General features: G+C 38.7%; 3 protein-coding genes across 6 annotated transcripts; 2 read left to right on the top strand and 1 right to left on the bottom strand.

The window, feature by feature from the left end:
• The first annotated feature begins 51,000 nt into the window (after positions 1 to 51,000).
• On the top strand, positions 51,001 to 58,950 carry PRICKLE1 (prickle planar cell polarity protein 1). The gene is made up of 7 exons (XM_062491149.1): positions 51,001 to 51,132; positions 53,386 to 53,499; positions 54,289 to 54,426; positions 54,907 to 55,110; positions 55,623 to 55,809; positions 55,949 to 56,812; positions 58,094 to 58,950. The coding sequence occupies exons 1-7, from the start codon at positions 51,001 to 51,003 to the stop codon at positions 58,948 to 58,950; spliced, it is 2,496 nt and encodes an 831-aa protein (XP_062347133.1).
• A 4,845-nt stretch (positions 58,951 to 63,795) lies between these two features.
• On the bottom strand, positions 63,796 to 123,857 carry PPHLN1 (periphilin 1). Of its 2 annotated transcripts, none has more exons than XM_062491942.1 (10): positions 123,684 to 123,857; positions 121,798 to 121,845; positions 120,613 to 120,704; positions 117,250 to 117,429; positions 116,740 to 116,795; positions 100,149 to 100,399; positions 96,504 to 96,583; positions 93,411 to 93,530; positions 90,739 to 90,879; positions 63,796 to 65,846 (listed from the first exon to the last, which is right to left on the bottom strand). In XM_062491942.1, coding segments are annotated over exons 2-10 (1,131 nt in total). In that variant the 5' UTR covers positions 121,799 to 121,845; positions 123,684 to 123,857; the 3' UTR covers positions 63,796 to 65,636. The 2 variants fall into 2 exon arrangements, with proteins under 2 accessions (XP_062347926.1, XP_062347927.1); XM_062491943.1 differs by having other exon boundaries at positions 117,259 to 117,429.
• A 3,475-nt stretch (positions 123,858 to 127,332) lies between these two features.
• On the top strand, positions 127,333 to 137,970 carry ZCRB1 (zinc finger CCHC-type and RNA binding motif containing 1). Of its 3 annotated transcripts, XM_062491145.1 has the most exons (9): positions 127,357 to 127,460; positions 128,685 to 128,751; positions 132,262 to 132,349; positions 132,512 to 132,540; positions 134,608 to 134,719; positions 134,802 to 134,909; positions 135,705 to 135,814; positions 135,917 to 135,992; positions 137,329 to 137,970. In XM_062491145.1, exons 3-9 carry the CDS (start codon positions 132,266 to 132,268, stop codon positions 137,458 to 137,460), a joined length of 651 nt encoding a protein of 216 aa, XP_062347129.1. In that variant the 5' UTR covers positions 127,357 to 127,460; positions 128,685 to 128,751; positions 132,262 to 132,265; the 3' UTR covers positions 137,461 to 137,970. The 3 variants fall into 3 exon arrangements, with proteins under 3 accessions (XP_062347130.1, XP_062347129.1, XP_062347131.1); XM_062491146.1 differs by lacking the exon at positions 128,685 to 128,751 and having other exon boundaries at positions 127,333 to 127,460; XM_062491147.1 differs by lacking the exon at positions 134,802 to 134,909.
• Positions 137,971 to 144,179: the final 6,209 nt, after the last annotated feature.

Below are 144,179 nucleotides of genomic sequence, written 5' to 3'. Positions count from 1 at the left end.
TCTATAACAGATACAACAAATTTTATTCAAGTTTCCCCCCCCTTTTATCTAAGGACAGATCCCATAGTTTGCAATTACCGTCTTTGTCTTTAGTAAGGATTTTTTTTTAATGTTCCAGTTATACACAGTGTTAGCTTTGTGGAGTGGTTGCATGCAAAGAAAGCATTTTCAAGTGCCATCCAAATACTAAAATATAATTTCTTGCCTTTATTTAAAATAATTTTGTTTCCTGTGATGTTTTTGTAACCACCTTTTTGAGCTTGTTGCCTTGTAATCTTGCATCAAGTAACCCCAGACTTAATATTACCTGATTCCAGAAGTAGGCTTCTCTGTCGGCAGCATGCCAAGTCCTGTCTAATGTGTGTGTTAATGTTGGTGTATGTGAAAACTGAATTCTCTGTGGGTTGGAACACTGATTTGTATAATTGCAACCAGCATGATTAAAAAAATCTGCATGTCAGTGTCATGATGCTTATAATAAAACTTACACATTCTTTTTAAGCAGTGTGGTGTTAATCCCTTAAATTTTCTTTGAGAGTCTTCATTGTTCAAATATCTTTATTTCTGAATGTTTGAGAGTTTAAAAAAGAAAAATGAGAACATGTATGCAGCTACAAATGTGGTAATGTAGGCCTTGGATTGTGCTATATGGTAGGACTGCACCTTCTTGTTCTGTAGGAAAGCTGCATCTTCTCTCATTGACAAAACTGATATAAAAGACTTGTCTCTGAATTTTAAACCAATCTAGACAAATGTTCTTTGCTTTTCCTCAAATCACACATCCTTTCTGCATTCCTGTAATCCCTGCTGGAGCCATGTAACCCACCTCTGACGCAGGGGCTGTAATTGTTCAGCTTTACCTGTTTTGCTGTCCCCTGATCTCGTCCTTAGCCAAGTACTCCTGTGACAGTGGTAGTGCTGGCTCAGCAGGAGGCTCTGCCGAGACACCCAGGCACTCTCGCTCAACCCGTTGAGTGCTTGGACTTGTCGGACACTGCCCTCACCCATGGCCCATTTCAGTAGCAACAAAGACACACAATAACCATGGCACAAATTGAAAGCCAACTTGTGCTTTCAGATGTGGATCAACTTGTCTAACAGCAGTAAAACCTGACTTGTTTTCAAGTATGATAAAAATGAGTTCATGATTAGTGAAGACAGTTTTTAAGGATCTCTTTCAGTAATCAAGTGATAATCACCCAGAAGTTCAGAAGTGTTTATGTAAAGAAATTGCATGTGTTTGTGTGCATACTTGAGGATTAATCCATTTTTACTTTATTTCAGACTCTTTGCAGGAATTGGTATTTTCATATAAAAATAAAAGCTTCACATGCTGAGATGACTATTCAAATTATGAATATTTATATACTTTAAAATGAATTTTATGGAGGCGCTAAAGAAATGTCTGAACCTTGCATATTTGCATCTCTGTATACAAACTGCTAAATAAATTATGCTAGGTCTAGAACCTCACTGGTGAATTGCAGATGTCTTTTGTAAAAGTATACATATGGCTTTCCAAGAGCTTTGAACTGTTTCCTCTTGCTTTGCTCATCAGAAAGATGGTATGGATAACTTCATTGTGAGAGGGCATTTTTTCCAGTCTTGTTTGCAAAGCATAGTGGATCTGTGTGGTAAATATTGAGTTTTCATTCATCCTCGGGCTGAAATGAGCTCATTCTGTGCATATGGAATATGAGAAAAATATATACAAAGGATATGTTTATATTTAATAAAATTAATAGCATAAAGCCTGTGCAAAGAAACTTACGAGCCTAAACAGCTTGGCAGGCCAATAGCCAGTGAATGTCTTAGAGTACTGCCAAACATGTAGAAAGCAGACTGGGCTCTCATCTGTTCTGAGGTACCAAAAAACTTCCAGCCTCATGAGGATGCTCTGTACTCAGGATGAAGCTTTGTTCTGTTCTCTCAGCAGCTCATTGTAGGTTTGGATTTCAGCAGGTATCTGCTAGGGTGTGTGCCACTACTATTCAGGAGAAATGTGACTGTGGTTGTGTTAAAGCAGCTCTCCACAGACAGATCCTAGAGTCTGGGTCCTTGTTACAGGGTGTTGACCTCTCCTTGGGAGACTGCGAAAGGAAGCAGTGTACAAGAGTAAGCCTGGAGAGAATGCCTGCAGGGTAAGAAGGAGGCCTATGTATTGCTGTTGTGCTCACCCAAGACCTGCCAAAAAGCTGTAGAAGCCTTCTCAGCAAAGGATGCTGCAGAGTAGATTACTGAGCTCAATGGTTTCTTTAGTTGTTTGTGAATCCAGTAAATGCCAACCTTTACACCCAACCTTTCATACATCATAATCTATCTGCTTGGACAGTATTTTTTGGGGGGTTTCAGATGTTGTGAAGCTCAAGTTCAGTGGTCCAGGCTAATACCCCATTTTATTATCAATGTATGATTTTCCAGTTATGTGGAACAGTTGATTTCATGCAAGAAATGCTTGCATGTTTTTAGAGTAGCTGTTAATATACTGAAATTGAACAGTGCATATATTTGATTGAACTGAAATGACCACAGTGACAAATAGGCACCTGTTTCATTGCTGCACATTTATTGCTTTTCAGATTTCTTTGCGAAAGGTCCCTCAACACTTAGAACTCTATTGTCTAGTTATCAATCTGCCATGATTTAGGCTGTAATTTTGGAAGATTGGTTTTTTTAATGTCTCCCTGTCTGTCTCGTATTGTGCTGTGGCTGTTCATAAACATTTCTGACATATTAGTGGATGTCTTGTTAGCCTGGAGCTGATGCTGTTAAGAGGTACTGATACTATGATGACAAAGTATATATACCTTCACAAAGGTATACTTAGTGGCTTTATTCTAGGAATTGGGGTGATAGCAAGCCCCTGTTCACTGTTCATTTATGGCTTTTTTTTTTTAACTTTGATGCAGAAGTCAGTGGTCAACATCTAAATCTTAAGCACAAAACAAAGTTGGATATTCAAGGACATATATTTGTTCTTGGGTCTCAAGTACACCTTCAATTATGCAGCATTTTTTTCTGCAGATAGAAGACATCTTCCTTTGTGCAATTCTCTGCATTTACCTGCATCCTGCTTTGTTGTGTACTAAATAAGCTGCTGTCTAATGCAATTTTGAGTAGATAATCTAGACTTGTTTTTAAAAGGAAACTGTCTGTACATTGTCCTGCTGGAGGGTGACTTAAAATCCACTGTGTGAGCTGTGACAGGGGTTGTGCACATATGAGTGAAAGTGGGGAAAAAGCATTTCCAAACACTTACAGTACTATTCTGTCAGTGTTGGACTCTGAATAAATATGAATTACTTCAATCTTGCACTTCTATGCAAGTTCATATGAGTAATGAATTAAGTCTGTATTTCCTCTGTAAAACACTCAAGCTATTTCCCTTGCACTGTCAGATAGTTATGTAGGTGTACCTCAAGATAGTTTGAAAACATTTGGGGGTTTTCTTGCTTTTTTGTTTTAAGTGAGCTTCCCAAATCAGCCCAATCAGTACAGAACACTACAAGGATTATGTTTGTGCACAGTAGGGTGGTAAACGAGGAGCTTCCTAACCACAAGCTGCTACCAAGAAAAAAAGCCTAAAAACCATAAAGCTATAGCTTCTGTTATGTTATACCTCCGAACCATAAAGTGATTTTTGTCACTCATGTCACTTACAGAACTTTGTCTGACTTGAATTCCAGTCTCAAATGTTATTCTTTCTAACCACTGTAATATTAGTTGTCCAGATGATCCTGAAGAGTTTTGGAAGATCATCTGCTTGGGCTTGGGTGTAAATGATCTTTGGGCACTGTTTCTGGCGATGCAAATAGGTCAGATCTCTGCTTTCTAGGAATGGAAAGTCTGTGTCTTCTACAAAAAAATGGTGTGTTCTTCATTTTATAGAATAACTGTAGGAAAATATAAATCAATGAGGTCTGTCTGAAAAAAATGTGACTTATCTCTAAACATTTTTTATTTATTTATTTATTTTTTAGAAACCTGTCTACTGATTGGGTTTCTGACTTAATATCCATACCAAGTCTTTAAAAAAAAACAACCAAAAAAAAAAAAAAAAAAACCCTGGGTAGGCTGCAAGTTCTCTTCTTCCCCACCTCCAGCTAGAGCCTCTTTGCCTGCTTTTACTTGTGTACTCTATCGGTTTCACAGTTCATATACTTGTGGGTTTTTTTTTTAAATCTCCCCCTGCACTCTGGTGGGAAGCATGTCTGCTGTTTCCTTTCAAGCACACAAGGCTTGATTCTCCTCTCACAATGGCATAAATTGTGAAGAACTCCACTTGAAATCAATGGCAGTAAAGACATGTAAAATGGGGTGAGAGAAGAGCCCAGCCTCTGGTTTCTATTTTTAAGTGAGTCTGGTTAACCTAAAATTGTTCAATGTGCCACTGTGACTTTAGTTTGTAGATATCAGTTACTATGCTTTTTACTTTTTGTACATAATGTTTCATTTTCGTATATAATACATCACAGCTAGTACCCCTAATCGGGATGCACATGTCTTTAATTTAATACCTTGGTACTACTACGTCAGTTTTGGTACATAATAAGTAATATGTATGGTAAAGTACTTACTAGACTGAGATCCTGCAAAAATTCTGGGGTATCGCTGTATTCCAGTGCAGGCCCCAAAGGAAAGAAGGTTGGATTGGCTCTATCTCTTCTACTCTTCTACTTTCTTTGTGGTTTTCTCTTGCTTCAGTAGTTCTAATCTGCAAATCTTGTTCCTCGTTATCCAGGTTCAAAATATTAATTCTGTATAAACAGTATTTTCTCAGTTACTGTTGTTTTTTGCTATGCTTGTGAAGTGTTCAGCCCCATTCTTATGTTTTGTACATACTTAAGTGCATATTATAACTTAAAATTTTCTCTGAACAGTGAAGTACTTTGCAAGAAGAAGAAGCCTGGAATATCCACACACAATTTTTTCTGTTGCCCAAGTTTCGGTGGTTGTTCACATTTGTTTATTTTTTGGCAATGGATTATGGTCCTTAATTACCATCAGTAGTCAAATAACTGAATGAGATTATACAGCGGTACTGTAAAAACTGTTCATGGTAGCTGTGATCTGTACGTGTATGGATATCTTTGAGAACAGTCACCTCATTCATGAACCAGTGCAACAGACTCCAACTTTACCTCTATTTAGTTTTTGAAATTAATGCAACCTTCTCTGCCTAACTAAAACATTGCTTTGACTGCCTCTTTCTATAGTTTAAAAAATGCCTGTCAAGTAGTTGGCTCCTGTAATGTATTCAGACTTGGCGTGAATTTATTGGTGTATTTGAATTTTTATTTTCTGCTTGAATAGCAAATAACAGGTGTCCACAAGAGTGTCTCTTTAAATATGGAGTAGACTTAGTATATCCCTTAAATTTTATCTCAAATTTTATTATGATATGGGTAAAAACCCTCTGGTGTTAACCTGTTTAGTTGTTGAGCTTTCCTCTTCCATTTTAGTCCACCAGTCCCCCCCAAAAAGTCAAGAGGTTGCCTAGCTAGTTATGTGGTGGCCTTATGTATCAGGGACAGCAGATGTCACAGAAGTTAGCTATGCTGCACTGGGTTGGAGTGATGCAGGTCTCAACATCAAGTGTGGCTTCCTGGGCACAGAAGCAATGTGGAACTGGATTCTGACCCCCTGACTACAGTTATTAATTCCAGCAGTGAATTATTCCTTGTCCCTTGTAGGTTTTACATGACTTACCACAGGGAAAATGATTTATCATAGTAAGTTAATTGTAGCTTTAACTATGGTTTTTTTGAAGTATAGCTGTCAGGCAGTGAGGTGGCATGGTGGAGACCAAGAAATGGTGTGAACTGCTGCTGTGAACTGCGGTGGTCACGAGTGATACTTGTCTACAGCTGATGTGAGGAGTGGTGAGGGCAGAGAAAGGTGTTTGATAGCAATATGTGTACTTGTCAATTCAATATGCTTTTCCTAGCTGGAAGCTGGCTACTTCTCAGCTTTTTTAGATAAAGCTGTGCTTGTGGGTTAGGGAACTGACAGCCTTCCAAGTGCAGAGATGTGCAAGTGATCTTCTTGGTGGCAGGCTTTACTCATGTTTATTCTTATGGTTTTAAGACTCATTCTGTCGTACCATTTGGGGGGCATTTTTAAGCTCTTCTGAAAGTTACAACTGTGAAGGCTGCAATGCATGTCTGGAACAGAAACTACTTTTGGTAGTATTTTCAAAACGAGGTCTGGTGTGCAAAAGTAATTTTTGGGTACAAGGGAAGCAAAAGGTAATGTGGTTAGAGTATGAGACTGTAGGAAAATTAGTCTTTAATGCAGATTGGTATATACAGCAAGCTTGCAGAAAGACTGAATTTTTATGAAGCACCTTATCAGGTTTATGGATGACGTGACTTCTATTGGAAAAGATACGGGAATAGAAGAGTGTGCTTCTGGCTCTGTCACTAGTTGTAGTGGTCAATAATAAATCAAAGATAATAGTGTCTAACCAAGCTGATGACTAAAGGCTCTGAAGAAACTTAAGATTTTCTGCCTGTTGTGAAATTGGTGATGTAAGACTTGACCTCAGGAAATGGGTCTTGGGGATCTGAAGCTCAAATCTGTTTATAGGTACTTTTGAAGAGTTCACCACAAAATACAGAGCTGATGGTGCAATGCTTCTGCAAGACAGAAATCTGTTCTGGAATCAGCAATAAGCCCAGGGTAAATCTTAGAAATCAGTCCTTCTTGTAAATAATTCCAGAGCCATTTACTTGCAGTCTTGATTTGTATGCAAGTATGCTAAAAGCTGTAACCAATGTATAACTCACTACCTATTCCAGACATCTTAAAAAGCAATCTTTTTTTCACAGAGAAGCTTTCTGACAAGATGCTTGGCAACCATGTGGGTGGTAGAAAGCAAAAATGTATGGGATCAGAAGTCTGAGTAGATTAATCCTTCTATTCAGTTACAGGTCCATGTTGTGGTATACACTATAAGAAAGTGTTTAAAGCTCTTTAAGAATATTTGTGTGTTAAGCACAAAGTGTATGTAGTGGGGAAGTAAAGCAGTATTTTAAATAATGCCAGCAGGCTCTAAGTTTATCTGTGTCCAGTTTAAAGAAAGTAAAACTGACTAAAAATTGGTATGCTGTGGAAGGGTGCATAGAAAATAAATATTTCTTGACATCCTTCCAAGGGTACTATTTAAAGACAGTTCTGTTACATTGGCGCCTTAGCAGCATTCTGGTAGCCTCAGTTTTCTTTCCTGTGGAACAGTTCCAGCTCTCACTTTCAAATTAACCTGTTGTGTGATACCTTATGAAACAAAGTAAATATCAGGTGGACACACTTAAACACTTATGTCTAAATTTGACCCCAGGATGCACACAACTTGGTACAGCTATGAACTTGGTTCTTAAGAAGCAATTTGGAAAACACCTGATCATGTGTGCACATGCTGCACCTGTACCACCACAGATGTACACCAGACACACACACATGCATATATGCATATATATATATATGGAAGCCTGAGATCCACATCTCCAAAGCTGAAATGTTTGTGTAGCAGTTAGGTCAATACTGGAAGGTGCTTTTTCGGCATGGAGGGCAGAGTGTACCTGAGGTGTACATGGTTATCAAGTCAGTGCTGTGACAGCTTTCTGCAGGAAAAATGCTTGAGAAAAGTCACCGTAGAAATGTACAGATGAAGCATGTCCAGAATTAATGTACAGTTCTGGACATTTTCATTTAAATGCTAAAATATGGGGCTTGGGTTCAAACTAGACATCTGGCTCTGCAAAGAAAACCAGACTGGTGTGATAGTGCCTGCCTCACCTCTCTTGCAGCTGGTGACTCCAGGGAAAAGCAGGGTGTTGCAGCTGGGAGGGTAGCAGCCAGGGTTGGTAAGGCAAACACCAAGTACAGATTCAAAGTTGGCAGAAGATGTACTAGTTAACTGGTGGGGTATGGAAGGCTCAGCTGTTGGTTTTAGGGCTGTGGCTGCTATTAATGTCCAGTGTGGGCCTCGCAGTTCTGGTTGAAAAAAGGCCACATGCTGTTATCTCCTTGCCAGGGGGAGGTGCAGTGGAGCTGTGGTCATGGAGTTGGTGTGACTTGTGATGGTGGCATAATGTAGAATTGAACAGAAAGTTGATGAATTGTCATAGAATGGTTTGGGTTGGGAGAGGCCTTAAAAATCATCTAGTTCCAAACCCCTGCCATGGGGCAGGGACATGTCCCACTAGGCCTGGAGCACTTCTGGGGTTGAGCCATCCACAGCTTTTCTGAGCAGCTTGTTTTGGTGTCTCAGTAACTTCACAATAGTGGCTTTCTTCCTAATACTTCATTTAAAGCTACCCTCGTTCATTATAAATCCTATACGCCTTGTCCAATCACTGCATGCCCTTGTAGAAAGTCCCTTCTAGCTTGCACAAGCAAGGCACTGGAAGGCTGCTATAAGGTTTCCCTCAAGGCTTCTCTGTTCCAGGCTGAACAATCCCAGCACTCTCAGCCTGTCTTCATAGAAGAGGTGCTACAGGCATTCCTCTGGACTCTCTCCAAGAAGTCCATGTCTTTCCAATGCTGAGGACCCCAGAGCTGGATGCAGCATTCCAAGTGGGTCTCTGGTACTCTGAGTGGTGTAGAGGGGCAGAATCCTCTCCCTTGCCCTGCTGCCCATGCTGCTTTCATGCAGCCCAGGACACCTTTGGCTTTCTGAGCTGGAAGTGCCCACTGCCAGGTCACGTTAAGCTTCTCAACACGCCCAAGACCTTCTCTTCAGGCTGCTCTCAGTCCATCCTGTGCCCAGCCTGTTCTGTGCTTGGGATTGTCCCCACCCAGGACCTTGCAGTTGGCCTTGTTGAACCTCATGAGGTTTGCACAGACACCCCCCCCTCCCCCCCCCCAAGCCTGTGCAGGTCCCTCTGGGTCTCATCCCTTCCCTCCAGAGTGCTGACCACACCACACAGCCAAACCTGCTGAGGTGCCCCCGATGGCAGTGTCCGTGTCACTGACACAGATGTGGCACAGCGGAGCCCGCTCGGAGCCCGCCAGATGGCGGCCGTGAGCCGGCCCCGTGCGCTGGCGGGGGTGATGGCGAGCAGGCCGGGTGCGAGTCAGGGAGATCGCTCGTGCTTTTCTCCCTGTGCTTGTGGCGCTGGGAGCGCATCTGCCTAGCTGTGCTTTCAAGGCTGAAGATACATCAAGGGCTGGCTCACAGCGACACCAAAAGCAAAGCTTTTTAATTTCTCTCATGTTGCTTTATATGAGTGATGTTTAAATGGTTTTGAAGGACAGAAACCAATCTATCTATGCAGAAAATCCAGAGAATTGGCTGTTTTTTCTGTTCCTCTGCTTGTTTTGTCTCTGTTAATTTGCCAGTGTTCAAAATCATACCAAAACCCAAAGGAGAAAGGAACAAGCCTGAAGGTCCCAGCCCGTATGCTAAAATGTCTTCATAGACTTTAATCTTTTGGTATGACATCTTGCTTCACATTTTCTGTCAGGAGGAGATGGACAAGACTTTCTAGGTAGAGCTGGGGACCAGGGTTGTAGCCCCTCTGGTTACCCCCACTGGCTGGAGGATACGGCAGGAGCCTGTCAGGCTGTGGTGCTCCATGCTTGGAGAGTGAGCTCTTCCTCTCCAGGTTTTCCCTCCCCAGAAGAGCCTCTGGCAGGGTGAGGATGAGTGTTACCTGTTGTTGTGGTGCAGCTCCACAAGCATACAAGTGGTTTGAGTGCTTAGGTGGAGGCAGGAGTCTTCTCACAGCCACTCCACAAACACCAAAGACAACAGAAGAAATCCAAGTGCTTTGATGTGGTTCTCAAGGCCCCTGGTAAGCTGCCCAAACTAGTTTAACCAGGCCCAGAGGCAGAAGAGGTAGGAAGAAATGGGCTCTGCTGAATAGCCAAAGGAGGCTTCCTTATCAGCCTCATTCCTGGGGAGCTTTTTCACTTGTCCCAGAGGTACAGGAGTGAGATAGGCCTGCCTGAGACTGAAGGAGAAATGTGTTTTCTTATAAACTGTGAGGGGGCCATCCAGGGTCAGTAACTGTTGGTTCTCCTCTTAGAGGAGGGATGGGCAGCTGCTAAATTCAAGTCTGCAGAGTAATCCTGCTTGGGATGAAGGCTGTGGCTGCCACCACATCCCACTAATGGACTTAGAAGGTAAAAAGGAACCTCAGGAGGTCACTGAGACTTCAGATGGACTGGGCTTCAAACAACAGTGTCCATATCTTTCTATGGAAGCAGGGTGATCGTGAAATAAGGAAGGGATGTTACTCACCTAGCAAACAAGAAAGGCAGCCTGTGCAGCCTGTAGCCAGATTTGTGGATCAAAGCTGTCAAGCACCCTGAGCTGTGTGTGTGGTGAGCTTCTCCACCTTGATTAAGCTAGTCTAACAGCAGAAGAATGGATGAAATATTCAGTAGTGAGAATATTTTCTGCAGAAAATAAATGGGAAGGAATTGCTGGCACTGCAGAATTTGGGCATCTGGCCAACTTGACCAAAGTATTCTTTAAAAATGAGATGGTGGTTTCTCAAAAGTTTAGGCATATGATTTGAGAGTTTAGCTAAATCTTTGTAAACATTAGCCTGTTAACATTAAGTGTTCATAGCTTTATAGACTTTCTGATGGGACTGTGAGACAGATGTGCTAATAGTAAATCACCTGAATGGCAGGTGTTGAAGCCATTCTCAAATAGACCAGAAGGCATTTTTTTCTTTTCTTCCATTCCCCTCCCCCCCCCCCCCCCCCAGTCTTCTACAAATACTGATTAGTGCTACAACAAACAAGACCTGTCTCCTTTTGTACCCATCTTCCCACAGGAGAAAGAAAACATTCTTTCAGTTGTGGTGGGTTTGTGTTTTTGGTGAATTTTTTTTTTTTTGATTCCTTGATTTCAATCTTGGGAAAGGAAATCCTTGGTGGTAAATAATTGCTTTAGGAACTAGCAGGATCGGCTTAAATGAAAGTGCATTGTTCAGCAATTCATTACTTAATTGTACAATGGACTTTCTCAGCACTGCTTCCTGGTATTCATCCAAGTCCTTCAGCTCTGATACCTGTAAACAATTAGCATTCTCCCACATGGCACACAAATACTTGATCAGTGTTTAACAGGATATTTGTGTGTGGCAGCAGTTTAACCTCCTTCAGGAATCTTCCTGTCCTCTTTCTGCCTTTCTCTTCCATGGTCTTTCCTCACAGTTACTGATGTATTCAATTTATATACAGATTCTAAATACAGCTGTTTATATGCGATGCTGTTGTCTTTTCTGTCCTAAGAGCTGTAACTGCACAAAAAAAAAATCAGATATCTCTAGTAGTCCTCTAATGTTCACACCTGCTTTTCAGTTTGTTATAGGAGTAAGCTGCTGGTAGGAGCATGATATTCCCCTCTCTCACACTGGAAAAAATGAAGTGGTTCCTGGGCCTTCTGTGAGGTTCCTTTTATTACTGTCCTCCTCTTTGGGTTTGAACAGATTACAATGCTAGTTGCCTCTTGACTGGCCAAAAGCACAGTACATGGAAGCAAGAATTACTATGAAATGTGCATTACCCGCTATGTAGTGTGGCCACTGGGTGACATGGAGTTAGACCAGTGGTAGTGAACCTCTTATAAGGTGTTAAAATGGATTGAAAATCAACATATAATGAAACACTCTTAAAAGTACTTTTCTGAATCACAGGACTTGATGATATGGAATACAAACAAATGAGTAAAGCCTGGGAGCTTAGTTCTTAGCCAGTGGTAAAGGGTAAGTAGGTGAAAACAACCTCCAACTGAACAGTAAAAGTGCTTATGTGCTTCTACCAAATGGAAAGTGTCCTAAACAAAAGCTTTCTTTGAGTAAAGCATTGCCCAGCCCTGATGCTAGTTTTATTGTGGATGATAAGACATGAAAATTGCCAGAAAAGTTCTGTGCTGCAGTGCTGCTTTGAAAGAGAACCAAGGCCCACATTTGTGAATGTTGTTGCATTAGCTTCCATTTTTCATCAGATAATGCATGGCCTGAATGGCGTGTTTACAAAGAACTTTTCAAATAAATTTAAGTAATAGAAACAGTGTAGTGGCATCTGAGATGCCAGTCCTTTGAACATCAGATGCAGTTGAAGTACTTCAGGATTTGGTGTGTGATGCTTGTAATTCTCTTGGTCTTTAGGAAACTGTGCAAGAAGCTGACTTCAAGGATCAAAGTTACCCATATTTTACACCAAAAGATTTGAATGAGAACTAGCTAGCAATTTACCCATCAACAAGTATTTATTTGTCAATGAAGACCTTCAGAACAAGGGAGAAATAGAACTAGCTCTTCAACAGCTTTTTTTTTTTTTCTTATAATGACTAAGGCTTTATAATAAGTGTGTTTTGCATTTGAAAGTAGAGATACTTTTATTTGGAACTTGGAATATGTAAGTCTTACTGTAAGTACTACCTCTATATTTTGTCTGACTGACCATTTCTTATTAATTACAAAGCTAGAAGTAGATTGGGTTGATAAGGCATAACCCTGAAGCTGCTTTCTGTACATGATCCTTAGTGTTCTTTAAATTCTTTTCTTATCACATTCTAATCATGTCTGGCATCATGACACATGCCTTCAGGGCATGACAGGCTGTGGTCCTGTGGGATTTTTGTTTAAGCCTTCTACTGTAAATTTTAGGAAGCTTTTATTGACTTGGTAACACTTTCAACTTGTGGCTAGCATGCTGTCTGTACCCTGGCAGGTAAAGACTAGTACAGGAATACAAAACATTGACGTCACAGGCAACAGTCTGAAGTTGATATTCCATAGTTCAATGTTTGTGCTGTAACCAGAGCAAGCTAAGATTTGGCAGGAAGTAAATAAAATTCTCAGTGTTGCTTCAGTCTTAAAAAAATCCTTCTAAAACATAGACAGCTCTTGCCTTTCACTGAAGCCTGAACTAAATACCAAAGAAATTTCTTGAAATAAGACTAAATCCACTGAAAAACAAGTGCTCGGTGTTATTGTTTTTTTCTGGGAGCTCAAGTAAGTTAATTGAAGGGATATTTCACCAGTGGGTACTGCTGGTTGCTGTCTCCACACAGCACCTCTTTGCATCGTAAAACCATTCTAATGAAAACCTGAAGTGTCTCCTATCTCTTACTGTGAAATGTGTAGCTCTGGTGCCACTAGCTGGGTGATGGTTCTTTTTGTTTTGTTTTTGTTTGTTTGTTTTTTGTGTTTTTTTTTTTTGATAGGACTGAAGTCATTTGATGGACCTAGTTTGTAAATTTCTTCTGTAAGGCCACCATGTGGTGCATCAGAGCAGCAGTGAACAAAATGCTTCACAGAAGTATCACTGGGGGAACCTATCTCATAAAGTAAAATGAAGATCTAAAACACTGAAAAAAGACCATCCTCTGTAGCATGTCCAGATCATAGTTTCTTAACTCTTCTAAGCTGATGTTTCATGAAGTCAACTCTTGGGCAAATTCATCCTTTATAAAAATAATCAGTTGACAGTTCTGTACTGCTGCTTCCAGGTCTTTGGAAGCTTCTCCCTTCAGACAAAAACAATGTTTAATCAACAATCTGTACACAAACAAGGCAAAAAAATGTCACTTTAAAAAAACCCATTGTTTTTCCTGAAGTGTTCATACTCAGTTTAGAGTTAAGGCTTAAACTGTATCTGTTCATCTGACTTTTTTTTTTGGCTTGTTCAATAAAATGTTACTGCGCTATTGCTATGGAATACCTTAAATTGTTGGAATAGAGTGACACCTGGCAAATATTGATTACTTTGGCAGATTTACATAAGATCGTTTATTCCATCAAAAGCACTTTTAATCCATACCTTAAATTTTTAAAAAATGAAGTATGTCAAGTTATTTGTTCTTATCAGCAGAGTCTGTCAGGAGGACATTTAGAAAATTAAACTTCTTATATAACAAGTCTCATTTCCATTTAAAGTATTGCATATGTTCTTTCCTGTTACTGGTGAACTTGGTCCATGCGTGGGTCTACTCTTCTCCCACTCAGTGTCTTGAGTCCTTGATGACTAGAATTGTGAATTCAAAATGAAAATGGTACTCATGGGAACACAGGAAGAATGCAAGAGGTAAAGAATCTGGAGAGAAAGAAAAAAGGAAGTAATTACCCTATCTCTTTTTCAAAGAGTTCTTCCTTTTATTTGAGTAGTAAGAAACTTACAGTGACCCACTATAGCTGGTAATGAAATGGCAGTATAGCTCTGACCTGAGTGGAAGTTATTCACTTCAAATAATAACTTAAGTAGGGTGTTGTACACATCAGGAGACAGTTATTATATGAACAGTGCAAGCACATCTCTACCACCTACTAGTATGCTTAGAAAATCAAATACAAGAACATCATGCTCAAAAATGTTAAAAATTCGTTTTGACTGGAGAATGACAATGCTGTAGCGCTTCAAGTATGTTCTCACCAAGCTAAAGTAGCCACCACATTAAGTGGGAGAATTTAATCACAGTTGCAAAACACAAGTTTTCACACCCTTAGACCACTGGAAAACTCAGGATTGGACATTTAGATTTACTTTATCATTCATGCTTGTGTCAGGTCAAATGAATGCAAATCCTGTGAGAGAACTGGTGTAGTTACTGTGTTACCCATGTAGGAGAAGATACAGGTGTACAATTTTCTGAAATCATTCTAGTTGGAAACAACCTCTGAAGGTCAGTTGGCCTAATCTTATTTCAAAGTAAGGTCAGATGAATTCAGACCATGCTGTATCAATGCAGCATTTGGTTTTCTGCAGCATGCGGTGGGTCTCTTAAAAAATAAACCAGTAATTCTGATAATTGTGTCTTCATAAGTCACAATACCTTTAGTAAATCATATGTTCCAACAGGAAGAGTGGGATAATAGAAAAATTCAGGTTTTTCCCTGTGTGAGCAGTTACTCTTTGAAGCTGCAGTACTGCATCGTGACCAGTTGCACAGTATGTTGACCTGTTTTACTGGCTTCCTTCATTCTTGGATGCCAGGTTCCTGAAGTAGCTGGCTTCAGGGTGACTTAATGGCACTTGAGTTACTATATCCTCCAGTGCTGTTAGATGGGATTAAGATTCCAGTAACCACTAAGTTGCTTTTCTTTTAAAAATGCCTTCTAAATTATTAATTTTGAAGCTGTACTCATGAAATATAGGCGTTGTGTTGTTGTTTAGAGATGTGATATAAGCAATAGGTGTTTGGGCTTTGTCATGTTAAAGCATCTTGCTCATTATGTGGGACAGTAGACTACTCATTCATGGCCCATGAATGGTCAGGGATTTGTTCTTGAAATGCTTGCAAGACCTTCAGGGAAATTCTTCAGAATTGCTTCACAAATGCTTGTGAGTGCCAGTCCAGGGTACTTCTGGAGAAATACATAAATAAAAGGCAATAAAGATTTTCATATTTTAAATCTATATGATATCAAATAAGGTTGAGAAACTGGTCATTCTGGATGAGTAGCAATCTTGCTACTGGTCCAAGCTGAACTTGGACCTCTGAGTTTCTGTTTTCATATTCAGTATGTTTGCATCATGCTCCCTTGCAAGTTGCCAAAGTTGTATGGTTTTGTACTCTTTCAGACAAAAATTTTTATGAGTAATTTGGTAGTAAAGGGAAAGTTTGATAAGTCATAGTTATACTTAAAAGAACAACTCTGAATTTTTGGATGCCCAAAGATATGTTTAATGATGTAGTGGAAATTGGATTTGGGTTGGAGATGAATATAGAGGCTGTCATTTGATTCCTGTTGGTTTTCTGGGCATCTGAGGATGTCGAGGGAACTGTTTGAGGTATTTGAGCATTACAAGCCTGTTGCCAGTAGGTGCTGGTGGCACTGATAGGTGAGTTGGCCATTCAGGAAAAGCATGTCCTTCTAAGGAATTCCACTGCTCTGCACTGATGCTCAGATTCACACTCTAAAGGGACCATTGTATTTTGGGGTTTTTTGTGTTAGTGTCTTGCATGTCAGTCTGTTACTGTTCAGTCAGTCTGAAGTGTTCTATGTAACTAAGTAAGCCTTCTTTATTCTTTCTGTGAGCTGGTAATCATTCTGAATTCTGTTTGTATAAAGTATTCAGATACTTCAGCCACAGATATTCATATATTATGCTCTAAACCTCTAGTTGTCTTTGCTAATACAAACAGCTAATTTCTACCCAATGGAAATCTGTCTTGTATTCTTCCTTGCCTACCCCAGTGTGCAAATTCAAGGGAAGAGAAAGTTCAGGGTGACACTGAAATCACTCAGCATGGATACAGCAATAATGGTTTGAGAACAGCAAAGGGAAATGTGGTCACAGAGGGCCTGGTTCCATTGGCTTAGAGCACTATTTGTTTTGTGGTAGGCTGTGAGATGGAATTAATCCCAATTAAAAACAAACAAAAATTTGTATGTAACTAATTGTGTTTGGTTCTTAGCTTGCCATCAATCTTCTGAGTCTTTCTTTAGGTTACTGTAACTTATTTTGGTTTGTGGTTATTTGTTTGGTGTTTTGGTGTGGGATTTTTGGTTTGGTTTGAAGTGCCGGGAAAGTATTTCAAAGCTCGAGTTCGCATTTTTAAAATGAAGGGGTCTGTGTATCACACTTCTGTCATAGTGATCTTCATGCTGATAAGGAGAGCAGTGGTAAGAGAATTAAGAATGCTTTACGGTAATTGTCAACCTCTAAAAATTTCTGGAACTTGCCAGAATGCTTGAATGCTAACTTTACTGTGCAGTGTAATTATGCTGTATGCTTTTGTAAACATCTCCTGATTTTCTGTTCTTAGCTTGATCATTTGGTTTCCATTGCACCCATGAAGGCTATAAGAAAAAAAGTAAACAAACCAAAACAAAAATACCAAACATTTTTTAATGCATTCCTACTGTTCACTTCTCTGCTTTTAATGAGGACTTCAGAGGTCCCACATTTAAGGCCTTGTAGGAGGAGTGCTGTGCCAGTTTGCGTGATGCTTCCTCATTAAGTTTTACATCAGTAAATGGATTTTGGTGTTAGAGATGAGCTCCTTGAGGAAGGGAAATCTTACAGAGTATTAAAGTTAATTGACTGTTATTTAAAAGATGGTGCATTGACCTGAGTGTATATTTTTATAGATATCTGCATAAAATGTTTTCTTGGTAGATCAGCTTTGTGATCTAGGGGTTATCAAAAATAATCATACAGTAAGTTCAACATGTTTTAAAATTGTGATCATAACTACATATTTTAAATATTAGTATATTGTTGCAGAAAGCAAACTTTTGATGGTAGTACATTATTGTGAGTCTCAAAAATTTGTAATAATAAGCTTCACATATTTTTTAACTGAAGAGTGATTATGCTTGATCCATGCAAGTTGTGGCTGTGAAATATTTGCCAAAAATTGTTGGTTCATTATATTCTAGTCCTGGGGAAGGGGGATCCAGGGTGCAGCTGTGTGCTAAGTAGGCCCATCATGCTAAGTAGGCCCCATAGCAAAGAAGCCAAGAATACAGTGTGCAGAAATAAGTTAATTTGAGGTGATAGGTAGATAGGTGATAAACTGATGTTAAAACTCTACATTGACAGCAATCTGTGCTGTTCTTAACTGTGTTTAAGTTTTCCTGTGTATTCTTGTAAATGTAGCTCTTAGAAGAAAGAAAAAGTATCAGATCAATTAATGCAATTTAAAAAAGCACAGAACAGGCCACACATCTTCACACAGCCCATTGAACTGCTACACAATCTCTTCTACTGTTATGCTATGTGCAGAAAGTCTGGATGTTTAAAAACATGAATGGGCAAAAGAGAGCAGGCAAGGAGTGGAAAATAAAGTTGTCAGATCCTCCAGCTGCAGTAAAAACCAAACTCAAATGCTAGTTGCTGAGGTTTCTACAGCACTTGGCTAATAATGCATTATCTTGCTGTATTCTTGACTTTGAGAGGCTATTGTGCTGGAGTGTGTGTCCTGGCTGTCGAAGTCTTTCCCACTTTCTGTGTCCAGGAATGGCTGGAGCTCTGAGAGAACAGATTGTCTGGCTCTTTTTTCTCTTTTTTTTTTTTTTTTTTTAGCCAACCTTGTTTCCAATCTGGTCTGAATGCAACCAGTTATCTGTAGATAGCAAGCAATGACTGGCTATGAATAATGTCTGTGTTACTTAGAAGTGACATCTGTGACTTGCCAGACTGCCTACGTGAAATGCCTCCAATGATCTCGCTGTTGCTCATGCACTCATGTAGGAGGGGACAGCAGCCTTAGTGCAGGACCAGAGTGCTGTGCTTCACTCTGCTGACCTTATGCACTGCTCTAGCCCAAGATCCCAAATCCTAGTATATGTGGTCCACTTTGAAGTAACACCAAGGCTGGAGCGGGACCACATGTGCCCTCTTCTGCTATTGTACAAGTGGTAGTACACAGGAAAACCAGGACTTCAGAAACACTGTCTTCTGACACTTCTTCAGTACATTTCCTTTTCTGAAAGAGCTTATGTATTGAGCTTGACTTAAGAGAATTTTGTGGGGAGCTGAATTTTCACTTCAAGGGTCAAAACACAAATCTTTTGAAAGTGATAATAGGAGCAGTAGATCAACTGGTGATGGCTGAAGAGTATATTTTAAGAGACTTCTGAGCTTCATCTGCCCCTAAGAAGGGTATTTGCTCAACTGTAATTAAAACTAGGATCTAAAAAGCTCTAGTTCCTCTGAGGCGCAGGTGTACTTAGTGCCGTATAAAAGTCTGGTTCAAAGGGCTGCAGTTGTTAGCTGCTTGCACTTACATCCTAGAGAAGGTGCTGATGACAGATTGCTCTTGCTGCTGTGGTAAGTTCTTTATTCCACTACATTTCATGATGCTGTTAGGCTTCAGCCAAGTCATCATGGCATCTTTCCCTGCCTGCCCTGAAGTGTGTGTAGCGTTTGTTCTGTTTATGTTTACTGGTGGGTCAGTGTTTGCAGCAATTCAGAAGATATGGAAATACCCTTTTTAGGAGGGAAGAAAACTAACAAGGACAATTAATTGAGCAAAATCCTCTTTTTTACCAGTAACCTCTCACATCTGTTAGCTGTCCTGAGTGTTGTTTTAACATGGAATCTAGAGATACAATTAAGTGCAGAAGGAGGCTTGTTTGCCATGCTCACATTTTTCTTCTTCATTGGTAGGAAGAGGAAAATGACTCTCACATATAAGCTGTAGCATGTTGTGCAGAGAAGTGGTTTCGGAAAGAGTTCTAATAATGAATTCTGTCTAAGGAGCAATAATTACAGCCTTGAAATCTACTGAAGCAATTGACTGAATGCTGTCTGAGAATGCTGTTATTTTGAGTTGGACTTGATGATTGTTGTGGGTCACTACCAATGCAGGATGTTCTATGATTTTTTTAAAGCAAATCCACATCACAAGATACTTAGAAACTCCATTAGGGTTAAACTCATCAACACCATCTTTTGATCTTTTTATCTCAGTTCCTGTTGTGAGTAATTAAAATACCTTATAGTTTGGGTCATGTTAACTTAATCCTGAACAAGATCTCCAAAACATAACTATTACTTGTTTGTATCAATTGAAGGTGAATAGTTAAGGTAGCTGAGTTTAGTTATGCCTAAGGAAATCAGACAGGGTTGCAGGTTAGGGTGCCTCACAGTTCTGACCAAGTTTGTGTGTGATTTGTCTTCTGGACCCTGGATGCTCTTTGGGACTTTTGTTATGGACAAATGAATAAAGCTTTGCTGCTGTGTCGCTATTTAACAAGCCAGCAGGAGGAATTCTGGGCTTGCTGTTAACTTTATGTCTATACTCTCCAAAAACCTAGTAGCAAACAGGATGGGTTGTTCTCCATCATCTTTGTAGTTATTGGCTGGCTGATTTGAGGAGCTGTGGTATGCAGATATGAAGACTATCCTTTGAAACCAATCCTTGAATAGCACAGGTCTTCTCTTGCAGCAGATGAATAACTTGTTCACACATGTTGTGTGTTTACAGAAGTTCTGTTTCCTGTCTAGCCAGGAGATGGCTCTGTGTAGCCAATCCCAAAGCACATCAAGATTTCTGAAGCTAAAGGTAGTCAGTATACCATGGGAGAAGTGTTTTTTAAGTCGGCATTTTATGCATCTGTTTCATGAGTTGCAGGATAACTGTAGGGGAAAGCTTGAATGGGAAAGAATTCTGAACAGAATTACCGTAAGAAAAATGGATATATACTGACATGCTTGCCTGTAATTGGAGATCTGTTTGTAGAAGGTCAGGATGAAGGCCTTACAATAACCAGAACCTGGCTAAAAAAGCCTGGCAAGCAGTCCCAGCATTGTCTGTCTGCAGCAAACACAATCTTTGGGCTGAAGTATAAGCAGCTGTGAAGATGGTTTTCTTATTTCTTAACAATTGTTGTTACACCTAGTAGCAGCTTCCACTGATATTAAAATAAAGCAATAATGGTGCATGCTGAGTGGCCTCATGCTGTTAAGCCACTGATATTTCAGCCCATGTCAGTCACAGGAAGCAATGGGTGGGTTACTGACACAGTCTTTGGTACTTAGTGGTCTAGTACAAGACTGGGAGACCCAAGAAGTTTGAAGAAACACAGACTATTTTACTAAATTCAAACACCAAGGCAAATACTTGGGAACACCCATCAAGAGCAGTTGTCCTCTGCTGCAAAAAGGGAGGAAAGCACATATTGAGAGTCTTACATGCTGTACTGAGGGAAATATATGGGGGAAGTGTTATGTGTATGTAGATTTTACAGTTAAATTCAGGTAAAAGAGCAGATGCAGTGTGAACACCAGCTGTATTTTTGACCTATTAATGCAAGTGATACTTTTGTATCATCTAAATGTGCACAAGTGAATCCTTGATGATGAGGTCATGTGCAGTAACTACTGAGTATCTTTTCTACTGATGTAACTTCTTAGGTCCAGGACAACAGGAGTGTTTTTCTGGTGGGCAGTAGGTTAACAGTTGCTTTTTTCCTAACGTCAAATTAAAACCGGGTACTTGGGTAGTATAAAGCTCTTTATTGTTCTTGTGGTGTCTTCTGTTGCATTGCAGATGACTTGTTGAAATTAGACACACATTGATAAATCTGTAGAGTATTTGCCAAACGTGGGTCTCTTAAGGTAGATTTTAGTCTAACTGTACTTTCTACTGGCAACAAATGTTGCTGAGACTTTACTCAAGCAAACATTACTGAATAGGAGGAAACTGCAATTTCCATCTAGTAAATATTAGAACCTTTGACATTATTATTGTCCCAACTTCTAGACAGCTGGACTTCTCGGTGAGTTTTCACTATGGTTGGTTTTGTTTCAGCTAGGAGAAATGCAAATATATTTGTTTTTCTTTTTCTCCAGTGGTTTTGTGGAACTGAGTAGTTTTTGGGTGCACAAGGTTGACTTGTTTGGATGTGTTGTTGTATTTAAATATTTATATAACAGCACTCAAAAAATATAGTTATGAAATCTATATGGCCAAATGGTCTTGTATAAATGTTTTACAGTGTGGCAACATATGAAGAGCTAATCAGTAGAGGGAGCTCTGTGGAAGATCAGTGTTTTTTACTTTCGGGGGTCTAAGCTCTGCAGGGCAAGACCAGACTATTTAAAAAGGTTTGGAGAATTGGTTGATTTGATGTAAAATACCACTGGCTGTTCACTTGAGACACTGGTGTAAACTGATATAAATGCATTTCTATACAAATAAGTATAACTGCAATTATCCTTTTTCAGATATTCATGAAGCCAGAGGCTGATCACAGGAAAGTTAATTTTGAGATGCAGATCCCAACTTGGGCTGTACATATTTTGAGCAACAAGTTGCAAAAGAGAATGAAAAGCACTGATTTTTTAAACCCTTGAGTATCTGTGAGGGTCCTCAGTACAGGGAACATCTTTGCCTTAATTTTTAAGGGCTGATTTACAACTGTACAAACACTTACCCACTAAGAAAAGTGATTGTGCTTGGTTTTTTTTTCCCCCACCCTCTTTAATCCTTGTACTTTTGATCACTCTAAAGTAAAACGGCTTGACAGCTGCCTCATGAGCAGCTGAGATATCTTTATTACCACTCATCTCAGAGAAGGGTGGAACAAGGCAGGTGGGGAAGGAATATTAGAGAAGTTATAGAAGTTAGAGAAGGAATAAAGAGAAGTTATTCTGAACTCTAGGCACATATAAGATCAAGAGGATCTAGAAAGCAGACTTGAGCTTTTTGTGATTCTTTGATTTACTTCTTCTGAGTCTTCTAAAGCTGAGAATTAATGTGGGGCTTTTAGTGCAGCACTGTGAAATAGTAGGTTTGCATTAGTAATCTCTTCACTTCTCATGCACAACAGCTGGATGTTGAACATGTATTTTGCAAAAGTTAAAATAAGTGATTTAAGAAATAAGCTTTTGCTTGTAACTTGTGCATGCATGTAATTAGTAGGTTTAAACTTTTCCATCTGCATGATTGTTCTTTTGCATTACATAAGTCTTCAAGAACAGGTTTAATTACATAATTAAGGCTATGGTTATTATTTCCTGTGGAACATTTTAATTACAAATAAAATCTGAGGTGAAGTATCTAATGTTGAAGGAGAAGGTTTGTTCTGAGACTTTACAGCCATTTATGCTGGTGTAACTTAGTAAATGTTTCCATATGAAACCTAGGGAGTGGGAACACTTATTTACATATATCCACCCACAGGAGCAATTCCTGTAAAGGTAGCCTGCAGAAGACATTTTTGAAGGTGCTCTCAAGACACCTTTGCTTTATGCCTCGAAGTAGGAGGCCTAGAAATGGTTGCAGTTAAGTGGTATATATTCTTTAAATAATTGTTTCTTGTACGTGTGTTGGATTCGTTACCTACGTCTTGATGGACTGGTGGTCAGGTTCTCCACAGCACGTATTTTTGAAGGTTTGCAAGGTGCAGGACAACAAATGGATTTTCTTCAAAATTTACATCCCTGAAGTATTAGATGGTATTATTAATTAGTTCTTTAATGACTAAAAAGAAATTCTCCATTTAATACATCGGATTTTTCTTTGTGATGAGAAGACATTAGAGAAAATACCTACTTAGAGAAAATACCTACTTAGACTTTCTTTGAGTCCTGAATTCTCAGAAATATTGATCTTTTGAATTAAATGTTGAAACCTGGAAGCAGATTAGCTGAATTCTTATTTGGTTCTTCAGATTTTATTCTTTTCTAGAAGGCATTTTATGTGAGAAGATACTCTCTTCTCTATCCTTCAACTTCCAAGAAAATGCCAGCCAAAACCTATATTTTTTCCAGCTGTTTTTTTCAACAAAAGCAACAAAAAGCAGATAATGCTACATGTATAGCAATGGCTCAAGAACTAATGCTTGTTCGATTACCTGAGTTTTCTGTTAGCAAAGACCTGAAGCTTCAGTGTGAAAATGATTTGGAAGTAAGAAAAACTTACTTGGAAAAGGACACTATAAAGATCAAGTCCACAGACTGCTTTTGTGGAGGAAGCCACATTCTCCTTTCTACAGGAAAGAAAGTGAAACAGATGGACCAAGTGGTTTGGCAGAAGCAAAAAGTTTTATTGTTGGAAAGGATTAGAGTTTAGGAATTTTGGTTTAGTGGCTTGAACACACCCTTCTGACTAAGTACTTATTAATTTTTTTAATAAGGATGTGGTTTGAGATGCTGAATTTCTTGAGGGGTTTTGTTGAGAGGCAGGGGAGGTAGTCTTTCTTGACAATTTAATTCATATGTGCTTAATGCTGTGCACTGGAAGTGCAGCACAGACAAGGCTCCAACGTTGAGCTCCAGAAATTTCTCTTGCTGGGGAAAAAATAAATATCTGCAATTTGTTTGCTGTAGTGAAATGTGGTCACAGATACGTGCTTGCATTCAGGCTTTCCAGTGACTGGAAGAGTTGTGGTGGGGAAAAAAACCAGATTTTCATGCCACTTCCCAGAACAAATGTGAGCCTCTTTTGGGACTGGCAAGTGAGACAGGTTAACCTGTTTCTCCTCTCTTGGTGAAGCTTTATGAAACGTATGTTCTGTGGATGGTTCTTGTTTCCAATAGATTTCTTTCTCCTTCAGCAGTCCATGTCTGGCTCAGGGCCCTGGAGTGCAGCAAATCAGGTGGATGGGAGAGATGTGTCTCCTGGCTGTTAGGCTAGTGCTTTAGGAAAAGCAGACATGGCTTTACATGAACTATAGCATAGCTATTCAGGCTCTAGCCATAGAATGAAATTAAGGAAAAAATCCCCAGCAATTTCAGGCTTGTTAAGCTTGTTGGGGATTTCAAGTTAACATATTTCAGGGTAAATGCCTCTTGTACCCACACAAATAATTAAGAAAGTTCTGAAGTCAGTCTGCATTAATTATTCTGGAAGCAAATTTTACTGAATACAAAATGAATTATTCCACCATAAGATAGATGGAGGCACTTCTTAGAATAAACTACTTTGCATCTTTTAGCTGTCAGCGTGTTCTTTAAATTGTGCTATTACTTGCTTGTATCAACCTGTCTACTGTTGTGTCCTTAAGTGCTCTGGAATCATCTTGCTTCCTTATAGCCTTGTCTGTGTGTGTATACATACATATGCACACATGTAGTGTGTATCTTGTTTGTAAGTAGAGCTAGAGCCTGTAGCCCAGCCTCTGTTCATTGTAGCTCACAATCTCTGTGCTCTGCTTTCCTGTTCCCTGTCTTGGTTCAAAATCTTTCCCTCCCTGCCCTTCAGAGTCCTGTCCTGAAAATAGCAGCCAAACTGTTGAGAGGGGAGGGAGTGTCTGGATCAGTACTGCAGTGAAGTTGTCAAAACTGAAATGTCCCTGGGGAGAGAAATCCCAAGGCCTGTATTGTATCACTTCAGATCCTAAGACTGATGATGGGGCAGGTCTTCCTTTTTGCCAAGCAGACTACCATGGATATTTTTGCCATCAGAAAATAGTTGAAATCTGAAGCCCCATTAAGATCTTAAGCAGAAAAAAAATCTGATGCAAAATCCAGTCGTAGTGCTGGGCATCCATTGTTTCTGGGCAGAGGAATGAGCAGGAGATGCTGGACTGAGTAGCAGAGTGCATTCTGCACTGAGCACCTTATCCTCTCTATGGCTTTCTGGCTTGCTCTTCTGAAAACTCTGCCTTTTCAGGAAATGTGGCTCTGCACCAGCAGTGCCTTTGCTGCAAGGGCAACCTCTGGAAGTGCATATGCTGTTATTGAGCCTGTTCCTGCTGTCCCTTTCCCCTTCCCTGAGATCTCCTGGCACTGCTGTAGCCTGGTGGACCAAGATCCCGTCTCAAATAGCCTCCAGTGCATAGTCAGTTCTCTCATCCCAGTACTTTTCCCTTCCTATAAGCAGTTTCAGTGATTTATGTGTCTTAATGCAAGTTGTCTTCTGTTACCCTTCTCTTCCCTGCTCTGCACAGCAGTGCCTTGTGTTTTGGCCTAAGGCTATGGGCCTCCCTAAGCAGCTTTCCTCCCAGTTTCTGAGTCCTGCGTTGTCATTGGCCATTTCCCAACACTGCCAGTGCTGACTATGCTGATTATTTATCGTATTGGACACTGTTAAAATAAAACTTCACTGCAATTTTTAGGTTATCTGGTAGATGAGTGCTGTTTGTATCTAAGCTGTCGGTACTTTCACTGATATTCAGAGATCTAATTGAAAGTAACAATCCTTTCTAGGTTCTGTCAATCCTATCTGAAACTTACCCTTAAACAGCTTTGCACTTAGAACATTTTTCTTTGGAATGTTTTTTTCCCTTCATGATCATCTGTTTCCAGATCCAGATTGTTGGTGTTTGCTCTCCTCTTCACCTGAATCACCCGTTCTGTTCGTGGGTATCACAGCTCCTTGTTAGGATGGGGGATGAGGATGGGGAAGGAGATTGGTTGTTAAGCCTCTTCCCATCCTTCAGCTGGCAGGAAGATGGTGATTCATCCTATCAGCTTTCACTTGGAGCATTTCTAGACCCCAGATATGTGTTCTCGGCATTCCCAGATTGGCTCTACTTCCTTGGAAGCAGAAGCTATGGGGGAATGCAAGAGACTTCCAATTATAGCGACACAAGAGCTATGTAAATGCAGCTGTATCATTGCTGGGCCAAGCTGGATATCCAGCTGCACTGCATCATGTTGCTTTATGAGCCTGTGTCTCCACCAGCTCATGAGTCTCTGTTTCTGATCTGTTTCTTGGTGTCGGCACGCACGTCTTCGCAGATGTCTGAGCTCAGGGGTCCAGCCCAAGACAGTTGTAATTCTTTATCTTACCATTTCAAGCACTGGCTCTTGAGCTGTCATTGGCAGGGAGCCCAGCAGCCATATGGCAAAGGACATATTGCCCAGTGCTGAATTCTCTTCACTGACTCCATTTGGAGTCATATCTAAGTTTTGAACCCTCCAAACCTTTTGTATGTTCTTCTGCTTTGAAGCACTCTCACCAGAAACAAATGAGCAACTGTGATCCTTAAACTTGGGTGTAGCCCCAGCCAGGCTCTTGCACTGGCCAGTGTATATCCTTCCAGTAAATACCTGTTTTATTCCTTTTGTTCTGTCTAGTCTGTGTTCCAGGTCAGCCTTTCCAGGCATCACTACGAAGGAGAATTTTAAACTTTTTTTTTTTTAACCAACCCCATGAAATGAACTCTCCAGCAGTACTTTTCTTAGGGAGGTGTGTTTAGAATGTGATAAGCAACATAAGCCAACCCAAAAGGGTGATGAAGGAGTGACTTAAGTCATTAAGGCATTAATGAAGAGATCAGATCTTCTGGATCAGTAGTAACTATTTCAAAAAACCTAGTCCATCAGTTTATGGTAAAACTTTGCATACTGAATTTGCTTTCTTGGGCTCCCAGGGCTGTCCTGGGTTGCTTGTGTGTTACACTATAAAGCTAGGAATGTGTTTTTAATAAATTATTATTCCTGTATCTTTGTTTAATGAAGAGCTGTTTCAGGATAAGCTGAACATTGCAAAACCTTATTTCAGTTTTTATTTTTCCTCAAATCATGTTGCAAAATGACAGGTTGCACAGCAACTAAAGCAGGGTTGTCAAGGGAAGCCATCTAGATATTAACTGATGAAATTTTAACTAAGCTTTTCATGATAGAGCTGTTTTATCAGTCAGGTCCCTGGTTATATATGCATTTGAAGACTGGCATTAAATTAACTGTTCTTTGGAGTTAAAACTTACAAAGGCATTTTAGCCTGCTGTCCCATAGTTTTGTACTATAAAATTTGCAAAAATCAGTGCAGAATGTCATGATCATTGAATCTGCTGTAAATTACTTGTTTTAAATAAATGTGTGCCATCTAGGTAGTAGAAATCCATAGTAGAAATCCAATAGAAATCTCGTTACTAAATTTGAAATCTTAACTCTACCTTTTTTTCATACTGTAAAGCCTATAACTGTTGTTAGATACCTGAGGATCATGGATCATTTTTTGGTAATACTGGCTTCAGATTTCTTCTAAAGGGAGAAATTAATATGCTGCATCTAATTACAAATCAAGCAAAATAGCTGGATGGTCCCTGGAAACCACTGGAGTAATAAAGATCTTCCCTGCACAGGTTTAGAGCATCTTCTGTCGGAGTGCTGTACATGACTTGATGTTGAAATGCTTTCTATTTCAGCATGTGCACCTAAAGCAATGTGTTTACATAGACACAGAGACTTATCTGTACAGATGTTCAAGTCTGAGGTCTGAAGAAAGTGGGCAGCTCCAGGGAAGGGACCACTGGTGTACATGCTTGGCTGTGTAAGCAGACAGGTACACACCTGGAAGACTCGGGCACAACTGCTTGGTTTTAACTTTTGCTAGCATAAATATTTAAAACATCTCCTACTAAATTCCTCCAATTTTGTCCTCTCTGAAAAGCAGGTTTTTGTTGAAAAGATTGCTCCTTCCAGAGAGACAAGTACTAAATGTTTACAGATAAAAGACCACATAAGAGATCAGAGAACTGTGTTTTGCTGTACTTCTGTGATCGATGGAAAGGTAATGCATTAGAAGGGAGGTGGGAGGCAGAGGACAAAAGAAAGGAAGAGAGAGACTGTAGTGTGCAAGTCACAACCACAAGCTGTACTACTTTTCTGCCGTGGGCATGGAAGGAGAGAGCTCATCAATGTACATTAGCTGAGATGGAATAAAGCCGTGAGACAAAACACTTTATAACTTGTGTGTAATCACACCTCAGCCTGTCAGCCATGGAGGTTAGGGTTTTATTTTGCCTTTGTCAGTTTTATGAAAACTAAAACATTGCCCTGCGTTGTGGTTGTGCCCTGCAAGGTGTCATATGTTGGCACAAACTGCTCTTGCAGCTTTGCTGCTGGGACAGGTGGAAAGTATGTGGGTCTCTGCTGGTATAGTGTATCCTAGTGCATGTGATAATATAATAGCTTTTATTTGCATGTGTTCTTTGTACTCATGCTTGCAGAAGCTGATATGGGACATCCAAGTGAAAGGGCTTTTTCCCATTAGAAGGGAAATACAGAAACTGGAAAAAGGATAATTCCTTCAGTGAAGATTGAATCTAACCCTTCTCTGAGTTTAAACTGCTTTTGAGAATTAAAACTTAATTTAGTCAGTGGTTGTTTGTGCTATCAACAGGCATATTTTAGAGATGACCTTGGTTTGCTGTGGGTCACAGTAGGTTTTACTCCTATGTGTAAATTGTGACCTGTTGATCAGACAGGAAGTGTTTTGGGTTGAAAGCTTCCTGTCATGTCCTCATTCATGTGAAAATGAAGCTTCTTGCTGTTACAATCCTTTCTGGCACATCTTTTTACCTGTGTCCCAGGGGTTGCAAGCTAACAGGTTGAAGGAACTGCACTGCAGACGTTTGAAAGAGACTGCAGCATTCTTTGTGAAGGACATTGCTCTATCCAGGCAGATGGTTGACCTGAAAAGACAAGGCTGGGACTCTGGGCTGTTGCTCCAAAGAAAGTGGGGAGAGAGTTAAGTGAAAAGGAATTTTTAAAAGATGAATGAAGTGCATACTTCTTGTGCTCAGGGCAGCAGACCTTTACTTAAAACATATGGTTTACATGGGAGAGAAGGTCACATTGGAGGAAGATTGAATACTGGGAAAGATCTGAAGCAAGTCATCCAAGATCTAGATAAAGGTATGTGCATCCAGTGCTGATGCAAACTGGCAGATGTGGGATGTCCACAAATGCACCCTAACAAGCATGACCTACATCACATGATCCTGTGATAATTAGAGAGTGACCATGTTGACTGTGCCCAGTTTCCTCACTGTACAGCAAGCTAGAAAACAAACCCCATGTCTCTTCAATCATCCAAAGGAGTACCGGCTGTCCTGCCTCTACAGCCTGCTTAAAATGAATCCAGGCTGGTATGTCAGACATCAGCTAATCAACAGATCTGCTCTTGCAAGTGTCCACTCCTCTAGGTCCTCCTCAGTAATACTACTGTCTGCATGTTTACTCCTGTGGGAAGGAGGTTGTGGGATGTTCACAAGTCCTACTGGACCTGCTGCAGCACATTCACTGAAACTTCTCTTGCGGTAGCCCTGTTTCTCTCTTGGCCAGGTATAGGGCTTCTCTGTACCTAGGAAAACAAGGGGACTTACTTTGTGTGTAGGGGCATGTGATGGATTTGCTGCATTTCACATGATTTATTTTATTATCTGTTTTTCATTTGCTTGGTAAGGGCTCTGACCTCTACATGAAAAAGTCTGTTGGATAGTGATGGCATAGAGAACTTGGCAAAATCAAAGCATTTACAACATCTATATCTTTGAAGTGCCTGTTTAATAGTGCCATTGTCATGCCAGTTGGAGGCAACACTTCTCTCTGCAATTGAAAAGCTCAGCAGAGCTAGCTGATAAGCACTGGTGCCCTGCTGGGAAATTGACCCTTTGAACTGGGAAGAATCTCTGCAGATAAGCAAGTAATGGAATTTTTATCAGGTCTTGCTTTTTATTGTAGCTTGTTTAGGGTTGTCAGGCTTTCTATGTAGCAAAAGTGTTTTCTCTCTAGTCTAGTAGGTGAGAGGGTAATGTAATATTCACAAGCTAAAGATGCTGCTTCCAGTTGCTTGGAAGGGATAGCCATGCCATGGTCTCTCAACAGAAAAGAAGCAATCATAGTATCACTTAAATAACAAACATATGTTGATTTAAGAGCCAAACTTGCAGAGCATCCTAACTCCTAAGGGAAAGGAGAGGAGTTTTGAGGATACTGTTAGGATCTTCACAGGCCAGATGTAAAGTTTTTTCACTGTTTCCTTTTTTTAAAGCCAGTAAGTTTATTTAACAAACTTCAGTTTTAATTTTGCAATAGAAATAAAATTAATTTAAATAAATTCCTCTACATTAAACCTCAAAGAAACATTTTTTTCAACAACATAACAATGCTTGAAAGCAAAGCACTGTTAAAGACTGGGCTTTTTCTGTGTGGATGAGAATCTGCTTTCATTTATAACAAGGATTGAGCTTTTCAAGTTTTTTCTTTCTAAGCTATGAAACTGAACCATTAGACTTCTTGTTGCAAATCCCACTAACAGAAAAGCAATGAGAAGGAAACTAAAATTCAGACTTGACCTGGTTTTGAGTCATGTCGTGTCCCTGTCCTGAACTCCTGATATTTCCAGTCTGACCATTCCAGGAAAGCACAGAGTGTGTCTTCTGGAAGGGCTGCTGTCTGTGGGAGTGTTTGAGTCATCTTTGCATGTTCTGAACTGGGACATTGCCTGTTCAGCCCGTGCAATCTGTTTGGCAGTGCAGCCATTTCTGGGAGCCTACACATCCAATACAGATGGTTTGAGTTGTGAAGTTTGAGACAATAACAGAGAAGATATGACTCTATTAAAGAAGTCAATTTGAACAAATCCGTCTCGTGGATGACCTACAGATCAGAAGAAAGCTCTAAGGGAGAATATAGCAAAGAGATGTGGGAAGCTGCTGCTATTGCAGTGGGGGGACGGGATGTGTTGCTCTGAGTACAAATTAATCAAGTTCAGGCTGACATTCCTTCGTGTCAGGTTTCCCCTTTCTTCTCCCTAAGACACTGCTGCAGTGGAAAACCTTTCTCTCCAAGTAGTTTTATACCACTTAATTGCTCTTTAAAATGTGCTTTATTCCTTGCTAATAATGTAGCACTGCTGTGCTATATTAATGAATTTGTAATTTAAAGAAGGGGGGCAGGGGCTGACATATGGCAAATGCATGCTTTAGTTCTGGTAAGCACATGATTTTGAAGATAAACAAAGCTGTTTCCTTATCCTCAGCATGTACTTTTTTTGTTTTGCTGATAATGAGAAAAAAATTAACAGTGTTAAACTTGATTGAAAACAGCAGTATCTTCTGAAATGAATATCTGTGTGAATGGCATTGAAAGTCTCTTTGCTTTTTTTGCATTTACTCTATGGGTCTTTTAAGAGTAATATACATTAAAAAATCATCCATACTCAAGAGTTTCAAATTTCTCTAATTTTGTTTTCAGTCTAGTAACAATGGTCTCTCTGCATTTGCTTCTCAAGTGCATATAACTAAAAGTTATTTTTATTAAAAATTGGATTCTATCAAAAAGTTTCCAAATGATGGAAGAGTTTCTGAAAGTATTTTATAACATAGATGTTTTGCATTGAAGTTTATAACTACTTCCAGCACTCAGGCTGGAGTAAATCATAGTTGCAAAATTTATTTTTATAAGGACGTGTTTAAAAGACATACATGTAGATGCGGCATTTGAGGGACGTGGTTTAGTGGTAGACTTGGCAGAGTTAACTGTTGGACTTGATGATTTTAAAGGTATTTTCCAATCTAAATGGTTCTATTATTCTAAGGAAACTTATGTAAGCCTAAAAACTGCAGGAAGGCAGCAGTTACACTGCTATTCCACATTTTTAACCATGCTTATTAGAGTCAGTGGAAGACTGTTCAAAAGCCAACACTAGTATCTGTCTGGGAAGTGTTTCATTTAACTGGTCCTCTGACCCTGAGATGAAATGCTAGACTGTCCAAATCCACTGCCCTTGCCCATAGTTTCCCTGCACTGTGCACTGCAGCACACACGCACAGCCCTTTTCACAGACATTGTTCTTTAGTGGGTTGTCTTTTTTCACATTAGGCATGTCTGAAATACTCAGCAGGGAGCTGAGTGGGTGTTGCATCTGTTGGGGTACTACATTAAAGCATGGGCTCAAAGACATTTAGAGGTGTCACTGGAGGACTGTGGAGGGAGGATGGAGAAACCCAAGCCCCAACCCTTTCCTGGCCCACATGGTAGGAACAGCCCATGGCCCTTCCTGTATCCCACTCACTGTGCCCAGTAGTCCTAGTTACTCAAAACTACCCCATGAAGCATACCCCCAGTGAAAGGGTGTGAGTGACTGCAGGCTGGGGGTTGCACTTAGGCCCTGTCCCTGTTTAATTTACTAGTGCAAAGATGGTTGGAGTGTCCTTCCCTTTAAAGGAGGGCCAAAGTTCTTGAAGTGCTGGTATTTGGAGTGCTGAGGGTATTTGACACTGTGCAGGCTGCAGCTGCACCAAAGGCTCATGGCTTGTGTCTCACTAGTCCCCCCAGACCATGCTCTGACATGAGTGTTCTCCAGGGCTGAAGGCTTTCAGCACTGTTCTCAGCAGAAGTGCACGGTGTGACCTGCTCACCCAGTCTGCCCCTGGCCCCTACAAAATACAGGTGCAGTTAGTTTATTCTGCATATGCAGTAGATGAGAAGTTAATTTAAGATGTAAAAAGAGGAGCTGGGTGGAAGAAATGCTATGCGATGGGTACCCTTCCTGAGACTGAACTATGACCAGTGGTCTGTCCAGAAAAAGAAGTTTGGCACTGCTGCCTTGCAGTAGTGTTGCAGTGGTAGCATAATCTCTGTTTACTGGAGCATTCTAGCAGTGAGTCTCAATGAGTTTACTGGGAGAGAGGCAGGTGCCATCAAAAATAGGAACTACTTTATAAAGATCTCTGGCATAACTTAAGTCTATTCTCAGTTTATAAAATAACATCCTTTTTAATGTAAAGCCCAGCCTCTGAAGTGCCTTCTCTCTGCCAAATCTGAAGAAGGTCTTTGTGCCCTTGAGTTGTGGGAGGAAAAAAGAAGAGAGCGTACAATTTGGGGTCATCCTGTGATTTTTTTACTCTCCTTTATCTTTTGAAATAGAGAAGTGATCTGTCTCTTCTTAGCTGTTTATATGGACTGAGTTGTAGATGTAAAATGTAACTGCTTGTTTTTTATGCTATTATGTTCTCCTACAAATTGATACAATTTTATTGCGAACAGCACAGTGGATTAGTTTATGTTTCTTCATAATTCTGATTCATAATGTCTGATTTCTTCCAACACCTCACACAAGGGTTGTAGCACTGCTCTTTGAAGCACAAACTCCAGGGACTCACTGAACTTGGTGTGCTCCCCCCAGAGAGTTTCTCCTCAGGGTCCATAAGCAAGAGAGCTCTATGCAGATCAAAATAAGTTATTGAGCTGGAAAAGTGGATTCTGTTGCTGCAAGGGTCTTCTAGAAAAGAGGTGTGCATGATGAAACCTATACTAACCAAAGGGCAAAGTTCCAGTCATTCAGAACAAACCAAGCTAATAGTTGCCAGCATTTCATGGATGCTTCTTTGCAGCTGAGTTGAGGCAGCAGTGTTTTCAACATTCTTGTATTGTTACCCCTTATGGTGAAACATGTTTTCTGGTAACATAATCAGGGTTTGAACAGTGTGACATTAATTCCTCCATTGTTGTGAGAAGTTTTTCTTTGCCTTCATTTAACTGCATCAAAGTAGCAAAATGTTGATAATATAGCAATGCATTATTTTACAGTATTGTGAAAGCAGCACTCAAATAAGTATGAATCGGTGCAAGAAAAGGGTAGTATCAGCCCATCTTTCAGACGAGGAAAGCTGATAAAGAATGCCAGTGATGTAATAGCAGTCACAGGAAGTCAATACTTAACTTGATCTGTACTTGAGGAGTTGGGTTTGAATAGGGCACTCTGTTTTCATAGATGTTATGTCTTTCTTTAAATGTTCTATATGGATCTGATGATACAGAAACTTCATTCTGTCTCATCAATCAGAATTGCAAGGGTAATGAGTATCTTCCTATACTACTATTTGGGTACAGTTGCTGCTTCTTAGGATAACTAAGAAAATGTACAGCTCTGCCTCAGGTAGTCAGCATTGTCCCAGAATGAATGCCCACTGTTCAAGGGATTCAGTCTTTCCCAGGACAACCCATGTGCTTAATTACTGCCTCGGTGTTCAGAGCAGAGACTGGCTTTCTAAACCATGGGGCTTTCTTTGGGTTCTCATTAAATGTTGTATGCTGTAGTGTGACACACAATATGCCCTGCAGTGTGTCATGTGCTGTGATGCTAATCAACATTCAATACCAAAGGAGGAGAGCAGCTGCTCCACAGTCAGCATGTCTGAACACTCCTGCACTCAGCAGGGTATCACTTAATTCGTGCTAATGGATAAAAAAACTGGCCTCATAACACTTGTGTAAATGAGGCTAATGATCAGGGAAAAAATGCAAACTAGCTTTCATTTATTCATAGAGATACGTGTAATTAGAGGTAATAGCTGGATCCAAAAACTTGCTCTCCAGTGTTTATTTGTTGATAATACAAAATGTGAATGACTTGTTCCACAGTTTCTTTCTTGTGAAGTTATTAACTTCACACAGGACTTGAAATATGTATGCTCTTAAATTCTCATTGAGAGAGTTACAAGACTTAATGGGAAAAAGCTACAGGTAATTGCATCTCGTAAATTTACCTCAGTCATTTTCAGTGTGGTAACGGATCTCTATTGTAAATCCACTGCTGGCAGGATTGGCGTATTGCTTCAGGTTTTTGACCTTTTTCCATGAGCTTCACTGTCTTCTGTAGATTAGAGAAATCAAGAGCAGGCAACTTGTCCATTGCAGTGATGGCAGCTGAGTAATAAGGTTGTAATTAGGTACAAAAGTCCTATTTTAGCCTCTAAGCTGTAGAGTACCATCTAGAATGCCCTCTTCCATTGTCTCAGCATTGCTCATTCTCCTCATTCAGGAAGTCTGGTATTCCCCTCACAGGTGTGTTGTCCCAGTGGCACTGCTGATGCCACTTGATCATACATGTATTGAAGGATCAATCAATCGTGTTGTGACATAGTCTAATGGTATCAAGCAGAAGTTGATCTACCTGAAATTTTAATAAGTCATCATCTAGATGGATTTGCTAAGAGGTGCTGAGTGTGTGCTTCTCACCCTACTCTACACGCTGATTTTGACTGCAGATTTCTCCAAGTGTAATCTTACCTGCGTGATGTGCAGGGAAGAAGTAAATCCAGCCTTAATATAATTTACAGGAGGAAGCTGATCAACATTTGAGGCTCTGTGGTCTCAGCACAGAGCCAGTCTGGGTTCACGTGGGCATTCTATTTTCTGTATCCTAATGTTGTGCAAACTAGCTACATACAATTCCACGAGAGTGGGTTTCACTCCTGCTAAGCAGGCCCCTCTCTAGATCTTTGCATGGTAACCAAGTCTTGAAAAATTTTAGGCTTTTTTAACTGACCAGTATACCAAGAATTGATTGAGGAAGGACATTTTTAATCCAACTGTATAATGGCACCATGTTTGTGGTCAGTATTCTCCATTCTTGATTCATCCATTTCTTGATGAAACTGTAGCTAAGTTAACTAGATGCTCTTTTTATCTTTTTTCTTTTATTCTTTTCTTTAATATGCCCATTAGGCACATCTATTAAGTTCCTCTTTCTGTGCATGGAGCTTACTCAGCAGTCTGAAGGTGTGTGGGGGATATCTGCTGATGAAAGCAAATCATCTGAACCAAAAAGTGATTCTTGTCCAAATCCCCACCCTGCCCTTTGTTGGAAAAAGTGGTCCTTGCTTTAAAACTTAATGGGAGGTTCAGAGTACCTTCAAAAGACTCAGGTTCTTGTTATCAGGTGGAAGTGAAGTCCAGGCCAGCTGTCAGTTGCATTTACAAAAACAGTATTATTATCACTGACTCATTAGTTCTGTATATCAGAGGAGCATTATGAAGGAGTACCACTGATGAGAAAGGAGCTGCTGGCTGAGGGAGGAGGGATGTGTGTGTAACGCAAAAATCCAAAGATTACATTAAGTTGGAGAGTCATGTGTATAGGGCCATTGTGAAGCACAGATTCTCATCTTTCTTCTGCTTACTGATTGTCTGAGAGTTGATCTTATCCTAGCAGTCATTTTTGTAGATAAGGAAGCAACTTGGAAAAATATGAAAGTATAAAGGGGCTAAAGTGTTGAAAGCTTAAAATAATACTAAACATACATTAATATTCTGAGGACTTTTAAAATAGACTGTATATGTGAAGAATGCCATTTTTCAGTCCTGTAAAAATGCCATGTCTTGACAAATCACTTGTGATACATATCTGAAGTCCTATCAAGCAGCTCTGATATTTACAGGTTTTACTTAACAAAAACCTGGTTTGTTGAAATTTAGTTCATATTGCTATCTTAAATATATGCTTTCAAAACCTATTTAAAAACCAATAAAATATTATGTAGTGGAAGGATTGGATTCTTTTTTCCTGTCTCCTGCTGAAAGTGGTTGAACTTTTTTCAGAAACCGCCAAATTTCAGAAATTAATCTTGAATTATCTTTGTACAAGTGGCCTGACACTTAAGTAGATTATCTCAGCCTCTGTTATTGGAACTGGTAGCAATGGTAAAATGGTTCACTTTATAGTGGCTGAATATAAATATATTCTAATATTCTGAAAAATGGGGGTGAAAGTTGTCATTTCTAGAAGCATGCATTGCCTATGGCCATAGATTGCATTAGCACTTACTCACTTGCATTGAATTCTGGTACTCTTTCAAAGCCAGGTGTTATTAGTTCAAGGCTGTGCACCCAAAGGAGTTCATCCTCCTGGACAAGCTGCTAAGAAAAACCAGGACGTGCTGGCAAGCCCAGGTGGGTGCAGCTTAAAGCTCGGCGGCTGCTGACTGAGTATCAGGTGTCAGGTATTGTCAAGCAGTTGCTGTTTCAGCAGCTGACAGTACCATGAGGGCTTAAGGATCAGTGGATGTTGCACAAAGGTCACTCATGTCAAGGGTACCAGTTGAGTGTCTTGAAACAATTTCATTTGTAAGTTTGCTTCATACATAAGGACTTTCAGTACCGTAAATAATCACAAATATTTTGGTCCTAAAATATCCTTATATACTCTTAAGAGTTTACAAACATTTCTGTAAACACAGTTAAGGAAATATATATGTGTTGGAGGCCCCAGAATTTTCTATAGTTGTGTCATGTTGATGAGATGAAGCTTGATATTTAGGGGATTTAAACTGATTTTCCCTGTTGTACTTACAATTAATTATCTTGGCAATTGGTGTGGAAAGGATAATGACTGCTAGCTAAGAAACATAATTAACTGGATTTCTATTTGAACATTTGTTTAACTGCGATTTTCAATATTATCCTACAGAATAATACAAACACATACAATACAAATACAAACAGACATAACTTGTATCTTGAACAGACACTGCCTGCTCACTTGGCCTTGAAATTCCAGTGCAGTAGAGATGAAGAGAAGGAAAGGAACACTTTTATATTTCCATCCTCCCAATCCTAAGCATCTAGCTCTGTGGAGAAGGGAATACTATTCCATAGTATCATCACAGAATCATAGAATGCTTTGGGTTGAAAAGATCCTTAAAGATCATCTAGTTCCAAGCCCCCTTCCATGGGCAGGAACACCTTCCACTAGATCATGTTGCTGAAAGCCCCATCCAGCCTGGCCTTGAACACTCTCAGGGATGGGGTATATCAAACCATTAGAGCTGTTTGTGTGCTACTGTCCAGCCAATTCCTTATACTTTCAAATACCTGTGGATGGTGACTCTGCTGGGTCTGAGGTTTTTATTGAACTAGCACTTATAGCCTAATCTTTCTGCTCAGTTTACACCTGAGTATCCATAATCACAAGGGTATTTGGCATGCACCTGGGAAAAATACTCTTGAAACCATCTTCCTGACTGCCTTTTGATGTGGTTTGGATGTGTCAGTGTAGTTATGATAGCTAGCTGCTGACCAGGAGTGGGACCATCCCTCTTGGTGTTCCTCCTGTTGCATTCCTAACACAAATGGGCTCAACTCACCCTGCAATAAACCAGTTCTGGGAGCTAAACCAGCAGAGAAAAACTAATCATGCTTAGAAGAAAAATAAAAAATAAAAAGAAAGAAGCAAAGGAAAGGGAAAAAAATACAAGCCTGTAACCTCCAGATCAGCATTCTTTACTCTGTTAAGCAGAAAGTCTCTTTGGGTTTCCCAGAAAAATGTGCTCAGTTGTCCCATTCTCCCTAACTCCTGAAAAAACACCCAGTAAGCTTCAACCATCAGTGTTTACCCCACATCTTACTTTGTCATACAGAGTTAGATTCATGTTAGTGAGGTGAAGTTTGTACTAAGTGCAAAAGCCCATTAACACTGATTTTTATTTGTGCAGGCATGTAACCGGGGGATGGTTTGTTAGCTGTTTTGGAGAAGTGGGTTGCATTACAGTGCTTCCATTGGGAAACAAGAGATTGGATTTTTTTTTTTTTTTTTTTTACCAAAATGCTGGCATATTTTCACAGTGCATTTAAGAAACACATGGGAATGGAACCTTTGTGGCTCTCATTGAAGGAACTTCAGCTAGGTGGATTACTTTTTCTTATATTCTCTTTTTTCTCTTTCTTCGTTTTTTTTTTTTTTATTTCAGGGTTGGAGAGACTAAGAGGAAGGGGGAGATGCAACTATTAATTTTATTTTAAAGCAGCAATTTTAAGGCAACACATTGCAAAACTGTGTGTCATTTCTGAAGTCAAGATGTCATTTGGATGCTGCCTAGCCCACTCCAAGCCTTCTTAAGTGTGAGGAAAAAGAAACCTCATACAAATCAAACGACAGTAACGGTAATGGCAGGCTGGATGGAAGAGCAACAAACCTCTGGTTAGGTAAAAGCCTACTCAACTTTGTTTTCTGAGTAAGAAGTGAGAGGAGTCACTTCCCAGGCTCACCTGGCTCAGACGATTATTTGGCCATTGATCTTTCTATGCAAAATACTGAAATACTTGCCATATTTTGGTGATGCCTTCTGGTAGAGTTTCATGGTCTTCAGTCTTGGAAGCTCATCAGTCGGGTAGAGTCTCTTGCAGCTGCTGTACTAAGGAAAGCTGATAAAGGTGCAGTGTATCTCGTTATCCACCTGATATTTTTGTATCCTTCTTGCATCACTGTCTGCCTTGAGGTTGACCTGTGACATTAATTTGGTAAAATAAACCAATAGTTTATCTAAGCATTATCCTCTCCCTTGTATTTGTGGTGTGCTGTGCATCTAGCTTGTGGAAAATGGCAGTGTAGAACTGTGCAGGCTATCTATTTCAGTGGCTGCTGCATTTTCCCTTCTGCAGATTTTAAGCAAGAAGAGGTTATCACAAACCTTTGTCTATCTCATCTTCAGCTTTAAATTCAGTTTTGTTTTCTCTGGATATAATGCTTCAAGAGCAGTGGTAATCCTCCATGTCAAACTTTGCCTTCACTTAAAGTCAATCACTTATGTTTTTCCTAAGTTCAGACTATTGAAAAGCATTGCCAGCGACAGGGAAGACTGAGTGTAACTGGAGGATCACTCACACAACAAAACTGCATTCACAAAGGGTTTAAAATTTGTTTTGAAACACTAGTTCAAATATTGGTTTAAATTATTAGATTATAATATTACTGCTGTATTACTTTATTATTATTATTATTATTATTATTATTTCTTTTTACATGGGTGCCAGCTTCTGGGTTAAATGTCTCTTTCTCTGCATGTATGAATGTTGACTACAGTGGAAGAAGATCCACTGAGTTCATACCATTTCCTTTCTTAATCTAAATCAATTTTCAAACCAGTTTAGATAAATTGGAGGAGTTCTTCAGAGGCAAGGCCTGGGAACACAGCTTGACATAGAGAAGATGACATCATTCACCATCAACACAGGCTTTGGCACAATACTTGATTGAAATTCCCTCAATAAGCAAACAGTGCATTAGCACGGGCTCTGCAACACCTTCCCCATTGCATAATGGTGTTTGTGCTGAGGTGTTATTAAAAACCCAGGCAGCGATTCCACCTGTGTCAGCCTCTGCTACTGGCAATGCATTGCAGGCGCACATCATTCCAGTGCTTTTTGCTGTGTGTGCCTTATGCAGCCTGGGAACAGGGCACTGACCATGCAAGGGTGCTGGTGTTGTAGGGGAGCCCCACTCACACCCCACAGCTGGTGGTTGCAGTGGTTCTGTGGGCACCTGGGTGTTTACCTGTGCCCTGTGTGACTGCGGGCTGCACTGAGCCAATTACGATAAAATCAAGATTGCTGTCTTCAGAGGAGCCTGTGGGGTTAAGAGTTTCCAGATGCAGCAACAGACCTGTTGGTTCAGGAGCAAGTCATAGCCCGATCTGACAAGGAAGGGCATTTTAATGAAATTTTAATTCTTTGCTGCTGAAGCAAAGTAGGATCATGGTCTTAGAAGGTGTGTTGGTCTTCACCTCTGAGAGCATTGAGGAAAGGAAATAAAATAAACCTCTCTTAGTCAAGTATTCCCAATACACAGCAGCTTATACCAGCCAGTCCTCAGGCCATTTATAGCTGGTGTAGCTCTCCAAAGCAAGCAGTAGGTACTGTTGCCCACCTTGATGCCTGATTGCTTGATGCCTCAGCAAATCTATGTACCATTGTCAGGTGAAAATAAAAATGAGCTGTTATAATTATTATTATTAGTAGTAGTAGTAGTTTAGTGCTACTTGATTGTCTCCTGATCTGTTACTTGATGTTAGTATTTCCATTGGGTGTATTGACTTGCTGAGGCAGGCAAAGAGAGGGCAGGCTGTTAGGATGACATGGAATGCAGCCAAGAGAAGAGTGGAAGCCAAGTAAGTACCACTTCCTTTTAATCCCTATATCTCTTTACTGCAAATCATCTCTTCTGTTTTACATGTATGTCTCCTACAGAGGTGCTTTTCTATGGATTTTAAATGTTATCTAAAGACTGGCAAAGAGTCAGACTTTGGAGCCTTGAAAAGTCATGAGATGCTGCCTCCACACCCTTTCTCTGCAACCTCAGAAAAGAAAATAAGGAAGACACCAGTCAGTGGCACAGTTAAGAGGCCTCAATACATTGGTAACACCCCTGGTTTGCCTCTGCTCCCAGCAGCACAAGGTGATCCACTGTTGGTGCTAAACTCCCTGATTTGGGGGGGCAGGAGGAAGTGGAATTGAACAGGGACAAGTTTCACCTATGGCTGTAGGCATGGAGTGGCACAGAGAAGCATGGCCTTTGCCTGGTGGCCCATTGGGGTCCTTCAAGGTTCATGCTTTGCTTCAAGGACATGCCACATGTCAGGTGTCTCCTAGTGACTGTAGATAGTGACAAAACTGTGCAAACTGTTCCCATCTGTGAAGGCATACTGCCACGCTCATAACCTGGGAGAGGAAACCTAGGGATGGGTTTGGCAGATGTTTAAGTGTCTAGTGGTGGAGGTCCATGGGGGTTTCTGAATATACCAAGGCAAACGTATTTTAACTAAAGTGCTCTTGGAGGTCAGGCCATTTTTATACACCAGCTAAGCAAATGTGTGTAAACAGACAGTTTTTCCAGAAGAGAGCGGGAGAAAGGCTGGCAATTCCATCTCCATGACAGTCCAGTCTCACAGGAATTAGTCATGGCTTTTCCTTGTGCTAACAGTGGCAGGTCTAGGGAATTAGACCAGTATTCATCAGTGGGTTAGGTTTTCCAGTAGATCATCTCAGATCATGATGAAACTGTTTCCCTTACTCTGGTCTTTTTGTTCCCTGGGGTCATAGACCAGGGCCACTGTGGATGGAAAGGACTTTGGTGATGTAAATATGTCCTGGAGTTCCCTGTGTGTAGCCTTCAGGCACAACCATACATGGTCAAGTTCATCATCCCCAAAATTCCTGAAGGGCATACCTGCCTTCGTCAGACATTGATTTGTGCATAACCACTTCTTGGGGAGCAGTTGTAATTCCTGCTCAAAGGACTCCTCCTGTGCTGTCAGATATATGGAAAACCTTTCCTGCTTTATTTAAAAATACAAAGCCTGGCTTATTTTGGGGAGTTTTTTCACTTATTTCTCTGAAAGAATTACTACTGAAATTTTGTTATTGTTTTTGTTCTAGTTTCCATTTACCTTTCTGCATGCTTTCACTTTTCATAGCTGAATTGTGATGTTTTATTTTAAATAAACATGTGAGATGATAATTAAAATTCTCCAGATGGAGGTGGTGATCATTAAAGGGTGATGATGTAGATGGTGAACTCCTCTGTTTATCCACAGAACTAAATCAGGCTTGAGTGGTGGGTGTTGTGCTACTCTCCTACCTGGAGAAGCTGCCTCTGAAGCACAAGAGGTTAATTGGTTTTTTGCTGCTTGGTCTCTCTTCTGTGACTGCCAACAAAGGTAGCAATTACCAGTGTTATCTCAGGAGATGTTCCCTGATCTGGGTAATTTGGAACTGGGAAATCACACTGACAACTCAGTAAATTTCTTACAAGCCACAGACTTGGTCAGTAGTACAAGAAAGTTGTTACCTCGACTAAATTTGTGCTAATACCTTAGGGCAAAAGGTTCCATATCCATTGCAGGTCCTTGAAGTATTTGGTTGTTTGAAGGATCAGCTCTACCCAGACACAGTCAAGAATGCAGTACATGCTGCAAAGGACGGATGAGTTTGTGCCTTTTTTGCTTTTTTTTTTTAAGGTAACTTCTGTGGCACAGTTTGTGCTTCAAATACCGACTATGTATGCTGTCATATTTGTTGTGTGAAAATAAAGAAGAAATCATAGCAACACATTTGTTCTTATGGAAGCAGCTGAAATCAAAGGAGGTAGTTCAGGAATGACTTTCACAATTTTCAGATGCCTAAGGGGAGTTATGATAGCTGTTTCTTTAGCCTAACATTCAAGGGTACCATAGAATTGAATGCTTGAGCACTGAAACACAGCAATCTGAGATTTAAAAAAAAAAGGAAAATAATGTACTGTAAAGTAATTGACTACCTGAAATAATTTAACAGGGGCTGTAGATGGATTTAACAGAAGTTGTAGAGGGTTTTTCATTGCTGGCACTTTTAAATCAATATAAAATGTTTTGTTTATGCAGACAAGAAATGTAGGAAAATCTTCTGACCACATTAGTTCAGACTAGAAGATCACAATGGTTGGTTTTGGCCTGGTAATATATAAATGCATTGTCCAGAACAATATAGTAGTTTCTGTGCTCAAGTCACAAAAGTCCAGGAAAAAAAATAAGAGCAATGTAGCCAACCATCTGACACTTCAGTGTCAAAGAAAGCATTAAGAAAATGGGGGACAGCTTGATTTTCCAGCAAAGTAAGTGAACATGTCTTCTTTGGCTTCGGTAGACTCCTGATCACGAAACTTTGTAAACTTATCTGCAGTCATTGAGCTGGTTGTGCCGCAGGAGTTCCCAAAGGAAATTCTCATTTTTGCAATTTGCTGTGCAGAGGTGTTGAGCCCGCAGTGTGGGGAGCTGCTGAGAAAATGTCAGGCACTTCTGGAAAAGGAGTAGACAATATATGCAAATTGTTGGTATTTATTCAGTCATGCAGTGGGGAGGAATAAACATTATTCCTGACATTTCCATTTTTGATTAATGATGAATGGAGCTGGCAGATGTTCAGCTGGCCACCAGATGGGGTCTGCTCAGTCCAACAAACAGAATAGGAACAGTCTGGGTCTGGTAAAGCCAGCACTGACAAAAGCTCTGACAAAATCTCTAGTTCATCGAAGTGATACGCCAATTTTGACCTTAAAACGACTAAGCTGAATAAGAATGGAGGTAGTACGACCAGCGGAACTGCTTATGGAAGTGAAATGGGGTGTGGAAAGCTGGGAGCTGGTTAATTTGCCGGAGTTTAGCAGGTTTTTTCCTGCCGCAGGAGGCACGGAGCGCGGCTTTGATTCCCTGTGGCTGGAACCGCGCGGGGCGTTCTGCATTTACCTACGGTGACAGGTGTAATGGTCGTGTCTCTGGGCTCATCTCCTCGGCTGGTGCTGCGGATCGGCCGTGTAGCGTTGTTAGCCCAGGATGGGCCGTTCCTCTCGGGAGCGGATAGCCCACACGAGGCGTTGGTCCTGGTCCCTCGGCCGGCCTGGCTGCCTGCCCCTAGCGACGGGGAATCAGCCCACGGGAGTTGTGGAATCTTCTCCCGGCTGGCCGTGGGACTGGCGTGTGCCCGGCCTGCAGGGAAGGGGCGACAGGGCTGAGGACGGGGACGCCGCTCTCAGCACCTCAGCCCGCGCCTGTACCCGTCGGGGCCGGCTGCCTTCAGCGCACGGCCGGCAAAGCCATTCAAATTTGCACCAGTGAGTTTAAACCCATGCAAATTCGGTTCCTGGGGGAAGCGATAAGTGTCTGAGAAGTGCCCCGTCGCCGTCCCGCCCCACGGCCCGGGCAGATAAGCCGCCCCCGGCTGCGGGAGCTCGGCGGGGAGCTGGGTGGCAGCGGCGGGGCCGAGCGTGCTGCCGCTCTGACCCCGAGATGCAGCGACAATAAATTCCCTTTGATAATGACTTCCCCAGGGAGACAAAGAGCGGGAGGGAAAAGGAAATTTGACCGCGATGTTCACGGTTACATTGGCGGTGCCGGGGATAAGCCGTCCGCCTGCCTTTGAAGCCGAACCACCCGCCTCTCGGGGCTTTTTATGCCTACGGGGGTGGGGGAAGTGGTAAAAGCGGGGACTGGCAGCTTCGTAGAAAATGCCCCGGTGCTACTTCTCTGTGCGTAAGCTGGGGCTCGGACGCCTCTTTTCCCACTTGGAATGTGCTAAGGGAGGCAGTGATGGACGGCTGCTCTCCGAGATCCTCAGTTTCAGATAGGGTTTGTTATTTTTTTTATTATGTTTTTATTATTCATGTACAGAGACCTAGAACAAATGTTTTCCCGTCCTGAACCGAGTCCTTCCCGTCCGGGTGCGCGGGGCGGCGGTGGCCTGGCCGGCTCAGCCCGGGGCGGCCGGAGCGCGTCCAGGGTGGGGTGGGAAATCTATTTTGGACGTAAACACGAACAAAAGCGGTGTCGCCAAACCGTGCGTCCGTCGTGTCCCGAGCGCAGAATTTATTGCTTCTGCAGGCGCTCGGTCCCCTGCGTGGGCAGGCGGCCGCGACGGCGACCTCGGGGGCGGCGGCAGGAGACGCTCCCCCTTCCCACACTCCTTCCCCAGCCTTGGGCAGCACTTTGAACAAAGATCGCTGGTGGGAGCGACTCCTCCCGCCGCCCGACGGAGGACCGGTGAGGGGCGCAGGGCGCTGGGGCTCGCCGAGGGTCCCCGGGCCGGAGGCTGCCGGGACGGGACCAGGCCGGGCCGGGCCGGGCCGAGCGCGGGGAGGAGCGCGGGCAGGCTGCTCCCTCCCCGGCCCGGGACGGGGGGCGGCGCAGGCAGCGCTCCCGCTGCGCTCCCAGCAGGCAGGACGGGGAAAGGAAGCGGTGGTGTCGCCCGGCAGGGACGGGGCTGGAGGAGCCCTCGGCGGGGCCGTGTCTGACGCTGGCCGCTGCCGCGGGCCTGCCGGGACGGGAGGGAGCCGCGGAGAGCTGCTGGCGCCGGCCCGGCTGTGCGGGTCTGCAGCCGGCATCGCCTGTCCTGCGCCGCCTGCCCGGCTCCGCCAGCAGCCCGGCCGCTGTTTCGGTGCCGCACAGAGGTAATTTGCGGTAACTTGTATCCGCTCTCCCTCGCGGCTGCTCCGCCGGAGGGGCAGGGTGGACGGGCGGCTGCCGGTGCCTTTGCGCATCCGGCTGTAGAGCGTGGGGACCCGGGAGACTGGGGGTGCCTCTGGCCCACCTTAACGTCTCTGGAACTTGGTCAGCATGGAAGACCTCCCACCTGTCCTTCAGGGATCTCTTCCTGCTTAGGAAGGTACCGTCTCGGCTCCTCCGAAATGGGGGCGCGGGGCTGTCAGCGTGCACGGGGCTGGGCGCAGAATATTTTTTACTTTCCTATTTTTTTACGATTCCTGTCTTGTGACTTACTGAACACTTTCTTCAACTGTTTTCTCTGGAAACTTGTCTCAAATGAGGGCTGTGAGCCCTAACAAAGAAGGGTGTTGTTCGACAGCCAACAGGTGATGGGGTGAAACCTGAGTATATGTGTACATTGGAGTAAAGTCTGGCTGCTGTTTAAAATAGAATTTTTAAAATCAATGGGAGACTGTAAAGGGCAAGATTTCCTTCTTTCTAAATCTGTACAGCCTCTTAAGGAGAGAGGGGGGGAGCATCCGTGTGAATACCTCTTTCTCGGCTGGAGGTTTGAATCGTGCTTCACTGCAGTGTGTGATTGAGTTTCCATCAGCGACGTGCAGAGCCAAGGATAACACGGCCAAATCAGATGTGTTGGCATGGGGTGATGCTTTGTTACGGGGCTTCCTCCTTTTGCTAAATGCAGGTAACCTGCCTTTGCAGTATGGCTCGTCAAAAGAAAGTACCCTTAGAAAGATCTTCCAGTTGGAAGAGTGATCTTTGCTCTGGGATGCTAGAGGAGGAAAGCAGTTAATTCCGCTGTTGGTCCTTGTATATTGGCTCACAAAAAGGAAAACAGTTCTTCTAGGGTCCATTTAGAGGTTTTTGGAATGAACAAGTGGACTGCCTCTATTCCTTCCTGATTGCTCTGGGTAGTTCATTACTCAAAAGGACCCAGCAGCTGTGGGCTGGTGCTGATGCAGATTCTCCTTATCAGTTCTGGATCCGGATTTCCCACACAGAGAGCTGTAGAGCTCACTGTAGATGTTATTTGTACTGTAGCTAGGGAATGGGACTTCCTCATCATGTGCATAATGCACATTGGAAGTAGGCTTTGAATTATTGATAGCTACTTTATGGTGGTTTATTGCTGTTATATTGCTCCCTTCCTCTTCTAATGTAGTTATCTTGCACCAGAGATTAAATAAGCAGGTGAATGGGCTGACCATGCTAATCTTAGGTCGTTGAGCCTTCGTTGTGAATAGATGCATGTGATATGCATCTTGTATCCCCTATAGCCTTGTTAACAAGCCTTCTAACAAAAAAGTTGTTAAAACAATTTGCCCTGCAGGACAGAGTAAAACAGCAGGGGGTGGGCAAGGAGATGTTTGTCTAACTTTGCTTACAAATCATGACCTCTTCTATCTGGTCAGGGGGAACATAATCAGTGAGTGGGAAATTCTAGCATGGGGATAACCTTCATATGGGCTTCAACAACAGCTTCATTCTAAGTTTGATATCCCAGTATTTTGTGTACCCATAGCTTTGTAATTAGGAGTGTAGTTTGTCTTTGCCTCTAAGGAATTTGTCATATGACTGTTTTAATTCATCAGTACAAAAAACACAGTAATTGCTTTTATTTTCAAATCAAATTTAGCTGTGTAACTCAATTATATTATTCATAGTTGTCAACCTGCCAGTGAAAAACCTCCTTGTAGGCTATAAAGCCTTTTTTGAGGGGCAGTATTTGAACAGAGCTGAAACCTCAAAATGTTCCATGGACTTTTGGAAAGCAAAGCAAAACAATACATCCTTGCTGTGTTTTGTAGGTGTCATGGCAGGAATAGAAAGACCACCTTTCTAGTCATCCCTTGGAAAGCACTTATTTTTTCAGCTGTTGTTTATATTCATTTGAATCCTCCTTAGGATGTAATCATTTTAAACAGATCACTTTGAAGGATGAGTGAGGCTCGGGGGCAGGGAGGAAGAACCCTGTCGTTTTAAAATGCAAACCAAATTACACTTGAACAGGAGAGGAAAAACTCCTAAACAAGCAATTGCTAAAATAGTTCTTTAGATAGCCTGCTGTTAAAATAGGCTGGATTAGAAACCTTGTTCTCAGCAACCCCACAGTATTTGTGATGTGGCTCTATTTATATGTTGTGTATTGTCAATCATTTTATAGCCAGCTTTACATTTGCCCTATGGGAGCATTTTTCTTTTAAAGTGAATGATGTCCTTTGAGCTGTCCTAATCTCAGTTCGTTGAGGTTTGTGAACCTTGCTTTGAACATTTCTAATCACCTCATCTGGGGAGGAGAACCCTGATTGTAAAGTTGCATTTTACATTTGGAGGTAAGATGTATTTTTCTTTTATTCTCTATCAGCCAAACTTTCAAACTGGCCTGTATGACTGGAAAGTGGACCTGTGGGTCTGTGGTTTCCTCTCGTTGGAGCTGGTGTGTGTGCTTTCTGAAATGGATGTGTCCAGGCAGCACCAGCCCTTGCAGAAAAGCAGCTTTGTCTTTCTGTCACCAGTGCCTTATCTTTCTTAGGAGTTAGGCAACACTCCTACATTTATGTACCTTTGCTGTGCTTAAGATCCTGACGTTGCCCAGTGCTGCTTTGTTCATTGTGGGAGTAGGATGTAGTCTTTGTTTTCAAAATACTCAGAAAAGTAGTAAGTAGTCATACATCCAGATTTTGGGTTGTTTTGTTGACTTTCAAGAGGAATTGGGGGAATTAATCTTTTATCTTGTGGAGAGGGGGTTTTAACAATCAATATGAAGCAATTACTCAATTACCTGGTGTGCTTTTAAGCGTTGGGTATTGTGAGAACAAGGCAGGAGTACACTCTGCTCAAGTGCCCAGGCACTGCCAGAGCTGTCTCTTGCCTAAGTTATGTTTCAAATCTGCTTCCTGTGGGATGTGGTTGAGGTCGTGCTGCCTAATGAAATTCTGTCAGAGATGTTTAATCTACTGACTGCTTTTATTCCTGGGATATCGGGCAGGAGTCAGTTCTTGAAAATGGACCATTTGACCAATACAGGTTCTTGCAATGCCCTTAGAATTGGAAATACTAGCTTAGGTGTTGGTGAGTGGCACATTAATTGCAAACCAGGCATCTGCCCCTTTCTAAAAGGATATAGTAAAATACTTCATCTGCTGCTAAGGTCACCTTGGAAGCAATTCAGTTTCTCACTGATATTCCTAGTGACTTTATATTTAAGAATTACTTGGATATAGGTGATGTGTGACACAAGCTGCCAAACTGAGCATCCCTATCCATCAGCAACAGTGAACACTGTTGCCTTTTTTCCCTAGTGTGATTTCCTAACTGCATCACATTATTCCTCTGTCCCTCCTTCTTTGCACCCCAGTTTTATGCAAGCAATAACAAAAATGTGCCTGATGCATGACTTTTCTTCCACCAGTAAGTGGGAAGGGGAAACAATTCTGTATTCCTTATCATTTGTTCCTGAGTTCAACTAATTCAAGGGATACAGTATGTATCAGGAAGCCTGTCTTTCTATTTTACATATATAGGATTGAGCTTTTAGGATTAAGCAAGATTGTAATATCGCTATGTTAAGCTCAGAAGCTGTTGTGCTAACCTTTAGTTGTTCAGCTTGAGTAGGATTTCAGACGTGTGCCTGACAGCTCACCATCTTTCCAGAAATAGCCTGTTCTCAGAGGGGAAGTTGGCAGGTTTCCTTGCCCCATCAAATATTAAATTAATCTTCTATTACAGTGCAGCTGTGAAATGTGTTTGCATCTTAGCAGTGCACCAAAAATAGTGTGTCTGTTTTTGAACCAGAAATTTTTGAAGTGAAGTTAAACAACTTAATTTTTTGGAACACTAGCCCAGTAGAAGAGTTAAATAATCCCGTCTCTTTTTATGGGTTATGGGAACGTATAGATATATTGAAAATAGGGCTAGATAAGACTATACACTGGATATTATAATTTCTCTGAGTTTGTAGCTTTTGGATGCATATGGCCACTTTTTATGGAGCAGGTTTGGGTTTACATGATGAATTATCAGAACTGGGCACTAACTAGTGTCTCATGCTTGAAGGAGAAACTAACTCCTGTTGAGTAACCAGCAGAGTATTTAGGTAAGCAGTCTTAAGTCTTCCACCTGTGTTCTAGGGGGAACTTATTTTCTCTAAAATAGTGGTGATAAGACTGTAAGTGTGACATCTGACACACCAGAAGTTTTTAGATTGCTCTTTTCATTAGACCCAAATTTTCTACAGCTTGGATGTAGCACTGACAAAGCTGGATCTCTGTTTAGATAAACAGGTGAAATAATGTCCTAAAACAGGGAAGGCACAGCTCATGCGTAACATGGTACCACAAAAGCAAGCTTGTCTCTACCCCAAGTGGTCAAGGTATCTGTTGTGTCAGGACAAATCCTCTGTGATTTTGGTTATCTGTATTTCAATGAAATGCCTCGTATGAATTTCCTGAGAACTTCTGCTAGAATTAATACAAGACATATATCTTCTTCAGCTTTTTATGCAGACTGCTATGGATCTTGGTGCGACCCTTCTTTGCCAGTTGTGACTCAAAACAATTTCACTGATACTAAGTTTTGCAGGCTTCATGAATCAACAAAATCATCTCCCTGCAGGGTTTTAAATGGACAGAACAATCATGATGTATTTTACAGAGACTAATCTGGCATAATTGGATTTCAGATATTTAACAGGACCAACGCCCTTCCGCTCCCATACAGCTCAACCAAATTTCTCAGAGGAACCCAGCAGATGCTTGCTCTTTGTGCCTGCCTTGTGAACAACAGGATGCTGCTTGAACAACCCTTTCCCCAATAATTCCTTTAGCTTTTGACAAGTGTTTGTCATGTCTTTTGTTTTACTAGGTTAGTGGTAGTAATGACTTCAGGAAGAGCTTCATTCCTGTTGTTAGTATCTCATCAACGAGTCTTTCCTAGATTTACCTAAATATATATCCTGTGATGTGAAACAACTAGAGCTGTAAATGGTGACAAGTGTTAATACTGTTAATACTGTACTGTTAATACATTGTGGTTGCCAAAAGTGGTAATCCGTGCCTAGGTTTCCAGGGCTTTTTTTTCCTTCAATAATTTCATTTTTATAACTTTTTTGAGCACTTTTGAATTGCTTGTAGGAAGTTGTAATGAAGCTTTACTAGTTTATTGTTCTGGGCAGCACAAGGAATACTAAACTGTTGTAAGATCAGTTACACTGATAATTAGTTGTTCATGTTCAAATCTATTAAAGCTCTATTAATCTTTTTCTCCAGATCACTGCTTGATGAACTGCAGCTGAAATATTTAACACTTCACACTTATGCCATTGGAGATGGAGCCCAAAGCCAATAACCTCATTTATGGGTGTCAGCGGAGCTCAACCTCTGACGATGACTCTGGCTGTGCCTTGGAGGAATATGCCTGGGTCCCCCCAGGCCTCAGACCAGAGCAGGTACCAGTCATCTTTCTGCATTTTAAAAATAAACCTTGTAAGGACTGTCTGAGGGAGTGATGTGCTGCCTCTATAAGACTAATTAAATTCTTATAATGTATAAAACTTTAATTCATGTAGAACTTTTCACTTCTTTTTTGTTTCCTGTCCAATGAGGCTATGTGTAGGGAGCTTAAAGTTCTCAGCCCTGAGGAGCTTTATGTTCCAAAAAAGTTCCTAGTCAAGGTTTTTCAGAAAGTATGTGCTACAGAGGTATGTATTGCCAAGTAAAAGCAGTATAGAAGTTTGCTTTCTTCTTGAAAGAAGTTATTAGGTTAAATTAAAGCTCATGGCATACCTCATGACACTATGCTCCCTGGCCAAGTATTTCATTGCACTTGTATGACTCTTTAAATAATTAGGCATTTGACATTTAGAACATGGATGGTTCGGCAGTGCATATAAATGAAAGTGTTCAGTCATTGTGACAGGTAATAATGTATTTTACGCTTGTTTAAATAGTTGTATGGCTGCCATTTGTTCATGCCAGGATTTCTCTTGTTGGTGTCTGGAGCTGACACTTGTGGGTTGGTTGGACTTTCCTTTCCTTTCTCTTCAGTCCCCTTTTTTTTGTGTAAGATCACACAGCAATGGGGATAAAAGTGAAATTACTGATGACCAAGTTGCTATAGGAATTGCAGAATGAACTGCTTATGGTATTCATTCATGGTATTTATGATATTGCAACTGTGTGAAGCTGTGTACTCAGTAATATTCAGAACTCAAGACTTCAGTGTTAAATGGCCAGGGTGGCTTTGCAACATCTGCTAAAGGAGGCAGAGCAATCCTGGCAATCTTATACAGTCAATAGTTTGAAAAAAGTGCAGATGTCTCTTTTTTGCAATGCAGAGATTTTCTTAATAATGAGTACAGTAACAAGTCAGCAGGAATGGCAAATAACAAGCTATTTTTGGGGCAACTCTTTTTATCACTTACTTAAGCATCTACAAGAATCCTGATGAATCAGACCTTAAGGCAAACGGTGAGCTAACATTCTGCCAGAACAATTAAATGCCCTAAAATATCCTCATAATCCCAGCTAGCCCAAACTCACTAAAGATGGGAGGGTTTTCCCCCAGAAGGATTACTTTTGAGAACAGTGCAGTAAGCTTGAAAAAAAGGGCATAAACTATTTTTAAAACTTTACTTCATGCTGCATGTTATCTTTTTCTGGAGGATCCTGAAATGTAGTCAGTAAGTAGCAAGTGGGCTTACAGTAGACTTCAGTTGTTTAAATTTTGGTTAAATGAAGACCAAGTCATGTTTTGTACAACCTGTCTCACAATTTCGATTGCTTCCTGACTTAAGTGACTGATTGATGCCTTTTTTTCATCTGTCTTGCACAGTAATAAGCTGTTGACCTGAGCATTATTTAAATCTGTATGGCAAGTAATATTTTTGCCAATAGTCAGCTCTTACAGCCCCAGGCCTCGTGACAAGCTGGAAACTGCATAGGAAAAACAATAAATCTGTAGCTGTTCCACAAAAATATTTTTTGCCATTGGGCTTTGTCATAGTGTTCATTACAGCTTTCCTGTCATAATATTCTTCTGAAAAAAAAATAATAAAAAGAGTGAAGACTGATACAAAAACATTCATCCCATGAAACCATGAAAATTTCCTGGCTAATTTGCATCTGATTGAAATGTGGCTGGATCCAGCCTCCTCCCAAGGGAAGGATGTTTCCACCTTCTTACCAAAGCCCACATGGAAGCAATGAAAGCTGATGCTTTGGGTGAACCTGATCAGCAGGAGACTACAAAACAGCTTTTGTCTCAATAATGTGTAAAATGCAGAGAGCAAATTAAATTTGTTTATATAGTGGCTGTTTTCTGGAAAGCTTCATGCCTTGTGTGGTAAATTGCAGAGGGAAACTTAGAATTTCCATGGAGTTGTTGACCAGCCCTGAAGGGGGTGGGAATAATGAGAACGTTAAATGTGCATAATTTATGATACCCCCCTAATTGTGGCTGCAAATTGCATTCCAGAAAAGCAATTCAGCAGCTGGGTGCTAGTTTTATCAGTGAATTCAGGTTTGCTGAGCTGGTTCATCTGGGTCTTGTATTTTCAGCACAAACCCTGTCACAATCTAATGTAGCGTGACCTCTTCTTCCTTCATAAATGAGACCTGAGATAAAACAGTAGCCAAAGAACACTGGCAGTGCTTGGGGCCTGGGTGTCCCTGGGTCTGAACTCTGCATTTCTCCTGGTCAGGTCCAGCTGTATTTTGCCTGCTTGCCAGAGGAGAAGGTCCCTTATGTTAACAGCCCTGGAGAGAAACACCGGATTAAACAACTTCTCTATCAGCTGCCACCCCACGATAACGAGGTAAATACAGAATTTAGGATGCACCATCAGGGCTCGGGTCTCCCTGGTAGCTTTTCTGTGGAGAATTACCTGCCTGTGTGTGTATTACAAGCCTAAACCATGGCCTGCAGTGGCATCTGAGCTATAAAGCCAGCACGGTGTGTACACTGAGTCCATTGTTCAGCTGTGTGCTTGGCTTGTGTGCAGATAAGAGCTGTCTGGAAGGACACTGCCTTTGCTTGTCAGGGAGGCTGGTGTCACTGCAATAAACTTAACACAAGTTAGTTTTATAGTGTTTGCAGCCACCCACCAATTACCAGGAACCTACAAATTCCTGGAATTGCATTGTGGCACACAAAAAGGATGCTTTGTGATAGTAAAAGGCTTGCATCTCAGTTATGCAGTGTAATTTGGAGTAGAAGTGGAAATAACAAACAAGCTCTTTGTAAGGAAAGGGGCGGGGGTGTCAGTACTTAAGGTCTTGTGTATACTGCAACACTTAGTCATGGGCACTTAACCATAAATCTAAAGGACAACGTTATGGCTGGTTTAGGTTCATTCCGTTATTTTAGGTTAGCAGCAGATCATGGGTTAGCTTCTAAAAATCTTTTTCTTGTCTAAACAACTCCTCAGTTTAGGGTGGTGGTTTACCTAAATATTAAGATGGTAGAGAAGGCAAGCAGGAAAAGTTTAATGATGATTGGCAACATGCCTGGTGAGTTCTTTGCATATGTATATGCACTTATTTACTCATCTGTTACATTAAAAGCTCAGTCTCTAATAAAAGTTCTCCCGTGTTTTCACTGGAAGGTGAGATACTGCCAGTCATTAAGTGAAGAGGAAAAGAAGGAGCTGCAGATGTTCAGTTCTCAACGCAAAAAGGAGGCACTGGGACGAGGCACTATTAAACTACTCTCCAGAGCAGTGATGCATGCCATTTGTGAGCAGGTAACATACTGGTGCAGTGAACTAGCTACAGGGCTGAATGATGTGAAACTACAGTATCTCAATATTAAAATTTAAACTTACCTCTATGTCTGAAAACAACAACAAAAGATTATTTTTGAAACTGCAAGGAAGATGAATGAAAGTAATGCTTGCTTAAGCAACATGTAACCTTTGATATTACTGGGGATGAGCAGAGTCTTTGATATATTTCCTACTCAATAAAAAAACCTAATGCTGACTCATCCTAAGGTAATGCCAAATAAAAAGCAGACATACATTTTGAAATGTTAGTTTGTATAAAATAAACTTATATTCACAGAAGGTTCATTGACACGCAGTTCATCTAGACCAAAACTGGTAATATTTTCTCCTCTTGTCAGAATTTTTGAATAAAACCCCATATTAGGTTTGGTGTTTTAACTTAGAATAAGATAGTAGTTTCGGATGGGAAGTGTGTTCACTTTCTGGGTTTGTTCCTAGTGCGGTACAAAAGTAAATGGTGGTGAAGTTGCAGTTTTTGCCTCGAGAGCTGGGCCTGGTGTGTGCTGGCATCCCTCCTGTTTTGTGTGCTTCACATGCAATGAGCTTCTTGTTGACCTTATCTACTTCTACCAAGATGGAAAAATTCACTGTGGCAGGCACCATGCCGAACTTCTCAAACCTCGATGTTCAGCCTGCGATGAGGTAAATAATTAATATTTTACAGCCAAGCTACAGTCCTGTTCTGTTGACAAACTGCATCATTTTAGAAATTCCTAACTCCAGATGTGGTCATTTAGGATGTGGTCACTTAGGAAGTCAGGACTCTGCTGCATAGATGTGTTTGAAAGCTGAAGGACATTTAATTTCTTGTCAATCTGGAAATATTACAAGCAATAAGATGGCATTTAGATAGCAAACACCTGTTTGTGTTTAAAACTGAACATTCTCAGATATTAAAAAATATTATCCTTATAGAAACTTCTTAAATGGTTGAGTTCCTAGGTTCCTTTATTTTTTGGCTTTAAAATATACTGGTTTTCTTTCTTTTTATTTTTGTTGTGGGAGATTGTTGTTTCTATCTTTGTATTCAAAAAGGGAGCAAAATAAAAATAAATTTTGGATGTGAACTGCAGAGTTAGGATTTTTTTATGCTCTAACTCCCAAAGTGAGATTTCTGCCACTTAACTAAAAGTATCCTTTTTATCTCTGAAAAGATAATTTTTGCTGATGAATGTACAGAAGCTGAAGGTCGCCACTGGCACATGAAACACTTCTGTTGCCTCGAGTGTGAAACAATCCTGGGTGGACAGAGGTACATCATGAAGGATGGGCGGCCGTTCTGCTGTAACTGTTTTGAATCTCTCTATGCAGAATACTGTGAGACCTGTGGGGAACACATTGGTAAGTACGTCCTTTTCAAGCATTAAACTTACAAATTACGGGAAAGCCAATTTATGAAATGATCTCACGTTCCAGAAGTATGAATTCTGCACGTCATTTTTTAGAGAGACCCTGAGCATTGCTTTTTCTCTCTTTCCAGGTGTTGACCATGCTCAGATGACCTATGATGGACAGCACTGGCATGCCACAGAAACTTGCTTTTCTTGTGCGCAGTGCAAGACCTCTTTGCTTGGCTGCCCTTTCCTTCCAAAGCAAGGGCAGATTTACTGTTCAAAGACCTGCAGCCTGGGAGAGGATGTTCATGCCTCCGACTCCTCTGATTCTGCATTTCAGTCTGCTCGATCCAGAGATTCCAGGAGGAGTGTCCGCATGGGAAAAAGCAGCCGGTCAGCTGACCAGTGCCGCCAGTCTCTCCTCCTGTCACCAGCCCTCAACTACAAATTTCCTGGCCTTTCAGACAATGCTGATGACACTCTTTCTCGTAAGCTGGATGATTTAAGCCTTTCAAGAGAAGAGGCAGGCTTTGTTAATGAAGACTTCTGGAAAGGAAGAGTAGAGCAAGAAATGCCTGAAGACCCTGAAGAATGGGCTGAACATGAAGACTACATGACTCAACTTCTTCTGAAGTTTGGTGATAAAAGCCTCTTCCAGCAACCCACTGAAGTAGATATTAGATCAAGTGAACACTGGATTTCTGATAGCATGGTCAAGAGCAAGTTGGACTTGAAAAAAAATAATCCAAGCCTAGCAAGTAAGAAGTATCAATCGGACATGTACTGGGCCCAGTCACAAGATGGTTTGGGAGACTCTGCATATGGCAGCCACCCAGGCCCTGCCAGCAGCAGGAAAATCCAGGAGCTAGACCTGGAACATGGGGCCTCAGGATACAAACATGACCAAACACCATGGTATGGAGGTTCACTTGAATGTCTGTCTGACCTGAAACAGCAAGAACAAAGTGTTCGAGACTCAATGGATTCCTTGGCTTTGTCTAACATAACAGGTAATGGGGAAATAAATGAATGGCTTTGATGGAGAGGTCAACAAAAGCATGTGTGTTGGAGTATTTTGAAGAAAAATTTTTCATTTCAGTGATTTCTAAAAAGCTTTAGTATCAAGAGATGCATGTAAAGTAGGCAGCAGCTTTTATCAAGCACATAATCCTTTACAGGATACGTTTCTGCTACTTAAATCCTATTAGATTTTTTTCCTTTTGAATTCTGAACACAAACCACTGCTTTAAGCAAATAACTATTTTTCCATACCTGATGTATGAGAAGTTGCATTATATATTAGGATGATATTAAAGATAATCTACAAAACACTTCAGATAACTTCCTGATTTGCTTGTAAAAAGATGTAGAAAATCTGAAAGGATGGTAAACTTCTTAGCCTTAGGCAATTAAGTTTATGAGGTTATTTTTCCCCTTGACTAAAGGGAAACTGATAATCCGCTTTTGTGAACCTCCTCGTCAAATGTGACTGAAGTTACCCAAAGGGATAAAGTGTGTGCTAGCCTTCCTTTCCTCTTTCTGTACAAAAAGCTCAAACCTGGCAGTTAAGACCCAATTCAAAAGCTCTCCGATCCTCCTTCCCTTGCCTTTCCCTTGCCTTTCGTTTCCTCCTGTTACCCAAATTACTGCAGCTACTTGTCTAGCTGAGGCCTAACCACAGGCTGGCTGCATTTGCCAAGCAGCAATAAAGGAGCTGAGGAGGGGAGCTTGCTTGGTTCAGGGGGCATGGGAGGAGGAAGCACTGGAGGTATTGCACCTGGGACCATCACAGGGCATGTGATGCTGTCATTGTGGGAATGAAGGCAAAGGTGGAGGACAGCAGGCCAACTTCCTTTTGATCATTTTTGAGTAAGGATCCTTCTTTGCAAGGTGGTAAGCTTGGCTTCCCTGTTTCAACAGCTGGAACAAGAATTTGGCAATACTTGAAATGTAAAAGATTTTAGCCTTAAGAATGGCAAGCACAGACTGCAGAATAATTTTAAGTAATCCTTTTTTCTTAAAAGGCATACCTGTATGTATGTTTCAAAATTTTCAACCCATTGAACTTCTGCTCTTGATGTATTCATGACAGCTAATTCATTGGTCATCAGAGCTAATACTTAAATGTTTTAAGTCAAAACAAAGCTTATTCTACTATGAAGGGAGTCTTTTTTTGGTAATAGTTCAAAAAAATACTTGATGACAAGAAATGTTTTATATTTTGTTATAATACTTTTCTCTTTGGTACTCCTCTCATTTTCTTTTTCCTCCTTTCTCCATTCCCACCACAGGGGCTTCAATGGATGGAGAAGGCAAGCCACGGACTACTCTCTACTCTTTGCAAACTTTCCAAGAACTGGAGGTGGAAGACTGTGAGAAGATGAGCAATATGGGAACTCTGAATTCTTCAATGCTCCATCGGAGCACTGAGTCCTTGAAGAGTCTGAGCTCAGAGTTGTGTCAGGAAAAAGTGTTGCCAGAGGAAAAGCCAGTGCATGTGCCTGTACTGAGACGATCTAAATCCCAGTCTAGACCGCAGCAAGTGAAGTTTTCAGATGATGTTATTGATAATGGAAGTTATGAGAATCTTGAAATACGTCAGCCTCCAATGAGTGAAAGGACTCGCAGGCGTGTTTACCATTTTGAAGAGCGTGGAAATCGGCCTTCTCACCATCGCAGAAGAAGTAGGAAGTCTCGTTCAGATAATGCACTTAATCTGGCCACAGAAAGAAGATGCTCTCCAAGAGAGAGATTTCGTTATTACTCCCCTCAGGATCATGAAAAATTTATTCAGAATAGAAGCTCACGCGAGCTTCGGGCCTATATTCAAAATGCAGAGCTGTATGGACAATATGCCCATACCAGGTCTGACTATGCACTGCGGAATCAGGTGGTTGATAAGTTTTTTGGATTGTATGGTGAGGAAGATGACTCCTGGTGTTCAACTTCATCTTCATCATCCGATTCTGAAGAGGAAGGATATTTTCTAGGACAGCCAATTCCACAGCCACGGTCATTGAGATATCCATACTATACAGATGATCTTTCTGGTCCAACTACTGCATTATCTAGTTCTCAGTTTGGACAGAGGACAACCAAATCAAAGAAGAAGAGGGGTCACAAAGGAAAAAATTGCATTATATCTTAATTAGTTGTTAGTATTTCTTAATTGGGAGGACCAGTCAATTCTGTAGCTAAAGTGTGAACCACATCTTTTTATATTAATAATTGTACTTAGGCAAATTGCTCAAGTTCATAATGCTTTGCCACTGTAAATGATAACCATGCCAGAGTTTACATTGTAAAAGTAACATTCAGAAATGTCACCACGCCAAATGATCTGCTCAGATACTGCTAGGTTTACATACTGTGTTTCAGCTGTCAAAATACTGTTACTGCAGTTCTTAAATACAGACTGTTTGTAGACATTTTATTTTATGCTCACTATTCACCTACATTGAATTATCTGAGAGAGAGGATTCTACAAAGATGAATAATGTCAGTCCTGTGCTGCAGCTATAGACACACAGGGTGATCTTTGACTTCTTCCTCTTGCTGTCAAGAAAAAGAAGGCTCTATACTGTGCCCTTTCTTTATTGATAAAGCTCACTCTTCCTCATTCAAGTTTCTAAATAAAAACTGGATTATTTTTATTTGGAAAAATGCTCCTTAAGAAAGCAAAAATCATAAGGTGGAAGCTGAAATGCTTGAAGCCTTGATGTATCCTAAAGCAGCAGTGAATGTTTTGTACATTTAACTTCCATGGTTTTTCCTTTACAATTTTTTTGAGAAAGTGTAAAGCGGTTGGTTTTGGTTTGGGGTTTTTTTTCATGCCTGCTTAAGGGAAGATATTAATTCAGCTTCTGGAATTAGACTTAACCAATGAGTGATGTTTCTTCTGCCATGCCTCCCACCCCTCAGCAGTGAGAGGTACAACTGCTGGAGTCCTTTGCTCAGGCATGTAACCCCATTTAAGTCAATGGCTCTACTTACGTAACAAATATTTCATACGGGCTTAAAGGATTAGGCTCCAGAATTGTGTCTTTTCAGATGCATTATCCAGGTTTTAAAATGTATTAGCTGCAATTCTAAGACAAAAAACCGTTGATATTTATAATGTAGTATTTCATAGGCTTAAATGTATTCATAATTTAACAGTGCAAATACTAATGTACATATTGTACAGTTAAAATTTTAAAATCTGAATATTTTTATATCCCTGAATTTGAAGAAGTTTGTTACAATATCAGATAGATTTGTTAGGGGTTTAACAGCAGTGTTATGGATGAAATATTGCTTGTATTTTAGTCAGGGGGTTTAAGTTGAAAAATGTTCAGTGCAAAACAGCTTAATTTTGTCTACTAGGTATTAAAAGCTCTATATGCATGGTGGGGCTATGTAAATACTCTACGGCCCTCTTAATCTTGCAAGTATTATTTATGGGTCAAGCAAAATGTAAACTATATAAATGTAAAAACCACACAAGCTCGGAATATATCATTACAACCAGTATGCAACTCCTGTGGGTGTGTATTTTTTTATTATTGTTCCCTCTCCTTCCCCAAAAATAATTTCTGAAGCTTGCTTACCTGAAGGAAGAGAGATATTGAATGGTTCTGGAAGGCAAACTAGCTAAAACTATAAAGTAGGAGGTAATCACAGTAGTTGCCTTGAATTAAGATATGGAGCAGGAGCTATTTTAGTTACAATATACTTCCACTGTTTTAAATAAATGGCAGGAATTCCTTAACAGTGATATCCACTAATGAAGATGGCAAATGCTAAATCATTGGCTCTCTGAACACCTGAAGAAAGGAAACTAATGAAATAATAGACGCTTCTTACCTAAAAAGCCTGTCAAATGGAACTAAGCTTGCCTTTCTTGAGGATAGAGAAGTATGGAAACAAAAGCAACTATAGAAGTAAAGGAAGGAATGAACACAAGCACTGGTGTACATCAAAGAAAATTAGGCTATTGCTAAGGGTAATCAGACTAGCAGTTACTTCCTTGCATTTTTCAGGGTAAAATAAGCAGCAGATTCTTTTCTCCCAGAGGTGGTACTCACTCCACAAGTCACTTTCCTAGTTCCCCCAGGTCTTGTGGAGTTGAAAGCTCATCAAAGCCATGCCTGGTCCTCATGGGGTGCTTCCATCTGGCTGCTGTGGGGCTCAGGCATCTTTGCGAGGAGCCGCAGGGCTGGAGATGCTGACTTGTTTGTAACCTTCCCCAGGATGCTCCAACAACGATTAGGAGCTCCCATTCTCACCTGCGTTTCCAAAAATGGAAAACCAGGATCCTCAGAAACAAAATGCTGTGCCAGTGTTGGACCAAGTAACTGTCTCATGGAGAATGTCGCCACAAGTAGTTCTTCTGATGCCACACCATCTCCTGAGATGCAGCAGATGTACTCTCTCAAACTGCAGCACCTTATGGAATATTACAGTTCTCCAAGATTTTTAACTGCCTCTTAATATTTTTTTTTCAAAGTTTAAAGATCACTATACAGCTTTATTTTCTTCATCTTGACATAAACAGTATCTTACTGTTTTTGACAACTTAGGAGAAATATTTCCAATTTCTAATATTTCTCCACCTTGAAGAGAATGGTGGTATGTGACAGTGCCTGTGACCAGCACAAGATTCAGATACAGTCACAAAAGCTCTAAAGTGTGGTTTGTGTTATTGGAAGCAGTACCTGTATTCCTAGTGGAGCATACACACTGGTGGGCATCTAAGCATGACACAGCTGCTTACTCACTACCCCCCAGTGGGATGGGGAGAGAGTTAAAGTAAGAAAAATAGGATAACTCATGGGCTGAGTTAAAGACCATTTAATAGATAAAAATAAACAAGCAAAAAACCCCAAACAGAAAACCCCAAAGTGATGCCAAGCTCAGCACAAGCCAATTAATATCCAGCCTGTCCTTGAACAACAGCAACCCTGGCAAACTCCTTGCCCCCATCCCTAGTTTTACATGCAGAACATGATGCCCTATCACCTGTCAACTGTCCTGGCTATGTTCCCTCCCAACATCCTGTGCACTGCCAACCTCCTCACTGGTGGGGTGGGCTGAGAGGCAGAAAAGGTCTTGACTCGGGGTAAGCTCTGCTCAGCAATAGCTAAAACATTCCAGTGTTATCACCATCTTTCCAGGAAAAACCTGAATCACAAGCACCACTGCACCAGCCACTATGAAGAACATTTAACTCCATCCCAACCACACCCAGGACAACCTTCATGACAGAAAAAAGTACTAAGGCAAATTTTATCCTCATCAAAATTGAAAATCTTGCAGGCAAGATAGTGACAAGGATTTGGTCCTTCTCTGATACCTGGCATTACCTCCTTTCATATCAGTACTGGTTTTGTTGATGATTTTCACCTATACTGCTTACATTGTCACTCAAAACTGCCAACTCATCCAAGTGAGGTTAGAGAAGTAACCACTTCAGTCTTGGCAGACAGCACTGAATTTCCATACTCCTTCAATTTCCACACTTCTTCAATTTCCACCTTCTTTTTAATTTTTAAGGGTATCTGCAACATTAACAAGTGCTAGGAGTAATTTCCGTTTTCAGGAGCTCTGAAGGGGACAAATTAAATTCCTCCATCACAGCACGTTTCCTTTCCCCAATGCTCTTCCAGACGCCCATTGAGGCTGACCACTAGACCAGGGACAATGTTTTTTACATGACATGAAACTAATACATACTTGTAAAGCAAGCAAGACTAAAAGCCATATTTCTTCCTTAAGGGACTGCCATAGTATATTTTACTTACATCAACTGAAGGCATAAATCACAAAAGGTAAAATGCAAACATTCAATACAATGCCAACTATTAGATGGAAAATCAGTTGCTTGTCACTTAGAAATGTGAATGAAAACTTTCACAGAAATAGCACTTACAAAAAACTCAAAAGACGCCTTAGTTCACAAGTAAAGTTTAATCAGTTAAAAAAAAAAAAGTCAGATTAAGCAAATTATTAGGCATAGTGAATGGGATTACAAACTGGCAGCTGGTCACCAGTGGGACTCCACAGAGCTCAGTTTTAGTGCCAGTGCTCTTTAATGGAGAAAGACAAGTCAGATGTACATTGAGTGAGTTTGCAGATGATAATAAATTGAGAGGAGCTGTAGACTCCCTCAACAGTAGGGAAGTCCTGCAGAGATATCTGAACAGACTAAGGAGCTGGGGGGCAGTGACCAGCTGCATTAAGTTTAACAAGGGCAAGTGCCAGATTCTCCACCTGGGACAGGACAGTCCTGATTATCCACAAAACCTGGGAAATGAAGAGTTGGATAGCAGCCCTGCAGAAAGAGATCTGAGGGTCCTGATAATTGGCTGATGGCAAATTATACAGGAATCAGCAGTGCCCTGGCAGCCAGGAGGGCCACTCCTGTCCTGGGGTGCATCAGGCACAGCATCACCAGCCAGGCAAGGGAGGGGATTGTCCTGCTCTGCTCTAGGGAAGCCTCCCCTCCAGTGCTGGGGGCAGTTTTGGGCACCACAATATAAGGATATAAATCTATTTATGTGCCCAGAGTAGGGTGATCAAGGTGGTGAGAGGAGGAGCCTGGATGAGACTGAGGGGTGACTTCACTGCATTCTACAGCTTCCTCAAGGTGGGCAGAAGAGGGGCAGGCCAATGAATTATCTCTGGTGACCAGGATTCAAGGAAATGGAATGAAGCTGCATCAGGGGAAGCTCAGATTGAACATGAGAAGGTGGTTAGTCACTGGAACAGGCTCCCTAGGGAAGTGGTACAGACCCAAGCCTGCCAGAGGAGCATCTGGACAATGCTTCTAGTGGTTCCATATGGAGAAGGGAGCTGGACTCAATCAACACGGCAGGTCCCTTCCAGCTTGAGATATTCTATGATTCTGTGACTGTAAACTTACGTCTTTACAGAAAAACACTTGAAAACTTGGGATACTTTTATAATAGTAAACTTAATCAGGCTTCTAACAAAGGAAACTCCTAACAAACTGTACAGTACAATGGAGATTTTTAATAAAAAGTATGTTACACACAGTTTTATTATTTTTCCATTAGCATTTCTAACCCAAAGTAGAAACTCTAATGTAACATCCTAAAGGCTCTCAGTCCTGTAGGCAAGTAGTGAAATGTTGTAGTTATGCTTCTGCATCTGGGAAGACCTTGACTGATCTCAGTAAACCAGGCTGCTTCCAGAAGAGGCAGGTCACATCTCACTAGTACGTCACAACACCATACCTCTCTTCCCCTCTCTCCCTGCCCAAATTAGCACCCTGTAGGATCCATGAGCTGATTCCCACACACTGTGCAGCCCACACAATCCCAGGTGCTAACAAGGGTAGTTGCAGGTCATCTCCTTGGAGCAATGTGAACTCTTGGAAAACAAGAAAAGCTAACTGCTAAACCTCCCCTTACTGACATGAGAACTAACCAGGCATCTCAGGAATCTGATGCAATACACATTTAATATACCATATTGAGATTTGCATGTGTAAGATGCTGTGATACATACAGTACCTTGTACATGCAAAATCATTGCTACTTCGTTTGTGTTTCTGCACACCATTCTGATGAAATCTGGAAATAGCGAGTTTAGTTATTAGTCCTTTTAAAGAGTTCCTTATGTTCTAAATGCAAATGAATACAAAACAATCATGCTTATACTTACCTCTTTACGATTATGACTCAAATTATCCCTTTCCTAAAATGTTTATATAAAACCATTACTTCAATAAATGTATTCATCAGGATTCCAAGTCCTAAATATTTTTCAGTGGCAACCTCTTGGCTTTCCTTTACCACTGTTCCCAAGTGGTTCTATCTGGTCAAAAGTGGTGCCAGACACTAACCAGAATCACCTAAGTTTGAAATGATAGTGAATTTGAGGACTTAGGGATAAACTCTGTATTACACCTAATCCAAAGCAGCCTGGGTTTACTGGAGAGATGGTCCTGCTCACTTTCCTTGCCCATCCTCAACACCCCAATTCCTGCTCCTTCTTGAAACTGGAAATAAAGATTACACACAGCCTCATTATTGTTAAAACTGATGGATGAAAATGCTTGAGAAGTTGTAAGTGGGAAGAGTGACAGAGTAGGAAAAGCAACATTTCCCTGCTCAGTGGCTTCCTACAGCTGCATTCTATACAGTGTAGTCAAAAACTGAGCAAACAGTAACAAAAAATTGAATCCATCCTACATAATACTGCTTACTAGTAATGAGTCATGATATGGAAACACCAGAAATTTAAAGGCATTTGTAAAACCTGCAATTAGAACAAAAATACAGCACTTATATCAAGTGGTTAATTGCTCTGGCAGTCAGAGACTAGAGATAACCCCTAATGTAATTTTACAGATTCATCTGAATTTTTAAATTAAACCAGAATAAATAATTTAAAACATAATTGTGACCAATTTTGCAAGTTTTCTCTTCCTACAGTATGTATGATAACAAGACATTTGTGCATAACTTGAGGAATGAGAGCAGCTTCATGTAATTTTAATAAAAAATACAGTGTTTCCAGTTACACTTGCAAGCATTAAAAGGTAAGTGTACAGGCATCAGACTGACCATTTTTTCCAAAGTAACTGTGTAAGGATTCAAAAATAGTTCATTGCTTTACAGCATTTTTGAAAAGAACATCCTTTCAAATACATGTCAACAAGAACAGGTAGGTTGAATACAACTGTGGAGAACACAGTGGACAAGGGAACCTGAGCTATTTTACAAAGGAGCCCAAGCCTTGGGTTCAAACCTCGAACAAAAGCTCCTCTTTCCCCGCAAAAAGCAGATTTATGTACTATGCCAGACACAATGCAGAGGATCTATGTCCTTAGTATGAGCCCTCTTTGAAGGGCTCTGATACATCTTGGTTGGCAGCATCATACTGAGCAATGAAATGTTTGAGTTCTTCAATGCATCGCTCACCTATTTCATGCAAATTCTGCCTCAGGGCAAACTGAATGGACTTCTCTAATGATGGATCTTTATCAATTAGCATCTTCACTACCATGCCAAAGGTTTCACAGTCTTGTCTGTAGACCTAGAAACAACACATTTTAGAAAATTACTAAATGCAAAACTATTTACATTAGCACACCAACAGCCCTTATGGAGTTAGATCCAAATGTAACAAAAGATACTGGATTTAACATGAGTTTCAGCTGTAAAACTTACTGGCCGTTTCCTCTCTTTTGACATGTGCTAATAAAAACATAACTAGCTCAGCACTATCTGGATGCCAAAAAAAAAAAAAAAAACTTTTATGGGATGAAATACCATAATAGAGAAATGAAGTTCCTGTTGCAGCAATATTTAATAAGTAACGCTAGTAGCAATATACAAATGCTAAGCCAGATTTTCTTTTCAATATATTTAAAATTAAACTGTGGAATGTCTAGCAGTCTCAATCTTCATACAAAGCACCAATAATTTAGTTTGTCATATTTCCTAATACTTTAAATACAAGTTGTGTTTAAATAATTTAATCAAATTTTGTTTGTTTGTTAGACATCTGTTTCTTGTTGAAGTCCTAGAAAATTATTACTTTAATTAGTTTGGATGCATTGGTGATTAAAGAAGTCCTGGCTTACCAGAACTGAAGTGGTTTACCCAAACCCACCTGACCTTCTCCCATAAAGAATGAGGAGTTTGCAAGTCAGTAATGCACCACATCTGAGGTGAAGTAACTTTGTATGACCATGCTCTTATGCAGTTTCCAAAGCAAGTCAGTGACATTTAATTTTTTTTCCAGATTCCAGCTGAGTTTATTAATCTGAACACCCAGTAAAAAAGGAACTTCTCAACATCTTCCAACTGCCAGATGCAACTCATTTTCAAAGCTCTTAGGCCAATTTCCATTTAGAAAATACGTTAGCTTTTTGACTGAAGATAAGTAAGTTTTCTATCTCCATACATCTTTTTTTTATGAAATAAAGCTAAAATGTTGATATTCTTTCCAAGTATGATTATCTTTTGGTATTACCTGCTTGTCTTAGAACTTGTTTTTCACAGAGATGTGCAACCCTTCACATTTATCTGTACTGTGGACAGAAACTGTACAAATGTATGTAAGCAATTCCCCTTTACTAAAAACGAAAGAAAAACACACCCACCCCTCCCCCAATGAAAACCCACCCTAAGAACCAGTTCAAGGTCAGCTCAAGCATCTTCATGCCAGAAAAAGCAGCAGAAAACCCCAACATTCTGTACAAAACTAAACTACTGTTAGAAACACAATTATTATCATGATACCTTTAATAAAGACCATTGTCAGATGCTTAATAGCATAGTCTAGGAAAACAGTTCATGATCAGACCCACTTTTCAAACACTGGTTGGCAAACAAGAGAACTTTTTGGAAGGAACTAACCTTCAGTGGAGAGTAACAAGTCAGAAAGAAGAGTGTACCCCAAACCAAACTTGAGCTAAACATTTTTAAGTGTGGAAATGCACATGGCTTTTTTTCAGAGGCAGGTTTGTTTCCTGCTTTGTAGCTCTTTGGTAGTAAAATAACAGCAAAAAACCCAGACTCTGAGCTTATGCTCCACAGCAAGTAAAACATGGTAAAAGAACTTCAAACAGAGAAAATCTACGTTGCTTTTTTCTCTATTCCCAAGGAAAAAGCTCAGAAAGAACTGCATAGGGTTACAAGTTGTAACCTCAAGGTTACAACTGAAGGAAATGCTCTAGTTTTCATGGGTCTGCAAACTAATGGCAAACAGTGCTACCTGCTACTTCTCCCACACAACACAAAGAACTAACCCCAGATGAAATTCTCTGACTCTTAGCATATACATACTAGCTTGATCTAAGCACATTTTTCTTCCAAACTTTCACAAAAGACCTGGAGAAGAATCAAGAAAGCCCTTATCATTGCTGAATCTGAAGTCAGAAGTCACTTTGCCTTCACAACAATCTGGAAACTAAACACCTTCCTCCATGAGATGATCATTTTCAATACCTTGTGACAAAGGACTTTAAAAAAAAAATAGAATTTACCTAAATTAGGGGAAGAGGGCAAAGGTGGAGCAGGAAGGCACTTCTAACAACAGAAAACAAAGGAAACAGCTCAGCTCCTCTAACAGTAATTGAGCAATTTTCTCTCAACAAGCTTTCTGGCCCAGCTGCTAATTCTGATCCTCCTGGTACAATCTGCCTCCTTCACAATTGTGCTGATAAATCTATTTGTGTAGCTGCAATGTAAATTGCATCACTGAGGTGCTCCCTTTTAAAATTACTTCCCCCCAATTAATGTGATTCAGTGATACAATTCTAAAACCAGATGCATCAGCACAACTGAAAGAACTGTGAGCTGTGGTCTTAAAGTAAAAACTTCACAAACCAGTTTATATGGCACAACTACAAACTTTCAGAGATATGTTACTATGTTTTACAGAAGAGAATTGAGATTATCAATTACAAGAATATCAATGCAGAATATGCTAATTAATTACATCTTAATGGTAGAATCAACTATTTGAAAAATTCATGAAAGCACTGAAAGCTCTTGAAAATACTCCAACCATGCAAAAAGAGCTCTCTGTTGGAGAAAAATACTGGAAATACTCGTGACCAACACCATATGAAAATAACCCTATCTTTAAAATTCCAGATGATACTGATTTTGATCTCAGACCATGGAAAGCTCATCTGTAAACATCTGGAACTAAAACCTGAAAATGATTCCATGTGTGGAGAAAGAAGAAATAGCATTTTTAAAATGAAAAACAAGAAAGGGAATTATACCAATGACATGATTATTCTGTCTGACATATAAATCACATAATCCTGAAAACAGCCAGAGCCACAGGGTGATCATTTACCAAGGCCCTAGCATACATTCATTCTCTGATCTAAGCTACAGCACCAGCATAATGGAAAGAGTGTGTAAAACTTAAGCAGATGAAGAAGCAGAAACAGCTGTTCTATTTCCAAATACGTAAACATAATTTTATATACACACACTGTAGATAGATAGATAGATAGATAGATAGATGGACTTTTGCTTCTACTATGCACGGCAAGTATTTGAGCTGAACTCAAGTTCTTTGAAGTGTTTTCCAAAATCAGCACATCTGACATCTGTGAGGTCACAGGATCACAAATATGCATACTTCTATATTATTCTCATGGAATTTTAGAATGTTACATGATAAGGGCACAGAGGCTCTGGCTGAGATCAGCCCTTTGCTGCGCCATTCTCCATGTAAGTACTTGATGCAAATATAAAGTTGTGATGCATCTGCAACACGTTAGTGAACACACCTCATTTATTTGAGAAAGCTATACCAAAATTTGCACTTAGAAAGAACTACTTAAATATAGCTAAAAGACATTTACTTCCAGACCTAGTTAGAGATGGAGACGTCAGTCATGCAGGTTGGAGGCAATCAAACCCTAGAACTCCCCAGCAGAATGAAACTTTTGAGAACTCCCTCATCTACATCTATGCCAAGTTTTCACAGTGAACTTCAAAGTGCCATCAACACTGTCTTGAATTACAATGTATGACATTGACATGGAAAAAATTACGGATACAACACTCTCTTCTTCCTGCTCAGCTGTGGAATGTTAACCACTGAACAGGAAGAAAGGGGGGCAGAGGCAAGTACATGGGGACTGCTCAAGTCTTTGATTGCTATAGCCTTCTTTCAATGATCTAAAAGTTGTCTTGGCTTAAACTGAAGAAAAACATATTGAATGGCTTTGCTGCTGGGTGAAATTACACATGGCTAGGGAATACCTTGACAACATGCCTACTACTCACTGATGAAGTCCATGTAATTTTGTGATTAGCACAGCACCATGTTTTTCTTCAGAACTGTTCCAGAACCACACATACGCTTTGTGCAAAAGAGCTGTTAGACAATATAACAGTAATGACAATGCAAACTAGAACTTAGGATGTCCTCCCTTGCAAATAACTGCAGGCTGCAGAAGAATCATAAGAGCAATCTGATCTCAAAATCTTGCATGCCTGGCCAGCTTTATTTCAACAGCAAGAGCGAATACTGATATTCAAATGGGATGAGGACAAGTCTTATTTCAACCCATTCACCAAGTTTCCCCAGCTTAGTCTGTCCAAAGAAAGGTTTATTTAACTTCTCAAGGTGACTCAGAACAGCTAAAACCACAGAATCTATTCTACACAGGCTTCAAGGAAAAGGGAAATGAGAGAAGTCCTTTGATAATTGGAATGGAATCTTGGAATGGAATGAATCTCTGGAAGACTGGTCCCACTAGGATACAAAAGTTAGCCTCTGTATCTCTCGTGTCCACAGCTTGCAGAAAGTAGAACTGAGTAGCAAATGGGAGATGAGAATTTCTCCTGACTCAGAAATTACTCAAATGACTCTCCACTTCTCATTTCTGGGAGAACTGTTCTAATGGATGCGCTTTATTTTATATGCGTGTATTAAAACATTTTCCTCTCCAAGTACGGTTTTGAATGAATATGACATGGTGGCAGGTGTTTTGAATGCTCTTGGTTTCATGCACACATGAAAGCCTCTTCAATAGAATTCATCCAGAGAACGCACATGCCAGGCTTGAGCAGCTATATACATGAGATGGGCAAACTCAGTGCATAAGGGGGTACTTGGGCCCACAAAGACAAGCGGAACCAGCAAACATTATAAAGACCACATCCATTAGGTGGATATGATTATTTAGCAAGTGGAATTTATGCCCATGATTTAATCTGCAATTTCCAGCACCTTGCTCTTTTTCCTCACAACCCTTCCTGAATTTTTTGGAGTATTTTTAGCACTCCATACATTTCAAGATTAATCTAACACTCTCTCGCCTCCACCAGAACTCCTTCAGAGCAACACGACACAAGTCTGGACTCTCTGAGCAGCTCTGCACCACAGTCCACCACCAGTGCCTGTGAGCCATCTTCAGAGATGCCTGTTCTCAGCTCCTCATCCAAAGGCCAAGGACCCCCAAGGCTCAGTTAGCACAGGGGAAGGAGCTGGGGTTGTGCCTCACAAACCACATTAAATAGCCTGCAACCTTTAGATACTAACTCACTTTGAGAAGACCCAACATGCCCAGCAATCACAATCTTGCATCTGTGATTCACTCAAGTCCTCATTTAATATATTATCTTTCAGAAGACAGAAGCTTTTCAGTTACTAAGGGCATATTTCCCACAAGTATCAAATATTCCATGCAAGGAGGAAAGAAGCAACATGCTCACTAGTAGTTGTTTGATTTCTCACTGGAAGGCAGAGCATTAACGTGCAGAGCACAAGGATAGCACCAGTTTGAAAGCCATACTGTGTCCATTCCAGACACTCCATGAGCAAACTGCTGGAAATCTCCCTCACTTCAGTGATGCCCCAGGGCCCCCTTACACTGGACAGAGATAACAGCTTTTGTTCCCTCACCTAAACTATGATAGCTGGTTTCGTATAGCCCTCTGGTGGTATAAACCAGCTTTTTATTTCCCCTCCTCAGCAGACCTAAACTAAGTCGGACAAACCATTCTCCTATTAACCAAGCCATATCTATGCCAGGTTTTCCCAGCATGGGTGAGACAGACTATGAGGTATAATTTTTCTTCTACTCCTAACTAAAAACAATACTGAATTTTCTTGAAATGTAGGCCTAGCTCTAAGCTGATTGAATATGCCGTCAAATATGCATTTTCATTGTGCATGTAAGCTTAAGCAAATTGGGAAACTACTAAACACTGAATTGCCACTATCACAGCTCTTTCTTTGTCGATGACACATTTTAAAAGGAATTATTACCTCTCCCCAAATATCTTCTTTTTAGTTTATTTATATGTTACCTTGGAATTTTTTTCAACCACATAAATTAGATTTCATTAACCTACCCAAAATTTACTCTTCCAAACTACAATAAGTTAATCCTGTACTAGAAGAGTACACAGAAATTTTCATCTATGCAGTAGCAAGATAATTGTACTGTTATGTTTATGAACACAAAATATAAGTTTATAGCTCCATAGTGCAAAGAATGCTCAGAACTGTCATTAAATCACTTGTAGACAATTTTCATGATCAAGACATTTAAAACTGATCTTCAACCAAGACAAACTATTTTTTACAGTTACAAAAAAAACCTAAATTAACATCGAACAAATTCAAAGCTTGGTTACGATAGCATACAGTTTACAACAGCATACAATTTTTAATTATAAAATATCAAGAAGTCTACTCTATTCCTTTCTTAAAAGCACACTAACAATTCTGCCCTGCATCAATGTAATATCTTCTGCACCTGTTAATCAATGTGTTTATAGACCAATTAGATACTCAGTGCTTATAGAGCAATCTAAAAATGAACATACAGCTTTTGTATGACACTGTTGAGGAGACTTAAAGAATATTATAATTAAAAAGCAATAGAAAGTGAAGTCCCTTAGCAAGTGCAGTACTTTGGGTAACAGCTGTGGTTATCTAAGGACACATCTGTAGAGCAGGGCTGTATAATTCAGAACAGTCGTAGCAAAAAGCTGGTACAATTCAAAAAACAGAGTTTTCATTTATAAAAACTTACAAATTCCGAATAGTTACTCATTGCTTTAAAACTACTACACACAAGTTGTCAACAAGAAGCAAGAATTGATTTTAAATATATTGTTAGGAAATCCATGTGTTTACTTAACTATTTTTTAATACTACGGTGGAAGACTTGACACAAACTTTAAACACATGTTTAAATGAACAAGAACTGGTACACAGCAGAAATGTACATGATGATACACTTCTTTTAATGTTACATTTTGGCAAGAACAAGTGTATTACTACTTCTTCAAGAAATGTCTTGCTCAGTCAAGCAGACGTAGCTCCCATGTGGGAGAGCAAGGACTATTATGTTACATGGTTTTACTGGAGATAATTCTTTACTAAACCAATCAGACCACATAATAACAGCATTTTAACACCAACTACAGGCCCTTGGAGACCAGTTTGTGTGTGGCCAAGATTTCATAGGCTTCTTTACAACAGATGTGTTGGATGGGGGTAGAGTTACTTCATTAACTTGTGTGTTTCTTAGGTAAAACAGCAGTATGAGTTTAAATTCTGCCTCCTACATATTCTTCTTTAGAAAGTTTGAGCAAGGAAATGATAAATATGAAATCAAAATACCCATTGCAATCACAATCGATCAGTTTCTAAATCTCACTGGAAGTACTAATGATCTCTTGAGGATGTGATGATGACATCTTTTCAGCTCATGTGTAACAATATGCAGCTGTGTTTAAGAATGCCAAGGTACAAACAACTGTGTAGCCAAGTCCAAAAGTTGTAAAAGGGTATTTGTATATCTAATAATTTCTCTTTGTTCTATAATAGTACGCAAACATAGAAACTGTATTTTTGTAGGAGCATAAATGAAAACAAAATCCTAAAAACTCTCCTCTCCAACAGATGCTAGAAACCTCCCATTGGTCAAAATACACCAGTTCAGGATTAAACAGGAAATAATCAGCTTTATGCCAAAGGAAGGGCCTCACCCTACAACTTTTTATTTATAAAACCCTGAATTGATGGAAAGCCATTTCCTTAAATCTGATCCATGGTAAAGTTATTGCTCCATCCAAAACAGGAAGGGTGAAGTTTGTCTACAAAAGACTCTATGTTAATTGTCTTGTTAAAAATGCTTTAAATAATTTTCAGATACATCCACTGACCATAAAGGAAAGTGATACTCATTTAAGCTTCAGCAGGATGGGCTGTATATTCACAGCAACAATAAAATGACAAACCAATCTTTCTTGTCATAAAACCAGACAAATAACTTTGTGTTAAATGTACAATAGTTCAAAATCCACATAGATTGACTCTTGAAGTCAAGATGAAAAATTATGCATTTGATTCAACCGAAAACTGACTTGTGATGACTTAGTTTTCCCTCAACAAAAGTCATTCCAATTCCATTTCATTTTCAATTCTTTTAATTTGTTCAATTCAAATAGTTTCAACAAATATCTTCAGCTACAACTATTCTCAGATTCAACAACATTCTGCATTAAATGGGCTAATTTTTGTTAATGGTAAGACAGCATTTCATCCTGAGGAGTTGACTGCCTGTATTTTCTCTAAGTGCACAATGAAAATACGCAGTAATAGAAAAAAACAACCAAAAAACAAAACAAACAAAAAACCAAACAAAAAAACCAAACCAAAACAAAAATTTCTTTACAATTAAGAGCAATTTTGAGCAGTTTAGTAGCACAATTAACTGGCAACAGCATTGCTAATACAAATTCAAAGCTGGTGGATCAATGAATTTAAGAACCAATCCTTATAAGAGAAGATTTCCTCCCTACCACTATATAAAGATCAACTTAATTTTTTTTTCTTTAATGGTTAAAAAAATACTAAAGCAAGTTTGAAATTCCATGCCAAAGGATAGATTTTTTTACATCACATATGCAGCATTAAGAAAATACTACATCAAGCAAGTAACCTATTGTATATAATGGACAGCTTTTCGAAAAAGAAAAGCAACAGCTGCAAGAAGAAAATTACTTCGATTACCAACATTTTATGGCATAGTTTATGTTAAACCTTACTGCTTCTGAAGGTTTAGAATTACTTCACACATTATATTAGCCTCACAAATCAGTTTTATTAGTGCCTCAATAATGAATCAATTTTTTTTCAAGTCCAAGTCACTGTCCTGCCTTTACCCTTGAAATAGTCACTGATCATTTACTTTAAGTACTAATTTCAAATTTAAAAGGAAATAAATGAAAAAGTAAACTATTTTGGAAGACTTATCTAATCTTTCCTTAGCTTGTGGATATATATATTTTTCCACATGCAGCTGTGAGGGCTGAAAAGGCTATTCCCCCTTCCCAACTGTCAGCATCCCTATGCCAGAAGCCATCACCCCACTTGTCTGTGTGAGCCAGTAATATAGAAGACTACTCCTAAAATCAAATCTTAAGCAAAACCAGTCTGATTAGGTCACATGCTAGGACACCAGTTAGGGTGTAGGGTGGAATCACCTATCCTGGGTGAGGAAGTGATGAGCAGCTATGGAAGACACCTTAAAGTGGACATTTATCTATAGCTTTAGCTCCAGGTGGACACACTAGTGTAATCTGGAAATATTCACAGAACTTCTACCTAACCCAGACAGACAAAGCACATGGGATCTGTGTTTAAATGTTTGCCTACCTTAGTATGTAACTTCAATCAAATAATATAACAATATTATAATATAATATAATATAATATAATATAAATTTACAAAAGCAGAATGTGAAGCTGGCACAATGGCTGCTGGGGTTGGAGGAGGTCAAAGAACCTGTATGACAAAGCCTCATTTCTTATTTCAAATATGTTCATTCCTTCTGTGTTTTTAGCATTCAACACACAAACTATCTCTCTTTCTAAATCTGTTCCCACAATTCTAGTTATTTCCACATCAATGTGGAAGCAGAAATCTGATCCAAAAATTGGTTAAAACAGAAAGCATGTCTCTCCCTAAAGAGAAAGCCACAAGGAGTAGAGATTGGCTTTTATGGTTAGTGTATCATATGTCTTAGGGTAGCAATTACCAACTGTGGTTCCGAGGAAATGTAGTACGAGTTCTACATTTACTGAGTGGATGTATCACTGACTGTATCCCACAGTACTTGAAATCAATTATTCGATAAGTTTGGCTTACAGTCATAAGTAATACTGAAAAATCACAGTGATTAGCTGGTTCCAAAAAGCTTGGAAATCACTGGTCTTTTTCATTGTGAAAAACAAGTCCATTTTGTACTACAAAACATCTTCTAAGAACACTGGCTTTCTACAGTCTCTTTTCAAGCTTTTCTTAATGAAATAGTTACACAAGGCTGCAGCATTTCAGCACAAGAACTGTTACCTATCAAACTCCTTAAAGGAATGTCTGCCCTACTCAATCCAGTGTCACTGAACACTTTCCAGAAGTAGTCTGATGGGGTGGGTGAATTGACAGAGGACTGACTGGGAGCAAACTTGGCAAGATACGTGACACTCATGACTTTTTGAAGTGTTTGCTTGTCTTCAGATTCTGGCATACACCTAAAAGCTTTGATTCTTTTTAAGTCTGGCTTCAGTCTGTCCTTATAAGAAGAAAGAAGAAACTGGGATCATCAAATACTGTTCTGTGCTGGGGTTTCTTTTTGACAGCTTTTGCTCTGTATCCTTCAGACAGCTTAGAGCAGCTTTCTATGATCCCTGACACATACAAATTTTGATAGCAGCATGATGCAACAAATCCACCAAGTCAAAAAGTAATAAGAGATACTTCCAGTACTCAGGAGATAAAAATCAGAATCACAGAATCATTAAGGTTGACCTGTAAGACCTTTAAGATTAAGTCCAAGTGTAAACATAGCACTGCCAAGTGCACCACTAAACCTTGTTCCTAAGTGCCACATCTACACATCTTTCGAATACCCCCATGGACAGCAATTCCACCACTCTACTGGGCACCCTGTTCCTATGTTTGACAACTGTTTTGGTGAATTTTTCCTAGTATCAAATCCAAACCTCCTCTGGTGCAATTTGGGGCCATTTCCTCTTGTCCTGTCACTTGCTACCTGTGAGAAGACACTGATCCTCACCTGGCTACAGCTTCCTTTCAGGCAGTTGTAGAGAGTGGTAAGGTCCCCCCTGAGCCTCCTTTTTGCCAGACCTCCCTCCGGTTCTCTCAGCTGCTCCTCATAAGAATTGAGTTTCAGCCCCTCCATCAGCTCTGTTGCTCTTCTCCAGACAAGCTCCAGCACCTCAGTGTCCTCCTTGTAGTGAGGGGCCCAGAACTGGACACAGGATTCGCCTCACCAGCGCCCTGTACAGGGGCAATCATTGCCCCTGGTTCTGCCAGACACTCTAATGCTGACACAAGGATACAAGCAGTCTAGCCTCAGTCTTCTTGGATTTACTTCATTAAATACCCTATTTACTCCAACTATAAACAGGGAGGCTGATTATGGTAGCAGTATTTGTTTACTATTAACAACAGTAATGCATCATGTAAATTAACAAGTCAATGAAAAAAAAACAAACTAGCAGCTGTCCTCAAACTGTCAGCTTCCTGCAGGTTACAAATTTGTTGAGTATCACCAGCAGCATTATGAATTATGGTCACTTCAGAGATACAGCAAATTCTGCCTCTGGCCAATACCCGAATGTGTAGAAATTCGCTTTGGTAAATCACACAGACAATTGAAAGTATAGGGGACTTGTTTAACTCAATACTTCATCAAATTTCAAATTACCACCACCATGTTGATCATTTGAAGGGATCCCCAAATAATGAGAAAATCTGGCAAAAATCTGCAAAGATACTTTGCCATTTTAACCTTACCTTTAGACAGACATAGGATGTAGTGTGAATAGTTTAAAATAACTCTTTACAGTGACACCACATGAAGTAATTTCAAGTCAAACAGCTAAAACTGGGGGAAAGAGTAAGATAATAAGGAGGCAATAAAAAAGAAGATCTAATCTAGATAATGAAACTGGAAACCACTGAACTATAAATTAAAATATTTACGGAATAAAATGTACTGTTACAACATTAACTTTTTATGCCTAATCTCTACACAGAGTAATAGCTGCTGCTGATAAAGTCTACTGATGCTGGATTGATACAGTGTGTTTTAGATGAGAACAGCATGGAAAGAGAGCAGCGAAGTCTCTTTTGATAAGCAGAACTAAACAGTTTACTGCCTAAGATAAAGACAAGTTGCTAAAGGTCAAACACTTTAATGCAGCAGCCAAAAGAAACAGTACCATACCATTTACCTTTTAACCTTACTTCATACAAAATTACCACGTTCTCAAAGATACAGAATACACAGGGGTTATTCACATAAACATATCCTGAAAAATAAGGTATTACTTCCTTCACACAGTTACTTCCAGAACTTAAAAAAAACCCAAACAAAACCAAACAAAACCAACAAAAAGCCACAAAAAACACAAACACCCCCCACAATAACACCCAAAAAACCCCAACTAAACACAACCAAAAAACCAAACCAAAACAAACAAAAAACAACAGCTGAACAGCTCATGTCTGGAATCAGAATTAAATTAGGAAAAAAATATTTAATTATTTAGAACACAGAAAGCCAAATTAAATAAAAATAACAATGAAAACAAATGACATTATCTCACTCAAATTACAAAGTCCAGTGGGCTTGTTGTTCCCTCAAATTACATAAAGGTACACAAATAATTGATTTACATACTAAACAAAGAATTATTTATTTTATTTATGCATTTAAGAGTACCATGGACTGTGTAAAATAGTTAACAACAACTGGTCAAGGGAAGAAAAAAAGTTGCCTTCTCTAGGGTAGGTCAACAACTTACACTCTTGATGAAGAAAATACAACTAACACCTTCCATTTGCTGGCTGCAATGGACCTAAACACGATTTTAGAACTATTGCTTAGTTTTACCATAATGAATTTACTCTCATTATATTAATTTAACTTAGTATTAATCTTTTTCACTTGTTTACCTCTTTTCTTTGTTCTCATTAGTTCATCAATGCTCAGCAAACTGCACTGTGGACACAAAGCCAAGTCACTCTTCCTGCTCTAAAGACCCTGCAGTTGTCCAATAAATACCTAACAAAGGAAGCACTACTACCTCTGACTACTTTCACTTATCCCACAGTTTCATCTGAGACCGCCCTGTCCCCTTAGCAAGTATTTACTCAAGCTCTCATATAACCCTAGCACCCTGAAAAATCAAAAAAATCATGGAAAAATATTTTAAGTCAACTGAATTACATGAACATCTTTGTATCACCTCGTGACAGAAAGGCATTTACATTTTCTGCACTTCTACCAAAAAGGAAATACAAGCAAAAGGTATGTTCCATAACTGCATAGAAATATTATCTAAAGAATGGAAACACTGCCCACTGTATATATTATGTACATATGCACACATGTGCTTTCAGAGCTTTAATGTAGTATGTAATACAGCAGCTTTAAGGAATACAGTAAAAAGCTACTTGCTCACTAGTTACACCTACCTGCTGAGTGATACACAGAGAAATCAAATGCAAACCTACCAGTGGAAGTTTCTATCCTTACACCCATAAAACTACCTGACACCAGACACTGAGTATTCATACTCAGATAACATGCTAAATGTCCTTTCCTCTTTTAAAATCTTAGTTGAGCCACAACAGACAAAACCAAGCTCAGCACTTTATCCCCAACAGACCTCTGCATATCTTAATATAACTTCTCAGAAATATGCACATATGTTTTGTTAGGAAAACTTAGAACAACCTTTACAGTAGATGAGACACTCCTCTTGAGGATCACTCCTCTGGCTGCTTACTGTGACATGAGTAACACCTACACACATTAAAAAGAGCCAGCTCAGTATAATGATACATGCTTTTCTGGGTAGCAAAAAAGTCCACCCAGCTTAAAGTAGAAAGGAACACTCCTAAAGTACAGGGGTTTTTAGTAACTTATCTGAGTCATGAGACACCAGATAATTGCTTGCTTATCACTGCATCTGATTTTAGCAAAAACACTGTCAATATCAACATAAGAAAAAGGAAAACTAAACAGTGAGCTCTAGTGATGCCTAAGAATAAATTTGACAAAAACTATGAAAAGCATTAAAAAAATTTGTCAGGGCATTTCTGAGTTATGGCTAGACCTACACATGGGTAAGCAGATGAATAATTTCATTAAAAACTCATTTTTACATTGTTACATTACATTTACATCCTATTTGATGACAAATACAGTAAACTGAACCAAAAAGACAAGAGAACAGCAGTGAATGGCATGTATATAGAATTTTTTAGTAAGCAATTTCAGGTACTTGATACAGGAACGTTGCATTTCCTGCCTTACAATTGTAGCTTCCTGCAGATGCCTCGAGGGCATCCAGAGAGGAAGACACCAAGCTGGAAGCACCTGAATGCTCCCCACTTGTTTCTGGCACCAGAAATAGCAGCGGGTTTTCTTGCATGATGTAGTGTCTCCACCCTCCAGCCAGGGAGAAACTCCACTGCATTTGCCCATGGGCTTTAGAGCTTCTGTGGAATTAATTCCCATCTCCACCCATGTTCCCCATCTCATTCCTTCCCCCACCCTCTTGGCTGCAGTTCCTGATCTTGGCAAAAATCTCTTTTTTTTTTTTTTTTTTTCAGCTAAGTCCAGTCCCACCCTTGTTCACTGCTTCCCACACTCAGTTACTAACCCTACCTCTCCCATCACCATAAATCCTTTCATCTCTTCCAGTTATCCTCCACCCTCCAATTCCAAGGTCACCTAATTCCTCAGCTAGAAATAGTTCCAAGAACTTAGGGGCTAGCTTGTTTCACAATAAATCAAAGTCTGGCTCCAACAGGCCAGGTGAAAGGGGCTGTTGTGAAGGTGTCTAGAAATGCTCTAGTGCTTCCAAGCAAGTTATTGTCAAAAAAGTGTAGAACCACTCCTGTCAATATTTGAAGATGGTTAGATGTCGTAAAGGAAGATTACAGTTCTGGTCATGGCAGCTTTAGAAACTGAACAAAAACTTAAGGTTTTATCTTCCCTGTGGTAAGAATTAAGAGTTACTATGCAAATACCATCAAAAAATACAGCCTTCTACAGATTTCTGCCTGATCTGTGTCAAGAACAGTACTTTCAGGATACTGAATGTTCAGAGACAATAGTGGCTCAACACAAAACACAGGGTGGCTATTCCCTTGTAGCAGCATGCACATTTCAGGAAGCACACTGTGCTTAAGAGACTAGCTAGATAAGTGTCTGCAAATTTTTCTTTCTTTTTCTTGATCTGATTCATGGTCAGGCTCCCCAAAGACTACTGTGTCAACACAGGGAACAGTACAATTCAGGGATGAAATTCCTCAAACTACGGTCGCCACCAAACACTTCATCATGTGCAGCTGAGGTCTGCAGTGCTACAGGTTTTGACTGCAGCACTTGCTTAAGGGGATTTCTTGATGTATAATGAGATGCAATCATAATATAGTCTCCACTGGAACTCATACAGTTTCTCTTACTGCCTATTTTCATAAAGCTTGTAACAACTAATCATCTTGGTTTATGCCTAAATTGAATTTAGTTAAAATCAGACAATAGAGTAGAAAGATACACAGCACAGATACTGAGATTACACAAGATAGTTTCTCCAGGAAGCCAAGTGAAGAAGAAACATAATAAAATGGGCAAATTTCCAGCTGGAGGTGATCACTGAAAAGCTTATGTCAGCATATCCTAATCTATTTATGATTTTGTGTTTAAAAATGCTTATGTGGATATTTTTTTAATTTAGGTAGCATGTGACCAAAAGAGTTATATATTAAATTATTTACTATACTAAGGTGGTGAACTGCTTGTGAGGTGTATAATTATGGTCAAGTAAGCACACACAGTACCCACGCAAGTAGACATTTCATGTTGTAATGAAACCAAGTATTTAAGCTATCTGGAGTATGGAGAAGGGTAAAGATTGCTAACAAACAAATTAAACCTTGGAGAAACAGCATCAAACCCATCTATCATGAGTTATTAGTGTCATTCAGAGCAGAACTTGAAGTTCAATAGTCCAGAAAATTAATATATGAACACTTCTTCTCAAGAAGCCTGAGAAGGTAAAGAACCAGGAACAACCCATGATCCACTCAATTTTGTCAGTATTCACTTTCTGTGTTTTTTTTTCAAGTCAGGCTGACTCTATTAGCCTTTCCAAGTCAAAGTATCAAGGTAAAACAGGCACACCATAAACTCTGTCCTGTGGGGAACCTTGGCCCTTGTTTTTGTGCCATATTTTGTGAAGCATGCAATTGGGATATCCATACAACTGAATATCCAGACAACCACTGAAGACTCAAGTCACCACACCAATGTAAATAAGAGTAAAACAAAACAGGAAAGTGATCTTTTGTGGGTCAGCAACAAATTGTGATGTACATTAGTCATTTATACCCCAAGATAAAAATCCAATATTTTCATAATCTTAACTCAAAGAAAGAGCAAATGCATAAGGAACTTACGCAACTATGGATTTCTTCCCCACATAATTTAGGAATTTAAACTTTAGAAAAGTTCCCAATTCTGATGCCTTTTAGAACTATAATATCACTCTGTATTTTAAAGGTCAGAGAAAATGAACAGGCATAATTTACCCATATTTAAAACATATTGAGTTTAACCTCTTCAATGGAACCACTGTCAAAAGAAAGAAGACAACAGGCTAGGTGAGACACTGAGATACATACAGCACATGAATTTAAGAACCAGGTGACAAAAACTTGTCACCAAAGTGTCTTTGGTCATGGATGATCCTGTATTTATACATGAGTCAGTGCAGTATATAAATCAGATTACAACTGGATTAGAGGATTGAACTACAAGCGCCAGGAAAGCTGTCATCAACAAAACAAGCTTCTGTTGTATAAATAACAGTCTGTAAAACACACACAAAACCCTACAAAACTGTAGATTCACACTTCAGCAGATTTTTCCTACCGAGAGGTTTTGTGTGTGGCACTCTTCTGTTGCTGCCTATTTCAAACTCTTGAGGCCTGAAAGTACTTGTCAGTGCAGGAGAAATGGAAACCAGCTTCCATGCCAAACATCAAGTGCTTCCTGTCACCTACCCTCCTGCCAGTACCTTTCATTTGCCTCTTACATGGGTTTTTACATGTTTGCTCAGTTACCACCATCCCATCATTGCATACAGTTTTATGAAACTTCTCCTCATGACACTGTTCTCTGTTTAGCCTATAAAAGTATATCTTGTTTTAAGTACCACTTGGATTCCTGTATCCTCTCTAAGTCTTTCAGAAGGTCAATACTCAGACTGTATCAGGAATACTGATAGAGCTAATACATTATCAGTGTTTGGGGGGGTAGAGATGCTAAACAGTAGTTCTTTGAGTTTGGGCTATTTCTGGGGAAATTTAAGTTTCTGGATCTAATTACTAGGTACACGGCACTGATCTGTTCTTATTCTGTTGCAATCCAGGAAGCACCAAGTTACCCTAGATAGAATGCCAAAGAGACACTAGGTTGTAAGAATAAAAAAATACTTAAAACTTAAATCCTCAGTGCATGGAGCCTACTAAGAGATAATTTTAATTCTAAAAACAGTTCAAAAAATAAAAACACCACTGGTAACCTAGTTCTTAAATCCACCAATACCCTTATGTTAAAGCAAGAATAAGCTGGAGACCAAACTGGAGAGAAGGATCTATCTTCTGGATTAAATCCAAGTTATTAAAACCAACAACAAAAGCCCACCATAAAAAAAAAATAATCACAAAACAAGAAACAAACCCAAACAAACAAACAAACAAACAAACCCAACCCACAAAAACAATAACTCTCATTTCCAAAGAAACTACTGCCTTTATCAAGGTTCAGACTTCCCTTCTAGTTTTATCCTTCATCATTCCCAGGAGATTTGCCAATGTCAATTCTGCTTATCCTCCCAAGCATCTCAACTTTTGACAGTTTTTTCAGTAGGCAATTTCTCAAAATTAATTCCTAATTATATATCAAAGCCCACACATTTTTAGTGAGTTTCTTCTCTTTCTAACACCTTTTTCGATCCTGTTGACACTCATCATCTCTTGAAACTAATCTTTGTTCTTTCCAACCCACTCACTATTATAGTTTCCAAGCCTTTCATCCTGCTTTTGCTCTTTGGGTTTCTCACAACAGAACCAAAGATTTTAAGTCAACCAATCACTACCAGCTTTTGATTGAAAACATGCTATTTAATGAATGACTCCCCACATTTTCACTTTATCTGACCAAGAAGTCGATCTTGTCTTTCAGATTTGAACAACCTTTTTTCACATTTCTTTTGGTTTCAACTAAGTCCAGCAATTTCAACAAGTACCTAATTAATAGTCCTCTCCCATTTAAGTCTTCCAGAGATCTACTACCAAATTGTAACACCTGTAAACAATGCCCTTTAAGAATGTCTGTAAGCAAACAATCCTCCAAGATCTTGTAGTCTGCAGATCACATAATTAAGTGTCAATACATCAAAAACTCTGCATTTGTCAATGGGTTTAACAGCCAGCATTTGGAAACTTCAAAATACTGTGATCAGCACAGGCCTAAAACTGTTTACATGAAAAAACATAATGCAAACATGATCTTCAGTAAATGGTGGTGAAAGCTAAAGGTGAGTTTCATTTAATTCAAACCTCTCTAAAAATACCCCACTGTTATTGGATAAATGCATAGATTTCTGGTATTAAACTCTCTTGAAAGTATTTCCCTATGAGCACTCATATTAAATAACACTCACTTTTTATCAGCTTTCCAATGAAAAAAGCTGCTGGCAAAAATCTGAAATGTGGTAATATATTTCCCTATTAAACCATACCTTCAGGTAGTGAGTAAAATGAGTTGCACTGCCTTTGCATATGCAGCAGTTTGTAATTATGAACACAGCAGTGCACACCAAATAACCCATTAATGTCCACAGAAAAGGAACAGAATACAGCTGAACAAATAGAATGTGAAGGATTACAACTTCTAAAGCATGGTGGCCCAAACACAAGAAAAGTAGCTAAAGTTTCCATGTCTTTTTACAAGTATACAGCTTTAAATAAATGTATTTACAAGAAGAATAAAAGATATAATGAAGAAACTGACCAAAAGCTTTTACATACTCCATCTTGTAGTTTCACAAACACGAAAACACAAATTTCTAGCAAATAATTCAAATTTGCAAAACTGAAATACCCCAGCACCAAAAAAAAGTATAAAAGAAAAACAAACAAACAAAAAACAAATCCTTATGGCAAGTGTGAAATACAGAGATCAAATAAGCATTACAATGTGACTGATCTGATTTTTGTATTGGTCAAAAGGAAATCTAGAATAAATACTGAAAGAGAGTAGAAAAATTAGCAGCTTAGAATTAATATGAAACAAAAGGTGTCTAAGAATATGTAGAAAGAAATAAACCATTTGACATTTATAGGTAAGGAGAGGGATAATGATACAAGGAAACTAATAAACCACATAGGCAGATGATATAAGTAAGTAAAAGAGTTATCAACCTTTTCTTTCCCCCGAAAAGCTTAAGGCAAAATAGCAAAACCTGATAAATATTTTTCTGATTCGGGAAAAAATAAATTAACACACTTAAATCTAAGTTGCAATTAAGTAAAATAAACATAAGCTCAGAGGAGGCAAAATACATACTACTCTACCAACCAAATCAGACTGACAGTGGTGAGTCCACCATTAAGGCCTTGTCATTGTGTATTAAGTACAGAAGGTTCGAAGGACGACAGCAAAGCTAGGAAGGAGTGAAAATCTACAGCCTCCCCATGTTTTACTCTTATGTGGCCTGCTACTCTTGTCTGGTCAACTCCTGTCAGAAACAAAGCATGTCTGACCTCATCCACAACCAGAAATAATCCTTTAATGTGTTTTTAGCTACTGTTCCAGTTCCTTCAGCTTCTTAACTTAACTCACCCACTTCTTAACTTATATTTTAATTAGGGGATTTTTTCTAACCTAGATAATTTTTGCCTGAAATGAGTAACAGCACAAGCAGACCAACAAGTTAATCTAAGGAAATGGTAACCAGTTTCCCTGGCTCAGATGAAGTGAGCTTTTCAAAAGAAAATGTACATCCAAGGCCAGCTCTGACATCCTCCTTCATTCCTTCCTGATTTCCCATTACTCCAATTTATTAATTTACTTATTTTACTGAAACTGTTAGAACTTAAGACACTTAATCTGTCATCCAAGCCTTACAAAACTTTTCCAATGCATTTACCATGAACTTGTCTCTAGCCAAGATGCAGAAGCTACTTCCTGTTTACATCCTCTTTCACCTTTACATTGTTGAAGAGCTGTAAAATACTTTTGCTTGAAGCAAAACAAAACTAGCAAAAGACAGGAGGGGCTGGGGGCAGGGAGGAAGGCATACAGTAAACTCCCATACGCTACACAAACTGCAGCTAATCTATTATGACAGAAATGCCTGTATCATTTTCTTCACGTTTTGTTGATATTAAAACCAAAATTTTTTTAACGAAGTCCTTTCAATGTGAAGTATCACTTTGTGAGAGGTCAGTCTTCTCTTAGAGCAGCATCTCCAGAGAACAGAGTCCCATTTCTAAGTGTTAAGTATACACAAAGATAATTCAGCTATTGCTATATAGATCTCACCAGAGCAAGTGCTATGACAAACAAGGGGAACAAGAAACAGTTCTTCTCAAACCACACACACACACACACAGAGTAACTGCTAAAACCTGTTTTTCTTACTTAATTGTAGTTTCTAGGTCAGAGATGTCAGTAATTTACCTAAAAAAGGAGTCAGACAGCAGATCTGGAAACAGTTTGGACAGCCTGGACCTAGCCACACCCCACTTTTCCTTCTTTCTATGCACCATAGCTATGAAGTTTCAAACATGAGCTTTAGAATGATCTCTGATTTTCAGCACCTTCCAGAAAGAAGGCTATACCATTAGGGTAACAGTTCATTAATACTATTGAGGACTCTTAGCAAGCATTAATTTAGAATGTCAACTAAAGCAATTGAACTAAATGCTTAAACATTAAAGAACATTGTTCTGCTGAACATTTAAAAACACTGGTGAACTGAAAGCATACAATCAGCCAGGGATTCCATTAAGAATAAAAAAAAGCATTCATGAATGTATTAATTCCTGTACTTAATAAATTCCTTAGATGCCAGAACTGCTTGCTGCTAGCCAAATTGAGACGGAAACTCACAGGTTTGATTTTTTTGCCAGAATCAAGGAGGGTACTTGGTAAAACTGTCATTTGGTAAAAGTTGTCTTCAGAAAAGAATAGATTTTCAGAGGTAATACATGTCACTCCAACTTGAATATGCAACACATAAAAAAAGTGGACACATAATAATGTACTAATTAACACAGTGTTACAGACTTGATGTCTAGACAAGATAAGACATTTCAGGAATCCCTGCCACCCGTGCTCATAAAGGAAGAACAAAGAGATAGCCTTTCATGCAATACTGATGCTGAATAGCTCCAGTTATGAATTTAACACCAGATATATTTGTCATCACTTCTGAAAAAAAACCACACCACACTTCAGCACATTACATGCTAAAAGCATAAGCTGATCCTTAACTACATAAAACCAGGAACTAAACAACTCCAAAATATTACCTTAATGCATAATGCATGCCATTAAATGCAAAGATATTTAAAAAGGTCTATGAAATGGTTAGCAAACTACAGATATTCATTGATCCTGACATGCAGATGCAAAATTCACTACTATACTGTTTTCAAGTAACCAGAGCAATCTTTTAAGCATCTGTTTAATGGGGTTCTACCTCACCATGCTCAGACAAATACTCAGACATTTAACACCTTATTTCAAAACTGCAAAAGCAAAGAGGGAAATGCATGTTCAAAGATCTAAGGAAAAACATAACTTAAAAAAAAAACCAACCAAACAATCAAAAAGCATCCCAACCCAGAAAGCAAATTATCCCATATTCTATTAACAAACAAAACAAAACAAACAAAAAACCCTCTCCAAAGCTTTTTGTTATAGACAGAACATTAAAAAAACACATCATGGGATACATTAAAATATGAGGCACACACTAATGCTGTAGGATTTCCACTCCATGCAGAAGCACAAAGATTGAAAAGACTCTGCACCTAGATTGAAGGGAACAGCTTCCACAGTACCTGCTGTGCAAAAGCACCAGAAAAAAACCTGTTCTTCCAATCATGAAGTGTCAGAGCCAGAGGATTCTAGGAAACCAACCCTTTTCTGAGAGCTGCAGAGCCCACTCCCAGTGGAGCAGGTCCCAAAAGCAGGGGACCACAACAAGGAGCTGGGATTCTGCAGTTCAAGAATGCAGACAGAAAACTGTCAAGAGACGTGAATACAAACTGTGTCCTTGGCTTCTTCCTTGGACAGCAACCGTGCCCGGAGATGCAATGGCAGCTGAGCTCGGGACACTGGAAGAGGCTGCCCAGGGAAACAGCAGAGCCTCCCTCCATTGCCAGTACACAGGGCTCAGTTTGACAGTGCCCTGAATGACCTGATCTAAGGCCCTGTTTCAAGGAGATTGGCCCAGATAAGTCCTGCGCAACCTAGGTGTTTCCACAATAAGGGCACTGTGTCTCTTGTTTCAAAGATGAGACCAAAGATGTCCAGGATCTGCAGACCCAGTTCAGAAATGTTTTCAAGCATCTATGCATCTGCAACCATATCCTTCCTTTCCAGGCAATATTGGCACACTTCAAATTAAATATAGACATCAAAGTTTTTCTAGTTTGGGAGTGACACACATAATTCTTGGCTCTGTTTAAACACTGGGTTTTTCCAAGCCTTTATTCGTGAGCAGAACTTCTAGTTTCCATTCTTTGTGTCAGCTTCAGTTAATATTTCCAAAGCAACTGCAGACTCCTAAAAGATAGCCATTATATAGCAAACAGCAACTAGCCTTTGGTTTGATACGTTTTGCTGTTATCATCAGCACACAAACAACTTAGTTGTTCTTCAAACAACATGATTTTACATGAATGTTCATAGTAAGTCCCCCAGCAAATAAAAAACATACAACTATTTTCTTCATGAGCCAGGGTGATCACTTACAATCACGCTTCATTTAAAATTCTGAAATTGGCAACTGTGTGATTGTAGTGTAGAGAAAAGGCAGAGGCAATTTTACAAAAGAGTGATATGAGCAATGCACAAGATACTGAGATGGACTAATTTAAAACAGAGCACCTGTATGAGTATTTCATTCAATTGCTCAAGGGATGTTTTTGCTTGTCTTTCTTAGGAGAAAAAACAGACTATATCAAGCTGCCACCTCCCTCCTGCCCAGGGCAGCAGACTGCCTGTTTCTCTGCTGCACAGCAGTACATTTACTCGTTGCGACACCGTGCATGATCTGTCAGCACAGTTTTTTGCCTCTGGGTTTTCCTGAAATAGTACCATCCTATCAGTAAAAGTACATATTCAGAAAATTTTCCTCCTTTCCTAGGTTAGAGCTTTGGAGACAAATGGATATGGAGAAGACAAAGCAAAGAAGGCGATATCAGGAGTCTGGAACAGCCAAGAACTACTTGGCAATTAGATTGAGAATAAATATGAACCAAAAAGCAAACATCATTAGATCTGGTGCTCTGAGAGAAAGAAAAGTTTAGGAGACAGAAGTAGAAGTTCAATGGTCAAACCTCACTTCCTCAAACATTAGCTGTGTCCCCACCAACTCTTTAACACACACCCAGTGTCACATGCCCTGTCTGACTTCATTTCTTACTTATTTTAAATACCTTAATAGCTGTCCAGTGCATACTGAAATCAACCTCTTGAAAATAGTGCTTTGCAGGATTACAGCTTCACCATTCTTGCAGCATTCTTTGCAATAAGCATGTTATTTTAGTAATCCTCCCAAAAAATTACATCCCAGAAATACTATATTAAACATTTGATTGAAATTTAACTGGAAAGAAGCCAATAGAAACAAATAATTTCTCTGCTAGTACTTGAGTCTTCAATATCAAATCAATTTAACATCTTCAAATAATCAGAAATAAATTATGAAAAAGCTTTCTTATAAATGTACTAGCTTATAGTTCACTTCACAGATTTAAATGTTAAGCTCAATTTACTTTTAGATGCTGAGAACTCTAAGTAAACAGAATAGTGTACAAAACTCTACAGACTGACTCCATATATAGTAGGAAGACTGACAGTGTTTTATTACAATGACTTATTATGATATTCATGATGATGATGAAAATCATCAGGTCTATCATAACAATTTTTCTAAAATCCAGAAAATTTAATTGCAGATCCAGAAGTTAAATTTAAGTATTTATGTGAAAAATATGCAGGTTATTTTCCAGTCTTAATTTTTAGTGATTAAATACATATATTGTCTAATTCTTAACAAATTCATAGTAGCTGGTTTATAAGAAAATAATAATCCTATTCTGTTCAGTAAAATACTTCTAGCATCACTCTAGAATCTTATTTAAATTCTGCAGAAGCTGACAGCTTCAATATTTAAATCAACAACAGGAGAAACTGGTTGTGCAAAATCCAAATCTAAGTTATTCCTCAGGCTTTTCTGAGCTAAAAATTATCCAAATTTTATAGAACATAATCTAGATTTCCCTAGAATTAAGCGCAAACTCTACCAAACACAGTAGCATTAGATCATATGGAAAACAGTATTTGGATTTTATGAACAAATTTTCATCCATTTTCACTATAACCTTGTCCTTAGGGCCTAGGGAAATTTAACCATAGATTATAGACCAGTATGAGGCTAACTCATCAGAACAGTTATTTTAAAACATCTTCCTAGCTTGTGTACTTTTTTTCAGTTTGTCATTTTCAAAAAGTCCTAAGTTTATGCATTTGGTCCTAGTTCTTTCAAGCTATTTGTGACCCTGTGATCAGACACACAGGGTTAAACCAACTGTATCATGGCTCTCACAGTTACAGCACACTCTGGTAAACTCCATCCCAGCCAGACCCCACACACATGGAAAAAAGCTGCTCCCACCAGGAACATGATTATGCAAAGTCAATATTAACAGAAGAAAAACAAAACCAAAAATAATTTAATAGAAAGCTGGTTTTCAAGTGTCAATAAAAAGGAACAGTGTTGCAGCTCAGGAAATAGCCTCATAAGCAACTGAATAAAGGTCAATAGACTTAAGAGGCAGTCATGGTCCGAGCTTGCAAAACAGCAGCTGTTGCATCTAAGTTGTAGAAAACTACCATTAATTTCCATGCACAGATAAATGCCATGCTTCTTCAGACTTAAACAGCTGAAGATGTTACCACATCATCTTGAAAAATCAAATTACATTCATATTACACTCCAAGGATAAGGAAAAAATAAATCAAGGTAATTTTAGCAGAGCAAACCATTACTGTATTAGTGACAAAATGCCAAGAAGACTCACCTGTTCAATCTCCTTTGTTTTAGCTGCAATTGCTTTTGAACGACTAAGAAGCTGGCTGTCCTCGTATAATTCAGCACTATCTGTTAGATTTGCTTCTGTTTCCTCTGTTTGCTCAATGTACAATGGAGCTGAAGATCCAGCCTTAAAAAAACCCAAACCAATAAATTCAGTTTTCAGAGAAAAATAAAAATCGCAGTGTGCAGGAAAAAACCCCAAAACCCCAAACACAGTCATAAGAGAGATACAACTTTTAGTATCATTGTTGATACTAAAATGAATTGATACATTTAGTATCAATTCTAACAGATACAGAAATACAGATTTTAAACATGTAGACAACATGACACCATAAAACACCCTGTGACACAGCCTTAACTGTGTAAAGGCAATGATGTCAGATAACCTCTACCTGCCCATCTACTGAGAAGAAATTTGTGTATGTGGTATTTATAACACCAGAAAGCAAGAAAAAACCACAATGAAAATCTGATTAGTCTTCTGGGAAAGAGAAAAGTAAGAAAATAAAAATGCTGTGAGGGAGAACTCTTGAAGCACTCAGGGCCACAGGTCTATTATTAGACAAACTGGAATAACTATCATGCAGCAAAAGCAAACATCTGTTTTGAAGATTTCTAGTAACATGAAAAATCAAACTGGCAAACTTCCCTCTAAAACAGAAATTAAGACAGTATTCCTACTCCAAAGAAAGCAGATGCCAACTCCAAGGATTTAATATGGAAAATGGAGTAATTTCGTTTCACAGAATTATTTAAATCTCCTATTATGGAACAATTCATATATATTTTTAAATAGGATTTGAAAATTGAAGATGAAAACTAGTTTCTATTATTCAAAAACAGAGATGAAGAATCTTAAGACTTAACTAACAAGGAAGAGAAAAGCATTAGACAGAAAAAGGAAGCAAAAAAGCTTAAGTGGTCCTGTGAACATATGCTCAAACCTTAGCAGCAACACAAACCATTAAGACTGAATCACAAATCTTGTCATCCCAGTAAAGAACAAAATACCTGAGAGTGAGTGAAGGCTACTAAAAAGCTCAGTGCAACACAAAGCTTAACTATTGAGCACTATGTAAGATAAACAGGAAAAATATGAGAATTCTTGCAATTCATATGTGACAGCCTAAATCAAGGTGAGAAGTCCTTTCTTCTAAGACTCAGAATGAGATGTCTCACCTCCTTCATTAGCATTTGTACAGCACACTTTCTTAGACAATAAATCATATTAGACAGTACCAGAATCAACTACAACTGCTCCACTTTGATTCCATATATTTCATCTTTTTGCCACTGCAATATTCTCTGAGGTATGGAGGACGCTTTGAACAACTCTTCCCTATGTGGCCCACTCTGTTCTTTCCTCCCTTAGATTACCTTTCCCTCATCAAGAACCACAGTGATATTTCTCTGCTGAACCTCTCAGAAATAGCCATGTTTATTCTCCTTCATACGGTATTAATCCTTGGAACAGTTGTTGCTTTTTCTTCACTCTAACACTTCCCTTTATTTCATTTTTAAATTGCTTTTTCGAGTTTACGTATCTAACTCTAACAGTTTTGGTATCTTAACTGTATCTTCCTGACCACTACTGAGGAGCTGCTCATGCATTCACCCATTACATCAAAGGACAGGACCTGAAAGTTCAGGCACATATGGATTCAGTGAGTTATTTCTCTAACCTAGCCCTTACATTCTACAAATGGAGATGTGATGCTTCCCAAGACATTCATTTTCCCTAAAATTATTTACAAACAAATTAAAAAAAAAAATCAAAACCCATTAACTGGAAAGGTTAAAACATGACTTTGTGAAGTAGATACCATTTTGCTTTTTTTAAGAAAGCCTCTAGAGCTGAAACGAAGTGAAAGTTAAAGAGAAAATTATCACAGAATTAAAACAAATTATTTTTAGATTACATAATATGTGGGTTATTTTAAATGACAAATACATTTTCCACTAACATAACAGAACCCAAAGACATCCTATCCAAGAGCAGTATAAGAAATGACTGAGAAGGGCTAGAATTGCACTTCAATATAGCCAGGAGTAGAAGACAAGGAGGGGTGAAAACAAAAGAGAATAAACTGGCAAATAACTAACATTGATTAACAATGAAATAAGGAAAAATAAAAAATATACCCACTTCAATAACAAGGTAAGCTTTATTTTTAATATAATGGAGGACTGCTTTCTGAAAAAGAATACATGACATGGTAGGCTGGCACAGTGTGAAACAGAACTCAACAAACCAGAGTTTCTCTCCTTAAGTCCTATGTTTTACATGTACGCTCATGTTTTGACTCCCAAATTCCCTCCTAATTTTCAGGAGTTCAGTAGGCATACAGACCTACTTCACTACAAGAGCTCCTTGGAGAATGCTTGGTAGAGCTGAAACTTTATTCCATCAGTCATAGCTCAACATTCAAATTCAAATTATACTAACAGACCATACTGTGGCTTTGTGTATTTTTTCAAAATAAACAAATTGCAAGGTTTTAGTCTACCTCTCACTCCCTTTCAACAAATATTTAATAGCATAGAAAAATTCAGGATTAAGTTACAAAATGTGTCTTTATGAAGAGTAGAGTACAGAAAAAGAAGAGCCAGTTCTTATAACACTTTGAAATAAGTGGATTAATAATCCTAACTTACATCATATTCTGTTATTTCAGGTAAATTGCTTTCCTCTGCCTTCTCTGACTTTTCAGCTGCCCACTTGCTTGCAGCTTCTGCGAGTTCCTTTTCTGAAAGTCTGTTGCTCTTCTCCAAGGCCTGTATAAAAACATTATAGTCAAGGTTTAATATGAAATACACTTACACATGGCAAAAATCTTCAAAATTAAAAAAAACAGTTAAAATAGGAAATAAAAATGTTGACATTATTTCATTTGCTGTCCAATTTCTTTAAAAAGAAAAGTGGGGAGGGGAGAGAGGAGATAATAAAGAAACAAGAGAGGAGAAGAAAAGACAAATCAATGAAGGTCAGTGGGCTACTACAGAATCGCTATACTTTCCAAATAAGGTTTATTAAATTCACAGGTCAGTGATAACAGAAAAAGTTTTAAGACCTGTTGGGCACTGAAAGAAGTCGCATACAAGAGCGGAGTGAACAAATAATTCAGTATGATTTTCAGGCATACAAGGTTCCAAAAAATTTTAAATAAACTCTTAAATACAAGGTAGGATATAAAACCTGAGCTAATTAGGGGCAAAAATATTTTATACAAACTTTAAGTGATCACAGCTGGTTCCATTAAAATTCATTATTTTTTTATTTGGGGGAATGCAAATCATTTATAATTGAGTTAGTCATGATTTTATGTTGTTTTAAACATACCTTTTAAAATAGAAATTCTCACATAAATAATGTTTAAAAATGGATTTCTCTCTAAGAACATTATTTGGCTTTTAGTATCAGAGAAGCAAACAGACAATGACAAATATCAGTTTAGGAATAGCTACCTTTATAAATATTGTTACCACTATGCACATATTTAACTTAAATCAACTGTATGTACAGAAGCACCCAAAGAATCTCTAGCATTAATAACTGCAACACTAAGATGGGTATCTAAAAAAGACATACAAAAACACTACTGCCTGAAAAAGGTCGTAACAATTTCTACCCAATGCCTGCTCCATCTTAGCAAACAGGTAGACAAAAAAAAGCAAGCAAACAAAAGCCCAAATGAAAGAAAACAACTCTCCACCACTTACCATTACTTCATTCTAAGTTACATAAATGGCCAGTATCAAAACTCCTTTGTCTTCACATCTTTTGGGCATACCTCAAGCAAAGTATTATCCAAATACCTCTGTACTGTAGTATGACATATACATGCAATTATATATATATTCCAGGATTCTGTGTCATAAAGACACTACCTTTGTCTGAATCCAGAAAAGTGCAACACAATGTTCCAATAGGAATCCCTGTTTTCTAGAACTGTGAATTATAGAATTACAACCAGTAAAGTCAGGAGGTGACAAAGGTCAATATGCAGGGATATGCAGAGGGCTCTTAAAAGAAAAGAGTAATAAAATTCATAGACAATCTCTCATGACCTGCTATATTTCCACAAACCATGAAAGAAATTAACTAACATCTATTGGAATACAGAAAAAAAAATCTGTTTAATCTCACTTAATTCTAGAGGTAGAATATTGATAAATACATATTAAATCCTGAGTTAATTTTATGGAATAAAGGAATAGTATTTGCACAGGTACACTTCAGCTGAAGAGACAGAACAGGAACATTATTTCCCAGGTGAAAATAGCAGCAGCTATTAAAGCTGCAAACTTGCAAGAAACAACCAACCAATAGATCTCATGAAAAAACTAAACTGCTGCCCCCCTCCCCCTCAAAACAGAAGTCTTCTTTCTTTTTTTTTTTTTTAATTTCATCAATAACATAGAAAAGCAAAAGCCTGTCACTCTGCTCAGCAACTGTCCCTGTGTCACACATCTGCCTTTTGCTCTACATTGGATAGAGCCTACAAGGTTTACAGTCCATACAGCTAACAAAGAAAAACACAAAAGATTTCATGCCATAGTCAAACAGGTGGCTAAGATCAGGTAACATCAACATTATTAATTCACATGCATGAATACGCAAAAAATAATTATAGATAAAAATACCTTTTAAGATTTGCAAATAGATACCACAGTGAAAAGAAGTATTGCTATGGAAACATATACCTTTGTAAGAATTTAAAAGCTAAATTATAACTTAGAGCATTGAAAATCATCTCCTTTATAATTTCTCAAGCCTTGATAAATTGTAAGATTCCGGCTCTGGAGATGTTCGTGTTTGGCAAGACTATTTCTGTCACTACTTCTGAGTCAGTGAAGCACTTAGGTACCTTCGCTGCTCAGAGCACTTCCAGCCAAGAGGCTAATTCCAAAAGGTTCCAGGGCAGTTACATTATAAGCATATTTGAGGACTCAAGAGAAATATCAATAAACAGTCATGGAAGTATTTCCATTTCTGCAGCTGATGCAGACCAAATAAATATTTAGGCTGTCTAGGGAAATGACTTCCATCAAACAAAGTTTCATTTTGTGTTGCCTTTATCAAGTGGATAGCCACTGCCAGCAGATACTTGCAAACTGATGGCAAATAAACAATACAGCATAGATCAGACCTGACTGAAGAAGAAAGCAGAACACTTACAGAATACCAGTTCAAGATCACACTACATATTAACACAGGAGCAAGAGATTTTGCAATGCCCCCTTGTTCTCAAAGGTGCATATTAAGTAAGGATTTGATATTAAGCTGCAGTGTGCTAAGTCAATAAACAAAATAAGTGAACTAATTATAAAGTGTATTTTATGGTCCAAATCAGCATAACTTGGCATAAAAGCTTTTACCTTATTTTCCCCTATTTACATCACTGAAAATACACCACTTGCCTCCCCCCTTAAGGAGAATGGCAATCAGCTGGCACAGCAGCTGTAAAAGAGATGTGTAAGAGATAAGTACTTAGAATTGCATAGCACAAAGCCTGGGTTTTTTCCCCATTGAATAACATGGCAGCTGTGTCTGTGTCAAAATACTAACATACTCACAACAACACAATTCTAAGACCAAGTCCGATTCCTATTGTAAAGAATAGGAAGTAATATTGTAAAGAATATGCACTTTAACAGGTGTATGCAGTATCTCCTTCCAACTGAGGAAAAAATCCAACAATGAGCAATCTAAAACCATGGTGTGAAATACTCAAAAAGAAAATTCACCTTTGATGAAGGTACTGCTGTGGACCCTGAAGGCGATGCATCTCTTGATGTTTTCAGTGACTGCACTGCCCTCTCTTTACCTACAATTAAGAAGAAAATTAATGATTAAGAAATTAAAGATATATATTGCAAATGTGCTTAGTCTTAGAAAAATGGCAGTGAAATTTTCTCACATCAGACATGAACGTTATCACCTTCAACAACTACCTGACAGGTTTTAGCAAGATGGGAGTTCTGGAGCTCTTCCAGACAGCTACTGACAAGAGAAAATGGCCTCGAGCTGCGCCAGGGAAGGCTCAGGCTGGACATCGGGAAGAATTTTTTCACTGAAAGAGTGGTTAAGCTTTGGAACAACTGCTCAGGGAGGTGGTGGAGCCACTGTCCCTGAAGGTGTTCAAGAAATGATGAAACATGGCATTTAGTGCCACGGTCTAGTTGACAGGGTGGTGTTTCATCAAAGGTTGGACTTGATCTTGGAGGTCTTCTCCAACCTTAATGATTCTATGATTACATAAAATCTACATACTCCATCATCTGATAAATACTGGTAACGTAACGCTTTTTTCTCTTCCCAAGGAGAGAAAAGATACAGTTGTGTCATTTCACACATTTAAGAAAACCCACTGCCCTTCTTTCCATCATTAACTGAAAGGGTGTATTAGTAGGATTACGCAAGATTATGTGATTTCACTTTTTAATATTCCTGTAATAATATAAACAGTTGAAATATGAGACACCAGTCAATCACTCAAGGTAATCAGGTAGTGTATGAACTAGTTTAGCAGGTCACAGTATGTTGAAAAGACCTGCCATGGGATACAGTCCTGTATTGCATCAGCCACATAGTAGATGCTTCCTGTAAGATCACCATCTTTTTTATAAAAGTTAAAATTGGCAAAATATCAAATCTAATTCACAGCGCTAACCACAATCTGTGAATAGTTTTGCCACAGACCAGTTACAGGCAGCCCACAGCAGCAGAACTGGTTGCAGTATAAACTACTAGTTTTCAAGTTGTGGTCCACAGATTACAACAAAGAGATCTGCAAAAGGTAAGCACAAAAAGCAAACATGTTGTTAGTAGGCCTAAATTAACCAGACTATTCACACTCACTGAGAAACAGGTGACTGTTCACAAGGAGGCCAAGGTAATGCAAACTTACCTTGGCTTCTAATATTTTTTTAATAAATAAAATTAAAGGGATTAATTAAAAAAAATCTATCAGAGAGTTATAAATATTGAGATAGAAAATATTTTTGTAGAACTATAAATTTGATTGTTCATTGTGGCTTTAAATATGGATTTAATTTAGTGAGTCAAAGCACCAAAGCACAGAACATCTCCCTTGTCACCACTATGTAACACAAGTTTTGCTCCTGTGATACCTGCTTTTCAGCCTCATAGACAAGTCACCTCCTTTTAAAGTCATGGACTACTCTAACTCTGCCTCCCACATGCCTCCTTTGTCAGACTGGATGTTTTAAAGATTATCTCAGTTGAACGGATTATGTACTTGCACCTGAACAGATGAAATTAATTGATAAAAATGGTAGAAAATTATTGAAAGTTAAGCAAAGTGAAAAAACACCATTTAATTAGAAGGCATTATTAGGCCATTTTTTTTAGAATGCATGTGGCTATTTTGAGCCCCAAAGCCCTACCTGTAAAATTAAACATGACACTCTCCAAGCAGCAGTATTTGCCTTCATGCATTTTCTCAGCACACCAGACTCCTGACCCCTTACTGCCTTGGCCTGTGAAGGAACACCATCCTGCTTGTCTCTGTGCTCTCCCATCACAGATAAATGACCTTCTATTAGCGCTTTCCCTCCCATTACCAAGCTTCTTCATGTTCCTGAAATTTTCTTTGTTTAAATTCAGTATTTGCCCTAATGTCTGAAGGGCTGTAGAGCATGACATATTCCTTCTTCAGTGGAAGTCATGTGGCCAAACCAATTCAGATAGCCTGATTTTAAACAGCATTATAGTATTTGAGAAAGATGCCAAATTCCACATGAAATAGTATCTATTTTGCATGTTGTAAATCCATTTAAATGTACTGCTGACATATATGAGTTGTCTCACTTGATTCTCCTTTTAAATATGCAATACATGAGCTTACCTAAGGCAAAACACATTCAAAAATTATTCTAAAACTATTAGTTAAACCATTTGTACCTTACAAATAGGTATTTTAATTCAGTCATCTAGAGGGACATTTTAGTAGTCTTCCTTTCCAGGGAAAGGAATAAAGAAATAGCCCAGTGTACAACTCAGCTGGTCTCTTAAAACTTACCTAAAGGTGATTGGGAAAGGTATTTCACCATGCAAACAGGAGAAAATATTAAAAACCATAGACTAAATTTAAGCTTCTCTCTTGACCAGCATCTTTTCTGGTTTGTGAACATATCTGCTTCTACATCGCTACCTCCACTATTGTCTGAGTAAATCTAGCAATACATTATATGTATTAAGTATATGATTAAAGTCAGCTCAAAATTTAAAAAAAACCCTATGAAACATTGCAAAATTTTGAATGGTTTCTCACATTGTTTTCCTGCCCCTGATAATTACAAGCTTCTAGAAAATTAATTGCCTTATCTTTTTTCGTCCTCTCCTACACTTAGAAGAATTTATGTTCACTAAGTATTGCTACAAAATGTTAAAAGCACTGTAATGCCCAAAGAGAAAGACCAGCTCTACTCCACATGGAGTGAAATTATTCCTCAATATTTAAACAATGTTAACTTAACTACAAAGATGTTTTTTGACAAGAAGTACTACATAATGGTTCAGTGTCACACTGGAAACACAATGTGCCTTCTTAGTGAGTAAAAAAAAAAAAATCTAATTCATTTTTTAAAAGCTGCCAAAATGAAGAGTAGGTTTGCATAGTTCACTAGAAAGCACTTGCAGAAAGGGAAATCAGATTGGATTAATTTACATAAACTGTACAGAGTGGCTAAGATTGTAGTATACTAAAAAATTTAATGCCTTTTTTTTTCCACAAAAATCATTTAAATATCAAACCTCAAATATTTTCAAAACAGATGATTCATTAGACTTCTGGGAAACATTAAGAGCCAAGCTTTTAAAAGAATAGACTAAACTGAGATATGCTTCACATTTCTTTGAGGAGAGCAAGATCTGAGAGGTTTTGACATTGAAATATAATGGCTAAAAACCAGTAAGTTCCAAAAGCTTAGTAAAATTTGAAGAAAATGCAACAAGAAGTATGTACTTTCATTTCTCCATTTTTTAAATTCCCTGTTTTATTCTGGTTGCAGGAAGAAATTACTTCACCTGCTGTACATGAAGCAAACTTTCTTGTCAGGGAATCCAGTGAAGCACATGAAGAAATAACAGGAGTTGATGCTAAAAAGAATATAAAACACTAGTTTCAGCTGTGCAGCTGAAACTTCTACAGTCACTCTAGACCCGATACCAAAATAACACCTACCATGTCCCACATGAAATACATAAGGGAGCAGAGAGTGCAATGAAACAACCAGAGCAGACAGCACATAGACAGTACAAAATGTCACCTTTTTTCATTTCAAAAAGAGCACGTAAGGAAAAAAGGCTTATGTAGTGAGTTGCAGTTTCACCTCACTAACCAGTTCACATCATTAATCCAGCATTACCTTGCTGAGAAGAAATATTTCTTTTATGGAAAGATGACATACTTCTGCTATGCTGGTGGAAAGGATAGGCTTTGCTTCTTTCAGGAGAGTAGCTCCTGCTGCTGACACTAGAGCCAGATCTGCTGTGCGGAGAATCCCTTCGGCTCCCTGGCGATTCCCTGAAGAAAGGAGAGTCCCTCTTGTGAGGGGATCGATCTCTCACATAATGAGAAGAATAGAAGCTTTTTCTTCTGAAGCCATCTCTGACATCCCTTGGAAGACAACAGAAAAACACAACTACCTTGGTTATCCTTCCAATGTTTATGGAACAGCAAGTATACAATGGCAACAGTTTGTGCTTGGTAAATACAAAAAGTTAACTGTCATATGCAGAACACATCCAAAATCTTCAGTGTTTTTAGGAGTACTAGGCAAGGAAGGGAAAACCAGTTAAAAAAGTAAAAAGTAAAAAGGTAACTTTTTCAGATTTCTTTGAGGTACTTCACTTCATTGCTAGAAGTTAATACCTTGCTATTTCTTGATAATGCAACTAAAATGTAAGAAAAATACATTGATGAAATGGGAACTCTCCCAATTTTTTCAGATTCAGTACACTTACTCTGGAAATTAAGCCTTATTGCTAAGCTAAACATGCATATGCAAATATTGCTTACACTATGTGGCATTTTTCAGCTATGTTTTTATCTTATTTTCAAGGGACTACAATCCTCACTTGATTTCACACACCTTGCTAGACAAAATATCACTGAAAGATTTCAGCTTATATCCACCAAAGACAAAAAGAAAGCTGCAGAATATCTATTCTCTCACCTAAGAATCTACCCAAGGTCAACTCTTGAATGAAAACATGAAGACCTGTATCTCCTAAATGTTTCTCACAACACACAATATTAATTTTGAACTTCACTGTAAAAAGTCACAAAACCAAATAGTTTAAAACTAATTTAAAAAGCACCAAAACTTTCTACTAAATTTAAATATTGTTTCTCCAGACCACAGCACAAATGCATTGGTTATTTGTAAATCATATTAATGTACATTTAAGCACAAAGTGAAAAAAATCCCTAGTATCATTTTGAACCTGTCCTAAAAAATCTCAGAGCTAAAAGACATACAAGCCAACTGAATCTAGACTTGTCACTTTTGCCTTGGTGAGATGATACAATGGTTAAGAGTAGCAAATAATTCTCAGCTTCTCCATAGAAATCTCCAAGATTTCATGGCATTTCTAAATCAGAATGCATCTTCTCTTCTACTTGGCACCAGAGTCCAGTATTTTAAGGGAATGTTTCACAAAAATCTCATTTAGCATGAGGGTGGTCCCATTTAAAACAATGTAGCTATAGCTAATTTTATGGTGGTGGAGAAGAAGATAAGATGTACAATTCCTACAGCATGGCACAAGCCCTTATTTGTGACAGATAACAAAGGATTTCCATGTGCCAAAGGTGTCTTGGGCTACAGAAGCTTCACAGGTAGCACCACAGAACACAAACCCTGTGACGCTGAGATGTTTTACACAGTGCAGGTTTACTTTTTGCATGGAAAGCACATCTTCATTATATGTATGAACTTTCATGTAGCAAGACATGAAGTGTAAGTCCAGACTTGAAGAAAACTAGATTAACTCAGCATTGAACTACTTTTTCTAGCTTATTTATTTATTTATTAAAGAACATATTGATAAAATATTTATCAGGAATGAGTTAGGCACAGCCTACTTTCTCTTCCATTTCCTTTTAAAACTCTCTCTTTAAATAATGTTATTTATTTCTAAAGCACAAGCTTTCTGGCAGACCAGTACACCACTTTTATGTGTAAAACACACTTTTATGACCATGTTATTAAACCCTCATATACAGAGCAGTTTATTATAATAATGTGTACAGATTCCCAGCTATTGCACATGTATAATAAATGCTCCAATATCTAAGATTTTTTTTTAATATAATTGAAATGCGCTTTTAAACAGGAAAACATTTGAAAGCCACACTCTGCAATAATATTATGCACCCTGAAATAGACTCTCACTTCCAATTTTTGGATTTTTATTTCATCACTCCATGTTAATTCTTAACTGGACCATATCTCAGACAGAACATTCAAGCCATGAACTATATTAAATATGTTTGGGACAGCATAGCAACAGAACTACACTTCTGATGTTTTCCATTAATGTAACACATTGAACAGAACAAAGTAAGTATTGTTTTACAGTTATTTTTTTCCTTAAATACTTAAGCTAACATACACCTGCAATTTGGTAATGAAGGCCCCAATTCAGCAAAGCAGTTAAGCACATGCTTCAGATTCCAACACATATTCAAAAGGTTTATTGAGCAGGGACAATATTTAGTAGAGATGCAAAATAGACTTTAAAATAGAGCTATTGCCCGTAACAACAAATACAGAATTAATCACTTTTATACAGCATTCCTCAAATCTTTGTATTTTGTGTTCATAATTCACACTTAATCCAGAAAGTACACTTTTGTTCTCTCAGCAGAGTTGCAACAGGAAGCAGTATCACTGCTAATCTCAATGAAACTTGGCCGTTTAGTTCTCACTAAAGTTGACAGTCTTGGAGGAGCTTCTGAAATGTTACACAAACAGCCTTACTGTGATATACAATTCACCAAGGGCAGCTGGGGGTAGAGCTCCAGCCTAACAGTTATTTCAGTTCACCATCAGTTCCACTTTCCTGAAGGACAAAACACAACTGCAGAACAGAAGCACAGCAGAAAACTGAGGAAATTCAACTCTGGGGAGATTTTCAGTTGCCTACGGATAAGAAACAACATAGTGGTATAGCTTGAGCTTTGTGAAACAGATTAACACAAACCAGTGGGTCAGGTTCATCTCTTAAGAGTACTTGAAGGTAAAATTAAATCACTTCCTGGATGTCAAATGCCCAGGAATAGAGAGGTACTTGGGTGCATGAAGCACATCACATCCAATAAAGGAAAAAGCTTTACCGTAAGGGGACTCTTAGATCATTCTCACTGAATTTGTGATACTGGGCAACAGCCTACAATACTTCATGCTCACTATCCTCTGGGACTTCTATATCCCATCACATTCAACTTTTCAACTAGAACATTAATCAACATTATGGTCCAGCCATAGTGAACATAACTCTCATTTTTGACACTGAGCTGAAGACTGGTAACAAAACAGCATATTGCTGCAGAACAGAAACAGTAATTCACAGGTGATTGCTGTCTATAACCTAGATAAAATAGTCAGATGTTTTCGTGATCCCTGCCATCTGAGAAAGATTACTGCTATTGCCAAAGGGATTAAATACTCCATTTACAGGCTTGTGCTTAATTACTAACCTTGCCTAGAAATAACTCACACTTTTATAAATAAATTGAATGAGCTATAAATAGCTCCTGCAACACCAGATTTCAGTGCAAAGAAATAAAGCAGTCAAGATCTTAACTGAATCCTTTGCTGAATATACTTTTTCTGTCTCATAACACAGATGCAAGGGGGAGGTGGAGGAAAAGCTAAACTAAAATTCCTTTTGCCTGTCTTTTCAGGACATTGCAAAAGCTACCAATATGAACCAGACGATGTAGAAAATATTTAATAAAATATACTACGCCCCCCAGCCTCTAAAAGAAGAGGCAAGAACACCTACACTTTTAACATCTTCAAAATAAATGTAGGTGGTGCAAGACTCCAGCCACCCCTCTCCCAGAACTCATTCTGTTTCTTTCCAAAGTACAACAAAGTACAACAATACACGGTTGTGCAACAAACCAACAACTTACTCAAAGTCTCCTTTGGAGATTTGCTATAATCTCTTGTTGCTGCCCAAAGATCCTTATGCAGGTTTATCCTAAGCTAAAATAATAATAATAATAATAATAATAATAATAATAATAATAATAATAATAATAACAACAACAACAATATTACAGTGAATTACACCATCATAGATAGAAGAAATCACATCTGGTTCCAATGGCTTTCATTTGAACATTTGAAATGATGACATGATTTCTTACTGACAAATGGTTTTCAACATTTTATGACTAAGCAAGTAACTGGAGCACTTGTGATACCTGCATTTTGCTCTAAATGACATTAACATAATTAGGACCAGCCAGCATAATCTTATTAACAGCTTTTTGTAGGAAAGCAAGAGGAAACAGGCATTATGAAACATTGTTTCAAGCAGAAAAGGATACCCAAAAATACAAAATGTAAAAAAAAAAAGTGAAAATATATTTGTATGTTTCATGACTTTTATGCTGCATGCAGTACTTCTGAAGTTATCATAAGCAAACATCAAATCTCCACAATGATGCCTCACACAGTATGAAAGCTACTCAACTGCTCTCTCCCTGCCACCACCTTGGGATGTCACAACGGGTCAGAGAATAAAAAACAAGACAATCTGAATATTAGAGCAACATTAGAGAGAAATGCTTCTATGACCTTTAATTCAATAGTAAAGCTATGCACTTCAATGGCACTGGAAATCCCACTACACTGCTCTTTCTCCTTAGTACCCTCCTCCTTTTCACCGTCATTGATAATGTACCATTAGACTTCCTGAAAGATAAGATGACATAACAAAAGTACATTTAAACTAAAACTCTCTATTATCTGACAATTATGGTCAGTCACAGATAAGGACAGAGAAACAATGTAAACAAGAGTTACAGAAAAACACAGATTTAAGTACCAAAGAATTAAGAGCAGACAGCTTTTAAAAGCTCTTTGCAGAATAAAGACAAAATACAGTTGTTTAGACAAATTAACATCAAACTAGACAAAATAACTGCATTCAAATACATGTGATCTTGGCTTTTGTTCTTTTTAAAAATAAGGGCTTAGTAAAACCCTCCAATTTCTCTAAAATAGAAAACAATACATAGTTCTTAAGTTCCAGAGGGAGTATTTGCTTAAAATGATGGACCAAATTACAGTTTCTATAAACAGCTACAGCATTTACATCTGCACTCTGAACAGCCTATCACCCCAGAAGAGTAAAGCTGTTCAGACAAATACCTCAGGGAATAAACCTCTCCCATTTTATGACTCTACGAAGTAGCAACTAAATCAATTGCTAAACAGACTTAATTCAAAAGGGAAGCAACTGAAATCTTCTATCTCAATATAAGCTTGAAAATTTGAAAAAAAAAAAAAACCAGGAGATACAATATGGTACTTCACATACTTTTATTTTTTTTTACACATTTTTTTCCCCTAATGCCCTAACAGACCAGAAAACTGGTCACCATTTTAGCTTCTAGACCAAGTTCTCAGGGGCAAAGATTCTTAAGTAGGTGCTTGCACTTTTACTGTTGTCCTGCCTCAAGCAGAGACCAGCACACAGCAAAGAGCTGTAAAACATTTCCTTGAGGTACAAAAGCACATTGGTACCCCTCAAAAGTAAGGGCTTTGAATTTTCATTGTCTTTTACTTCACACTTAGTAGATGCCAAATAATTTAATGTATACAAGCAGTTGTCCTATATACATACTAAGGCCCACAGAGAAATATTTTTGCACTTTATTTAGGGACGCAAGTGAATTTTACATTCATCAAGCTACTACTCTTTCCCCAAAAGCTATCTTTAAAATCCTTCTATAGAAGAACCCAGAAACCATAGAAGTAGCTGCTGGAAGAGCACTTAAGCTTTTCATCAGTGTGCTGCAGAATGCCATTAGTTCATTGACAAAAGAATGCAACAAGTAGTGCTAGGATATGCTGATTTGATCAACTCTTGGGGTTGACTTTCTAACACTATCAATAAAAAGCTGCAAAATGAAAGAGCAAGTTGTGGAACAGGTTTGTTAGCAGTAATACCTTACGTCAGTAATACTGACAGGCAGTACCATCATTATATTTACTTTTTTCTATTTCCAAATCCCTTAATGAGATGTATAAATCAGAAAAACGCTCCATTTTTCTCTACATGAGGAAAATGCTTCACAGAAATCTATGTTTTTATTCTTAAAGTGAGATTTGAAGCAATTAGGTCAAACAGGTTTCACCTGCTTACACACCTTAAAGCATTGTAATAGTCATATGGACTTCTGCACAGCAAACTTCAGTAAAGTCAGCACACTACTACATCTGCTGCTGGATTGCTCAATATAAAGGACATTATACATATATGAAGAAAAAAATCCATTGCACATAATGGAATTTTTCTTTATGCGATTTCATTCCTTTCTTCCTAGTATATGGTTTGTTCAAAATCAGAAAGTTGAGAAACATTTCCTCTTATAAATTATTCAACCATGTAGTTTCATCTTTTTTATTTTCCAGTTTGCTTTTTCCCTTCATTTTCGTTACAATTTATAATCTCTGTAATAAACATTAATTTATTAATGTTAATTAATAAATAACATAATTTAATTAATAATTAACATTGCCTCTTTTTGAAGGCTGTTTCCTATATATTATAAATATTACTTGTTTGAACATATTTAACACATCGGTAAGCTATGCTGCTTGGGTAAACTCCTTATTAAAAATCCTTTTGCAACTCTTGTACGCCTTCAGCTATTTCAATAGTTTAGCAACAGTTAACTTTGGAGCTCCATGACAGCTCAAACTGATTGAAACTGGTGCTGCTGCAACCCTCTGCAAACTCTGCAGCGTTCCTTGGATCCATATTTCCATTCTGTACCTAAGCTTGCATTGATATTTTCTCTCTGACAACAAAACTGGCAGATAAATATTTAATTCATTGTGGTGGGTTAGCACACACAGCCAACTATGTGAAATGTATAAACACCTGAAACAGAACCAGGGAGAGGGGAAGGACTGCAGCGACACCTGCTTAGATAGTTAACTGCTGTGGAAATGCACTTTTACTGTAGAAAAATCAGCCTCTTTACTACAGACATGTTTTTTAATTAATTTAATTAATTTGAATTAATTATGATTAATAAAACAGATTCCTTGACAGAATTCTAGAGCAGTTGAAGTTAAGTAACACTTGTTTTTTCCCCTAAAAATAACAGACATACATATCTAGCAACACTGACTGGCTATAAGTAATAAAGGTAAATTCAAAGATAAATTTTAAAGCAGAATGCTGTTTAATAGACACAGGTTTTAGTAAGTATTAATAAATGAACAGTAGCTGAAAACAGGTTTTAAGAAAGGTAATTCATTGCTTTATACTTTATAGTCTCCTCTGTTAACACCATCTTTCACCTTACTTAGATAATCCTTGTCTTAAATGCTTCAAAATTCCATCTAACAAGATAAAAATTGTAGAACACATACTGAGTCTAGTAACTCCTCAACTCTGAATTAGTTTGCCCATCCACTCTACTTTGATGAGATCCCACCTGGTACACTACACCCAGCTCCAAAGCCCTGGAAAGACATGGATGGACAGTTGGACCAGGTACAAAGGACAGCAACAAAAATTATCAAGTGGGATGGAACACATCTATGAGGAAAGATTGTGAGAGTTGGTGGTGTTCAGCCTAGAGAAGAAAAGGCTCCACAAGAAAATATTTATGATGAGGATGCTGAAACGCTGGAACAGGCTGCCCAGAGAGGTGGTAAATAACTGATCCCTGAAAAAACATTCAGGGTCAGGCTGGATGGGGCTCTGTGCAACCTGATCTAATTCAAGATGCCCCTGCTTACTGCAGGGGGCTGGCTAAGATGACTTTTGAAGGTCCCTTCCAACTCAAACCATTCTATTATTAAGTCAACACATTAGAACATTTTTTCCATTTTACTTCCAAATTTCATAATCATGCTCTCAAGCATAATTTTCAAAAATAATTAGACATACTAGGCTAGATAAGATATGACTTAATTTAACACACGCAAGTGTTAAAAGTCAGACTTCAGACAAGAAAGACATTCCCACAGCTGGCTGACCCAACCCTGTTGTGTGTAATGACATCAATATTCAGTTTCACTTAGACAAAAGCACTTATTATCAGCTCATAAACAAGTTCTACAGAGCTTCATAGCTCTGTAAAAGGAAAGAACCTTTAAGGTTATGCAAATATATATCATGAACAAATGTCAAGACTAACACTGAGAATCATTTGTTACCACACAAAAACAGTATGATCTTTTGAAAATAATACAAATAGCATGAGATCATGGAATTGCTTTTATTGATGAACTTTTCCTAAGATGTAGATCATAACACCCTAAACACAAGATGGAAATAGCACATCAAAAATTTTGTCATTGAAGCAAAATGCTTAACAAAAGGATGACTAAGCTATCAGTAACATTAAACTTTTTCCTTTCCTGTCCTGTATCCTAATACTCCCACCCTCTCTAAATGGAAATTGAATCTAAAATGTTTGGTATATTCAAAATATAACAAACAAGTCCTTGGAACCTAACCTAGATGATGAAGAAGAATTTACCTTCTAAGGAAATTATGTTGAAATTTTCTGCGACAGTACACCTCAACATGAGAAAGCCATGACTACATTTTTCAGTCCAATTCACTGGCTTTTGTCGATGCCATCCTAACAGAGGTTGTCTGGACTCGAAAGGAGACTCCCTTCTCTTTCCCTCTCCCACTGTCTTTCAGTAGCTAGCTGTTTTTCAACAAAGTAGTTAGGAAACTTTTTTGAATAATTAAGTGCTACCCATGGGAGTTTGCCTTGTTATTTCCCAACCCAGCATTAACCTGCTAGTTTGACACCTTCTATAGTGCTAGCTGTAAGACTGGACCAAACAAGTTCACTTTTCAAATGCTTCCTCTAAGAGCCATGTTAATAGATATCTTACAGTATAAAGGTATATAATCTTATCTTTAGGCACATTACCCTATCACAGATTGCAAACAGAGTAGCTCCTTAGAGTTTATTAGCATTATGCAAACAACATTTATTAGAAGGAAATCACAATTTCCCCAAGATGTAACCTAGTTTTAAACAATGAATCAATGTTATTACAAAATTTAACTGTGCTTGCACAGACTACTGAATTTTTCCTTATAGGTACATCATAACATATCAACTACCTGTAGTAAAAAGCTCTCACGCAATTGCCTGTTAAAAAATATGATTACTTCAATTTCATATTACAATTTAAAACCTTACAAAAAGTACAATGGGAAACAATTGTACACACAAAAAGCCACAAAGCCTTAAATATAACATAGCTTTGGATCAAAAGCAAGTCAAATAAACGAGACAGCAGTTGAGAACTGACATGATGAAAACTTCTGGAGGCTCTTGTTTTTACCAGATTTGGTGTGTTTGCTGTAATTTTGTCAAATAAATACTCACAAGCCAATTTACTACCTGGCCATTCCTTATTCAACAACAATTTTTAAGAATATAAAAATGTTCTTTGCAAAGTTTATAAGTAACTGTCTTTATCTTTTCTTAATGCCTCAGAGTCACAGCAGAGAAGCTGTATTTAAATGCAATTGACACATTTAAAGGAGAGAAGTAGAAGAAATACCATACACACAGAATCAGACTGAAATACCTATTATACTTTCCAAAACAAGCTTACCCAATTTTCTCGTAGGGCTTTTAGAGAAGTTAAACCCAAGACTTAGAACTGTTCTACATTTCATGTAACAGGCCAGTTCTATTGTAAGGGGATGTTTATCTACAACCTCAGCAGAAAAAAAAAAAATCAGGTAGCAGGAAGTCCCACCAATTTGACAGTTTAAACTCCTTTCTCTCATCCTGAGATGGAAACTGCATAACCAATTAGAATTTTGCAAGATCCTCTAAAAGCAACAAAACTATGAGTAAGCAATTTCTGAAAGCAAACTTGCTTTTTAGCATCAGATAGATAAATTTTGCAAAGAAAATAAAACAGCCTTCAATAAACATCACAGTCAATTGTTATGCAAAGAAAATTATCTAAAATAATAATCTCTCAGCAACTAAAACTAGCTGCCACTAAAAGAAACATCCACCTTCTAATTTAGCCACACAATTAACTAAAACATGTAAAAAAACATCCCAGATGAAAATGAGAGCAGTTTCTTCCTCCTCCCCCTACTTTTTCATTATAGGATGGGGGCAACAAAAATTCTACAGTTGAAACCCTGTCCACTAATCTCTCCTTTCGCTGCCTTTCTCAAGTGATAAACATTTCAGAAGTGGAACAACAGCAGTCTTGCTCTGAATGGGGTCTCCAGAATAATGCTACATGTATGCACACAGGGTCCATATGTAGCAGAAGCACAGTTTGACATAAAATTCCTAGTAAGAAAACAGGCAGTGTTAAGACAGATAGTCTCTGGGTTCCAAGTTAAACAGAAGAAAGATTAATCACCGCAATAACACCAAACTTGCCCAAACTGAAATTCTTTTTTACTTTCAGTTGACCTGTAACAGTGGACATTTCTGAACCTTTCTAAATTATACTCAGTCTTCAGTACAGGGCATTTTTAAAACGCTATGTGGTATTTGCATGAGGAGATTTGAGTTCCTAAAATCCACTCTAAATAAAAACTTAGAGACCTACAGAGCCCAAAGTGCTCGCATACAATCAGATATATTTAACTTTGACTAAGTAGTGACAGTCAAATTATGGAACATAAATCTCAGCTTGCAAAGAAATTGGCTGTCCCAAGCACAAAAGAGCTACAGCCAGTGGAACAGAAAACAGTTTTTAAAGAAAACATAGCAAATGAATCAGTAAGACTGCTGCATAAAGCATGAGCTGAATATGAAGTAATTAAATATTTAGTGTAAACCAGAATCAACTTAAGTTGCATATTACCTATTATCTTGTTCCAAAAAGGTTCTAATTTCTCCCCTCCACCCTCCAAAATATCATAAGCCAAGATAAATTAATTCAGCCAGCAGCTTAACACAATGGGTTTTCTGAGAAAAGATTTCAACAGACAAGTCATTGCCTGGAGTTGTAGACAAATATAACGAATCTACCACAATGATCAGTTATAAGGAAACTGTAATTTTGTATATGAATAAACAAGCTACTCTACTCAGGCACGTGAATACCTGAGAGGTTCAACGTTCTGGCAGAGATTCTATTTATTTATTAAAAGAAAAAGGCATGTGCCAATCAGTACAATTACAACTCTGCTTATCAATCTCTGTCAAAAGCAAGACCATTTTCTTTGGGTGACTGCCATATTTATTTCCCTCCACACATGTTCTTTAATAAAGAATTAGGTTCTCGTATGGCATCCCTTAAGAGCTGTCAAATATTGCAACAAAACAGAAGACTTATGTACATTTATAGCACCATCTCATAAATCCCTTTGGCTAAGTTTGTATTCTATAAGCAAGACACAGATCAGTTTACATTACAAGAAAGTTTAGATCCAAAGCCTAAAGGCCTCCCACAATATAATACACTGCTTTAAAATATTATACTATTTAAACATGTTCACTATTTCATTAATTAAAGAATACATACAGGGAGGAGGGAAAAAAACCATGAAATAACTGCCCCCTGTAATTCAAAGGTGATTGCATAGTGACAATGTACAGATAATTGCCTTGGCCTATGACACATCTGGACCCTCAATATTAAATGCTGCTTTATTGAGAGAAGAGTCAGTGACCCTTAACTTCCATCTGGAGACTCTCTCATCAAAGTTTTTCAGTTAAAATAACCATTCTCACCAAAGAAGAATCTTCTTCTCAATGTGCCATCTTCAGACCACAACTCTACAACATCCTGTCATCACTTTGTGCACTTACAAGGGGTTAATCACTAAATAGAAGGGTACTTCAAGCAGAGATCAAAAAGCCAAGATTGCTGGGCTTCTATCCCCCATTTTGCAACCAATTTACTCCATGGCCCTCAGTAAACACATTCTTATTGTGAAGCTGCATGCATCTAGAAACATCAAGATATATTTTGCTTTACCAACCTAAAGCGGTAATTGCAAGTTTAATGATCAGAAAACCACATAAATTTTTCAGAGGAAAGACAATAAGCCATTGATTTAAAATACTCCCAAAACAAAACATAGAACTGACTGGTGAATCTCAATTGTTCACAAATCTGTTTACAATTAAGTTTCTATATTTTGCCAGACAGTTTTCTCTCATTTGTAGCACCAAAATTAATTCAATATTTCTAATTATTACAAAGTATTTCCTAAGTACTCCAGGAAATAAGCAGATCTATTTTTGATGGACAAATGCATTAGTATTAAAGACTGGACTACTATGACTACTTCCTAATTTCACTTAGAACATGGAAGAAAAACCCAACACACAATAAACAAAACAACACACATAGTAGCAACAAGTTTCCTTCATTAACAAAGGAAAAATGATTCATATATACAGCTGAAGAGGGGATATTAAAAATGTCCCATGTAAGTTGCTTCTCAGGAGTCTACCTTTTATTTATTCTACAAACATGGCAATCCTTGTTTTACAAAAATCTGGTTCTCAGATAATTCTAAGGATCAAATTTAATGCATGTGTAGCTGGGATTTACAAGTGCGTCATTTTGTAATTTCTCTTTGAAGTTGAGTCTTACCCATCTTAACTTGCCAAGTTTCGTATATTTCACATCTTGTGAACTCAATTTGGTTGGTTAAAAAAAACCCCAAAAAACAATGAAGTAATGTTCTGTGCACTCAAAAGGATTAAAACTTGGCATGACTAAAGTGAACAGCAGCTAACGATCTTCCAAAGCATTTCACACTGAAAAGTTCATCTGACCTTACAAAAAAGGACTTGGATGCAAAACCCATTGCTATGAGGCCCATAGGGAAGTACTGAAAAACTAGAATCCTTCAACACATAGCAGCATAGTTCCCTGCAACTTTTAAAAAAATCTGACCTGCATGAGTGCTTTGCATAAATGAGCCTAATACATTGCTGAAGACAAGCACTAACACAGCTCCAGAAATTATCAACATCAGTACTAGATAAATGTACAAAGTCACATCTTTATTGATCTCTACTCCATTGAATTGCTAAGTCTCAAAATTCTCATAGCATTAACAACCGAAACATTAATGTGTGCAGAAAATTTCCTCCAAATTATGATGTACAATTCTTTACATGTGCCAATCACACTTGAACCAAAAGGCACTTCAAATCAAGCTAAAAACAAAATTCACATCAGTTCCTAGAGTTCAGAATTCCTTAGGTGACAACAGGAGAGAACGAGCTGGGAAGTAATTTTGAAATCTATGCCATGCACATCCTTTGAACTACCTTATTTTTACATATAAAATATGTATCTTCACCATAAAAAAGTCATAGTCAGGATGACAACTGTTCACTACACATAGTATAAAACAGGGCTAACAACTCTCAAAAAGCATGTAGAAGGAATAGTAATGCTCCACTCAATGCTACGCATGATAATGCCTACCATGTAAATGACAGCTGCTTGGAAACTGGAGCATAACCCATTAAGGAGGAAGGCAAGGAAAAAGGACAGTAAGCCAAGTGCTAGAACCTCTGCAATCCTCTTGTGACTCATGGAGAACTACTGCTGGTCATTAGACACATCACAGCCGAAGCCACAGCTCAACAAATAACTAAGTAAGCAAGCATGTCCTATTTTTAAGAAAAACACAAGAAGCTCAAAAAAACTCCAACAAAATACCACCAGAGAAATAATACGAAAAAATACAAAAAATCCCTAACTGCTGGTTTCTTCAACAGCAAATTTGAAGAGAATTACAGAATGATAGAAAGTGAGAGTCTGAAGAGACCTACACGGATCACTGAGTCCAACGCCTGGCCCTGTACAGGGCACCCCAAGAGTCACACCATGGTTCCCAAGAGCATTGTCCAAACACTTTTTGCACTCTGTAAGGCTGGTTCTGTGACCACTCCCCTGGGGAGCCTCTAGCAGTGCCCAAACATCCACTGGGTGAAGAAATCTTTTCCTGATATCCAACTTAAACCTCCCCTGACACAACTTCAGGCCACTCCCTCAGGTCCTGCCACAGCTCACCACAGAGCAGAGATCAGTGTCTGCCCCTCCTCTTCCTCTCATGAGGAAGTTGCAGACTACAATGAGGTCTCCACTTCTCCTGGCTGAACAAACCAAAAGACCTCAACTGCTAAACATAATGCTTCCCCTCAAGGCCCTTTAACATCTTCGTTGCCCTTCTTTGAACACTTTATAATAGATCAATATTTTTTTCATATTATGGTACCCAAAACTGCACACAGGACTCCCTTAAGGCCATTTGATATTGCAGATAAGCCACATTTTACTTCAGGAGAATCTCAAGTTATGTGTTTCAGCACTCCAAATCAAGATAGGGAGAAGAAAAATGCAAAGAGTAACAGATCAGAAAGTACTTTTTGACAGATATGTTTTCAAAAAACAGAACAGGAAAATGTGAATGATGAACACTCAAAAGGAAATGCTAACATCATATTGATAACAACTTCTTACAGCTCATTTTTAGCTGCTAATTGCAATTTCAAAACTAGTCAAGAAAGCCATTATTTCTGTCAATAAACAAGCTATTATTTTTAAGAATTTATAGTCACTGTATTAACTATGAAAACCTATCCACCATACAAGTCTCCTGATTGTCTATCTTCTAATTATCTTTAGCCATGTTCCATGTAGTTTTTTTAAATCATTCTAGTTAAAATAATCTTAAACCTCCTCCTATTTCCTCAACAAAAAAAATTACATGTACTCCAAAGAACTTACCTAAAATAACTTCAAGCATATCTAAAGAGAAGGCATTTTTGCATAAAATATCTTTTTAATATCATGTTTTGTGCAGCAAATGTCTTTGAAATATAAAGTAATTAGCATTTTCACCACGAGACAACATATGCCATGAAATATACTTTGATCTCCTCCTTGAGATCCACTACATTGTTCAGTAGTGGGCAATACACAAAAAACTGTAATTAAGTTTTATTACTTACTACAAATGTTTATCAGTCTGATCACAAGAATTTACCTTCAAGATTATTTACTATATTTCTATAATGAATCAGTAGGATTTCATTCCATTGCAAATATATTTGAACCATGGATCTCTATGAAGTTCTTCCATAGCATTACTGCAGTTGTGTAACAGTTATACAGTCTGAAGTATATTATAAATACTCAGATGGGACTATCATACACTTATAAAGTCTTCAACAAAATGAGCTGACACTTTAACCTTACATTTTGAAAGGAAGAAATCAGGATGCATTTCAGACAATCTTTTTGACCACTGGGTGCCACTCTTGTTCTGTGTACAATAAACTGCCTGACACTAACTGTTTTCTCAGCCTTTGTGGGTTTTTCCTCAGCTTTAAACAACTCTGATTCTTCTAAATTGAGAAGAAAAGTTGGAAAAGCTTTTACACAAGTTTTTATTAATCAATTCTTTTCAAAACCCTTTATTATTGCTTCTAGCCCTGAGAATGCAGTTCTGAAAGAAGTCTATTGCACACAGAACCTTATGATTCATGAAGGATTTCCTTTATGGTGAGGTTCTAGAATAACCCATCCATGTTATGTCTAAATCATCCCATTCAATGGAATAGATATCTCCTGTAACTGTGTGGCCCTGTAGGGACATTGGTACTAACAGATTCATATTGAGTTTGCAACACCACAAGACTAAGGCCTTGAGCAAGCCTATTAGGCTTGCCCAGTCTGTGCTATTTCTGACCTGCTTGCAGTCTTTTTTAACTTGCTGCTAGTTTAACAGCAATTTTTCCTACTGGCCAGGTGTCTATAGCTAACTTGGTTTACTTCTGTTGATCTTTGTATAGTACAACCATAGTTTTAAACACATAGTAGTAAAAAGGAGTTATTCTATGATACTACGACCAACACCACAATGCAGTATCTACAAATACAAGCCTGGTATAACAAGCACCTTGAGAAGTGCAAATGCAGGATGTGGCATATAAAAGCACAGCCATCAGATAACGTTCTTAGATCAGACTGCTAATATTTCACCTATACTAACAATCAATTCTTGTCTAAATATTTAAGGTGACTTTCATCCTTGTCCATAAATTTTCAGTGTAACACTATCCTGCACACTGTATTTGCCAACTCAAATAATCCATATCAAACATCATTGCAGGCAGATCTATACTGCATCCCTATGATTTACTACTAGTCCTTAGATTTCATAAATGGGAACCTGAGGTACAGACTAAGAAGGGTTCATAGAAATTAATATAACACATGATGGAAATATATACTCATCAGTCCAGCTGAGAAAACTGAGAGCTCAGAAGAAGGCTGTGGTGAACTTCATAATCCCATTATCTAGCCCAGGAACCTTTAAAATGGCACAGGCATCATTACATTGTAGCCCCAATGTACTGCAGCTGCAGAATCAAATAACAGACCAAAGAATTCTCTGAAGTCATGTACGAAGTGTGACTGATCAGAGATTTATTCAATTACACTTCCAGGTTACCATCCTAAAGATGTTATTATGCCTCCTATCCTTACTAAACAAATACTAAAATAGAGACTTTCATGTCATATAATTTCTTTAATTTCTATTTCAAACAATACAACTTAACTCCACTTTTCCACTATTGTCTTTTACTTCAACAGATGTCCTTTCCCTGTTATTTCACTGGTCTGCTCTACCAACTGTTTTGCTGACCAAGTATAATGCCCTAAATATTTGCAGCCTATGTACTGCACTACTAGAATCAAAAAATACCTGTATTCAGGTCTTGTAGGATGATCATCCCTTGCCCATCTGTATCCTGATTCATCCTGCAAAACATACATGCAAAACGACTGCATGACATGTATCTATCTCAGCATCAGATGTCAAGCACAGTTAGCTGCCAATGGTACTTAATTACTGCAAAACCAATGTATTTAATGAGCTAAAAAAATAACCTCTGCAGGAAGCATCTTCTCTCTTCCTTTTACTTTATATTTTCTTCTTCCGTCAATATTGAAGAGAGCAACTTTGCAACATCATACAAAACACAAAAACTATGGAAGTTTCCTAAGCATACATACATATATATATATATATATGCTCTGATTAAAGGAAGAATTTCCTCTTTTAAAAATAATTTACCATCAAAGCACTGAAATTACAGATTTTCAAACAGTTGGGTTGCAGGGGGTAACAATAATACCCTTTCCAGTATTTTAGTTACCTAGTATACAAGCCTTAATGGGAAAATAAACATCATAAACATGTGAGAAGAATCACCTTACGTACACCTCGGTGTGGAGGGCCACTTCTTCGGTCATGGGCAAAACTACGACCCTCATCATAGTTCCTGTACTCAGCGTGACCGTAATCGTCATAGCGACTGTAATTCCCGTCCCCAGGTCTCTCAAGCAGCGGTGGCTTCTTGGGCACAATGTTTACTATTCTATGGTAATCACCCTAAGCCACAAAACAAACAAAATCATATTGTTTTTAACGGCTGAGAATCTGTATTAAATAAACAAAAGTAGAAACAAGTTATTTCTAAATGTGGGACTTAAAAGAATTTGCACAGGGAAACAGCAAACATTAAAAATCATACCAATCTGAGAGTGGAATAACTTAGTAAATCTTACTGGACTCTATTCATATTCAATCCTTAGGCATTACAAGTTTAATTATTGAGGAAAAATTTCAAACATAGTTTAATTGTCTTTTGAAAGTTTATAGGCAGTAGCATTAGCTACTTTCTGAGTATCAGTCAGCTACTTGTATTTCTCAGATTTTTACATTATCTTTAGAATGCAACAAAGAAAGTCACACCATGCCTATAAAAAAAGGCCCATTTGAAATTATTAACAATTTTCCTGATGTCCATAATATCCTCCACACTGTGGAGATTGTAGCTAAGCTAGACCTTGCTTCATAATCCAAATAGATAAGCACACACCGAATATAATGCAGTAGGCAATCTGAATATCCAAGTGACAGAATTTTATACTCTTTGTTTTTCTTTCAGTGCAAATTTCAGGCAGCTCTTTGCTAGAACACAAAATTAATTTATTTCCTTCAAATAACATGCCATACACCACTTGTCAACTGAAGAAATTCTTTGTTTATTAAGTACAAATTGCACTGCTGCAAAAGATACAAATTAAATTTTACTAGAACTAAGTTTTATGCAAGTCAACTGTGAATAACAAACAAATGAAAACATGAATGCAAGATTTGGTATTTTACATCTTCTTCCTCTAGCAAAACATTTTTTTCATGGGCCTTAAACAAAAGCTACCAATGCAGAGGAATGTGCAATTTGGTGGAGAGGGAAGACAAGTTATTTTTTTAACAGTAAGTAACAATCTAATTCACTGATAGTTGCATTTACAAATGGCTAAATATTGCCATGCCATAAAAAAAAGTTAGATCTGATTTTAGATACCACCCAACAAACAGACTAGGAGGCAATCTAAAGCCAGCCTACAGCCATACTGGTGCAAAGTGCAGATTACACACACAGTCGCAATTCTTGATCTACTCCTACCTCATCAAACACCCTCCACAAGTAATTATTTTTTATTTTTTACTTTGGTGACTTACAAAGATGTGCTGTGTAGCTTAAATAAAACTGCTCCATGCTTTAACCTCACCCAGAAGACCCCACCACATAACTATGACACAGAAGAACAGTTACATAAAAGCTCGATGGGTATCCCACTTGCCAATTGTGTCAAGTGCTTGCCTATGTTCTTTAAAGAACCTATGTTCTTCAGCAGTATTTGTGTTTCTCCTACAATCCATACTTGATATACAATTAGCACCCACTTTAGATGAGGACACATCTCTTGCTCTCTTCAAAAAAAAGATATTTCGTTCTGTACCATTGGCACATCTCACTTCCAACATACTAGCCTATCAGGAAACACTAAGCATATTAGCAGATTGAACAAATTAATTCCATTTAACTCATCTAATCAAAATTAAGTCAGACTTCTACATGTGGACACAAATACAGTGCCACAGGCTAACAAGGACAGAAAGTACCTTCCAACTACCTTGAATCTGCAGAGCTGTATGAGAAGGAGCTCCATATCCATCTTTCAGTATGTCAGAGAGACACTATAACTTGGTTTGCCCAGCTGCTGGGGGTGTTGTTTTGGTACAGATGGATAATATTAATTGTGATGAGTGTACTCTACTACTCCATTCAACCCCAGTTCCAAACACACATACTATAAAGCTAGCACTGAACTATCTAGTTAATTCTTGCATCAAAATGAGTGCATCACATCTTTTAGACTGCAAATTTTCATAATGCCTGATCACAATTTATTCCCTGGAGACCCTGAAAGACTACAGGAATTTAGAAATGTCAATGATGCAATGGTTAAATTAAACTGGCAATGTTTAGTCAAACGACTGAAAAAAAATCTGTGAAAATACATTCTGCCTTTCCTCTTGTCCTATCTAGATAAGGATTTTGCAGAAGAAGGTAGCTAAACATCCTGTGAATACCAATCTGATTTCAGGTTGCTGAAAATGCAGAAATGTTACTGTTGCCTGTAACGAGATATTAATATGTGACAAAGAAGCCAAACACTAATAAACCACTCAACAGAGAAGACTATGTAACTAGTTACTACTCTTGGTAAGCTTCCAAAGAGACAAGCTGAAAATGTAACAGAGAGAACCCAAATCAGCAACGTCCTTATTTCAACACTTCAGATATGTAAAAGGGAAGTCAGATAAGAGGGACTGGTACCTCAAATTTTATTTTGTCGAAAGCATGATTATACAGGATGTAAACAGAAATATGAAAAAAATGTTTTCTTAAAATTCTATTTAAAGTGAAATACCTCCAAAGACAAAGTTACAATCTGTTTTATTTCTTTGTTAGAGACTTCAGACAAGGGAGAAAAAAATTACCCAACTCTGTGGAACAGAGAATTCCTAAAAGCATACTGAAGTTATTCTATAGCACAGCAAGCACAGATTCTGCACTTGCTTGTACAAGAATAACATACATACATATATACATAACACATCACAGAAGGCTCTGTGTCTACAAAGTAGATTTCTGTTGGCACTCTTCTTGTAAAGTGCTTCCTTTACAGCACTCCAAAGCACAACTTCAGCAAAGATGTACTTTCAACAGTTATTAAAAACATCATCTCCTATACTTTAATCATCATTAAAAAACTCTGTTGGCGACATGGTGACAAGAACAATAATGAAAAAAGTTCCTTAACCACCTCAAGTTACTTAAAAGAAATATTAACATCAAAAGACTATGGAAAAATGTAACATAGTATGGCCTTTTGTTCCCCAGAAGTCATTAAAAATCCTGTGTTTAATTACACCCAAAAGATCAGTTTACCAAAATAAAATGTTCTAAAACACTTCCAACAGATTTGAAAATTGAAAAAGAAGAAACCAAGACTTAATTCTGTAGGCAGCCTATTATAACTGTGTAGATGCATGTGCTAGATTGCTGACTTCAAAGAACAGGGGAAAAAAAGGGACTTGGTATAGGTCTACCAGGAACTTACACAAGTACATAAATCCAACCCCTATGGTACAGGTCATTGTATAAAGGCATAGTATAATGTGATAATGCTACAGATACAATGCTTACTATAAACTTACATCACCATGAATCCTTGGAGGGAGACGTTCTCTGGGAACTCTTCCATAGTCATATCGCCCTTCAGACCACATTTCATCTCTTCGATATGCCACTGAAGACAGCAAAAACACAACTAGTGAAAAGCAGACTCATTATGAATAGAAAAAAAGGACAGTGAGCAGAAAAATAAAGGTTCTGGGATTTCTCCCAATATAATGCATTATGTGCAAGCCCCATACATACAGGTTTTTTTATTAGCCCTTTAAAATAGGTCTTTCTACTGCCAGAAAGTATATAATGTACTTGAAGCAAAAACAACTCACAATATGGGCAAGAACATAGAACTGGAAATTAGTTCAGTAAAATTACAGGACTTAGAGATACTAATAACAGCTCAGTTGAAATACACACATATGGCAAGTACTAGATGTACATACAAATACATACACAAATACCTTACAGTAGTTTTAATACTGTTCTGCTAAAAATACTGAAACTTTAAAAAAAGTATTTCAACATCTATTAATTAGATTAAATAATCTGTACTTTCCAACAAAATATAAATAACTTTGAAATAACTTCATCAACTCAACCATCTGGAAAGAGATCAAAATGCAGCACATAATATCTTTGTACAAAGTCCCACATTTTGATTATATGGATACAGTACATTCTTCCCATGCAGATACTTCCTGTTTTAAACTGGGAGCCAGCAGAACAAAAAAAAACCCACCTCTTTCCAGAGAAAAGTGACTTCTAAAGCAGTTAATCATTAAAGACAGGTGGAAATAAACCATCACCCTAAGAGATTCTAGTCATGCTGTGCTAGACAACACAGACTTGAGGAGTTCAAACCTTTCTCTTGATTATAAAGGTGACAATTATCTGCTATATAGCATTGAAAGTAGGTATGCAACTGCTAGAATTATATTTTTCAAACCTTCCCTTCACAATAGTAGCTCTAGCTGTTAAAAGCAGTCAATGCAGAAAAGTAATAGCAGGTCATATTCAGAAGGAGGAATATGTAACTTTACCTACTTGCACAAAGTAAAAATACTTGACTGGAAATAGACTTGGGAGGCTATATATAAAATTATTGATTAATACAGATGTTAAGAATCAACATAACAAAAGGGTTTATTAACTGTAAACAGAGGTAGCACTAATTCTGATACACAGTTTTGCAAAATATAACACATACATACTTTTCTGTCAATTTTGGCAAATCTGCTTCCGAAGATACATTCACTTACCTACAAAAAAAGAAACCGAGGTTAGCAAAAAATACAAATATATTCACCATAAGTACATTTTTTCCTGCTAAGCAAACCAGACAGGTACAATCAAAATGTTTTAACCACCTGTATCCTGTGATGTGTCTTTGTAAAGAAAAAAAAGATTCAGTTGCATGTGATGAGATGTTAATGAAAAGCTTGATTTAACAAAGGCTTTTCTTTTGGCAAAAGAGAGTGAAACCTGATAAAGAAGCTCTTTCTTCGACTACAAGATACATCTATGTTCAGAGATTTTGACCCTAGCATTGGTTCAGATGAACCAGATTATCATCTTATAATACAGTCTCATTTTATAACAGACTTGACCTTAAGTTTGTTCTACAACCAAGACACAGAATTAGTCTGATTAGTAGCTACAGGTTATAAATCAAGAGCTGACTAAACCAACCAGCTGATCCTAGTTTTGTTAAGGACAAAAGCAAAGAGGATCCACTTATCGTGTTTTAGCTTCTTTTTCTGCCAGAGTCAGGATTAAAATCTTGAGATGGTATTTCTTGTTCAGACTCAGATGTTTATTAATTCTTATCTATATTACTTTCTCACAAACAGTGAGTTCTACAGCACTCAAAGCTAACAAGCTAAAAATGGAGATGTATCTCTCTCTCTCTCTCTCTCTCTACAAGGCCTTTTAAGGCCAAACTGTCCAATTATGGACAGACACCTAAATTATTATTACTTTTAACCCAATAACCAACCACCCATGGCCCGCAATGCGGATTTTTCTATCCAATTAAACAAGATCACCCAGACCCAGGAAGAAGTAGGTGAAAAACAGGGACAAAACCTCCACCCTAAAACTTCCATCTTGCTTTCTATATACTGCTATATTCTAGAACCTTAAATTCTAAATTTTCCACCACGTGACATTACACACTCCTATTCAAACTACACACCCATAATCCTAGTTTCATCATTCAATTTTGGAAGCCTTCTCCACAGCCTCAGGTCAAAAGCAGTCTTTTCTTGGGGGTCAGTGCCTTTCACCACAGAAAGTCTAAAATTCTCAGTTTCCAGGGTTTCAACACCACTGGCCCTGCCCTTTCCAGTAAGAGTTACTGATTCTGAAACCACTGCTCATATTGCTGCACTGGATGGTGAGATGCATCATCAGAAGCACCTTCCTGGCACTTTCACAGTAACTGCCTCAATTTCACTTTAATTTGTACTTCACTGACTTTTTCTAGAGCCTTAAAAATGCACACCAGGGCAATATGTGCATGAAGAGCTCTTAGGCCAACCCCATGCCCCCCTTCCCACAGTACCAGCAGGATGCTCTATCTGCGCTTATGCTGTCCCCACCATCCTCTTTTCTTTGTGCCCAGAACAGTGAACATTTCTGTGTTTTTATGTACCAGCAGGGACAGAATTAGCTACAACAAGACAACATCATTATGCTGAAAAGGCATCACATGCTCTGCCTTAAAACACTTCTCTGTGGTTGCCCAGCCCTTGCCCCAGGGTGGACCATTCCTCCTGTCTATACTTGCCCACAGCTGGGAAGCACCTGAACTGCCCACAGCACCCACTACCTCCCCTGCTCATCCACAGCCCACCCACCTCTCACACAAACGGAGATTTAGGTACTTGAAGGCAACCCTCAGTTTTTTAGACACATAGCAAAATACCAGAAGCTGAATTCAGATGAGGTTTTCAAATGGACTGCATTTTTTTTTCTATTTTGACAGTAGTGACCCTTACCTTTTGCCTGCAGAAGTTACTGAAACTGTTAACTGAACAAAATGTTCAAAAAGCAATATATCTCAGGTAAGTGCTACTGAAGCTGAGTGCAAACTTACACCTCATGCTGCTTTGCAATTCAAACCATCTCCAACGTCCCAACGCACATCACTGGCAGAAGGCACCAACACTCACATACACATCCCATTATGCTATCAGGCAGCAAGGCTGATAAAAACACTCCCGTTTAAATCACTGTTGGACCTCACTGAAATGAGCAAGAATTAGAACCAGTATTTTGACAAAAACAAAAGCTAGAAAAGGGTAGGGATGCGTTATCACAAAAGTCAACAGACTGATAAAAAAATATACGCTAGACAACAAGCAACTATGCATGCGGAAGAAAAATCTCATTTGCATTTAGAGGAATTAAATGAAGAAAGTCAATCAGGCAGGATCAACCATCAAGTACATTGGTTAAAATGCTGGTAACGTAAACAAGTAGAAGAGCAATTTTACACAGAAGACAAACAGAAAAATTGTAGCTGAGACCAGTGAGACAAAATAAGGATGTACTTCAAAAAAGCAAAAGCAAAAAAAAGGTTGAAGGGAAGAAAATGCAATTCCCAGCATCTTGAGCACCCTTTATCTGTTACTACAGAAAAAGAAAACAATCAATTTCTTAAGTGATGTGACCTAACACAGCTTTAATAACAACCATGGTCAGTCTAAACTCTTAGGATCAATATAAGAACATTAACAAAGACTTGAGAACTCCAATCTCAAATTTGTTATGCTGTATTGAGATTCATCTGTTCTCTCAGTAGGTACAAAGTTGTTGTAAAAACAAAGAATGAGAAAAATCTGGTTTTGTTTCATACCTAATATTACAACTCATCCTGATTAACTATTTTCTCTCAGCATATACAACAAAAATAGTTAATATTTAATATTATTATATATAATCACTTGCTATATTAATTTAAACAATCTCTTCCTATTTTTGACCAGAGGTGACTATTTTACCTAAAGCAAAGTCTTCTCTCAAACACATTCTGTAAGTGTAGAAGTCATTCTATTAACAAGCTACTCTACTGTAGCCTGAAACGAATGGCTTTACTCCAATTAGTACTATGTTGTGCTGTATGCTAATATGGGCTTTTTCATCAGGCATACTACACAGGCCTCTTAAGATTTTCTGCACCACTGGGCTTTCTTTATCTAACAATCAATCGTTAATTTTTTTATTCTTTTATGCTTTCTAAATAATATGTGTTAAAAATTCCTGATGCATTTGCAAAAGCACTCCTGTACTTTGATACATTTTGTGCACAATTCTTGTATGCTTACACCTACTTGAGACATCAAGATTAATTGAGGCTACAAGTATCTACTTCTCCAGGCTTTGTAATTTTCTAGCATGTGCCATCATCCTTCTGCAGAAGTTACATTTTTGTTTTCAACACATACAGCTTCCTAATCGAAATAGCTACATCTTGCCATATGTGAACAAAGCATAAGAAATGCTGTGTTGCAAATGCAGAGACAGGCAGCTGAAGTGTCTCCCATGCCACTGGGATTTACCTGGTTTTACAGTATTACTTTGATAAACAGCAGAGACTGACAAATATGAGCCAATTCTTTCTCTCCTCTACTTTGGAAAGCTCTCAAAAAAATCTCAAATGCTTTAGCACAAAATGTAGGAGATGTAACTTCTTAGCAATATCACTACAAAACTTGCAATGATTCCTGCTGTGTGGACATAAAGACAGACAGAAAACACTGTTTTGTCTTCCAACAATTAGACTCTGTATTTGATAATCTTCAATGATATCCCAGACAGAAGACACTGATTACCTAGACAGAAGGCAAGGCAGATAAAAGTGGATTTAGGGGAGAAAGTAACTATCTCATCTTCCCCTGATACTAGAGACAGGTACAACACACTGAATAGACACAGTCCTACTGGTAAAATGAAAAAGCAGAAGAGCAGAGGGGGAAATCCAACACATCAGGAAGCAAAATAACATGAGAGAAGCACAAAGAAAAAACAGATATTTAAAGACAATCTGTGTCTGCCTAATAGGAAATATTAGGCTGTAAGAGTTTCAAAAGCAATTATAAATATGACTGCAACAAGTTTAGGGATATTCACCTGCATACCAAGAGGCTTTCTTCCAATCTTTCTCAACCCATTCACAATAATTTTGACTTAAAATAGCATGTGTAAACTGAATATAATCAGTAACAGCAGCAGCATTCCAATGACAATTTACAATCCCACTAGTTCTACTTCCTTACTACATCATTCTAATATGCCACTGGGACAAGAGAAAGGGAAGCAATTATTGGGGGTTATATTAATAGAATTACTAACATATCAGCACTTATCTTTGCCTGACCATCTGTCCATCAGCGCTGCCAGTGCCATGAAAAGCATATTCTACCAGGCTCTAATGTAGCTGCTCTGTCGGCAATGTCACTGCAAATAACTGCATGGATCACCAATGCTCCCCAGGCTTTCCATACTGATGACATAACCAATCAAAACCACAATGCTCTCAAAAATTACTACTGAAAGTCCTAACCAACCCATAGCACTTCACCCAGGGCAAATCACTGGATCAAGCTGTCCCCACTGGTTGTGTGGCTTTCCACATCTTTTTGTTTATTTCTGACTATATTTGTTCCCTTGAAGTCACAGATACCCCAGATAAAGAATTTATAGACTATCCTTGAAAATTCTAATGGATGGGAAAAAGCCTACTTCAGGAGTATGAGTGAGAATAAAGAACCATGAAGAGTAGACTCGAGATGCTTAAATACTAGTAAGGACTTAAAATATTACTGCATACCCTATCGTTAAACTAATCACACAGATTTGTTCTGAAAGATGTATTCTAGTACTTATTAGGAAATCAGCTGAATGACACACTCAGGTCTTATTTATCCCTCTAAAAGCAATAAGGATACTGATCCTGCACCAACGTACCACACACACCAATGAAAGTGCTTACTTACAACGGGATTTATACAGGCCCCAAACATTCAGTACGAATCAGTGTTTTAAATTACTCTCAGATGTATGTACAAAGAGGGTGATCCTTCCCTTCAAAACAAATGCACAAATTAAACTGAGAACCAAAGTCTTCTCTCCCATAGGGGTTTCAAAGAGGATTAAATGATAAGGCTTACAAGCCACCTCGGGTGCTAACCCAGCAGCCGCCTGCCCAGAGGAGGCCGTCCTTCCCACCGCTCCTGTCCCGCCACAAAATTCACCCCAACCCGCGGGCAGTCCGGCTGCACAGGGCCCGAGGGTGCCGCTTCGCAGGACGGACGCTCCGCGACCCCCGAGCACGTGCTAGCAGAGGGGGCAGGAAGGCGGCCCCGGGGCGCCCCAGCAAGGAGCCGAGCGCGCCCCGCCGCCCGCAGCCGCGGGTCGGAGGATCGGGATCGGCTTCGGCTCCGGCCCCGCTGGTTCCGCGGAGGAAGGCGACCAGCCCCGGCTCGGCTCGGTCCCGGTCCCGGGCTCGGGCTCGGGCTCGGGCTCGGTCCCGCCGCTCACAGCTGCCCGCCGCCTCTCACTCCCCCGGCACGGCAGCCGCGCACCGCCCCGCACTCCGCCCAACACTTCCGGCGCGCTCGGGCCGTCGGCGGAAACTCCCGCCCTCCGTGGCGGAGCCGCCGCCCATTGGCCGCAGCCGCGCGAGGAGCTGGGCGTCGGCGGAAGCGCGACGGGCCGGGGCGGCGGCGAGAGGGGCGGGGGCCGTGTGGGAGCCGTGTGGGAGCCGTGTGGGAGTCGTGTGTGCCGGGCCGTGCCGGGCCGTGCCCGGCTGCGTCTCTCCGGGCCGCGTCGCACGATGGGCTCCCGCGCGGGCTGAGCCCCGCCGTGACGGGTACGCCGGGGCGGGGACACCGCGCGTGTCGCGGGCGCTCGGTCGCAGCTCGCTCGCTTCGGGCCTTTGCGGAATAGGAGGGGACGAAATAAGCGGCTAGTCGGGGCTACGTTGTGGTAAAGGAACCGCAGGGTGATGTTATGGCCAAAAGCGTTGATGCCGCCTGTGGAAGTTCCTGAGAACTCTGTGGTTGTGTTGTTTTAATGTCGCTTTGCTCGCCCTGAGCTCGTGATTTAAGGAGGAAGGGCCGTCAAGAAGTGAGCTACCTAGACCTGCCCCTGCTGGGTGAGACCTGATGCGATTGAACCAAGCAGCTCTTGTCCCATCTTGGCTTTGCTGAGAATCCCTTTAAAAAGACACTGTTGAAAAAACTTTTATGGGTTTTCCCTTTGGAGCGTGCGGGGGTAGCATAGAAATGATGAACTTCTGAGGATCCTGAGTCTCTCCAAGTGGAGGTGAAAGAAGGTAGCCCAGGCCCTGGCCTTCAGAGCACTAGTTACTGACGGTGGGCAAAAGAGTTGAAGGTGGTGGCAAGCATCAGCAGTTTATTATTCCACAGTACTACTTTTTATATTTTTTCTCTATGTCATACATGCAACACACGCTTCTTTTTGCGTTATAATTGCCTAACAAACTATGGGCACGTGCCTTCTACCTTTCTGTAATAGGTCATAAATCTCTTTCTTCTTGTAAATGTCAACACACATCTGCATTCCAAGCTGCTTCTCCCTCAAAGTTGTTTATTTGTCTTGTTCAAGGACACAGCTGTAACTCTTCAAGGCCGGGACTGCCTGCAGCCCCATCCTTATTCTCATACACCTTACTTCTGTAGGTATTGTACATTTTTTGTCAAGTAAAGCACTTACTGCTGTATCGTCTTCGTTCACAATAAGGTCTCAGTGAATGCTGAGTAGTGCTGGGAATGAAAATGGAATAATATCATTATATCTGCCTGGGACAAAATTCTACTGATTTTGGCCAAGGTTGATGGGAATGCCTATATGTAATCTGGAAAAGGAACATATATGAATTATATGTGTTTGATAAATAGTTCTGGCTGATGGTCTGGCTGCCCAGTCTTACTGTCCCTAAGCTTTTGTAGTTAGATCAATACACAAAAGTGGTTTGATTCAAACCACAGATCCTTTTTATATTTGATCCTGTTTAATATTTGCTTGGTACTGTTTAGGTTACTATGAGATAAAACAGATTGTTCTCTTACAGCTTGTTCCATGCCCTTTGTGCAGGGCAGAATTGTAGTGACTGGTTGATACCCTTGTCAGAAACCAAGGTGAGCATGAGTTTGGTTCCATCCTTTACCACAGACTCTTGACTGTAAGATTGAGCTAAACTCCTGCCACAGCTAATGGTGTGTTGATATGGGTCTAAATGCTGTTGTCACTATTAAATCAGGATCAAGATTGTGTTTTAAGGATCAAGATAGAAAAACTCAAATTAATTGTCCTCAATGGGAGTGTCTTGAGAAACTTGCTCACAAATCATTTGTATATACTCCAGTTTATTGAATCATATATCTGACCTTGCTGCACTGCACTTAAAAACAAACATGCAAGTTTGTGCTTTTAAGTTGAAATACCAAAGTTAAGTCATGAAAGTATCAGTAAATTTAGCCTCCACTTGATGATTCAGAGGCATCTGAACTGTTTTGGTGGTGTCCTCATGCGTTCTGGGATAGAGTAGAAAAACCAATTACTGAAATTAATCATTGTCTTTTTGTGATATCCCCAGTGCTAATGACAGAGGTTGCATTAAGCATATTGGATTGAAGCAAAACATATTCATATACCTGATCTATTTTTCAGGAGACTTAGTCATTGCTGACAGCTGGCTCTTGTAAAAAAATGGCTTCTTTTAGTTCAAGTTGTTAGAAAAGACAAAAAAGCTTGAATTCAGGAAGTCATTTTAATGAGACATAACTCTATTGTCAAATTTAATATGTAAAAGTGATAAATGAAGAAGGCATTACTATTACAGAGAGACCACTACATTAACAGGAATTGTGTTCAGTTCTGTGGAGGTATTGTAAAGGCTTTTAGCCAATGCTTTAAAGTTAAGTAATGAAAGTAATACCTTGAAGATGAAGAAAGCCCCAGAAAAGGATCCAGGATAAAATAGAAATGTTTTGATTTGTTGAAAAACTCCAGCAGGATATGGCCTTGAAGCCAGGCTGTACCTGATTTTGAGGTAAGTCTCCTGCAGCAAGAAGAAAGCTTAGATGTGTCTTTTGGTTCATTTGGAGATTTTTGTGAGGGAAAGGGGTAATTTTTTTTCTTGTCAGCTGAGCGGAGAGACTGGTAATCTTGGAGAAAGAATATTATGAAAATGTTGAACTTATCTTGGACAGTTCTATGAAGTTAGAAAATTCCCAAAGTGGCAGGACTCTGAATCTTGCAATAATGAGCCTTCAGATGACATATCTTGTCTGGAGAGTTAGCTTTAAGCTGGATCTGGCATTTTTTACTCCTCCCACTAAAAAATATCGTTATAGTATATGGTGATAACCATACAGTTGCTGTACTCCCTCTTGTATTAAAGGTGTGTCTTTTTAGTGAGTCAGACATTAAAAAGAAATACTTGCACAACAGTCCTAAACAGTACAAATGGCTGTCAATATTTGGGCAGTTGGAGCAGCAAAACTGTTAAGCTTAAATTTATCCAGGGGTGAAGGAACAACGTTCAACCTCAGCTGTCTGGCAGCCAGTGCTCTCAGGGTGCAACTCTTTCACGTTCTTCTGGAAAAAGCAGTGTGCAGCTGAAAATGGTGATTCTGTGTAGGCTGCTTTCATTAATAATTTCCTAACAATTGACCTGTTAGGCCAGTAGTAGTCTCTGCTTGATGTCTCACCTTCTCTGTGGAAGTTTGCAGGGTGACTGCTCTCTGGTCATACTCTGTTCTCCCCAGTGCCTGCCCATTGGAATGGGGGCTGCTGTTAAAAGGTGCTCCAGCTTCTCTTACCTTTTAGGCAGATGTTCACCTCCAGTGTCCACTCTCCCATCCACTGCTGCAATATATTAACTCTGGCAATATAACATAGTACAATGTTGAGATTGATCTTCCTGAATCCTATCTGCTGTTCGTCTGAATAACTGCACTTCAGGCCATCTATTCACAAGGCATGTTTCCAAGTCAGTCTGGTTAGGCTTGTCAAGCCTGATGCCAAGCAGAAAGGAATTTGGGGTAATGAACCTAGTCTGCCTAACACCAGATGCAATGTGTGGCCTTTATTGCAAATTTATTCTGTTTTCATTTGCTTAACCTTTGTGTTGCCATTTTTGCTTATGCCAGAAAACAGTCTCTGAACATGGAAAACCTCAAAATTCAATCACTTGGAAACTTCCACTCAAATGAATTGTGTTACAGTGAGGAAAGAGAAGCAAAGGACTTGCATAGTCAATGTCTACTGGGACTATCAGGCCTTTGGATAACTGAATCAGGCAATGCCAGAAAGTATCAACCAGATTAGAGTGTGATATTAGTTACTTTGTTGGCACTTGGCCAAGCAATCTGTTCCGACTTCACAAGAGTCCCCTAAGAAACTGTAACATGGCAGATGCCCATTTTAATACTTCAGGGTTTTTATCCCTTCATCTGCTTTTGTTTGCATTTTTAAAATGAGTTGGTCATGCTGAAGAAGTGGCTTGATCCTCAGTTGGGAATTGGCTGGAGGTGCCAGGGAGCAGTAATAAGGCTGTAGGAAAATGGACAAGGAGGTAGAAATTGGACTGTAGGGAATGGGTTTGCTGTACTGTTTGGTGTGGCCTTTCATAAGGGGTATGTTTTGGTCTTAAATTTTACTCACATAGCTCTTGGTCTGAGCCATGGCTACAGAATGGATCAAAGAGTGTGTTTTGCACAGCGTTTACACTGCTAAAACTTTTGGGAAATGTCCAAATGTGAAGAAGGACATTGGCTCATTCATTCTCAAGTTAGTTCAGTTACTCTTCACCTAGTATTAGATTATGTGTATGTGGTTATAACAGTATTTTTAATTGATTGTTTCCAGACACACTCAGTTTCAAGAGCGTAGAAAAGATTGGAGATTAAAATGGAAAGAGTGGATGTTTTCCTGCTTCCCACCAGAAGAAATCTGCTTAATCAGAAGGAGGGAGTGCTTCTATAGAGATGCTGCTTTATGGTCAGCTCTGGACACGTGCAGTTCTAGAGGAGTGCAGAAACTTGAGCAGTAGTTAAGAGAGGAAATGAAAGCATGCTGCTTTAGCATCGTACTACATTGACTTTAAAACATATTTCTCTCTTTCCCCACAAAAATTAAGATTGTGCTTTAGGGAAGCTTTTTTTTTTCCCCTTAACTAATTGTATTTTATTATATCTTGAATGCAGCAGAACTGATACTTGTATAAAGAATCAGATCATTCTGGTACTGGTACAAAGGTCAGAAATGTGACACATTTGCCATAATGTTTAATAAATGGACATTGATTGTCCACCCAACCTTTCTAATTGTACAGATCAGCAGAGGATTATTGTAAGTACACTAAACTGTCAGTTTTTTTCTTGACTACAAACCAACTCACATAGAACCGAAATATATTTGGATTTGGGACAGGAGGAAGGAATGGATGCCTTCTGTAGTCCATGAAGGCAAACACTAATTTTCATGTAAAATGATGAAAGGGAAATAAAAGCTATGTTCTCCTGCTACTTTATAATGGCTCACTGGGCTAGGCTTGAAATAAAATTGAAAGTTTTGAAACTGTTTTTTCAATTGATTTCTTTGTTCAATACGGTTTAACTCTTCTCTCTTTTTCCTTTCATCAGAAAAATGAGTGGTGGGTTGGCACCAAGCAAAAGCACAGTGTATGTGTCCAATTTACCCTTTGCTTTGACCAACAATGATCTATACAGGGTAAGTTCTAAGAGATGCATGGTTTAGATTGAACTTGTTGACAATAATTTTGACTGTAAAATCAAAATATAATAAACTGATATATGTTTGTCATGATAAATTCATTATTAGTGAAATGCAATTGTGTGTTGTTAAATCTTTTTGTTTTGTTTTATATTTCAGATATTTTCAAAGTATGGGAAAGTTGTCAAGTAAGTGACCTGATGTGGCCTTCTATTTTTGTACCTCTCATTTTAAATATTTTATGTCTTTCCTTCACTTGAAAGTCTTGAGCTTTTTGTAATTAAAGTATGATGTGGAACTATATTGAAGTTCTGTTCATTTTTAATAAAGTATAAATTTAATATAACAACTGGAAGTTCTTGCAGTTACATACATAATACAAGAATATTTCTGTTGGGGACAGGTTTTGCTAGCCATTTCTTAAGAGCAAGTAGAATGTTGTTAGATACCATCAGTCCTTTCTCTGATATAGTTGAAACAGTGTTCTTCTTTCTTTGAAGCAGTGTTCTGCTTTCCTTGAACACTGTGGGGCACAGCTGGGAAAGTGTGGAAGTGGGAGCTTCTTAGGTGAACTAGATGTCACAGTTCCCACAACTGCAGTGTACAGTTCTCTGTGATTTTAGAGAGGCTTGTTATTGTGACTACCTAGTATTTTACTTAAAGCTAGATGTAAGGCTGCCTTAATGGCTTTCAGTAGGATATTCATGAACAATATATCTGCCTCTGTGTTCAAATGATAGAAAAAAATACCACAGTAAGGAACTGACTGGTTTGTTTATTTTTTTTAACTTGTCAGAATAAGGAGACTCAAGTCTTCAGTTCTTAATCCTAAACCAGCAAGTATCTTCTCTAATTTCTAGTATTTGTTGCAATAATCTGTGGGAGACTAAGTTTTTGAAGTCTCAGAAGTGTGTTTCAGGTGACAAATAGCAGAAAAAGCAAATATATCCTGACTATTATGACTTCAACTGAGTTTGTTCAGTAGGAAATCAGACTCTCTATGGCTCCAAGAAATTCCTGGCTTTTTAAACATTTCTCACACTTGATTCTTTCTATTATTAACTGGTATGTTCAATATCCTGATTAGAAATCTGACAGTCATACTAGGCTTCTATTGGAATTCTTTGAAGAGTAGCTTGGCAGAAAAATTAATAGAATTGTTTTGAAGTCAATTTTATTGATGCTTGAACTTAATGCATGCAGCTGGACAATTCCAGTCCAAGAGACTTTGGTAGTAAAACTATTAAGCTAAACCTTTTTGTGCATGTATTTGGGGAAATTTGAGCTTTCTTTATTTTATAAACATTTTACCATGTAGGTAATCTGTTATTTATACAGGTTGTGTGGTAGGCCTTCTGTATTGAAGTGAGGTTTGTTTTTTTTGGTTACTTCTTAGAAGTTTTGCTTGCCCTATGCCTGAACCTTTTTCTGCCTGTGGTGGACATAGGAAGGATTATATTCCATACTTTTTCATGTGTACTTTGATTTTTATGGCATTCTGGTTCTCACTGTTGTTGTTTTGTTAGGTCTTTTTCAGGACTAAATACAACTGACATTAAGATTGAAAGAACAAGGTTGTGTGGGTTCTGGCCATACACATGCCCCAGCCCTGTCTCATAAATTTTTACATGTTTATAGATTTTTGTGACTTCTCAATGTGCTATTGAAGTTGTTGACTTCAATGTTAGACTGAAGATTTAACTTGGTATGTTTGTATTTAACACATGCATCCATGATCTTTGGATTTCAGTTAGAGATATTGGTAGAACAGTACTGCATATAGTTAGTGTTTCCCATTGTGAACCTGTTTAGCTGATTAGTCCTACACGAACATAGATTTCTCAGTTTGGAGGCAGTTCACACTGTGAATATCATCAATAATAGCAATGGTAGGATTACTCATGAATTTGCCTTTCACCTCCAGTATACATAGCTCCTTCCAGTTAGGTTGCTTGTAAATATAAAAATTATGTTCTCTGTTCTTCAAGTCACCCAAGGGAATTAAAAGTGATACTGGTCCCAGAAAGACCCCCACATGCTTTTATAAAATCATCTCCACTCTACCTCTAAGTACATGGCCAGGTTAGCTGCTCCTTTGGATTTCTGTTTAATGAGTATTTTTATTGTTAAATATACTTTAACCCTTTTGCTGTATAACAAAGGTAAGATCCCACTGAGATCTTTAAGGAAAAAATATCTCTGAAGTAATTTTAGTGTGGTTCACTAAAATCAGTAACATGGTTATATATTCCCAGAGTTACCATTATGAAAGACAAAGACACCAGAAAGAGCAAAGGAGTCGCCTTTATTTTGTTTTTGGATAAAGAATCTGCACAAAACTGTTCTCGGGCACTTAATAACAAACAGGTAAGTTGTGTAAAGTTTTTATGGCAGGAGGATTGGGCTTTCAGTCCCAAAACATTTACCTTTTCTTTCCAATTTTCTGTAGTTGTTTGGAAGAGTAATAAAAGCGAGTATTGCCATTGATAATGGAAGAGCAGCAGAATTCATTCGCAGGCGTAACTACTTTGATAAGTCTAAGTGTTACGAATGTGGGGTGAGTAAAACCAAAGATGTAGAGAAATGGACAAAAGTCATGGGTTGAGATAAGAAAAACTTAATAATTGAGAATTCTAAATAATAGTAGTAATAGTAGATGGTAATGAAAGTGACAAAGAGAAGTAAAACCCAAGAAAGATAAGTAATGCACATGAAAACAAAGAGAAAGTACAAAGAGAAGTAAAACCCAAGAAAGATAAGTAATGCACATGAAAACTATTGCAATGACAACCTCCTACTCTTTGCTTCAAAATACCTGCTTTTGCTATATCTTTGGAAGCTCATTATTTAGTTTGCAGTAAATTAAATACAGGAAACAACTGTTTTATATAGAAGTGAGTTTTAAGTTTTACTTAGTTTGTGACTTTTCCTAAACATAGTAATGTAGGACAATGATATTCAGATAGCATTTAATGTCCAATACAAACTTGATTTATAACACTTCTTGCAGCAAAAATATCGCCTCACTCCTGTGTCTTAAATTGTTAACTCTGAGGTTTCTATCTTGTCTTGAAAAGAAACCAAGTGTAGTATATTCAGTTATTGCAACAGAAAAAAAATTATACTGTGCTCGTAGCTTGTTCTCAGTTTGCAGTTAAGCATGCATATCACCCCCAATCTCTTCACTTCCATGGCAAGCCTAAGGAAGGAGTGTCTTTTGTGTGCTAATTCAGCATTCCATTTATCTTACTAATTTCTTCTGTTTTTCCCTCCACAAACTTCCCTCATGATACATTTTAACATATAGTTGTTTGTAATGGCTTCTGTTAAGCAATATTTCTTTTTCTCCAAGGAAGCAGGACACTTAAGTTATGCTTGTCCTAAAAATATGCTAGGGGAGCGGGAACCACCAAAAAAAAAAGAAAAGAAGAAGAGAAAGAAAATAGTGGAGCCAGAAGAAATGTATGTATATTGTATACATGATACTACTTTTTTTTAGGAAGCTTTTTCATACTAAACACTTAAATTAAAGATCTGTATTTTTTCTCTCTCTGCACAATTAAGTGAGGAGGAAGAAGAAAGTGAAGAGGAAGGAGAGGACCCTGCTCTAGATAGCCTCAGCCAAGCCATAGCTTTTCAGGTACAAAATCAAAGAATGGCATTTTTTTTTTTTTTTAATTCAACTCCCTTCTTTAGCTGCTTTTCAGAAGCTCTGATATACATGCATAGGTCTGTCTGCCCTATATCACTTAGCAGGCTCTGGTTTGGTAGCAGTAGATGGTAACTATATCTGGCTTCTATACATTGCAGACATGTTCAGTGGAATTATGTTTGGGTTTCTTGCTCTTTCTATTGCTGTATTTGTGTATTTTTTTTCCCCTTCAAGCTCCTTTGCTATTTGCTTGTGTCATCTCTGCTGTGATGCTCTGCTAGGTTTTTGTCCACAAATCCCTCTTGACTCTGTTAACTGAGGAGACAGAAAAACAGTCATGTATAAGTGACCAGACACATCCTCTGTCCTCACTGGAATGTCCTTGAATATTTATTACTGGGACACTTCCTTTGCCTAATACAGGCCATCGCATTTTCTAATAGACCTCTTCTCCCAAAACATACTGAATGTATATTTTTTTATGTAGCTAGATTTTCTAACATCTGTACTACTGTCTTTATTACTTCTTTATCTCTATACCCTTTTGCTTTACAAAACAAACAAGCCTGACCTGATATTCAAATTTCTTGGCTCCTTGGTCAACATTGTTGCCTATGTGCCTTTCCCCCCGAAAAAAACCCTCAAGAGTTAATAACTTTGTACTGAATATGACTGCAATGAGTGCAGGACTTTTACACGATGTAGTCCAAAAAAGTTATTCAAATATTCACAATGTTCCTCCCTTTCCCCAGAAGCTCCACAATTGGAAATAAAACCTATAAAGCCAGGAGACATTCTTGTTTCTATCACCATCCAAAGAATTTAACTGGTAAAAAGTAGAAGGCTTCTATTTAAACTATTAGTTGAGTAACCTTCAGTAATAATCCCCAAAGGCACTCATTATGTGGATGAACGACTGCAAATGACAATGGATAGAAGACTTATTAGTGGAACAAAGCTGATTCAATAATATCAGTTTAAAACATGAGGCATTATTTTGCTTTAGATCTCAGCTAAAGAGATCTGCTTAGATTTTTTGCTTTAGATCTCTATATTTTTAGAAGTTTGCCATGGGCAAAATTCCTCTTTTTGAGAATACAGGATGGTCCAGACAGCTGCTGTGTTGTAGAAGACAGCTTATATGTGAGAACTACTTGCAGAAATGTTTCCTAATGCTTCAAGCACACAGTTTACCTGGAAATAAACCCTTGTAATTCTTTAATATGCATTGAATTATTAAACAAGTTAATAGTTAGCATTATTATTTGTAGTGCACCTTATTTTTTCTTAATCCCAGCTAATAATTCTCTTTTCTTAATTATAGCAAGCCAAAATTGAGGAAGAACAACAAAGATGGACACAAACGGCAGGGGAATCTTCAATTTCAGATGATTCAAAACGTCCACGGATTAAGAAAAGTGCTTATTTCAGTGATGAGGAAGAACTTAGTGACTGAAATAGTACTGTTCTAAATGCATATATAAGAGATATATATACATATAGTGTACATTTTGTAAAGTGCTAAAAGTGATATGTAATACAGGTTTGTTTTGATGTTGAAAATCATGGGGTTTTTTTATTCTGTCCCCTGACTCTTCCATCTTTTTATATGTGTGTCTCAAATTCTTACCTTTCAAGGCAACTTTTTAAGAAAGTGATGTGATTATACACTTAAATCCTGAGAAGTATCTGTGGGAATGCATCTTGCAGTTAGTATCTAGACCCAAGTCCTAGCCATTAAGTGTTTAATGAGAAAATTTTCCAATGCTTTTTTCCTAAGAGGAGTTCCTCTTAGGATGACTGTTAACACCACTGATGCTTTATGTATTGGTCTGTTTGGAAGCAGTGCTTTAGTAGGACTTAAGTAGAACATTAAATTTGCATTAGTTCCTCTGCATAGGGTTGAATTTCAGCTTCAAACATTGTCGTTTTACTCTTCACGCAGTACTATAATAAATTATTGTCATATCAACACTGTATCTCCTGACTGCAGTTTGAGTGCCTAACAATAATTAGGGTTATCCACAGGGTTTTAAATACACTTGGATCTAACCTGCATCGCAGCCATCTGAACCTGTTGGAAAATCCAAAGGCATGATTTCCTACATGCCTAAAAAACAGCTTTCATATGTACTTGGAGCTGTCATGGTCTCTTAGCAAAGTGTGTTGCCACATTAATTTGCACATGAAGCTTTTCAGACTTCTCCTGTCCTTAGATCTCTAGAGTTCTAGGAGTGTTCTCCTGTAGCTGTGGTCATTCCCAAAACCACAGACACATGGTGATGTTGGTACCCATTTTATTATACTGATGTGTAGTCTAAACTCTTCACTTTTAGGAAGCACAATATAAAATACATTCACAATTTCACATTTGGAAGAAGAGACAAGCTGGCCTCTTTCTATTTTCAGTTCTTCATGTTTGCTCCTCAGGACCTGATTTTTTTCCAAATATAGAAAATGCAAATCCAAATATACCATTATGTATTCTTAATTAATACCAATTTACATTCAAATATGTAACTGAGTGCAAAGCAAAGAAACATGCATACCCACCCTCTAAGCTAATATAAAGTAGTGACATTCAGAATGTCATTCTGGTGCCTTCCATTGCTCCTTAAACCCAGGAATTCAGAAACAAGCATGAAGTAACACAAGGTTTTTCTGTGCAAGTTCCTCAAATCAGCAGAATAGGAAGGATTATTGGCCTCTAGATATAGGAAGGTCTTGGACTCAGTAGTCCAAGGAATGTTTTTAAAACTGACTTTGACTTTTTGCTGAATGTACTGTATATTAAATCTGAAGCTTCCTTCACTGAATTTCAGGAAGATCTCTTAACATTGAATAGCTGATAGCTAAACTTCCAGGCATAACTTCCTGTTAATAAATGCAAATCACTGTACATCATGTATGTGTGCAATAATGAAGGATGAGGAATTCTAAACTCTACTAAGGAAGTAAGTAATGCTGCCATCATGCTTTTCTTCAAATGTTAGGTTACAGCTCAATTGCAGTATTTAAAAAAATATATTATGCCACTATGTAAAATCAGAGTATATCTCCTTCTCAAATACTGTATTCAGTGCTGGTTTAAAAAAACATAGAAAACTAGAATGTTGACAGAGGACCAGTCTGACTTTTTCCATTACTTTGGTTTTGAAATACTTGATAGCTTGTAAGATTTCAATGAAGTGATTAGACAGGAAGCTTCAAATTTTTATTTCATTACACCATGTAATATAGTAGTGGAACTCACTACCATGAGACTTTCTTCAGGGTCATGGCATCAAAAGGATTAGATTTACAAGTGGAACACGATATTTTAAAATGTTAAAGTCTCTGCTCAGAAATATCCTCAATTAAAATAAAAACTGACCATTGTTCTGACCTAATACAGTACTTGAGTTCCAGTAGCTGATGCACACTGATGTATCTTTCTATTCTGCTACTTCTGCCTCACTGTTTTCCCTATAGGATTTTGTCTGTATGAAGCAGTAGCACATGGCTACTGACCCAGTGTTGTTCTTCCATGCTCTTTTGTGCCAAGCATAAAGTCACTTGAGGTAGGTGACATTGGAAAAGAAACATGAAAATGAACCTGCTTCTGTGAAGAATTGGCATTCAGTATTTTTTATCTTAAATCATCTTCCTTTAACAGTTTTCTTAATTCTGAACTTCCGTTGATCAGCAGTGTGTGTAGCTTTAGTCTTAGAAGAATGCACCTACTGCCTAAAACACAGTAAAGGGACTTTCAGGAATAGGATTTTTGCACTTGGCTTCCTGGATCCTTTTAAGTTTCAGTTCTTTGTTGCAAGATAACAAAGCATTTCTAGATGAGAAATTCAGAACACTAGCATTAGATAACCAGTATATTAGATAGCATAAGTACCTGTTCTGCTTGCTTGAATACAAAGTTGTTTTCTACAGCACCCCCAATGCAGCTGCCACATTCTGAAAAAAAAAAAAAAAAGGCAAAAATTTGTCAATAGTCTCTTTATAATTTTCAGGGTGGAAGGATTTGCTCCTATTCATGCCTACCCTCAGCTACTCTAATCAGCATGGTGTCAGATTTCCACCTGAATCCCATCAGTGCTGAGGAGCAAGGGAGAGTGTTAACGAGGCTCCTAATTCAGAATAGGCCCAGAGGGTGCAATTAGTGTGCAAAACTCAAGCAAGGCAGTGATGCTTTTATCAATTTGGTATCATAAAGCACCAATTGTGGAAGTAGGAAATGGTGTTGGTGACTGTGGCTCTGGGCCAGATAGGTGAGACTTTGTAGCCTTGTTATGAAAAGAGAGAAGAATAGAAAATGACTTGTAGAACACCTTCTTGTTATTGTTAGACAAATCACGGAGTTTTCTTCTGAGAGGTTCATGTTCAAGTCGTATGTTGGTTTGGGGTTATTTTTAATATTTTGAGACCCAACCTTAGGTTTGCAAGCTGAATTCTGGTTTTAGAGTATAAATACTATGGCTCTGATTGTAGAGAAAATTACACTGAGTGGGAGAGGTTGTTTCTTTTTAATAATGTCAAAAATTTCCATTTTTCTGCAAATATCCACATATTAGATTTTGTCTCTTGTATTTTCAAAACAGCTTGAAAATTGTCAAAATATGTTCTGGGTCATAGGACCCCTTGTCTCTTGAAATGGGTAACACAGTAGTGTCTGCAAAATCACTAGGAGATGCCTTTTAGCTGTCCTCGGGGAAGAAGGGATATGGAAGTGGGATAAGGATGATTAGCTTAATTGATTATAAATGGTATTACTCATACTGTGCCTGTGCAGCACTTGATAAAACCATTGTAGCTATGAGACACGGGAGTAATTTTAGTCCATGCTTAGCAGGCTTCCACTATGTTTTTGGCACATTCAGGTTACTACTCTCAGCAGAGCAGTAGAAAGGACTGCAAATATAAAGAACTGTATGCTGCTAAACAGGTGATCTCTGGAAGAAATTATAAATGCTTCATCTTTGGCTTCTGGGTCACTGTGTTTTCTGGGACAGCCCTTTAATCTGCAGAGATGACTGTAGCATGGGAAGGTGAGCTGTGCAGGCCGTTCAGCTGTAGTCTTCTGTGATTAAAAAAAACCATTTTAAGATATCACAATTTACATCTACTGTGAGTGTTTCTATTCTATTTTGCATCTGTAGTGTCAATATGGTGATATATTCCATCACTCTTCTGTTATTGCTCTCCTATAAAAATATTCCAAATAATATTCTTCCAAATGTACTGTCTTTAAATAACTGGTATTAGATAGCTGATTGCTTCTTTTTAGTATAGATTACAAAAGCATTTTTAGGTGTCCTTAAAATGCTCATCCTCAACAGCTTTGTTTATCTTACAGATCTTAACAGGGTGAGGGTTTTTTCCCATAGCTGTTGAAGGCAGTATTAAAAAAATTACTATACTGCTCCTTTACAGAAAAAAAGGTGTAAAGTGGAGGATTTCATCACTTTTAATGTAGATGACCTTATTTCTTTTATCTGTAAAACATATCCTAAAAGGAATAAGCTGAGGAGATTGTCCATGTAAAGAAAGCACTATTTTTTAACTTGAAGAGCTGTACAGGTTTGAGAAACAACATTCCATCACTCTCAGGCTAGCCCTGACCCCGCTGTGCATTCAGACAGACAAGATGTATGCTTATGCATGCATTTAATGGATGCTACAGGTAATGCAGCAAGTAAAGAGTTGCAGAAATTGTGGCAGTAGAATGTGAAAAAAATGTGTGAAACATTGAACCAACCCAGTTAGGGAATGTAGGTCACAGTGGCTTGAAGAAATACCAGAGTTACTAATATGAGAAGTTTCCTGTCTGATGAAGAGGATGCTCCAGAGAATCGAAAGCAACTCTGAGGTTTTAAGTTCATGAAAGGCAATGGCTATGAGCCTACGTCAAGATGAGCTGATCCATGAAAATTCAGTTTTATCAATATCCAGTTAAAGTGAATTAGAAGGCATCCAAATTTAGATACTGCATTAAGCTCAGTGCAGTACAGCAAAAACTGTCACTTGGTTTGCAGGAGTAAAGATGCATTATTTTAACTGTTTATGTGGAGGCAGAGGATGTAGATGTGTTCTGTTCAGAGAACAGATGTGGCTATGGAAGGAGAGATGCAAAGTAGAACCAAAAGGCATATTAAGGACTCTGTGGGTATACTGTGAAGTTCCAAGGCACTGAACTGTATTTTTAGAGTGGGAGAGAACTGCTTGTTCCATGTTTGCTTAATTAAAGAATGAGTGTTTTATATCTGAAAATTATGAACTTTTTGGTAGTACAAGTTTGTACTGATGTTCAGCTGCTCAAGAAAGGAAGGGAAATTAAAGGAAGATACAGTTCTACAAAAGACCTCACTTGAGATGTATTTGATATGTGAATTTGATTAGGTGGCAAAGAGCCATCTGCCCACGAAGCCTGGAGCCATGAGGGTGCATATAAAATGAAACGACTGAGCAGCATATGGCAGCTAGGAAAGATGAGAACATGCAGTACTTGGATGCGCTGCTTTTGAGTTCATGAACCATGTATCTGGAATGAATGATTGTAGTCCTTGAAATCATGCTCTTTCCAAGAAAGTTTTTGAAAATTCATCAGCTAGGTTTATTTTCATCTGCTGCAGCATAACATTTTTAAAGAGTTTTGTTACTGTGGGAGGATTTCACAGGAAAAGCTTAACTGAGGAAACTTGGTTAATTAAAATCTGGAACACAGTTCTGTAGCAAGGGTGGATTCTCTGCAAGTCCCATGCCTGTGGCATCCTGGAGAATCCAGGACCTTATTCATGTTCATATCTAATTTAGCTGAAGGTGCTGGAGAATGTCCAGAATTCTCTTCATTCACTGCAAAATTTAGGTCAAGCCCATGATTAAGTAGTTGAGTTCAGGACAAAGTAGCCCTTAAAAACTTTCACCTTTTTTCACTCTTGTGTTATTTGTACTAGGATGGTGGATTTTGTATTGTACTGCACATTTTGAAATGGCAAACTGGTTGACAGGAAGGTACTCGGCCCTCTTGATCTGAATGAGGTAGGAGCACTGCACACAGATTACTTTGCACTTTTAATGAAGGGGCAAGGAGTAATTATTATAGCAGCATTTCTGGATGCAATTTCACTGCTTTTGGGGGCTCGGAGCTGGTGGAGAAGGGAAAAAGGCAGGCAGGGCAAAGGATGAGTAAGCCAAATATATCCGTCCAGAGTAAGTGGTTAGTTATGCTAAACATTTTCAGGTTTCCTTCCACAGATTCTCCTCTTTGCAGTATTTTAGATCAGAGTTTATGTGGATTAAATTCTTGTGGTTGTCTGGAGTACATAGGTGTAATATGTCCAACTGCACAGACTTCATTTCAGTTACATAGAAGTATAACATAGATTATATTAATTGAATGAGGTTCACTGCATCTTCATTTTGTCTTTATGCTTTAACTGGCTTTTCCTGTCTGTTAGAAGAATTGTTTTTTGTGAACTTTCTACATAGGTAGATTCTGACATGAGAGACTTGAATGTAGACCACACAGTGAATTTGTGGAAATTAAGATAATCTATTCTGGGTAGGAAAGGAAGGAGAGCTTCAGATGTGAGAAGAAAAGAAGTAAGAAAAGTGGCAGGTGAGACTGAGAATTTTGTTATAGTAGAGTTCAGCATCAGAATAAGGGACAAAAGGGAACAAAATAGGTTGACAAAAATACTCACACACCAACACACTTGCCTGTAGCATTAATTCCTCTCTACTTAAAGAAGGCCTTTGTGAGAAATGAGTGATTTTGCATATTGCAGTGAAGGTTTGTTTTTCACATTCAACTCTGAACTCAGTTATCTGATTTTTCTCAGGTGCTAGACTTCACAGCCATATGGTAAACATGGATGCAACTCAACATTTTTTTAAAAAATAAGGTCTCAAATGACTTCACAGTCTATCCCTTGTGTCACAAGTTATTGTTCATGAGTGCTTTAACCAATAATTAACTTAAAAGATCTAATTATGTATCTGAAAGCCAGTGGTTCTTAAACTCACTTCACTTATGTCCTGTCCCTCCTTCTCCTATGAGATTGCATTATTCAGAGCTTTCTCCAGTTTTTCCAGCTGTTGGGATGACAAAGTCCTCTGTCTATCTTCACTCACCATTGATGTGATTTATGTTGAGGGTTTTTATTTCCTTTTTCATAACATGCT

Source organism: Cinclus cinclus, chromosome 4 (genome assembly GCF_963662255.1).
Source record: "Cinclus cinclus chromosome 4, bCinCin1.1, whole genome shotgun sequence".
Lineage (NCBI taxonomy): Eukaryota > Metazoa > Chordata > Aves > Passeriformes > Cinclidae > Cinclus > Cinclus cinclus.
This window is presented reverse-complemented; position numbering and strand designations above follow the sequence as displayed.

What these genes read in the sequence shown, in the direction of transcription:
- PPHLN1 (XM_062491942.1), bottom strand. An exon ending in CTCCAAGGATTCATGGTGAT is followed by an intron (nt 117,430 to 120,612) that starts GTAAGTTTATAG and finishes TTTGTGGCTTAG; the next exon opens with GGTGATTACCATAGAATAGT. An exon ending in CTGAAATAACAGAATATGAT is followed by an intron (nt 90,880 to 93,410) that starts GTAAGTTAGGAT and finishes GGTTTTTTTAAG; the next exon opens with GCTGGATCTTCAGCTCCATT.
- PRICKLE1 (XM_062491149.1), top strand. Translation starts at nt 51,001, where the DNA reads ATGCCATTGGAGATGGAGCCCAAAGCCAATAACCTCATTTATGGGTGT. An exon ending in GATGTTCAGCCTGCGATGAG is followed by an intron (nt 55,111 to 55,622) that starts GTAAATAATTAA and finishes ATCTCTGAAAAG; the next exon opens with ATAATTTTTGCTGATGAATG. An exon ending in GGCTTTGTCTAACATAACAG is followed by an intron (nt 56,813 to 58,093) that starts GTAATGGGGAAA and finishes TTCCCACCACAG; the next exon opens with GGGCTTCAATGGATGGAGAA.
- ZCRB1 (XM_062491146.1), top strand. Translation starts at nt 132,266, where the DNA reads ATGAGTGGTGGGTTGGCACCAAGCAAAAGCACAGTGTATGTGTCCAAT. An exon ending in AAGTATGGGAAAGTTGTCAA is followed by an intron (nt 132,541 to 134,607) that starts GTAAGTGACCTG and finishes ATATATTCCCAG; the next exon opens with AGTTACCATTATGAAAGACA. An exon ending in GCCAAGCCATAGCTTTTCAG is followed by an intron (nt 135,993 to 137,328) that starts GTACAAAATCAA and finishes TCTTAATTATAG; the next exon opens with CAAGCCAAAATTGAGGAAGA.